Here is a 106,205-nt window from a genome sequence, read left to right on the forward strand (position 1 = left end):
CACACTAACAGTCAGAGCTGTTCCCCACACTGACTCAGAGCTGTTCCCCACACTGACAGTCAGAGCTGTTCCCCACACTGACAGTCAGAGCTGTTCCCCACACTGACAGTCAGAGCTGTTCCCCACACTGACAGTCAGAGCTGTTCCCCACACTGACAGTCAAAGCTGTTCCCCACACTGACTCAGAGCTGTTCCCCACACTGACAGTCAGAGCTGTTCCCCACACTGACTCAGAGCTGTTCCCCACACTGACTCAGAGCTGTTCCCCACACTGACTCAGAGCTGTTCCCCACCCTAACAGTCAGAGCTGTTCCCCACACTGACAGTCAGAGCTGTTCCCCACACTGACTCAGAGCTGTTCCCCACACTGACTCAGAGCTGTTCCCCACACTGACTCAGAGCTGTTCCCCACACTAACAGTCAGAGCTGTTCCCCACACTAACAGTCAGAGCTGTTCCCCACACTAACAGTCAGAGCTGTTCCCCACACTGACTCAGAGCTGTTCCCCACACTGACTCAGAGCTGTTCCCCACACTAACAGTCAGAGCTGTTCCCCACACTAACAGTCAGAGCTGTTCCCCACACTAACAGTCAGAGCTGTTCCCCACACTGACTCAGAGCTGTTCCTCACACTGACTCAGAGCTGTTCCCCACACTGACAGTCAGAGCTGTTCCCCACACTGACTCAGAGCTGTTCCCCACACTGACTCAGAGCTGTTCCCCACACTGACACAGAGCTGTTCCCCACACTGACCCAGAGCTGTTCCCCACACTGACACAGAGCTGTTCCCCACACTGACACAGAGCTGTTCCCCACACTGACTCAGAGCTGTTCCCCACACTGACACAGAGCTGTTCCCCACACTGACACAGAGCTGTTCCCCACACTGACATAGAGCTGTTCTCCACACTGAGGCAGAGCTGTTCTCCACACTGAGTCAGAGCTGTTCTCCACACTGACAGTCAGAGCTGTTCTCCACACTGAGTCAGAGCTGTTCTCCACACTGACAGTCAGAGCTGTTCTCCACACTGACAGTCAGAGCTGTTCCCCCACACTGAGTCAGAGCTGTTCCCCACACTGAGTCAGAGCTGTTCTCCACACTGAGTCAGGGCTGTTCCCCACACTGAGACAGAGCTGTTCTCCACACTGACAGTCAGAGCTGTTCCCCACACTGACAGTCAGAGCTGTTCTCCACACTGAGACAGAGCTGTTCTCCACACTGAGTCAAAGCTGTTCTCCACACTGAGTCAGAGCTGTTTTCCACACTGACAGTCAGAGCTGTTCCCCCACACTGAGGCAGAGCTATTCTCCACACTGACAGTCAGAGCTGTTCTCCACACTGATAGTCAGAGCTGTTCCCCACACTGAGGCAGAGCTATTCTCCACACTGACAGTCAGAGCTGTTCTCCACACTGATAGTCAGAGCTGTTCCCCACACTGACAGTCAGAGATGTTCCCCACACTGAGTCAGAGCTGTTCTCCACACTGACAGTCAGAGCTGTTCTCCACACTGACTCAGAGCTGTTCCCCACACTAACAGTCAGAGCTGTTCCCCACACTGACTCAGAGCTGTTCCCCATACTGACTCAGAGCTGTTCCCCACACTGACTCAGAGCTGTTCCCCACACTGACTCAGAGCTGTTCCCCACACTAACAGTCAGAGCTGTTCCCCACACTGACTCAGAGCTGTTCCCCACACTGACAGTCAGAGATGTTCTCCACACTGAGTCAGAGCTGTTCCCCACACTGAGGCAGAGCTATTCTCCACACTGACAGTCAGAGCTGTTCTCCACACTGATAGTCAGAGCTGTTCCCCACACTGACAGTCAGAGATGTTCCCCACACTGAGTCAGAGCTGTTCTCCACACTGACAGTCAGAGCTGTTCTCCACACTGACTCAGAGCTGTTCCCCACACTAACAGTCAGAGCTGTTCCCCACACTGACAGTCAGAGTTGTTCCCCATACTGACTCAGAGCTGTTCCCCACACTGACTCAGAGCTGTTCCCCACACTGACTCAGAGCTGTTCCCCACACTAACAGTCAGAGCTGTTCCCCACACTGACTCAGAGCTGTTCCCCACACTGACAGTCAGAGCTGTTCCCCACACTGACAGTCAGAGCTGTTCCCCACACTGACAGTCAGAGCTGTTCCCCACACTGACAGTCAGAGCTGTTCCCCACACTGACAGTCAAAGCTGTTCCCCACACTGAGTCAGAGCTGTTCCCCATACTGAGTCAGAGCTGTTCCCCATACTGAGTCAGAGCTGTTCCCCACACTGACAGTCAGAGCTGTTCCCCACACTGACTCAGAGCTGTTCCCCACACTGACAGTCAGAGCTGTTCCCCACACTGACTCAGAGCTGTTCCCCACACTGACTCAGAGCTGTTCCCCACACTGACTCAGAGCTGTTCCCCACCCTAACAGTCAGAGCTGTTCCCCACACTGACAGTCAGAGCTGTTCCCCACACTGACTCAGAGCTGTTCCCCACACTGACTCAGAGCTGTTCCCCACACTGACTCAGAGCTGTTCCCCACACTAACAGTCAGAGCTGTTCCCCACACTAACAGTCAGAGCTGTTCCCCACACTAACAGTCAGAGCTGTTCCCCACACTGACTCAGAGCTGTTCCCCACACTGACTCAGAGCTGTTCCCCACACTAACAGTCAGAGCTGTTCCCCACACTAACAGTCAGAGCTGTTCCCCACACTAACAGTTAGAGCTGTTCCCCACACTGACTCAGAGCTGTTCCTCACACTGACTCAGAGCTGTTCCCCACACTGACAGTCAGAGCTGTTCCCCACACTGACTCAGAGCTGTTCCCCACACTGACACAGAGCTGTTCCCCACACTGACCCAGAGCTGTTCCCCACACTGACACAGAGCTGTTCCCCACACTGACACAGAGCTGTTCCCCACACTGACACAGAGCTGTTCCCCACACTGACAGTCAGAGCTGTTCCCCACACTGACCCAGAGCTGTTCCCCACACTGACAGTCAGAGCTGTTCTCCACACTGAGTCAGAGCTGTTCCCCACACTGACTCAGAGCTGTTCCCCACACTGACTCAGAGCTGTTCCCCACACTGACACAGAGCTGTTCCCCACACTGACACAGAGCTGTTCCCCACACTGACACAGAGCTGTTCCCCACACTGACAGTCAGAGCTGTTCCCCACACTGACCCAGAGCTGTTCCCCACACTGACAGTCAGAGCTGTTCTCCACACTGAGTCAGAGCTGTTCCCCACACTGACTCAGAGCTGTTCCCCACACTGACACAGAGCTGTTCCCCACACTGACACAGAGCTGTTCCCCACACTGACCCAGAGCTGTTCCCCACACTGACAGTCAGAGCTGTTCCCCACACTGACAGTCAGAGCTGTTCTCCACACTGACAGTCAGAGCTGTTCCCCACACTGACAGTCAGAGCTGTTCCCCACACTGAGTCAGAGCTGTTCCCCACACTGACAGTCAGAGCTGTTCTCCACACTGACAGTCAGAGCTGTTCTCCACACTGACAGTCAGAGCTGTTCTCCACACTGACTCAGAGCTGTTCTCCACACTGAGTCAGAGCTGAAGAGATATTACATCTCAAAGAGACAGCATGAGAGTTACAGTGTTCTCAGTACCCAGCTGGTCTTTGCGAACACACAGTACATCTCTGCTGCCGATAAATAAACCCCCCTCATCATCTTAGCGTTCTAGACACGGTCTATTTTGACAAACTGTGGCTCTATGTTTGTGCATCTTCCCCGCTTTCAAATGCCGACACTCTTGCTTTTCAAAGAGCAATTAACTCTCATTAACCACATTTAAGACGCAAGGTGGACCCTCCCTCTGCCAGTTCATATCTCTCTCTCTCTCACACACACACACACACACACACACACACACACACACACACACACACACACACACACACACACACACACACACACACACACACACACACACACACACACACACACACACACACACACACACACACACACACACACACACAGCTCAGCCAGGAGCCAGGGTAGACCCAACAGATGTTTCATTACCATCTCTGTTCCTGTATTGTCACTAAGTGCTGTGAATCACAAAACATGTCAGAAAACAATCCCATTCAGATGCACTAATGCAAATCACTTGGCCAATCATTAGATTCCATTCAAATAACTCTTATTTGTTATTCAGATCAGGGCCATTTTTGAAGAGGAAACCATCCTCAACGGTGTTGACAGTGAGAGATTTTATAGACTCTATTGGTGACAATTGGTGTGTGTGTGTGTGTGTGCGTGTGTGTGCGTGTGTGTGTCTGCGCGCGTGTGTGTGTGTGTGTCTGCGCGCGCGTGTGTGTGTGTGTGTGTCTGCGCGTGTGTGTGTGTGTGTGTGTGCGTGTGTGTGCGCGTGTGTGTGTGTGTCTGCGCGTGTGTGTGTGTGTGTCTGCGTGCGTGTGTGTGTGTGTGTGTGTGTGTGTGTGTGTGTGTGTGCGTGTGTGTGTGTGTGTGTCTGCGCGTGTGTGTGTGTGTGTGCGTGTGTGTGTGTGTGAGGGTGTGTGTGTGTGTGGACCCGTTATCCGCGGATGTAGCTAACTCAGCTTCATGTGTTAACAGCTCTCCGTCAGGGAATCATTGTGTGTTCTGTCTCTCCTTGGTAAATGTGTCTGAAACGATAGTGAGTTCTGACTTGGATTGTTCAAGTGGACGACAAAGCACAAAGGCACGTCTGTCTACAATATTACAGCTTCCTCTTCTTTCCACAACATCATCATCATCATCATCTGGGTCACAGACTGACTTTTCTGCAGAAAATAGTCAATGTAGGTGTCTAGGGATGGAGTTTAAGGATGTTGGGCACTCAGAGCCATGCGCAGGAATACGTAATACATATAAATAGTAATAATAATAATTATAAATAATACCTATGGTAATTATTACCATGGTAACACAGGTACTCACAAAACCAGCGGACATGGTAACACAGGTACTCACAAGACCAGCGGACATGGTAACACAGGTACTCACAAGACCAGCGGACATGGTAACACAGGTACTCACAAGACCAGCGGACATGGTAACACGGGTACTCACAAGACCAGCGGACATGGGGTACTCACAAAGACCAGCGGACATGGTAACACAGGTACTCACAAGACCAGCGGACATGGTAACACAGGTACTCACAAGACCAGCGGACATGGTAACACGGGTACTCACAAGACCAGCGGACATGGTAACACAGGTACTCACAAGACCAGCGGACATGGTAACACGGGTACTCACAAGACCAGCGGACATGGGGTACTCACAAAGACCAGCGGACATGGTAACACAGGTACTCACAAGACCAGCGGACATGGTAACACAGGTACTCACAAGACCAGCGGACATGGTAACACGGGTACTCACAAGACCAGCGGACATGGGGTACTCACAAGACCAGCGGACATGGTAACACAGGTACTCACAAAACCAGCGGACATGGTAACACAGGTACTCACAAGACCAGCGGACATGGTAACACGGGTACTCACAAGACCAGCGGACATGGTAACACAGGTACTCACAAGACCAGCGGACATGGTAACACGGGTACTCACAAGACCAGCGGACATGGTAACACAGGTACTCACAAGACCAGCGGACATGGTAACACAGGTACTCACAAGACCAGCGGACATGGTAACACAGGTACTCACAATACCAGTGGACATGGTAACACAGGTACTCACAAGACCAGCGGACATGGTAACACAGGTACTCACAAGACCAGCGGACATGGTAACACAGGTACTCACAAGACCAGCGGACATGGTAACACAGGTACTCACAAAGACCAGCGGACATGGTAACACAGGTACTCACAAGACCAGCGGACATGGTAACACAGGTACTCACAAGACCAGCGGACATGGTAACACAGGTACTCACAAGACCAGCGGACATGGTAACACAGGTACTCACAAGACCAGCGGACATGGTAACAATAACCGACAACAGGGAACAGAGGGCACATATATACACATACTAATCAGGGGGAAATGGGAACCAGGTGTGTGTTATCAGACAAGACAGTTCAGGGTTGATGATAATAGACCTCTAGAAGGCCAGGTAACGTAGACCTCCAGAAGGCCAGGTGATGTAGACCTCTAGAAGGACGGTGACGTAGACCTCTAGAAGGCCAGGTGCCGTAGACCTCTAGAAGGCCGGTGACATAGACCTCTAGAAGGCCAGGTGCTGTAGACCTCTAGAAGGCCAGGTGAGGTAGACCTCTAGAAGGCCAGGTGATGTAGACCTCTAGAAGGCCAGGTGACGTTGACATCTAGAAGGCCAGGTGACGTAGACATCTAGAAGGCCAGGTGCCGTAGACCTCTAGAAGGACGGTGACGTAGACCTCTAGAAGGCCAGGTGATGTAGACCTCTAGAAGGCCAGGTGATGTAGACCTCTAGAAGGCCAGGTGACGTAGACCTCTAGAAGGCCAGGTGATGTAGACCTCTAGAAGGCCAGGTGACGTAGACCTCTAGAAGGCCAGGTGACGTAGACCTCTAGAAGGCAAGGTGACGTAGACCTCTAGAAGGCCAGGTAACGTAGACCTCTAGAAGGCTGGTGATGTAGACCTCTAGAAGGCCAGGTGATGAGACCTCTAGAAGTCCAGCTGACATAGACATCTAGAAGGCCAGGTGACGTAGGCCCTCTAGAAGGCCAGGTGGCGTAGACCTCTAGAAGGCCAGGTGACGTAGACCTCTAGAAGGCCGGTGATGTAGACCTCTAGAAGGTCAGGTGACGTAGACCTCTAGAAGGCCAGGTGCTTTGGACCTCTTGAAGGCCAGGTGACGTAGACCTCTAGAAGGCCAGGTAACGTAGACCTCTAGAAGGCCAGTTGACGTAGACCTCTAGAAGGACGGTGACGTAGACCTCTAGAAGGCCGGTGACGTAGACCTCTAGAAGGCCAGGTGACGTAGAACTCTAGAAGGCCAGGTGACATAGAACTCTAGAAGGCCAGGCGATGTAGACCTCTAGAAGGCCAGGTGACGTAGACCTCTAGAAGGCCAGGTGACATAGACCTCTTGAAGGACGCGACGTAGACCTCTAGAAGGCCAGGTGATGTAGACCTCTAGAAGGTCAGGTGATGTAGACCTCTACAAGGTCAGGTGATGTAGACCTCTAGAAGGCCAGGTGACGTTGACCTCTAGAAGACCAGGTGCAGTGGCCCTCTAGAAGGCCAGGTGCTGTAGACCTCTAGAAGGTCAGGTGATGTAGACCTCTAGAAGGCCAGGTGACGTAGACCTCTAGAAGGCCAGGTGATGTAGACCTCTAGACCTCTAGAAGACCAGGTAACGTAGACCTCTAGAAGGCCAGGTGCAGTAGACCTCTAGAAGGCCAGGTGATGTAGACCTCTAGAAGGTCAGGTGATGTAGACCTCAACAAGGTCAGGTGATGTAGACCTCTAGAAGGCCAGGTGATGTAGACCTCTAGATGGCCAGTGACGTAGACCTCTAGAAGGCCAGGTGATGTAGACCTCTAGAAGGCCAGGTGATGTAGACCTCTAGAAGGCCAGGTGACGTAGACCTCTAGAAGGCCAGGCGTCGTAGACCTCTATAAGGCCAGGTGTCGTAGACCTCTAGAAGGCCAGGTGGGGTAGACCTCTAGAAGGCCAGGTGGGGTAGACCTCTAGAAGGCCAGGTGATGTAGACCTCTATAAGGTCAGGTGATGTAGACCTCTAGAAGGTCATGTGATGTAGACCTCTAGAAGGCCAGGTGAGGTAGACCTCTAGAAGGCCAGGTGCAGTAGACCTCTAGAAGGCCAGGTGAAGTAGACCTCTAGAAGGCCAGGTGACGTAGACCTCTAGAAGGCCAGGTGACGTAGACCTCTAGAAGGCCAGGTGTCGTAGACCTCTAGAAGGCCAGGTGACGTAGACACCTAGAAGGCCGGTGACGTAAAACGAGTCCTACATCAACATAACCTGAAAGGCCACTCAGCAAGGAAGAAGCCACTTCTCCAAAACCACCATAGAAAAAGCCAGACTACATTTTGCAACTGCACATGGGGACAAAGATCATACTTTTTGGAGAAATGTCCTCTGGTGTGATGAAACAAACATTGAACTGTTTGGCCATAATGAACATCATTATGTTTGGAGGAAAAAGGGGGAGGCTTGCAAGCCGAAGACACCATCCCAACCGTGAAGCACGGAGGTGGCAGCATCATGTTGAGGGGGTGCTTTGCTGCAGGAGGGACTGGTGCACTTCACAAAATAGATGGCATCATGAGGACAGAAATTTATGTGGATACATTGCCTTGCGAAAGTATTCGGCCCCCTTGAACTTTGCGACCTTTTGCCACATTTCAGGCTTCAAACATAAAGATATAAAACTGTATTTTTTTGTGAAGAATCAACAACAAGTGAGACACAATCATGAAGTGGAAAGACATTTTTTGGATATTTCAAACTTTTTTAACATATCAAAAACTGAAAAATTGGGCGTGCTAAATTATTCAGCCCCTTTACTTTCAGTGCAGCAAACTCTCTCCAGAAGTTCAGTGAGGATCTCTGAATGATCTAATGTTGACCTAAATGACTAATGATGATAAATACAATCCACCTGTGTGTAATCAAGTCTCCGTATAAATGCACCTGCACTGTGATAGTCTCAGAGGTCTGTTAAAAGCGCAGAGAGCATCATGAAGAACAAGGAACACACCAGGCAGGTCCGAGATACTGTTGTGAAGAAGTTTAAAGCCGGATTTGGATACAAAAAGATTTCCCAAGCTTTAAACATCCCAAGGAGAACTCTGCAAGCGATAATATTGAAATGGAAGGAGTATCAGACCACTGCAAATCTACCAAGACCTGGCCGTCCCTCTAAACTTTCAGCTCATACAAGGAGAAGACTGATCAGAGATGCAGCCAAGAGGCCCATGATCACTCTGGATGAACTGCAGAGATCTACAGCTGAGGTGGGAGACTCTGTCCATAGGACAACAATCAGTCGTATATTGCACAAATCTGGCCTTTATGGAAGAGTGGCAAGAAGAAAGCCATTTCTTAAAGTAATCCATAAAAAGTGTTGTTTAAAGTTTGCCAAAAGCCACCTGGGAGACACACCAAACATGTGGAAGAAGGTGCTCTGGTCAGATGAAACCAAAATGGACCTTTTTGGCAACAATGCAAAACGTTATGTTTGGCGTAAAAGCAACACAGCTCATCACCCTGAACACATCATCCCCACTGTCAAACATGGTGGTGGCAGCATCATGGTTTGGGCCTGCTTTTCTTCAGCAGGGACAGGGAAGATGGTTAAAATTGATGGGAAGATGGATGGAGCCAAATACAGGACCATTCTGGAAGAAAACCTGATGGAGTCTGCAAAAGACCTGAGACTGGGACGGAGATTTGTCTTCCAACAAGACAATGATCCAAAACATAAAGCAAAATCTACAATGGAATGGTTCAAAAATAAACATATCCAGGTGTTAGAATGGCCAAGTCAAAGTCCAGACCTGAATCCAATCGAGAATCTGTGGAAAAAACTGAAAACTGCTGTTCACAAATGCTCTCCATCCAACCTCACTGAGCTCGAGCTGTTTTGCAAGGAGCAATGGGAAAAAATGTCAGTCTCTCGATGTGCAAAACTGATAGAGACATACGCCAAGCGACTTACAGCTGTAATCGCAGCAAAAGGTGGCGCTACAAAGTATTAACTTAAGGGGGCTGAATAATTTTGCACGCCCAATTTTTCAGTTTTTGATTTGTTAAAAAAGTTTGAAATATCCAATAAATGTCGTTCCACTTCATGATTGTGTCCCACTTGTTGTTGATTCTTCACAAAAAAATACAGTTTTATGTCTTTATGTTTGAAGCCTGAAATGTGTCAAAAGGATCGCAAAGTTCAAGGGGGCCGAATACTTTCGCAAGGCACTGTATATTGAAGCAAGATCTCAAGACATCAGTCTTCCAAATGGACAATGACCCCAAGCATATTTCCAAAGTTGTGGCAAAATGGCTTAAGGACAACAAAGTCAAGGTATTGGAGTGGCCATCACAAAGCCCTGACTTCAATCCTATAGAAAATGTGTGGGCAGAACTGAAAAAGCATGTGCGAGCAAGGAGGCCTACAAACCTGACACAGTTACACCAGCTCTGTCAGGAGGAATGGGCCAAAATTCACCCAACTTATTGTGGGAAGCTTGTGGAAGGCTTCCCGAAACGTTTGACCCAAGTTAAACAAATTAAAGGCAATGCTACCAAATACTAGTTGAGTGTATGTACACTTCTGACCCACTGGGAATGTGATGAAAGAAATAAAAGCTCAAATTAATCATTCTCTGTACAATTATTCTGACATTTCACATTCTTAAAATAAAGTGGTGATCCTAACTGACCTAAAGGAAGGAATTGTGAAAAACTGAGTTTAAATGTATTTGGCTAAGTTTTATGTAAACTTCTGACTTCAACTGCATGTTTCCCATGCCAATAAAGACCCTTACATTTCAATTAGAGAGAGAGAGAGAGAGAGAGAGAGACAGAGAGAGACAGAGAGTGAGAGAGAGAGAGAGAGAGAGAGAGAGAGAGAGAGAGAGAGAGAGAGAGAGAATAATACACTCATAACTGATTCACATTCCACAATAGCCTACCTGGCTCTATCCCCCCTCAGTCAGCCCATTATCTAGTGGCTCTATCCCCCCTCAGTCAGCCCATTATCTAGTGGCTCTATCCCCCTCAGTCAGCCCATTATCTAGTGGCTCTATCCCCCTCAGTCAGCCCATTATCTACTGGCTCTATCCCCTCTCAGTCAGTCCATTAGCTACTGGCTCTATCCCCCTCAGTCAGCCCATTATCTACTGGCTCTATCCCCATCAGTCAGCCCATTATCTACTGGCTCTATCCCCCTCAGTCAGCACATTATCTACTGGCTCTATCCCCTCTCAGTCAGCCCATTAGCTACTGGCTCTATCCCCCTCAGCCAGCCCATTATCTACTGGCTCCATCCCCCTCAGTCAGCACATTATCTACTGGCTCTATCCCTCTCAGTCAGCCCATTATCTACTGGCTCTATCCCCCCTCAGTCAGCCCATTATCTACTGGCTCTATCCCCCCTCAGTCAGCCCATTATCTACTGGCTCTATCCCCCCCTCAGTCAGCCCAGTATCTACTGGCTCTATCCCCCCTCAGTCAGCCCATTATCTAGTGGCTCTATCCCCCCTCAGTCAGCCCATTAGCTACTGGCTCTATCCCCCCTCAGTCAGCCCATTATCTACTGGCTCTATCCACCCTCAGTCAGCCCATTATCTACTGGCTCTATCCCCTCTCAGTCAGTCCATTAGCTACTGGCTCTATCCCCCCTCAGTCAGCCCATTATCTACTGGCTCTATCCCCCCTCAGTCAGCCCATTATCTACTGGCTCTATCCCCCCTCAGTCAGCCCATTATCGAGTGGCTCTATCCCCCTCAGTCAGCCCATTATCTAGTGGCTCTATCCCCCCTCAGTCAGCCCATTATCGAGTGGCTCTATCCCCCTCAGTCAGCCCATTAACTACTGGCTCTATCCCCCCTCAGTCAGCCCATTACCTACTGGCTCTATCCCCTCTCAGTCAGCCCATTATCTACTGGCTCTATCCCCCCTCAGTCAGCCCATTATCGAGTGGCTCTATCCCCCTCAGTCAGCCCATTAGCTACTGGCTCTATCCCCCCTCAGTCAGCCCATTATCTACTGGCTCTATCCCCCCTCAGTCAGCCCATTATCTACTGGCTCTATCCCCCCTCAGTCAGCCCATTATCTACTGGCTCTATCCCCCCTCAGTCAGCCCATTATCTAGTGGCTCTATCCCCCTCAGTCAGCCCATTATCTACTGGCTCTATCCCCCTCAGTCAGCCCATTATCTAGTGGCTCTATCCCCCTCAGTCAGCCCATTATCTACTGGCTCTATCCCCTCTCAGTCAGTCCATTAGCTACTGGCTCTATCCCCCTCAGTCAGCCCATTATCTACTGGCTCTATCCCCATCAGTCAGCCCATTATCTACTGGCTCTATCCCCCTCAGTCAGCACATTATCTACTGGCTCTATCCCCTCTCAGTCAGCCCATTAGCTACTGGCTCTATCCCCCTCAGTCAGCCCATTATCTACTGGCTCTATCCCCATCAGTCAGCCCATTATCTACTGGCTCTATCCCCCCCAGTCAGCACATTATCTACTGTCTCTATCCCCTCTCAGTCAGCCCATTAGCTACTGGCTCTATCCCCCTCAGTCAGCCCATTATCTACTGGCTCTATCCCCCTCAGTCAGCACATTATCTACTGGCTCTATCCCTCTCAGTCAGCCCATTATCTACTGGCTCTATCCCCCCTCAGTCAGCCCATTATCTACTGGCTCTATCCCCCCTCAGTCAGCCCATTATCTACTGGCTCTATCCCCCCTCAGTCAGCCCATTATCTACTGGCTCTATCCCCCCTCAGTCAGCCCATTATCTAGTGGCTCTATCCCCCCTCAGTCAGCCCATTAGCTACTGGCTCTATCCCCCCTCAGTCAGCCCATTAGCTACTGGCTCTATCCACTCTCAGTCAGCCCATTATCTACTGGCTCTATCCCCTCTCAGTCAGTCCATTAGCTACTGGCTCTATCCCCCCTCAGTCAGCCCATTATCTACTGGCTCTATCCCCCCTCAGTCAGCCCATTATCTACTGGCTCTATCCCCCCTCAGTCAGCCCATTATCTACTGGCTCTATCCCCCCTCAGTCAGCCCATTATCGAGTGGCTCTATCCCCCTCAGTCAGCCCATTATCTAGTGGCTATATCCCCCCTCAGTCAGCCCATTAGCTACTGGCTCTATCCCCCCTCAGTCAGCCCATTATCTACTGGCTCTATCCCCTCTCAGTCAGCCCATTACCTACTGGCTCTATCCCCTCTCAGTCAGCCCATTATCGAGTGGCTCTATCCCCCTCAGTCAGCCCATTATCTACTGGCTATATCCCCCCTCAGTCAGCCCATTAGCTACTGGCTCTATCCCCCCTCAGTCAGCCCATTATCTACTGGCTCTATCCCCCCTCCGTCAGCCCATTATCGAGTGGCTCTATCCCCCTCAGTCAGCCCATTATCTACTGGCTCTATCCCCCCTCAGTCAGCCCATTATCTACTGGCTCTATCCCCCCTCCGTCAGCCCATTATCGAGTGGCTCTATCCCCCTCAGTCAGCCCATTATCTACTGGCTCTATCCCCCCTCAGTCAGCCCATTATCTAGTGGCGCTATCCCCCCTCAGTCAGCCCATTATCTAGTGGCTCTATCCCCCTCAGTCAGCCCATTAGCTACTGGCTCTATCCCCCCTCAGTCAGCCCATTATCTACTGGCTCTATCCCCCCTCAGTCAGCCCATTAGCTACTGGCTCTATCCCCATCAGTCAGCCCATTAGCTACTGGCTCTATCCCCTCTCAGTCAGTCCATTATCTACTGGCTCTATCCCCTCTCAGTCAGTCCATTAGCTACTGGCTCTATCCCCCTCAGTCAGCCCATTAGCTACTGGCTCTATATCCCCCTCAGTCAGCACATTATCTACTGGCTCTATCCCCCTCAGTCAGCCCATTATCTAGTGGCTCTATCCCCCCTCAGTCAGCCCATTATCTAGTGGCTCTATCCCCCCTCAGTCAGCCCATTATCTACTGGCTCTATCCCCCCTCAGTCAGCCCATTATCTACTGGCTCTATCCCCCCTCAGTCAGCCCATTATCTAGTGGCTCTATCCCCCCTCAGTCAGCCCATTATCTAGTGGCTCTATCCCCCCTCAGTCAGCCCATTATCTAGTGGCTCTATCCCCCCTCAGTCAGCCCATTATCTACTGGCTCTATCCCCCCTCAGTCAGCCCATTATCTAGTGGCTCTATCCCCCTCAGTCAGCCCATTATCGAGTGGCACTATCCCCCCTCAGTCAGCCCATTATCTAGTGGCTCTATCCCTCCTCAGTCAGCCCATTAGCTACTGGCTCTATCCCCCCTCAATCAGCCCATTATCTAGTGGCTCTATCCCCCTCAGTCAGCCCATTATCTAGTGGCTCATTATCTACTGGCAATATATATATATTGAGCTTATATTGTTGTTCCGTATATAATACACTCATTACTGATTCACATTCCACAATAGCCTACCAAGTATGATTTTAGGTGTAGAGAAGTAGCAGTATCTGCCTGTTTCCCCAAGCGTGTGTGTTTCTGTCTGTCTGTGAGTCGACACCAGCTGTGTGTGTGTGTGTTTGTCCATCAGCAGCTGTTGATCAGATGTACTTGGACTAGCAGAGCGCTGGCTTTGCTTCCTAATCGACTGAGAGACAGTGGGGGGTCTTTCACATCACAACGTTGATAATGATCACATAGATATAGGATGCAGTTTAGGACATCAGACACCACAGCCATATGTCCGGCACAATACACACACACACACAAACACACACACAAACACACACACACACACACCACACACACACACACAAACACACACACTTGTATTATTGCAACATATGCAAAGCACTACCCTTGTTTAAATGAAATGCCGCCCATGTCATGGTTAGAATAATGTCTGTCTTATAACGAACTACCTGTTGTCCAATCGGGTCCCGTTAGGCATTTTTAACGGTCTTGGAAAAGGACTCCTTGGAAATGATTCTGGCCCTTTAACCGGTAGGCGGAGCCTCCCTACTGTCGTCCGCCTCTTATGTAAATCCCAGCCTCTCCTTCTTCCCGTGATATAGCGCAGCAGTCGGTTTGTATCCATAGCCAACTCTATCCTATCCAAGTCAAGGTTTGTGGGATGTTTAAACCTACTAGTCTACTTTCTAATACCGTTTTGGTGAGCTTTCAACTGGAAGCAACAGCTAATTATAGCGAGAGTAGTTTACTGCAAGAAGCTTCAGTTTCGCGGTGTTGGTCGGGCTACTCATTATAGGAATTAACGAAGAAGACGCAAGACGCTCCTTAGATTTCACAAACGCATAAAGGAGAACATCTTTATTTTTCCTTGCCTGAAAGGAAGACTTGTATTTGTAGACTAACGCCTACTAATAGAAGACAGCCTCCATCGCAGTGTTTCGGGAAGTTTGGGTTGTAAATACGCCTGTGGGTCATTTATTTAGGCTAAGATTTACCAGTGGGATTGGAGTGTATTTCCTCTCTTCCTTTTCAATGCTTTGTGAGAACGGGTGGTCGTCTACCGTAAAAACGGTGAGTGTTGCTCTTAAGACGTTTTCAAACTTTTTTTATTGCGCTATTTGGGAATTTTTCGATTTGGCCACAATTTTAAAGGGGGGGGGGAAATGTTTTTTTTAATGCTAGTAGCCCCCCAAAATAAACAGACTGGGTGATGTTGGAGAGGGTGGATGTATTTCACCGGTGTAGTTGGCAACGTTGTATTCGGTAACGCAACTATGTTGGGACACGGAGTTCTTTAGTTCTGTGTTCACTGTTGCGAGGCGATGGTGGTAACAATCATTTGCGAGGTTGTTGTAGCCTGTTATTTTTTCCCCCTTCAGTGTAGTTATTAGAGGGTATTCACGGGGTGATTGGTTTCAATATAATTACTGAATCTAGAACCAAATAAGCCATTTCAACACTTCAAGGATGCAAAAGTCAATTGTGTTTTTAATGATAAATCGTGATAACCCACATTTCCTTAATTGAGAAGGAATCTCCCCCCCCCCCCCCCCCCCACACTAGATATTGACAGATGTGAAATGGCCAGAAACACAATAGTTGTATCATAACAGAATAATGTGTTAATCACAAGTGCAACGTGCTAGGCTGATAACCCAGTACTCTCTCCCCTTTCTCTCTCTGTGTCCCCAGTAAGGCTATTGATAACGGAGATAAGTGAAGAGTGCGCTCCCACGCCTGCCCTGACCTTTAGATGCCGGGCATAAACTCCACCGCCGCCCCTCACTATGAGTCAGGCTGGGAGATGGAGTACGACCACTATCAACATTACTTCTACGACGACCACGATCCGGATGAGGATTTCTTTAAATCCACTGCGCCCAGCGAGGACATATGGAAGAAATTCGAGCTAGTACCGACCCCGCCCATGTCCCCTATCCGGACATTAGAGGGGGCAGCCGGGGTCGGGATGGTCTGCCCTTCGCTGGGGGACAAACTCGAGTGGGTGTCCCAGTTTTTGGGTCAAGAGGACGACCAGGATGTGCCGTATAAATTCAGTTCCGCCTACGAGGCTTTGGGGAACCTGAGCTCCATTATCATCCAGGACTGCATGTGGAGCAGCTTCTCCGCGGGCAAACAGCTGGAGAAAGTTGTCGGGGAGCGACATGCTTCCTGTCCCGGGTCGGGGCCGACCAAACCGGCCCTGCAGCAGGTGGGAGCTGGCATCAACACCACCGGGAGGGCGCAGTGTGTGACGATACCCATGGACGTTCCGGTTCTCAGTAGCTTGGCAACGGATTGCGTGGACCCGGGTGCTGTTCTCACCTTCCCCCTGGCTGGGGGACCGTTCAAGAAACCTGCGGTGTCCTCCGGTTCGGAATCCCCCACAGACTCATCAGGTAAGTTACAAGTTCAACGTTGATCTGTAAACTGACTATATGAAGGTACTTTTACTGTCGTGAGTCTGGAACTCTGGATGCTGACAATTTGCTATAGTTAACATACTGGCCAATAAGCAACAGCCTGGTCTCAGAGCATTTCATATTATTTCGTACGTAAATCTGCGACACTCCATTTAGTATGATATGTTATGTTTCGTGTGATATGTATTCATTTGTGAATTTCCATCACATATATGTTATGAATGACAATTCGTATATGTTACAAATTTGCAAATATGATCTGAATTTTAGTTAGCTAAAGTTAGCTAGGCTGTTCTGTTTTTGAGAATAGTTCTTATTCTTATTTTACAATGACAGCCTACAAGGGAACAGTGGGTTAACTGCCTTGTTCAGGGGGCAGAACAACATATTTTTACCTTGTCAGCAGCTCCGGGATTCGATCCAGCAATCTTTCGGTTATTAGTCCAACGCTCTAACTGCTAGGCTACCTACCTCTAACCACTAGGCTACCTGCCTCTAACTGCTCGGCTACCTGCCTCTAACCGCTAGGCTACCTGCCTCTAACCCCTAGGCTACCCGCCTCTAACCGCTAGGCTACCTGCCTCTAACCGCTAGGCTACCTGCCTCTAACCGCTAGGCTACCTGCCTCTAACCGCTAGGCTACCTGCCTCTAACCGCTAGGCTACCTGCCTCTAACCGCTAGGCTACCTGCCTCTAACCGCTAGGCTACCTGCCTCTAACCGCTAGGCTACCTGCCTCTAACCCCTAGGCTACCTGCCTCTAACCGCTAGGCTACCTGCCTCTAACCGCTAGGCTACCTGCCTCTAACCGCTAGGCTACCTGCCTCTAACCGCTAGGCTACCTGCCTCTAACCGCTAGGCTACCTGCTCTAACCGCTAGGCTACCTGCTCTAACCGCTAGGCTACCTGCCTCTAACCACTAGGCTACCTGCTCTAACCACTAGGCTACCTGCTCTAACCACTAGGCTACCTGCTCTAACCACTCGACTCCCTGCCTCTAACCACTCGACTCCCTGCCTCTAACCACTCGACTCCCCGCCTCTAACCACTCGACTCCCCGCCTCTAACCACTCGACTACCTGCCTCTAACCACTCGACTACCTGCCTCTAACCACTCGACTACCTGCCTCTAACCACTAGGCTACCTGCCTCTAACCACTAGGCTACCTGCCTCTAACCACTAGGCTACCTGCCTCTAACCACTCGACTCCCTGCCTCTAACCACTAGACTACCTGCCTCTAACCACTCGACTACCTGCCTCTAACCACTCGGCTACCTGCCTCTAACCACTCGGCTACCTGCCTCTAACCACTCGGCTACCTGCCTCTAACCACTCGACTACCTGCCTCTAACCACTAGGCTACCTGCCTCTAACCACTCGACTACCTGCCTCTAACCACTAAGCTACCTGCCTCTAACCACTCGACTACCTGCCTCTAACCACTCGACTACCTGCCTCTAACCACTCGACTACCTGCCTCTAACCACTCGACTACCTGCCTCTAACCACTCGACTACCTGCCTCTAACCACTCGACTACCTGCCTCTAACCACTCGACTACCTGCCTCTAACCACTCGACTACCTGCCTCTAACCACTCGACTACCTGCCTCTAACCACTCGACTACCTGCCTCTAACCACTCGACTACCTGCCTCTAACCACTCGACTACCTGCCTCTAACCACTCGACTACCTGCCTCCACCTCTTGCTATGTGTGACTGTGTTTCATGAATATCCATAACTTTTTAGAACCAAATTCACATAAATGTGTCATAGATCTGTTATTCTCATTGTAAAGAAGTTTAAGAAGCAGGTAAATCTGTTCTATGTGCTATTTCTATGCATTCCAAGTTTAGTTTCTTTAGCGTTTGGTTTTGTACACCGGCTTCAGCTGAAACAGCTGAAAATACAACATTTTTGGTTGTGGAAAATATATTTTCACAGCGGTTTAGATGGTATAATGATTCTACACTATACTTACTTGTTTTTTGTTTCCTATCCCCTATATATAGTGCACTACTTTAGACCAGAGCCCTATGGAACCCTATTCCCTATATATAGTGCACTAATTTAGACCAGAGCCCTATTCCCTATATAGTGCACTACTTTAGACCAGAACCCTATTCCCTACATAGTGCACTACTTTAGACCAGAGCCCTATTCCCTATATAGTGCACTACTTTAGACCAGAGCCCTATGGAACCCTATTCCCTATATAGTGCACTACTTTTGACCAGAGCCCTATGGAACCCTATCCCCTATATAGTACACTACTTTAGACCAGAGCCCTATTCCCTATATAGTGCACTACTTTAGGGAATAGGGTTCCATAGGGCTCAGGTCTAAAGTAGTGCACTATATAGGGAATAGGGTTCTGGTCTAAAGTAGTGCACTATATATAGGGGATAGGGTTCCATAGGGCTCTGGTCTAAAGTAGTGCACTATATAGGGAATAGGGTTCCATAGGGCTCTGGTCTAAAGTAGTGCACTATATAGGGAATAGGGTTCTGGTCTAAAGTAGTGCACTATATAGGGACTAGAGTTCCATTTGGGAAACAACCAGAGAGCATTAGTACTACTACCACTGGCTCCCTGGAGTCTGGTCAGTGAGTTGGAGCTGAAATTAGATGTTAAATGTAGGCCCAGTGTTAAACATCCACATTTTGACACAAGGCTATGATATATTTCTACATATTGGAATAGCTGAAGCTGTTACAGCCAAACAATATCTCAAAGATGTATTCTTTGTATAGTGAATGGCTGTAGTGAACTGGTTACAGCACGTGGCTTCAATGCTCGGCCTTGTTGCAAATTGAATGATTGTGGGGGGGAGGAAACTCTGATAAAACCAGTGATTTTGCTCGGAGACTGAGGTCCCTTGTTATTACTCAGAATGTGAGAACACTAGCCACATATCATTCTGTCTTCCCCCCCTCCTCCTCCTCCCACCACGTGACTGAAATGAATAACCTGAGAGAGGGACTTTCCACTGGGCATGAGGTAGGCACTGATCGTGTGTCATACCCATTTCAGGTCATAGGATGTCATACTAATTTGGGGCTTTTCATCTAGTATAATTGAGGGAGAGACACAGGACCCACTTGTGTTTGACAACAGCTGATAATCAGATATGGTGACGCCTTGTACCAAAATAAACTAATGGCGGGAATCGACTTGTGCATTAGATGACGCCTTACCATACACCTAGTATGGGGTGGATTAGTACCCAGTATTAGTAGCAGCCAGTATTAGTGCATTAGATGACTCCTTACCATACACCTAGTATGGGGTGGATTAGTACCCAGTATTAGTAGTAGCCAGTATTAGTAGTAGCCAGTATTAGTAGTAGCCAGTATTAGTAGTAGCCAGTACTAGTAGTAGCCAGTACGAGTAGTACCCAGTATTAGTAGTACCTAGTATGTAGTTTTAGTGGTAGGCAAGACTTTGACACAGATTTCAGACCTGTGTGATATGATGTTTAGGAGAGGGAGAGGGAGAGTGTGTGAAAGGTTGCTTGGAGTTCACTGTTCCAGAAGCTTTTACCCAGAACTCTGGGGTACGGCCAGCCACTGTTCCAGAACTCTGGGGTACGGCCAGCCACTGTTCCAGAACTCTGGGGTACGGCCAGCCACTGTTCCAGAACTCTGGGGTACGGCCAGCCACTGTTCCAGAACTCTGGGGTACGGCCAGCCACTGTTCCAGAACTCTGGGGTACGGCCAGCCACAGTGTGTGGATACAGATGCAAACATTACATGTTTTATTATTCTCCCCAATTTCGTAGTATCCAATTGGTAGTTAGTCTCTACTCATCGCTGCAGCTCCCGTACGGACTTGAGAGGCGTGCGTCCTCCGAAACCCAACAAACTGCTTCTTGACACGATGCCCGCTTAACCCAGAAGCCAGCCGCACCAAAGTGTCGGAGGAAACACCGTACACCTACGGTGTCTGAGTGCACGGCCTGCACCACAGGAGTCACTAGTGTGCGATGGGACAAGGACATCCCTGCCGGCAAAACCCTCCCCTAACCCAGACACCGCTGGGACAATTGTGCGCCGCACCATGGGTCTCATGGCTGCGACAGAGCCTGGACTCGAACCCAGAATCTCTAGTGGCTCTCTACATACACGCATGCATGCATACTACCTTTCAAAAGTTTGGGATCACTTAGAAATGTCCTTGTTTTCCATGAAAACATACATTAAATGAGTTGCAAAATAAAATATTGTCAAGATGTTGACAAGTTTATAAATAATGCTTTTTAATTTAAATAATAATTGTCCTTCAAACTTTGCTTTTATCAAAGAATCCTCCATTTGCAGCAATTACAGCCTTGTAGACCTTTGGCATTCTACTTGTCAATTTGTTGAGGTAATCTGAGGAGATTTCACCCCATGCTTCCTGAAGCACCTCCCACAAGATGGATTGGCTTGATGGGCACTTCCTACGTACCATATGGTTAAGCTGCTCCCACAACAGCTCAATAGGGTTGAGATCCGGTGACTGTGCTGGCCACTCCATTAGACTGAATACCAGCTGACTGCTTCTTCCCTAAATAGTTCTTGCATAGTTTAGAGCTGTGCGTTGGGTCGTTGTCCTGTTGTAGTAGGAAATTGGCTCCAATTTAAGCGCCGTCCACCAGGTATGGCATGGCATTGCAAAATGGAGTGATAGACTTCCTTCATCAAGATCCCTTTTACCCTGTACTAATCCCCCACTTTACCACCACCACCAAAGCCCCCCAGACCATCACCCCCAGACCATCACATTGCCTCCACCATGCTTGACAGATGGTGTCAAGCACTCCTCCAGCATCTTTTCATTTTTTCAGTATCTCATGAATGTTCTTCTTTGTGATCCGAACACCTCAAACTTAGATTTGTCTGACCACAACACTTTTCCCCAATCTTCCTCTGTCCTGTGTCTGTGTTCTTTTGCCCATCTGAATCCTTTCTTTTTATTGGCCAGTCTGAGAAGGCTTTTTCTTTGCAACTCTGCCTAAAAGGCCAGCATCCCGGAGTCGCCTCTGCTGTCGACGTTGAGACGGGTGTTTTGTGGATACTATTTAATGTGGCTGCCAGTTGAGGACTTGTGAAGCATCTGTTTCTCAAACTAGACACTCTAATGTACTTGTCCTCTTGCTCAGTTGTGCACCAGGGCCTCCCACTCCTCTTTCTATTCTGGTTAGGGCCAGTTTGCTCTGTTCTGTGAAGGGAGTAGTACACAGCGTTGTACGAGATCTTCAGTTTCTTGGTCATTACTTGTATGGAATAGCCTTCATTTCTCAGAACAAGAATAGACACGAGTTTCAGGAGAAAGGTCTTTGTTTCTGGACATTTTGGGCCTGTAATCGAACCTACAAATGCTGATGCTCCAGATACTCAACTCGTCTAAAGGCCAGTTTTATTGCTTCTTTAATCAGTACAACAGTTTTCAGCTGTGCTAACATAACTGCAGAAGGGTTTTCTAATGATCAATTAGCCTTTTAAAATGATAAACTTGGATTAGCTAACACAACGTGCCATTGGAACACAGGAGTGATGGATGCTGATAATGGGCCTCTGTACGCCTAAGTAGATATTCCATAAAAAATCTGCAGTTTTCCAGCTACAATAGTCATTTACAACATTAACAATGTCTACACTGTATTTTATGTTATTTTAAATGGACAAAAAAATGTGCTTCTCTTTCAAAAACAATTTCTAAGTGACCCTGACCTTTTGAACGGTAGTGTGTGTATTAGCCTAATAAGAAACTCATTCTAAAACACCGAAATATTGAACCCCCCCCCCCCCTTTCTTTTCCCTCCCCAATTTCTTGGTATCCAATTGGTAGTCTTGTCAAATGACTAAACCCTCCCAAGTTAATTTTATACTATTTTTAAACTGTTTTTTTAAATATTTTGATTTCCTGTTTGTGTTTTATTGTGAACATAAAAGGGTAAATAAAGTGATTTTAGAAAGGATCACGTGAATAAAGGTCATGCGCACAGTAGTTGATTATCTTCGTTTCAGAAGTTTATCTTTGATTTGTTTGTTTTACTCTGGTCACTAAACTTCTCTATTGCTTCTCCAGATGATGAATCTAGTGATGATGAGGACGAAGAGGAGATTGATGTGGTGACTGTGGAACACAAGCAGTACAAGCCCCGGCGGCTGTCCAACGGCAGGCTGAACGGGCGGACGCCGGTGACCATCACGGTCGGCGCGGACCCTGTGGACCCGTGTATGAAACACTTCCACATCTCTATCCACCAACAGCAGCATAACTACGCAGCGCCTTCCCCGGACACACACAAACATCCCGAGCCCCCCAGGAAGAGAGTCCGACACGAGCCCCTAAAATCTTCTCATAACTTCTCAAACTCACCTCACCCCAAGCCACACCCAGGCCCCGCCTCAACCAATCAGAACCCTGAGAGCAAACCACCTCACGTCGCAGTGGCAACGGCCGGTTCGGAGTCACCTGACGCCAACACACTCATCCTTGCCTCCTCCCCCTCGAACTCTCCCCCATCCTCCTCCCACCACCACCTCTCCTTGAGGTCCTGCTCCCACCCCTGCAGCCCCCAGTCCTCCGACTGTGAGGACACGGACAAACGCAAGACTCACAACTTCCTGGAACGTAAACGGCGCAATGACCTGCGCTCTCGTTTCCTGGCGCTGCGGGACAACATCCCTGGCTTGGCAGAGTTCCCCAAGACACCCAAGGTGGCCATCCTGACACGTGCCACTGAGTACCTGGCGCAGCTGCATTCTAGCGAGCGCCAGCGGGCACAGGAGAAACGTCAGCTGAAGGCCAGGCAACAGCAGCTTCTCCGCAGGTTGGCACAGCTCAAACAATGCCCCTGAACTCACTGACTGGCTGGCTGGCAAAGCTCAAACAACATCCCTGAACTGACTGGCATACTGACTGGCAGCGACCTCTAGTCGACAGAAACCAGGACTCTCATTAACTGGCAGGGAGAGCAGCCCAAGTAGTATGCTTTGCTGAACCCTATATTATAAACCAGGACTGAGTCAAAACCAGGGACGGATCTAAACCCTATATTATAAACCAGGACGGAGTCAAAACCAGGGACGGATCTGAACCCTATATTATTAAACCAGGACGGAGTCAAAACCAGGGACGGATCTGAACCCTATATTATTAAACCAGGACGGAGTCAAAACCAGGGACGGATCTAAACCCTATATTATAAACCAGGACTGAATCAAAACCAGGGACGGATTTGAGAGGATTTTCTTGCTCTCGTTGGCCCAATCCCAAATGGATCCCTTTGCCCCTATTCGTAGGAAAGCGGTTCAAGATCTGCAAGGACACCAACGATCAAGGGAAAAGACATAGTGGGTTTAGTGTTGGGATGGGGTTGTGAACTCCCAGACACACACACACACACACACACACACACAGGATGAGATTAAGGAGCAAAGACACGAACGGTCACTTTGTGGGGTGGGGAAGTGGGTTATAATGTGGTGTTAGGGTTCTGTTGTTTTGCACATTTGCTTCAGAGTGATTGACAGAGCAATCATCTCGTCAGGAAGGACAGTAACCTGATGTCACGTGATCATAGTTTTGTTATTGTGGGGGGGGTTCTGGGTTGGCATTTTATCTCTCTGTTATATCTACCAAATTAATAAAGTATGTAACTATTTTAATGTTAAGTCATGTTTCCCGATTTGGAAGATTATTTGTTAATGAGAAGTTATCATGCCACGTCGGCGGTGTGAGATTTGATTGTATGCATGTGTAAAGAAGATGATCCGTCGCTACAGCAACAACGGCTCAGATGGAGTTGATGTTGACATGAGAACATCTTGGAAAAATAGTCCTAAACTAAATACATTTTTGATCAACTCTGAAACTCAATATCTTTATACTTTCAGTGCCATTTTTGAAACCAGTCAGTGACTAATGGATTTTTCTTTTTTCTTCTTCTAATGATCAAAATGTTAGCCATTGCAAAACAATGGACGTTCATTTGAAACGGACAGGAAATGCAACATCTGCTTGTCCATGTTAACGTTGCCCCTATAATATTTGCCAACCTTTTCTTTCCTGTTATTGTCTTAAGACTGTATGGTATATGAGTGGATCCATCGATTTTTGTGCATTATGTTCAGATCAGCCTGTGTTTTGTGTGTTACATACGAGTATCCTTCTATAGAGTCCCTAATGAACCAAAACCAGAGCTTTTAGATTTAATTGTATTTTCTTTCCTGTTTCCTGTCACTGGCTTAACTCAAATTTCAAAATGCTTATTATTTTTGTTGTTGTTAGTAAAAAGAAAAAAAAAGGTGAAGTAAATAAACATTTAAATAATAGCACGATTGAAACATTACTTTGATCACTTTGTGACGCTGTTCTCAATGCCCTTTTTTTCTTTACCGTTATAATTTAGTTTTTTTTGTTGATTTTGTACAAAAGGTCTTGAGTTTTGTACTATATTTTCCTACAGAGTGTTGTTGTTGTGAGCTGACGTGGTTGGTATGGCTGTTCTGTGCTGCCCCTCACTCTCTCTCACCCCCCTCCCGGTCTCTCTCACCCCCCTCCCGGTCTCTCTCACCCCCCTCCCGGTCTCCTCTCTCACCCCCCCTCCCGGTCTCTCTCACCCTTCCCTGCTCAAACTAATCACTATCTAGCCAGCACTTTCTAAAATCTCACAATAGGGCACCTAAGAGGATGTAGTTCTTAAAGGCCTTGGCTGGTCTGTGCGTAGCCTGAAGTGAACCCACTGTCTCAGCCCCTCCTTCCCCCCAGGGAACCCACTGTCTCAGCCCCATCTTCCCCCCCAGGGAACCCACTGTCTCAGCCCCTCCTTCCCCACAGGGAACCCACTGTCTCAGCCCCTCCTTCCCCCCCAGGGAACCCACTGTCTCAGCCCCTCCTTCCCCCCCAGGGAACCCACTGTCTCAGCCCTATCCTCCCTCCCCTCACCCCCAGTGAACCCACTCTCAGCCCTATCCTCCCTCCCTCACCCCCAGTGAACCCACTGTCTTAGCCCTATCCTCCCTCCCTCACCCCCAGTGAACCCACTGTCTCAGCCCTATCCTCACCCCTAGTGAACCCACTGTCGCAGCCCTATCCTCCCTCCCTCACCCCCAGTGAACCCACTGTCTCAGCTCCTCCCACCAGCTGTATCACAGCATGTTAGTTAACTCTGGGGGTGATTAGTTGAAGCCATAGCAACAGAGAAGCTCTGAAACTATGGTTGCGTGCCAAATGGTTCCCTATATAGTAATCCACTACTGACTAGAACCCTATGGGCCCTAATCCATTTATAGTGCACCCCCCCCCCCCCCAAGAACTCTATGGGCCCTGGTACAAAAAAAATATTGTACAATGTAGGGAATAGGGTGCCATAGGAGATGAGCACTCATCCTGTAGTGTAACAGACTTGATGATGTATTTTTAATATAACCTACTCGGTGGCCTGTCATCATCCTTGTTACCGAGAGAGAGAGAGATCTCAGGATTACCTCGTAGGAGCGCTGATCTAGGATCAGTTTTGGCATATAGATACAACAATAATAAAAAGATTAGAAATGGACAGATCCTAGATCAGCACTCCTACTCTCAGATGCGTTGTGGATATGGGCCCAGGGAGCGAGAGGATTAGATTGGGTGGCAACTGTTTTTTTTGGGCAGCCTGGTTTCAGAAGGTGAGCCGCTACTAATGTTAACCTTGAAAGCTTGGATTACTCCCTCTGCCTCCCACAGAGTAGCGAGGGCGAGCGTAGAGCGGAACGATGGAGAGGGTGAGATAGTAGGGGAAAGGGCAGTTGGAAGAGAGAGAGAGACTAGGAAGGAAGGGAGAGCAAAACTAGAGTATCTCTTCACTTTCACTACTTTCTTCATCTGTTCTTTCAGCACATACCACCAGTAGCCTGTATATATATCTCTTGTAACGCAAGGTCTATTAGCGCCGCCTCAGGATTGGCTGTAGCCCATTGTAGTTTTAATTTGTCACTGGTCTCTGTGTGTTAGACACAGTCATTTTGGCAGTGGGCCATACTACGTTTCACTCTGGGAATTCTAATATGGTGGCAGGCAGCCTTGTCTCAAGCACTTTGTTTTCAGTACCTCAAGCCTATATGTACAGGGAGAATCAGACCAATGTAATAAATGCAAAACATTACCTCAGTCTCTTCTTCTTTTTGTCTAGCCTGTTTTCTTGTTCATATATGCTGACAATGACAATATCACAGGAATGTTCTGGAATCATTCACACCACAGGAAGTTGGTGGCATCTTAATTGGGGAGCACAGGCTCAGACTTGTGGGAAGACCTATTTTTCTTGGTAGTGTTTAGGACACTGGGCTGACTGCTTCACTTTGCAGGGTTGAGGGGAAAACAAGCTACTTTCAGAGGAGAGGTGTGTCCTTGTACTTTAAAATCAACACATGTGCAAGTAAGCAGTGAAAACTACTCCCACTCTTCAATGGCCTTCTCCATGGAAACATCTCGGCCTCATTGCCATAGCAACACGTATCTAAAGTTACTATGGCTCTACTCCCCCCAGTTTCTATAGTAACCCTTACAAGATCGATTTGCTGGGAGAAGCCCTCCCCTTTAGTAAAGTAAATGATGAACAGAAAATACAGCCTATTATTGGTATATAAACGACACTACAATGATACAAATGTAGTGTTGTCTTTGTCCACATAACAGCCTAATATGTTTTTTGGATGCAGGCTATTATAAACGGTGAGATACATATTTAGGTTAGTGTACTATTTTTCTATAGTCTTGTGGACCAAAATACCTTCCGTCTTCACTCGACTTCTTTTTTTATTTTTTTTATCAAAGCCGGTGCCATGGGAACCTCTTGCCGTTGCCTAGTTACAGAGCCCGCCTCATATCCGGCCTCAGTCTTAGGCGCGTGTCTGATCAGCTGGGAACGACGGTAAAAGCAACATGGCGGCGCCCGTGCGAGGCTTGCAGTGTGCTCTGAAAAAGAGTATTGTACCACCGTTAGTCGTGATTTTAGGAGCAACCGGTACTGGGAAGTCTAAACTGGCGATTGAAATTGGTAAACGACGTCAGGGAGAGATAATCAGTGCCGATTCCATGCAGGTAAGAGGACACAAGCGCCGTGGATGTGACATGCTGTGTGGTAGGATTCACATATAGGGCATTTGGAGAGAACGAGGTTTATGTCTAGTGAACTACTTTTATCAGATTTCAGGCGTATTTCGTAACTGACTTACCTTATAAATGCTGCCAATTCGCTGTCCAAACGTGTTCTTAGTTTGCGTGGTTTTGAAGTTAACGTCAGTTAGCAACCGTCAAAGTTCAGTACCCAACCTGCTGTGGGTATTTTGCCTGAATTCACTTGGGTGTCTATATAGCTAGGTACTGTATCTATGAGTGAGAATTGGAAGGATATCACACCTCAGTCACACCGATCGTATATTTGCAATTTGGTACACCAGAAGTAGGTTAATTTCCAATGGAACGCGGCGTTTGCCTTGCAGCATCACAGAGGCAGTGTGGTGCATACGTTGGATTTATTGAACAGAAGGTGGAAGTAGGACACGTATCCAATTGATACTGCGTATTATTTTGTGCAATTTTGTTATCGGTGTGATCGTTTGGTTGCTGTTGCAGGGACGCATGCAAACCTCGCCCCCCTCCAATTTGCCCCCTCGACTAGCCAGCCGATTCCAATAGAGTACCACTGTACGAGTCATAATACCTATAAACTTAGAGGTCAAACGGGTAATAAATCAATAAATGAAATGCTAATATGGCTATCATAAAGAACTAGAAATGTCGTGATGATCTGGCCGTGACTGGCAAATCGAGGCAAAACTACGAATATCTGGATTTGAAAATAAGAGAGCTGCACACTCTAGGAGCTCAGATGAAAAAAAATGTAATTACCAACGTTTCGACAGCCAAACTGTCTTCATCAGGGTCTTCAAGAATCTCTGGATTAACTATATAATGTTAGCTAAATGTAGTATTGAATAAATACATTTGATTTAAATGGGAAATTCTGTGAACTGGCTTGGGTGAGTTTTAACTTGACACAACTGTTAGCAAAGGTATTTTTATACATGTTTAGTTCACCTTTATTTAACCAGTTGAGGCCAGTTGAGAACACCTTTATTTAACCAGTTGAGGCCAGTTGAGAACACCTTTATTTAACCAGTTGAGGCCAGTTGAGAACCAGTTCTCATTTACATCTGTGACCTGGCCCAAGATAAAGCCAAAGCAGTTAGACAAAAAGTTTACAGTCTAGCCAGACACCTAGGTATTTGTAAATGTCCACATTTTCTAAGTCAGAACTGTCCAGAGTAGTGATGCTAGGCGGGTGAAAAGCATGAATTTAGTTTTACCAGTGTTTTAAGAGCAGTTGGAGGCCACGGAAGGAGTGTTGTATGGCATTGAAGCTCGTTTGGAGGTTTAAGACAGTGTCCAAAGATAAAGATGGGCCAGATGTATACAGAATGGTGTCGTCTGCGTAGAGGTGGATTAGGGAATCACCCGCAGCAAGAGCAACATCGTTGACATATACTGAGAAAAGCATCAGCCCGAGAATTGAACCCTGTGGTACCCCCATAGACTGCCAGAGGTGTGGACAAAATGCCCTCCGATTTGACACACTGAACTCTATCTGAAAAGTAGTTGGTGAACCAGGCCAGGCAGTCATTTGAGAAACCAAGACTGTTGAGTCTGCCGATAAGAATGCAGTGATTGACAGAGTCAAAAGCCTTGGCCAGGTCGATGAAGACTGCTGCACAGTACTGTCTTTTATCAGTGGCGGTTATGATATCGTTTAGTACCTTGAGCGTGGCTGAGGTGAACCCGTGACCAGCTCGTGAACCGGATCGCACAGTTGAGAATGTACGGTGGGATTCAAATTGGTCAGTGACCTGTTTGATAACTTGGCTTTCGAAGACTTTAGAAAGGCAGGGAAGAATGGATATAGGTCTGTAACAGTTTGAGTTTAGTGTCTCCCCCTTTGAAGAGCTTTCAAATCTTTAGGGATCTTGGATGATACGAAAGAGAGGTTGAACAGAGTGGTAATAGGGGTTGCAACACTGGAGGCGGACAATTTTAGAAAGAGGGTCCAGATTGTCTAGCCCAACTGATTTGTACGGGACCAGGTTTTGCAGCTCTTTCAGAACATCTGCTATCTGGATTTGGGTGACGTAGAAGCTGGTGAAGCTTGGGCGAGTAGCTGCGGGAGGTACGGAGCTGTTGGCCGGGGTTGGGGTAGCCAGGGGTAAGCATGGCCAGCCGTAGAGGGATGCTTGTTGAAATTCTCGATTATTGTGGATTTATCAGTGGTGACAATGTTTCCTAGCCTCAGTGCAGTGGGCAGCTGGGAGGAGGTGCTCTTGTTCTCCATGGACTTTAGTGTCCCAGAACTTTTTGGAGTTAGAGCTACAGGATGCAAATTTCTGCTTGAAAAAGATAGCCTTTGCTTTCCTAACTGACTGCGTGTATTGGTTTCTGACTTCCCTGAACAGTTGCATATCGCGGGGACTATTCGATGCTAGTGCAGTCTGCCACAGGATGTTTTTGTGCTGGTTTAGGGCAGTCAGGTCTAGAGTGAACCAAGGGCTATATCTATTCCTAGTTCTAAAGTTTTTGAATGGGGCATGCTTATTTAAGATGGTGAGGAAATTACTTTTAAAGAACGACCAGGTATCCTCTACTGACAGGATGAGGTCGATATCCTTCCAGGATACCCGGGCCAGGTCGATTAGAAAGTCCTGCTCTCAGAAGTGTTTTAGGGAGCGCTTGACAGTGATGAGGGATGGTCGTTTGACCGCGGACCCATTACGGATGCAGGCAATGAGGCAGTGATCGCTGAGATCCTGATTGAAAACAGCCGAGGTGTATTTGGAGGGAAAGTTGGTCAGGAAAATATCTGAGGGTGCACATGTTTACGGATTTAGGGTTGTACCTGGTGGGTTCCTTGATAATTTGTGTGAGATTGAGGGTATCTAGTTTAGATTGTAGGACTGCTTGGGTGTTAAGCATATCCCAGTTTAGGTCGCTTAACAGAATGAACTCTGAAGATGGATGGGGGGGTAATCAATTCACAATTGGTATCCAATCAGCTGAGAGCTGAGGGGGGTCTGTAACAGTGAGAGACTTATTTCTGGAGAGATTAATTTGTAAAATTAGAAGCTTGAAAGGTTTGTGCTAAGACCTGGAAAGTATGACAGAACTCTGCAAGCTATCTCTGCGGTAGATTGCAACTCCTCCCCCTTTGGCAGTTCTATCTTGATGGAAAATGTTGTAGTTGGGATGGAAATCTCAGAATTTTTGGTGGCCTTCCTAAACGAGAATTCAGACACGGCAAGGACATCTGGGTTGGCGGAGTGTCCTAAAGGAGTGAGTAAAACAAACTTAGGGAGGAGACTTCTGATGTTAACATGCATGAACCCAAGGCTTTTACGGTTGCAGAAGTCAACAAATGGGAGCTCCCGGGGACCTGGGTTAACCTCTACATCACCAGAGGAACAAATGAGGAGGAGGTGTAGGATGAGGGTACGGCTAAAGGCTATAAAAACTGTTCGTCTAGTGCATTGGAGACAGAGAATAAAAGGAGCAGATTTCTGGGCGTGGTAGGATAGATTCAGGGCATAATGGTCAGACGGGTAGGGTGCGGGTACAGTGGAGGTAAACCTAGGCATCGAGTGACGATAAGAAAGGCTGCATCTCTGGATGCACTAGTTATGCTGGGTGAGATCACTGCATGTGTGGGAGGTGGGACAAAAGAGGTGTCATGACGTTGCCCTCTTTGGGTACAGCAAGCCCCCATCCCCCTCTCCCTGCCTCCTTCAACTAGGCTGCTGTGGTCAGAGAGAGGTCGTAAATTCCTGAGAAGACCCTGCCTCATGGCCACAGTATAGAGACAGAGTGAATTTTCATAGAGAACAAAGGAATTTCTTCCATCTCACTTGAGGTCCGAACAAATTTCATGTTCCGGAGAAAGTATAAAAGATCAGTGAAGAATCCAGCTACGAACTGGTCCATTTGTTACAACTTGGGGAAGCTCATGGGAGACTGTGTGGCCACTTTACCATAATGCTGTTTATATAATAGCCTCAGATATGAGGTTTACATCTAATTGTTGTATGAGTGAGTGAGTATGATACTGTTTACACAATTTTACAATGTGAATTTGGACTGTTTAATGAAGGAAACTCCAATTCCCTTTTGATTTGAACTAAATCAGAGGACCGCCCATGAGCCCAGTTAGGGTCAGGCATCCTGGGACAGCCCCTTTTCTACCATTCCGAATAAAACCCAACTTTGAGAAATTATCACCCGTTGTCCCCTCCATTACGAGGGGACAAAGGATGTAGACCATTGCTAAATCTTTTAAAACCATACCACGTGGTTAAACTCTTAGACTATCGATACCGACAGAATAAGAACAAGTCTTTGATATTAATTACTAGTCTGCAGCTAGGAATTCGGTATCATTGACCGTGAAGAACGAACCCGCCGAAACATCCATTCTATAACGAATGAATGAACGTCACTCTGAACAATCCATTCTAACCACGATAGGGAGGGAGAGACAATTCTACAAAAGAAACAAACTTTTCACCAGCGATCAAAACGACACACTAAGCTTAAATATATTGATTGATTGCAATGGTTCCAGAATGAGTGAGTGTTCATGTGCAAAGGATTAGCATTTCAATTGTTATAATTATCAACTGTGTGTTGTCTTATCTCAGTCGACCCCAACTTCCCTTTTGTCCACCAAGCCGCCATGCCAGTTTAGCCCACTGGGGAAACTCCGTTATCATTTCCTTGTAACTATCAACTGTTTGTTTATGCATTTCTGTGAATTACTTAGTTAGTAAATAAATGATTTAAGACAATTGATGTATGGATGACTCATGGTGAAGACTGGTTTCGTGCAGATGACCAACAATTTACGACGTTTGGAATGAGACTAACGTGAGGTAAAGTAAATAATTCATTAAGCAGAAGAATATGGATCAGATATGAAAATATCTGAAGGGTTATATTGGGAAATTATAACTTTGTAATCTAAATATTTTCCTTGGTGCCCCGACCTCCTAGTTAATTACGGTTACATGATTAATCAGTCTAATCTCGTAATACTAATTACAGAGAATCTTTGATAAAAACGAAGTCTTCAATTTAATGATAGTAAAGACACGACATGGGTATCTGAGGCACGTTGCGTGGGACTCGGGGCTCTGCAGTGAACTAAAACAATGATAACTAACCTAAACAACAGTACACAAGGCATGTTGACATTTGAGAGAGACATAAAGCGAGACATAAAGCAATCACAGGTGTTGATCAGGTAAGACAACAATAATTATTAAGAAATATAAAGAAGGGTTCCTGCAGCTGCAGTAATGCCCCGAATCGCAGGCCGCAATTGCACCCTTCTCGCAGATTCCAACCCTACATTCCATAACGGCTGCAGAGGCTACTGTTAGCTAGAGAGGAAAAGGGCAGTTTTTCTGAAAAACAAAAGAAACATTTCAATGTTCTCATTGTATCAGTTCTGGATCGAGGTCAGATTTGGAGTACTTTATCGATCCCATATCTCACGCCGGCTCCACAGTGTCGTAATGTAACCACGATTACGTTCCGTCCCCAGTACAGCTTAGAGGTAACAAGCGTAACAGTGGGGTCAGAATCTTCTGGCTACCCTCTTGAAGCACCGCTACCCTCTCTCTCTCCTTCTGGGTGCATTCTCCCTGTGATTGAGATGTAGCGTTGTGGTCTCCCCACCCCTGTCCATGTGTGACCCAGACTCTCACCGGCCACCTTCTGTGTGACCCCCGGTTACCACGGCAACGGAGCCTGAGAACTCTAGGTGGGCGGGTTCGGGGGCGGTGTGTATGTGAAAGCGGTGCAGGGTGTGGGAGTTTTGTTGTCATGTTTTCACACAGTGTCTTTCTCTCTCACACACACACACACACACACAACGGTTTGTGTTTTTGTATGAGGTTTTGTGCTGTCATATACACAGATGTTGAGATGTGGATTCCCTGGGAGTTTCTCATTTTGATTCTGATCAATCTCTGTCATCTCAACTCTCTCACACACGCGCACACACACTCTCTCCTTCCCGCACACACACTCTCTCCTTCCCACACACACACACACACACACACACACTCTCTCCTTCCCACACACACACACGCTCTCTCTCTCTCTCTCTCTGCCACACACACACGCACACACACTCTCTCTCCCCTTCACTCACACACACGCTCCTTGTGTCCTTGAGAATGTGTTGGTCCGTAGGGAGTTGTCAGTGTTCCAGCAGCTGAGGTCACCTGGTACAGCTAACGGGGTTACTGTAATAACGGGGTTACTGTAATAACGGGGTTACTGTAATAACGGGGTTACTGTAATAACGGGGTTACTGTAATCTACTAGATCTACTATCACAACCGACAGGAAACACGCTGGCCCAGTGGCAGGAAACACGCTGCAACTGGCCCAGTGGCAGGAAACACGCTGCAACTGGCCCAGTGACAGGAAACACGCTGCAACTGGCCCAGTGACAGGAAACACGCTGCAACTGGCCCAGTGACAGGAAACACGCTGCAACTGGCCCAGTGACAGGAAACACGCTGCAACTGGCCCAGTGACAGGAAACACGCTGCAACTGGCCCAGTGACAGGAAACACGCTGCAACTGGCCCAGTGACAGGAAACACGCTGCAACTGGCCCAGTGACAGGAAACACGCTGGCCCAGTGACAGGAAACACGCTGCAACTGGCCCAGTGACAGGGAACGCGCTGCAACTGGCCCAGTGACAGGAAACACGCTGGCCCAGTGACAGGAAACGCGCTGCAACTGGCCCAGTGACAGGAAACACGCTGGCCCAGTGACAGGAAACACGTTGCAACTGGCCCAGTGGCAGGAAATGCGCTGCAGCTGGCCCAGTGACAGGAAACATGCTGCAACTGGCCCAGTGGCAGGAAACAGGCTGCAGCTGGCCCAGTGACAGGAAACACGCTGCAACTGGCCCAGTGACAGGAAACACGCTGACCCAGTGGCAGGAAACACGCTGCAACTGGCCCAGTGACAGGAAACACGCTGCAACTGGCCCAGTGACAGGAAACATGCTGGCCCAGTGACAGGAAACATGCTGCAACTGGCCCAGTGACAGGAAACACGCTGCAACTGGCCCAGTGACAGGAAACACGCTGCAACTGGCCCAGTGACAGGAAACACGCTGGCCCAGTGACAGGAAACACGCTGCAACTGGCCCAGTGACAGGAAACACGCTGGCCCAGTGACAGGAAACACGCTGCAACTGGCCCAGTGACAGGAAACGCGCTGCAACTGGCCCAGTGACAGGAAACACGCTGGCCCAGTGACAGGAAACACGTTGCAACTGGCCCAGTGGCAGGAAATGCGCTGCAGCTGGCCCAGTGACAGGAAACATGCTGCAACTGGCCCAGTGGCAGGAAACAGGCTGCAGCTGGCCCAGTGACAGGAAACACGCTGCAACTGGCCCAGTGACAGGAAACACGCTGACCCAGTGGCAGGAAACACGCTGCAACTGGCCCAGTGACAGGAAACGCGCTGCAACTGGCCCAGTGACAGGAAACACGCTGGCCCAGTGACAGGAAACACGCTGCAACTGGCCCAGTGACAGGAAACGCGCTGCAACTGGCCCAGTGACAGGAAACACGCTGGCCCAGTGACAGGAAACGCGCTGCAACTGGCCCAGTGACAGGAAACACGCTGGCCCAGTGACAGGAAACACGCTGCAACTGGCCCAGTGACAGGAAACACGCTGGCCCAGTGACAGGAAACACGCTGCAACTGGCCCAGTGACAGGAAACACGCTGGCCCAGTGACAGGAAACACGCTGCAACTGGCCCAGTGACAGGAAACACGCTGGCCCAGTGACAGGAAACAGGCTGCAACTGGCCCAGTGGCAGGAAATGCGCTGCAGCTGGCCCAGTGACAGGAAACACGCTGCAACTGGCCCAGTGGCAGGAAACAGGCTGCAGCTGGCCCAGTGGCAGGCTACAGCTGGCCCAGTGGCAGGAACCAGGCTGCAGCTGGCCCAGTGGCAGGCTACAGCTGGCCCAGTGGCAGGCTACAGCTGGCCCAGTGGCAGGCTACAGCTGGCCCAGTGGCAGGAACCAGGCTACAGCTGGCCCAGTGGCAGGAACCAGGCTACAGCTGGCCCAGTGGCAGGAAACAGGCTACAGCTGGCCCAGCTTCTGGCCCTCTGTGTGTGTCTGTGGTAGAGAGAATAGACTACCTCGTACAGCAGAAACACACTGACCTAGTTGCGGTCATGTGAGAGAAAGGGTCTGTCTGTGAAAGAGAGAGGAAAAAGAGAGACCGTCTAAGTAGAGAAGCCTGGATCTGTCCTCTATCTAGGCCTAGCTGCCGGTGGGTGAATGGTTGTGTGTGTGTGTGAGAATGGGGCGGATGTGTGTGAATGGGGGGGTGTGTGTGTGTGTGTGTGTGTGTGTGTGTGTGACTAGATGCAAGTTTCTATTGTTCCAAGGGGAGAATTGGTTCCCACAGTCTGCCACTCCAGTTCTCTCCCACAGGACCCAGTCTCTCCCCTGACACTCCCCACGGGACCCAGTCTCTCCCCTGACACTCCCCACGGGACCCAGTCTCTCCCCTGACACTCCCCACGGGACCCAGTCTCTCCCCTGACACTCCCCACGGGACCCAGTCTCTCCCCTGACACTCCCCACGGGACCCAGTCTCTCCCCTGACTCTCCCCACGGGACCCAGTCTCTCCCCTGACTCTCCCCACGGGACCCAGTCTCTCCCCTGACTCTCCCCACGGGACCCAGTCTCTCCCCTGACTCTCCCCACGGGACCCAGTCTCTCCCCTGACTCTCCCCACGGGACCCAGTCTCTCCCCTGACTCTCCCCACGGGACCCAGTCTCTCCCCTGACTCTCCCCACGGGACCCAGTCTCTCCCCTGACTCTCCCCACGGGACCCAGTCTCTCCCCTGACTCTCCCCACGGGACCCAGTCTCTCCCCTGACTCTCCCCACGGGACCCAGTCTCTCTAGTCACTCAACTCTGGCGCCCCCGACTCGAGTTCATTGAAAATGGAGCCGATATTATTCACTGATTATGAAACGGCTTTTCTCCCTATCAGACAATACTGTGTTGCTGTCTGTGTTTGTGTGTTCTCGTGTGTGTGTGCGTGCCGTTGTATAATTAAGCAATAAGGCACGAGGGGGGGGGTCCTGTTAACACACAGACATACCACCTCCTACATCCTGTTAAAATACACATACCACCTCCTACATCCTGTTTACACACAGACATACCACCTCCTACATCCTGTTTACACACAGACATACCACCTCCTACATCCTGTTTACACACAGACATACCACCTCCTACATCCTGTTTGCACACAGACATACCACCTCCTACATCCTGTTAGCACACAGACATACCACCTCCTACATCCTGTTAACACACAGACATACCACCTCCTACATCCTGTTTACACACAGACATACCACCTCCTACATCCTGTTTGCACACAGACATACCACCTCCTACATCCTGTTAGCACACAGACATACCACCTCCTACATCCTGTTAACACACAGACATACCACCTCCTAGCTCCTCTGGTCTGGATACAACATCCTGCTAACACACAGACATACCACCTCCTACATCCTGTTAGCACACAGACATACCACCTCCTACATCCTGTTAGCACACAGACATACCACCTCCTACATCCTGTTAACACACAGACACCATTTATTTATTTCCCCTTTATTTAACCAGCTATATGGCCACTATACCACGGCTAAGGGTTGTTCTTATGCAATACGGAGAGCCTGGATACAGCCCTTAGCTGTGGTATATTGGCTATATACCACAAACCCCCGAGGTGCCTTATTGCTATTTTAAAACTGATCAACAACATAATTAGAAGAGTCAAAAATAACTGTTTTGTCATACCCGTGGTATACGGTCTGATATACCACTGCTGTCAGCCAATCAGCATTCAACGTCGCGTTAGAAGAGCACTAGAGACGGACGCCGGTGGAACGAGGTAGTCCTGTGTTTCAGGAATTCACGATTCAGTCAAACGGTTCCGTTTTTCACTGAAAGAATAACCGTTTTGTTTTTGCTATTATAGTTTCTGGGTTTGACCATATTAATGACCTATGGCTTGTATTTCTGTGTTTATTATAATTAAATCTATGATTTGATACTTGATTGCGCAGTCTGACTGAGCGGTGGTAGGCACCAGCAGGCTCATAAGCATTCATTCAAACGGCACTTTCCTAGATTTGCCAGCAGCTCTTCGCAATGCTTGAAGCACAGCGCTGTTTATGACTTCAAGCCTATCAACTCCTGAGATTAGGCTGGCAATACTATAGTGCCTATAAGAACATCCAATAGTCAAAGGTATATGAAATACAAATGGTATAGAGAGAAATAGTCGACTCGTCATAATTCCTATAATAAATACAACCTAAAACTTTCTATCTGGGAATATTGAAGAACTGGGAATATTGAACCACCAGCTTTCATATGTTCTCATGTTCTGAGCAAGGAATTAACCGTTCGCTTTTTTTTTTACATGGCACATCAAATCAAATCAAATTTATTTATATAGCCCTTCGTACATCAGCTGATATCTCAAAGTGCTGTACAGAAACCCAGCCTAAAACCCCAAACAGCAAGCAATGCAGGTGGAGAAGCACGGTGGCTAGGAAAAACTCCCTAGAAAGGCCAATACCTAGGAAGAAACCTAGAGAGGAACCAGGCTATGTGGGGTGGCCAGTCCTCTTCTGGCTGTGCCGGGTGGAGATTATAACAGAACATGGTCAAGATGTTCAATGTTCATAAATGACCAGCATGGTCGAATAATAATAAGGCAGAACAGTTGAAACTAGAGCAGCAGCACAGTCAGGTGGAAGTTGAAACTGGAGCAGCAGCATGGCCAGGTAGACTGGGGACAGCAAGGAGTCATCATGTCAGGTAGTCCTGGGGCATGGTCCTAGGGCTCAGGTCAGTTGAAACTGGAACAGCAGCATGGCCAGGTGGGCTGGGGACAGCAAAGAGTCATCATGTCAGGTAGTCCTGGGGCATGGTCCTAGGGCTCAGGTCCCCCGAGAGAGAGAAAGAAAGAGAGAAGGAGAGAATTAGAGAACGCACACTTAGATTCACACAGGACACCGAATAGGACAGGAGAAGTACTCCAGATATAACAAACTGACCCCAGCCCCCCGACACATAAACTACTGCAGCATAAATACTGGAGGCTGAGACAGGAGGGGTCAGGAGACACTGTGGCCCCATCCGAGGACACCCCCGGACAGGGCCAAACAGGAAGGATATAACCCCACCCACTTTGCCAAAGCACAGCCCCCACACCACTAGAGGGATATCTTCAACCACCAACTTACCATCCTGAGACAAGGCTGAGTATAGCCCACAAAGATCTCCGCCACGGCACAACCCAAGGGGGGGCGCCAACCCAGACAGGATGACCACAACAGTGAATCAACCCACTCAGGTGACGCACCCCCTCCAGGGACAGCATGAGAGAGCCCCAGCAAGCCAGTGACTCAGCCCCTGTAATAGGGTTAGAGGCAGAGAATCCCAGTGGAAAGAGGAGAACCGGCCAGGCAGAGACAGCAAGGGCGGTTCGTTGCTCCAGAGCCTTTCCGTTCACCTTCCCACTCCTGGGCCAGACTACACTCAATCATATGACCCACTGAAGAGATGAGTCTTCAGTAAAGACTTAAAGGTTGAGACCGAGTTTGCGTCTCTGACATGGGTAGGCAGACCGTTCCATAAAAATGGAGCTCTATAGGAGAAAGCCCTGCCTCCAGCTGTTTGCTTAGAAATTCTAGGGACAATTAGGAGGCCTGCGTCTTGTGACCGTAGCGTACGTATAGGTATGTACGGCAGGACCAAATCAGAGAGATAGGTAGGAGCAAGCCCATGTAATGCTTTGTAGGTTAGCAGTAAAACCTTGAAATCAGCCCTTGCTTTGACAGGAAGCCAGTGTAGAGAGGCTAGCACTGGAGTAATATGATCAAATTTTTTGGTTCTAGTCAGGATTCTAGCAGCCGTATTTAGCACTAACTGAAGTTTATTTAGTGCTTTATCCGGGTAGCCGGAAAATAGAGCATTGCAGTAGTCTAACCTAGAAGTGACAAAAGCATGGATTAATTTTTCTGCATCATTTTTGGACAGAAAGTTTCTGATTTTTGCAATGTTACGTAGATGGAAAAAAGCTGTCCTCGAAATGGTCTTGATATGTTCTTCAAAAGAGAGATCAGGGTCCAGAGTAACGCCGAGGTCCTTCACAGTTTTATTTGAGACGACTGTACAACCATTAAGATTAATTGTCAGATTCAACAGAAGATCTCTTTGTTTCTTGGGACCTAGAACAAGCATCTCTGTTTTGTCCGAGTTTAATAGTAGAAAGTTTGCAGCCATCCACTTCCTTATGTCTGAAACACATGCTTCTAGCGAGGGAAATTTTGGGGCTTCACCATGTTTCATTGAAATGTACAGCTGTGTGTCATCCGCATAGCAGTGAAAGTTTACATTATGTTTTCGAATAACATCCCCAAGAGGTAAAATATATAGTGAAAACAATAGTGGTCCTAAAACGGAACCTTGAGGAACACCGAAATTTACAGTTGATTTGTCAGAGGACAAACCATTCACAGAGACAAACTGATATCTTTCCGACAGATAAGATCTAAACCAGGCCAGAACATGTCCGTGTAGACCAATTTGGGTTTCCAATCTCTCCAAAAGAATGTGGTGATCGATGGTATCAAAAGCAGCACTAAGGTCTAGGAGCACGAGGACAGATGCAGAGCCTCGGTCCGATGCCATTAAAATGTCATTTACCACCTTCACAAGTGCCGTCTCAGTGCTATGATGGGGTCTAAAACCAGACTGAAGCATTTCGTATACATTGTTTGTCTTCAGGAAGGCAGTGAGTTGCTGCGCAACAGCCTTCTCTAAAATTTTTGAGAGGAATGGAAGATTCGATATAGGCCGATAGTTTTTTATATTTTCTGGGTCAAGGTTTGGCTTTTTCAAGAGAGGCTTTATTACTGCCACTTTTAGTGAGTTTGGTACACATCCAGTGGATAGAGAGCCGTTTATTATGTTCAACATAGGAGGGCCAAGCACAGGAAGCAGCTCTTTCAGTAGTTTAGTTGGAATAGGGTCCAGTATGCAGCTTGAAGGTTTAGAGGCCATGATTATTTTCATCATTGTGTCAAGAGATATAGTACTAAAACACTTGAGCGTCTCTCTTGATCCTAGGTCCTGGCAGAGTTGTGCAGACTCAGGACAACTGAGGTTTGGAGGAATACGCAGGTTTAAAGAGGAGTCCGTAATTTGCTTTCTAATAATCATAATCTTTTCCTCAAAGAAGTTCATGAATTTATCACTGCTAAAGTGAAAGTCATCCTCTCTTGGGGAATGCTGCTTTTTAGTTAGCTTTGCGACAGTATTAAAAAGGAATTTCGGATTGTTCTTATTTTCCTCAATTAAGTTAGAAAAATAGGATGATCGAGCAGCAGTAAGGGCTCTACGGTACTGCACGGTACCTTCCTTCCAAGCTAGTCGGAAGACTTCCAGTTTGGTGTGGCGCCATTTCCGTTCCAATTTTCTGGAAGCTTGCTTCAGAGCTCGGGTATTTTCTGTGTACCAGGGAGCTAGTTTCTTATGAGACATTTTTTTTGTTTTTAGGGGTGCAACTGCATCTAGGGTATTGCGCAAGGTTAGATTGAGATCCTCAGTTAGGTGGTTAACTGATTTTTGTCCTCTGGCGTCCTTGGGTAGGCAGAGGGAGTCTGGAAGGGCATCAAGGAATCTTTGTGTTGTCTGTGAATTTATAGCACGACTTTTGATGTTCCTTGGTTGGGGTCTAAGCAGATTATTTGTTGCAATTGCAAACGTAATAAAATGGTGGTCCGATAGTCCAGGATTATGAGGAAAAACATTAAGATCCACCACATTTATTCCATGGGACAAAACTAGGTCCAGCGTATGACTGTGACAGTGAGTGGGTCCAGAGACATGTTGGACAAAACCCACTGAGTCGATGATGGCTCTGAAAGCCTTTTGGAGTGGGTCTGTGGACTTTTCCATGTGAATATTAAAGTCACCAAAGATTAGAATATTATCTGCTATGACTACAAGGTCCGATAGGAATTCAGGGAACTCAGTGAGAAACGCTGTATATGGCCCAGGAGGCCTGTAAACAGTAGCTATAAAAAGTGATTGAGTAGGCTGCATAGATTTCATGACTAGAAGCTCAAAAGACGAAAATGTCATTTTTTTTGTGTAAATTGAAATTTGCTATCGTAAATGTTAGCAACACCTCCGCCTTTGCGGGATGCACGGGGGATATGGTCACTAGTGTAGCCAGGAGGTGAGGCCTCATTTAAAACAGTAAATTCATCAGGCTTAAGCCATGTTTCAGTCAGGCCAATCACATCAAGATTATGATCAGTGATTAGTTCATTGACTATAATTGCCTTTGAAGTAAGGGATCTAACATTAAGTAGCCCTATTTTGAGATGTGAGGTATCATGATCTCTTTCAGTAATGACAGGAATGGAGGTGGTCTTTATCCTAGTGAGATTGCTAAGGCGAACACCGCCATGTTTAGTTTTGCCCAACCTAGGTCGAGGCACAGACACGGTCTCAATGGTGATAGCTGAGCTGACTACACTGACTGTGCTAATGGCAGACTCCACTATGCTGGCAGGCTGGCTAACAGCCTGCTGCCTGGCCTGCACCCTATTTCATTGTGGAGCTAGAGGAGTTAGAGCCCTGTCTATGTTGGTAGATAAGATGAGAGCACCCCTCCAGCTAGGATGGAGTCCGTCACTCCTCAGCAGGTCAGGCTTGGTCCTGTTTGTGGGTGAGTCCCAGAAAGAGGGCCAATTATCTACAAATTCTAATTTTTGGGAGGGGCAGAAAACAGTTTTCAACCAGCGATTGAGTTGTGAGACTCTGCTGTAGAGCTCATCACTCCCCCTAACTGGGAGGGGGCCAGAGACAATTACTCGATGCCGACACATCTTTCTAGCTGATATGCACGCAGAAGCTATGTTGCGCTTAGTGATTTCTGACTGTTTCATCCTAACATCGTTGGTGCCGACGTGGATAACAATATCTCTATACTCTCTACACTCGCCAGTTTTAGCTTTAGCCAGCACCATCTTCAGATTAGCCTTAACGTCGGTAGCCCTGCCCCCGGGTAAACAGTGTATGATCGCTGGATGATTCGCTTTAAGTCTAATACTGCGGGTAATGGAGTCGCCAATGACTAGAGTTTTCAATTTGTCAGAGCTAATGGTGGGAAGCTTCGGCGTCTCAGACCCCGTAACGGGAGGAGTAGAGACCAGAGAAGAATCGGCCTCTGACTCCGACCCGCTGCTTAATGGGGAAAACCGGTTGAAAGTTTCTGTCGGCTGAATGAGCGACACCGGTTGAGCGTTCCTACAGCATTTCCTTCCAGAAACCGTGAGAAAGTTGTCCGGCTGCGGGGACTGTGCCAGGGGATTTACACTACTATCTGTACTTACTGGTGCCACAGACGCTATTTCATCCTTTCCTACACTGAAATTACCCTTGCCTAACGATTGCGTCTGAAGCTGGGCTTGCAGCACAGCTATCCTCGCCGTAAGCCGAGTACAGCGGCTGCAATTAGAAGTCATCATGTTAATGTTACTACTTAGCTTCGGCTGTTGGAGGTCCTGACGAATCGTGTCCAGATAAAGCGTCCGGAGTGAAAAAGTTGAGGAAAAAATAAATAAATATATGAACGGTAATTAAAAAGTGAAAACCGTAAAGTTGTCAGGTAGCAAAACAGGTTAGCAACAAAACGCACAGCAACTCGAAAACAAGCCTGCAAGTTGTGACCGGAAATGACGTCAGACTGTAGAAACACATATTGCACTTTTCATTTCTTCTCCAACACTTTGTTTTTGCATTATTTAAACCAAATTGAACATGTTTCATTATTTATTTGAGACTAAATTGATTTTATTTATGTATTAGATTAAGTTAAAATAAGTGTTCATTGTTCAGTCAGTATTGTTGTAATTGTCATTATTATGTATGTATATATATATGTGTGTGTGTGTGTGTGTGTGTGTGTATTAAATAAATGAAAAAAATTGCCGATGTTTTTTAAAAAAAATTTTTTTATCGGTATCGGCTTTTCTTGGGGGGGGTCCTCCAATAATCGGTAACGGCGTTGAAAAATCATAATCCGTCGACCTCTACCATCAACACCACCGGTCTGTTTGGGTTGGAGGGTTTGTCATTTTGTCCTGTTGTTCATTCAAGGTAATTGGAGAATCCAGTGGGTTCTGGAATCCAGTGGGTTCTGGAATCCAGTGGGTTCTGGAATCCAGTGGGTTCTGGGAGTCTTTAATAGCTGATTCTAAGATTTTGTATTTGACCATGTATATGTTTTTGCTGTTTGTTATAGAGCCAAAAAGATTGGAGAAGTGGTTTATCCATACATCTCCATTTTGGATAGATAACTCTTCGTGTTGTTGTTTGTTTAGTGTTTTCCAATTTTCCCAGAAGTGGTTAGACTCTATGGATTCTTCAATTACATTGAGCTGATTTCTGACATGCTGTTCCTTCTGTTCCCGTAGTGTATTTCTGTATTGTTTTAGTGATTTACCATAGTGAAGGCGAAGACTCAGGTTTTCCGGGTCTCTGTTTTTCGGTTGAACAGGTTGCTCAATTTCTTTTGTAGGTTTTTGCATTCGTTATCAAATCATGTGTCATTGTTTAATTTTCTTCGGTTGCATATGCTTGAAATGGTTAGATTTGATAAGGAAGTTGAAAGGTCAAATATACTGTTGAGGCTTTCTACTGCCAAGTTTCCTCCGTCACTAGCTTGTCCAGGAAGTTGTCTTAAAGGGATTTAATTTATTGTTGCCTAATTGTTTTTTGGTCGGTTTCTACACTACTTTCCCCCTTCCCTATTATTCATTTCCTTTTTGTCTTTGATGCCTCATGATTGAACCTAGTGGTTAGAGTGTAGAGGCGGCAGGGTAGCCTAGTGGTTAGAGTGTAGAGGCGGCAGGGTAGCCTAGTGGTTAGAGTGTAGAGGCGGCAGGGTAGCCTAGTGGTTAGAGTGTAGAGGCGGCAGGGTAGCCTAGTGGTTAGAGAGTTGGACTAGTAACCGGAAGGTTGCAAGTTCAAACCCCCGAGCTGACAAGGTACAAATCTGTCGTCCCAGTGTTCGTAGGCCGTCATTGAAAATAAGAATTTGTTCTTAACTGACTTGCCTAGTTAAAGAGATGAGCTATAGGGTGTACCTAACATAGTCAACGGTAGGCTTCGAGGGGACTCCTATGTTCAGAACCAATTTGTGACAGAGCTGCAGGAGTTGTGACCCGTTCTTTGTTGGTTGTTTTAGTCATAGTTGTGTCTAGGGAGAGGGAATGCCTTCTCTCTCTCTCTCTCTGCAACCCTCAGTCTCTTTCTCTTCCTGCCTCGCGCTCTCTTTTTTTCTTTCCCTGTGTGTGTGTGTGTGTGTGTGTGTGTGTGTGTGTGTGTGTGTGTGGAGTCGGGAGGCTTTAGTATACAAAGTCTGAACACTGAGCTCATTGTCTGGACACATACTGGTCTGGGTTGAGCATAACCCCAGCCACGCTTTGTTGAGCATAACCCCAACCCGGCTTTGTTGAGCATAACCCCAACCCGGCTTTGTTGAGCATCACCCCAACCCGGCTTTGTTGAGCATTACCCCAACCCGGCTTTGTTGAGCATTACCCCAACCCGGCTTTGTTGAGCATCACCCCAACCCGGCTTTGTTGAGCATCACCCCAGCCACGCTTTGGGGGCAGTGATCTTAGTCTCTCTGTTCACGTTATTGACATGACAAGTGAAATTACTTCAGTTAAAAGGCTCAACATTTGCTTCTTCTTTTCTGTTGTCACTGGTCCCTCGGGCAGGTGGGACTGATCTTTTCTGTTGTCACTGGTCCCTCGGGCAGGTGGGACTGATCTTTTCTGTTGTCACTTGTCCCTCGGAGGTGGGACTGATCTTTTCTGTTGTCACTGGTCCCTCGGGGAGGTGGGACTGATCTTTTCTGTTGTCACTGGTCCCTCGGGCAGGTGGGACTGATCTTTTCTGTTGTCCAAAAGCTCAAGTCACAGGTCCTAATGTGCAAGAAACCGCAATCACATTTGAACTATTACCACTCAGAGAATCCGACAGAACATGTAGTCTCTGTCTAGAACTGGGCGTTTTATAGACACCGGTAGTTAGGTCTACTTCCCGTTATGACCCTAGGCTGACTAAGTGAGACAGGAAAGGGAGCTATTTCATCTACCATGGTCAGGAAATCCATTATGTATGTTTTGATGGGCAACATGTTAAAATTGGATCCAGAATGATCAGACGATACGTACTCTTGCGTTCATTACTCTTGCGTATTTTGCGCTCATCTTGTCCGTGAATATTGGCATATGGTTATATGCTCTGTGTCAGAATGCATCGGCCCCTTGAGAGAGAGGTGACATTTTAATACTGCTAAATAGTTAATTACCGAGAACTAGCCAGACTATGGCTACACAATGTCATTATTTATAGGCTAGCTAAATGTAATCAGAGATCTGTATGAAATGATGAGACGCTCACGTCTCGGCCCCGAACAATGACAGTCGTTGTTGTCCCAAAGGTGGGAATGCGGGCGACAAGCGTAGGTCCGAAACAAGCCCATATTGAAATGCATTGTTAAATTACTTAGTGATAATACGGTTGTGCTGGAAATGGAATTAACATTAACAGCCAATATTAATGAGAATAATAACTGAAAGCAATATTAGTAGGCCAGTCTCAACATGACAAGCTATAGCATGGTGTGAAAGCTCTCCCTCTCTCTCTCTCTCTGATGCAGATATACTTAACTCACTGAGACAGGTTTGCTAGGAAAGCAGGTGGGTGTGTACACACACACACACACACACACACACACACACACACACACACACACACACACTCTGAGAAACACAACACACTCTAAGCACACAGGACTCCATCTTTTGACTTTTCTCTCTTTCCTTTCTCTCTCTTTCTCTCTTTCTCTGTTATCTCCTCTTCCATACATCGGTCTGTCCATCTGTTCCGCCCACCTTTTTTAAAAAGTGTTCTATTGTCTTGTATGATCTCAAGATAGCGTCCATGTAAAAACAAAAACATGTCTGATTTAGGATTAATAATACCCTTAGTTAATTCTATGCATTTTGCAAAAAGTATTTTTGTACAGCTGTTCATTTGACACTATTTATTAGTAAGAAAATCCTTACAGGTAACTTGATTTATGGGAAATGGATGAGACTGAATAGAGAACTTAATGTGTTTTAAAATATAAGTTGTTGAATCATCGATGACTCTGTCATTTGTAACAAGTTTCTGTAAATTTATTTTTGGGAGCATTTCTAAGATACAAAAATAATTTGGTGCATATTTCAGAATTTTCCATCCAGCTTTACTATCTAAATATGCTTTATTTAAAGAAATATTTTTTCTTCCAAAATTCATTTTTTTCTTTTACCTTTTTTATTTAACGAGGCAAGTCAGTTAACTTTCCTAGCGCAGGCATTCCGCTAGCGGAACCCCTCGACTACATTCCTCTGGCGGAACCCCTCGACTACATTCCTCTGGCGGAACCCCTCGACTACATTCCTCTGGCGGAACCCCTCGACCACATTCTGCAAGCGGAACCCCTCGACCACATTCCGCTAGCGGAACCCCTCGACTACATTCCTCTGGCGGAACCCCTCGACCACATTCTGCAAGCGGAACCCCTCGACCACATTCCGCTAGCGGAACCCCTCGACTACATTCCTCTGGCGGAACCCCTCGACCACATTCTGCAAGCGGAACCCCTCGACCACATTCCGCTAGCGGAACCCCTCGACCACATTCCGCTAGCGGAACCCCTCGACCACATTCCGCTAGCGGAACCCCCCCGACCAGATTCTGCTAAAAAGGCAGCGCGCAAAATTAAAAATATATTTTTTAGAAATAGAAATATAACTGTCACAGATTAACAAGTCCAATACAGCAAATGAAAGATACACATCTTGTTAATCTACCCATCATGTCCGATTTCAAAAAGGCTTTATAGCGAAAGCACACCATATGATTATGTTAGGTCAGAGCCAAGTCAACAAAAAAAAACAGCCATTTTCCAGCCAAAGAGCGGAGTCACAAAAAGCAGAAATGGAGAGAAAATGAATCACTAACCTTTGATGATCTTCACCAGATGACACTCATAGGACTTCATGTTACACAATACATGTATGTTTTGTTCGATAATGTGCATATTTATATCCAAAAATCTGTTTACATTGGTGTGTTACCTGCAGTAATGTTTAGATTTCAAAACATCTGGTGATTTTTGCAGACATTTTCATAATAAACATTGATAAGATACAAGTGTTATTCACAGAATTAAAGATAGACTTCTCCTTAATGCAACCGCTGTGTCAGATTTCAAAAAAACTTCACGGAAACAGCAGAGCCCATTACACCCAGAGAAATCTCCGCCATTTCTAACAGAAGTTAGAAATAACACCATAAATATTCACTTACCTTTGTTGATCTTCACCAGAAGGCACTCCCAGTGAATCCCAGTTCGACAATAAATGACTGATTTGTTCCATAAAGTCCATCATTTATGTCCAAATAGCCACTTGTTGTTAGTGTTCAGCCCTTGTTGTTAGTGTTCAGCCCAGTAATCCATCTCCTCCAGACAATAACTCAAAAGTTCCGTTACAGTCCGTAGAAAGAAGTCAAACGATTTATGGAATCAATCTTTAGGATGTTTTTAACATAAAACATCAATAAGCTTCCAACCGGAGAATTCCTATGTCTGAAGAAAAGCACTGGAACATGAGCTAACTCTGTCGGGAGCGTGCGTCACGAGCCTGAGACACTCTGCGAGACCACTGACTCAAACAGGTCTCATGAGACCCTCCTTTATAGTAGACTCCTCAAACCAGTTTCTAAAGACGATTGACATCTAGTGGAAGCCGTAGGAAGTGCAACTTGACTCCATAGACACTGTATTCGGTAGGCCAAGCTTTGAAAAACTACAAACTTCAGATGTTCCATTCCCTGGTTGGATTTTTCTCAGGTTTCCACCTGCCCTATGAGTTCTGTTTTACTCAGACATCATTCAAACAGTTTTAGAAACTTCAGTGTTTTCTATCCAATACTAATAATACTATGCATATATTAGCATCTGGGACAGAGTAGGCGGCAGTTCACTCTGGGCACGCTATTAATCCAAAAGTGAAAATGATGCCCCCTATCCCAAAAAGATTAAGAACAAATTGTTATTTACAATGACGGCCTACCAGGGAACAGACGGTTAACTGCCTTGATCAGGGGGCAGAACAACAGATTATTTTCCTTGTCAGCTTGGGGGATTCGATCTAGCAACCATCTGTACTGTCATTTCCTCTTTGTTATGAACTCTTTTGACCTAAATTACTTTTACAGGAAAAAGTCAGTTCTAAATGAATGTATCTTGGTTAAAAACAGGGTGTCACCCAGTCATCTTTGATTTAAATTACCATCGTGGATGATCTTTGTTTTAATATTAATTTAATATTCCACTCCTAACATTTTATTTGCAAGAACGTAATCAATTGATTAATTGATTAAGCCTCCTCCATTTACATTTACTTCGGGAACCCTTTCCGAACCCTTGACTTTTCCCACATTTTTGTTACATTACAGCCAGGGATGCACGATATTCCTGAGATTTTAATCCTTGTAACAATTCCCTGTTTTAGGTCAGTTAGGATCACAACTTTTTTTTAAGAATGTGAAATGTCAGAATAATAGTAGAGAGAATGATTTATTTCAGTTTCTATTTCTTCCATCACATTCCCAGTGGGTCAGAAGTTTACATACACTCAACTAGTATTTGGTAGCATTGTCTTTAAATTGTTTAACTTGGGCCAAGCATTTCGGGTAGCCTTCCACAAGCTTCCCACAATAAGTTGGGTTAATTTTGTCCCATTCCCCCTGACAGAGCTGGTGTAACTGAGTCAGGTTTGTAGGCCTCCTTGCTCGCACAAGCTTTTTTCAATTCTGCCCACAATATTTCTTTAGGATTGAGGTCAGGGCTTTGTGATGGCCACTCCAATACCTTGACTTTGTTGTCCTTAAGCCATTTTGCCACAACTTTGGAAATATGCTTGGGGTCATTGTCCATTTGGGAGACCCATTTGTGACCAAGCTTTAACTTCCTGACTGATGTCTTGATGTTGCTTCAATATGTCCACATAATTTTCCGTCCTCATGATGCCATCTATTTTGTGAAGTGCACCAGTCCCTCCTGCAGCAAAGCACCCCCACAACATGATGCTGTCGTCCCCGTGCTTCACGGTTGGGATGGTGTTCTTCAGCTTGCAAGCCTCCCCCTTTTTCCTCCAAACATAACGATGGTCATTATTGCCAAACGGTTCTATTTTTGTTTCATCAGACCAGAGGACATTTCTCCAAAAAGTATGATCTTTGTCCCCATGTGCAGTTGCAAAATGTAGTCTGGCTTTTTTTTATGGCGATTTTGGAGCAGTGGCCTCTTCCTTGTTGAGTGGCCGAGCAGGGTGCAAATTTGACCAACTGACTTGTTGGAAAGGTTGAAAGTCACTGAGCTCTTCAGTAAGGCCAATTTACTGCCAGTGTTTGTTTATGGAGATTGCATGGCTGTGTGCTCAATTTTATACACCTTTCCGCAACAGGTGTGGCTGAAATAGCCGAATCCACTCATTTGAAGTGGTGTTTACATACACTGTATATACACAAAAGTATGTTAAACATACTGTAGACGTCTCGAAGTTGTCTTCCATGTGTCTGCCCCCCCTGGGACTGTTGTCCCTGATACTATCATATCAGTATCCTAAAGCATACCTTCCAACTGCCAATTGTCCTTGTCCAAGTAAGGAATTAGGACTGTCCCTTAAACCAGTGTTCCAATGCTGTCTCCTCTTTCCCGCCAAAAAACCCTATTTGCCTATGAGAGGATCATCCTATCAAAACATAACAAGACAAGTGAAATAGAGAAATAAATGATAGTGGTGAGGGCTTTATTTTGTTAAGGAGCCCAATCTGTTATCTCAAATATGTCAAACGCACCACTAATAGATCCCTGCTCGGTCTACTTACAACCTTTCCCTCGTTCTTCCTCTCCTTCTCCCTGTCTTATTGGCCTGCTCTCCTGGGACTAGTTGTCCTCATTTAATAGAGATTCAATCAGAAGGACTTGAACGCACACACCACACCACACCACACACACATACACACACACACAGGCAGCTGTTGGGGATTAGGCTGGTCTTATTCAGTAGCTGAAGACACAAACCCACCACTGCATAGAATAGAATACAATAGAACAGACTAGACTAGTTCAAATTAAGGAGAGAGCTGGGTGGAAAAGCAGGTTCATGTTTATTGGGATGAGTCATATATATATATATATATATATATATATATATATATATATATATATATATATATATATATATATATATATATATATATATATATATATATATATATATATATATATATATATATATATATATATATATATATATATATATATATATATATATATATATATATATATATATATATATATATATATATATATATATATAGTTAGAGTGTATGTGTATATATATATATAAAATAAAACCTTTTGACGTCCTACCAGAATGACTCCTGTGGGGGCGTGGGTCCAAAAATGTATAAATCAAATATAAGACAAAACACACAAGAAGAGAGACAACACCATGGTAACAACACTACATAGAGAGAGACAACACCATGGTAACAACACTACATAGAGAGAGACAACACCATGGTAACAACACTACATAGAGAGAGACAACACCATGGTAACAACACTACATAGAGAGAGACAACACCATGGTAACAACACTACATAGAGAGAGACAACACCATGGTAACAACACTACATAGAGAGAGACAACACCATGGTAACAACACTACATAGAGAGAGACAACACCATGGTAACAACACTACATAGAGAGAGACAACACCATGGTAACAACACTACATAGAGAGAGACAACACCATGGTAACAACACTACATAGAGAGAGACAACACCATGGTAACAACACTACATAGAGAGAGACAACACCATGGTAACAACACTACATAGAGAGAGACAACACCATGGTAACAACACTACATAGAGAGAGACAACACCATGGTAACAACACTACATAGAGAGAGACAACACCATGGTAACAACACTACATAAAGAGAGACGGCACCATGGTAACAACACTACATAGAGAGAGACAACACCATGGTAACAACACTACATAGAGAGAGACAACACCATGGTAACAACACTACATAGAGAGAGACAACACCATGGTAACAACACTACATAGAGAGAGACAACACCATGGTAACAACACTACATAGAGAGAGACAACACCATGGTAACAACACTACATAGAGAGAGACAACACCATGGTAACAACACTACATAGAGAGAGACAACACCATGGTAACAACACTACATAGAGAGAGACGGCACCATGGTAACAACACTACATAGAGAGAGACGGCACCATGGTAACAACACTACATAAAGAGAGACGGCACCATGGTAACAACACTACATAAAGAGAGACGGCACTACATAGAGACGGCACTACATAGAGAGAGACAACACCATGGTAACAACACTACATAAAGAGAGACAACACCATGGTAACAACACTACATAAAGAGAGACGGCACTACATAGAGAGAGACAACACCATGGTAACAACACTACATAAAGAGAGACGGCACTACATAGAGACGGCACTACATAGAGACGGCACTACATAGAGACGGCACTACATAGAGACGGCACTACATAGAGAGAGACGGCACTACATAGAGAGAGACGGCACTACATAGAGAGAGACGACACTACATAGAGAGAGACGACACTACATAGAGAGAGACGACACTACATAGAGAGAGACAACACCATGGTAACAACACAACATAAAGAGAGACGGCACTACATAGAGAGAGACGGCACTACATAGAGAGAGACGGCACTACATAGAGAGAGACGGCACTACATAGAGAGAGACGACACTACATAGAGAGAGACGACACTACATAGAGAGAGACGACACTACATCGAGAGAGACGACACTACATAGAGAGAGACGACACTACATCGAGAGAGACAACACCATGGTAACAACACTACATAGAGAGAGGCAGCGCTACATAGAGAGAGACAGCGCTACATAGAGAGAGACAGCGCTACATAGAGAGAGACAGCGCTACATAGAGAGAGACAGCGCTACATAGAGAGAGACAGCGCTACATAGAGAGAGACAGCGCTACATAGAGAGAGACAGCGCTACATAGAGAGAGACAGCGCTACATAGAGAGAGACAGCGCTACATAGAGAGAGGCAGCCCTACATAGAGAGAGAGGCAGCCCTACATAGAGAGAGAGGCAGCCCTACATAGAGAGAGAGGCAGCCCTACATAGAGAGAGAGGCAGCGCTACATAGAGAGAGACAGCGCTACATAGAGAGAGACTGCACTACATAGAGAGAGACAGCGCTACATAGAGAGAGACAGCGCTACATAGAGAGAGACAGCGCTACATAGAGAGAGACAGCGCTACATAGAGAGAGACAGCGCTACATAGAGAGAGACAGCGCTACATAGAGAGAGACAGCGCTACATAGAGAGAGGCAGCCCTACATAGAGAGAGAGGCAGCCCTACATAGAGAGAGAGGCAGCGCTACATAGAGAGAGACAGCGCTACATAGAGAGAGACTGCACTACATAGAGAGAGGCGACACCATGGTAACACCACTACATGAAGAGAGACGACACTACATGAAGAGAGACGACACTACATGAAGAGAGACGACACTACATGAAGAGAGACGACACTACATGAAGAGAGACGACACTACATGAAGAGAGACGACACTACATGAAGAGAGACGACACTACATGAAGAGAGACGACACTACATGAAGAGAGACGACACTACATGAAGAGAGACGACACTACATGAAGAGAGACGACACTACATGAAGAGAGACGACACTACATGAAGAGAGACGACACTACATGAAGAGAGACGACACTACATGAAGAGAGACGGCACTACATGAAGAGAGACGGCACTACATGAAGAGAGACGGCACTACATGAAGAGAGACGGCACTACATGAAGAGAGACGGCACTACATGAAGAGAGACGGCACTACATGAAGAGAGACGGCACTACATGAAGAGAGACGGCACTACATGAAGAGAGACGGCACTACATAAAGAGACCCAAGACAGCATCACGGTAACAACACAACATGGTAGCAGCTCAAAACATGGTACATTCTAGAGATGGAATGGTATGAACATTTCATATCCTGATGACAGTGACCAAAATGATCACGGTTGTCAGTATTGTCAAGGTATTTTAAAAGTATGCTAGAAATGCTCAGAGGTTCAAGGAGCTGGCACAGTTGCTCCATGACACTTATGTCGACATCATTTGGGCATCAGATTCCACGTTCCTTGTTCTCCAGCCAGTGTCACACAGACTGGCTGCTGTTCTCTGATTAAACACTCAAGCATCTTGTCTTTTCACCGGGTCACCACATCCTCATGGATCAGAGCCTTCTGTGGCAATGTTGAGGGCAGCTTGCTTTTTCTCTCCGTCCTCTCCTTCTCTTCCAGCTCCGTGAGAAGCCTTGGACCAGATGACGGCAAGCCTTGACTGCTGTGTCAACTCTCTGAATTTTTCAGAGCCTTTGAGATGGCCAGGTTCAAATGAAGGTCGAAGCAGCCAAAGCCACAGATCTGGGACCTGTTCAAAAGCCTTGGTCGTGTTTGTTACGTTTTCTGTGGTTTTTCAGACCTGGTCTTCATTGTCTGGAGCTTGTTTTGATGTGGGTCCATAAGCAGCCTGCCTTTCTAAACTCTTACTGGAGTGTCTGTCACAACTGTAGATGAGGGGGGGACCAGTAGCTTTACTGGGTTTGCCTGCTGCACACACACTCTGTAAACAAGGGAATAGCAAATATATTATTGGTGGTGGTACATTTATAATTATTCAAACACACACACACTATCTTCTGTGTTGCATTTGAGTATATGCAATGACCCCATGCGCATTTTACATAAATACAAACGAGTCTTACGAAGACCGTGATAGTAATTGCAAATGAGCCCAACAATCGACATAAATATAGGAGTCTATGGTGTGGGGGTTGGGGGGGGGGGGGGTCTATGGTGTGGGGAGTCTATGGTGTGGTGAGTCTATGGTGTGGGGAGTGTGGTGAGTCTATGGTGTGGTGAGTCTATGGTGTGGGGAGTCTATGGCGTGTGGGGAGTCTATGGCGTGTGGGGAGTCTATGGCGTGGGGGGCGTGGGGAGTCTATGGCATGGGGCGTCTATGGTGTGGGGAGTGTGGGGAGTCTATGGCGTGGGGAGTCTATGGCGTGGGGAGTGTGGGGAGTCTATGGCGTGGGGAGTCTATGGCGTGGGGAGTGTGGGGAGTCTATGGTGTGGGGAGTCTATGGCGTGTGGGGAGTCTATGGGGTGTGGGGAGTCTATGGGGTGTGGGGAGTCTATGGGGTGTGGGGAGTCTATGGGGTGTGGGGAGTCTATGGGGTGGGGGGAGTCTATGGGGTGGGGGGAGTCTATGGGGTGGGGGGTGTGGGGAGTCTATGGCGTGGGGAGTCTATGGTGTGGGGAGTCTATGGCATGGGGGGTGTGGGGAGTCTATGGCGTGTGGGGAGTCTATGGTGTGGGGAGTCTATGGTGTGGGGAGTCTATGGCGTGGGGAGTCTATGGCGTGGGGGGTGTGGGGAGTCTATGGGGTGTGGGGAGTCTATGGGGTGGGGGGAGTCTATGGGGTGGGGGGTGTGGGGAGTCTATGGCGTGGGGAGTCTATGGTGTGGGGAGTCTATGGCATGGGGGGTGTGGGGAGTCTATGGTGTGGGGAGTCTATGGCGTGGGGAGTCTGGCGTGGGGAGTGTGGGGAGTCTATGGCGTGGGGGGTGTGGGGAGTCTATGGGGTGGGGGGAGTCTTTGGCGTGGGGGGAGTCTATGGCGTGGGGGGGGGTGGGGGGAGTCTATGGCGTGGGGGGAGTCTAACCATATATATATAAATTCCTGGTTAAATAAAGGTGAAATAAAATTTAAAAAACAGTATGGGGTGCAGTGATATATAAGGAGCATTGGTGGAAAATCTGATGGCTGAATGGTAAAGAACATCATCTACCCGCCAATCTATAAATGACTTCTCCGTAATCTAGCATGGGTAGGAGGGTCATCTGAATCAGGGTTCGTTTGGTGAAAGAGGAGCGATTACGATACAGGAAACCAAGTCTAGATTTAACTTTAACCTGCAGCTTTGATATGTGCTGAGAGAAGGACAGTGTACCGTCTAGCCATACTCCCAAGTACTTGTATGAGGTGACTACCTCAAGCTCTAAACCCTTAGAGGTAGTAATCACACCTGTAGGGAGAGGGGCATTCTTCTTACCAAACCACATCACCTTTGTTATGGAGGTGTTCAGGACAAGGTTAAGGGTAGAGAGCTTGTTGGACACTAAAAAAGCTTTGTTGTAGAGAGTTTAACACAACATCTGGGGAGGGGCCAGCTGAGTATAAGACTGTATCTGCATGTAAATGGATGAGATAGCTCAGGCAGTAGGCAGCTATGTTGATGTAAATTGAGATGAGCGTGGGGCCTAGGATTGAGCCTTGGGGTACTCCCTTGGTGACAGGCAGTGGCTGAGACAGCAGATTTTATGACTTTATACACTGCACTCTTTGAGAGAGGTAGTTAGCAAACCACTCCAACCCCTCAGACACTAATAGTCTTTAGCTGGCCCACAAGAAAGGACAACATTGCTTAGAATCAAGGTTACACATCCATAACCTGAGCGGGAACCAGATTTATTACCAGAGAGAATACTATAGACATCAAGAAAGCCGGTCATTTGATTATTGTCAAGTTTTTCAAACACTTTTGATAAACAGGGCAAAATAGAAATAGACCTGTAACAGTTAGGATCAGCTTGATCTCCCCTTTAAATAAAGGATGAACCGTGGCTGCCTTCCAAGCACTGGGAAGCTCCCCAGGAAGGAGAAAGGCTTGGCGATGATCGGGTCAGCAACCTTAAAGAAGAAAGGGTCTAAACCATCTGACACAGATGGTTTTTATTGGGTCAAGTTTAAGGAGCTGCTTTAGCACCTCTGACTCAGTGACCGCCTGCAGGGAGAAACTTTGTAGCGGGGCAGGGGTAAAAGAGGGAGGAGCATCAGGGATAGTCTCATTCGACGGGGTGGTTGATGAGGAAATGTTGGACGGGCAAGGAGACATGGATGAGTCAAATGGGAATCCTGACTTAATGAAGGGTTGATTTAAAGAGCTCAGCCATGTGCTTCTTGTCAGTAACAACCACATCAACATTAAGGGACATGTGTGAGGAGGGTTTATTCTCCAGGTCTTTAACTGTTTTCCAGAACTTCTTGGGGTTAGACCCATAAAGAGACAACTGCTTCTTAAAGTAACTAGCTTGGGCCTTCCAGATTAGCCTGAGTACACTTAATTTCTCATTTGCCTGAACGATAGCCAGTCAACCTGAGTGTGTGTGTGTGTGTGCCGAGCCTTTCGCCAAATGCAATTCTTGAGGTGGAGTAACTCTACAAGATCACGGTTGAACCAGGGGCTGAACCTGTTTTTAATTCCCATTTTCTTTATGGGGGTGTGTTTGTTAACAATACCACTAAAAATATCTAAAAAGAAGGTCCAAGAGTCCTCGACAGAGGGGATCAAGCCGATTCTATAACATTTTTTTTAGCAAGCGTCTATGACAAATCACGACAGGTCGTTTCACTGAGCAGCCATTACGAACACAGGCTGTAAAACAGTGATCACTAAGGTCATTACAGAAAACACCAGACCTGATACCTATCAGGATTATTTGTGAAGATAACCAGCGAGGAGAGTAGCCTTTTCTGGGTGTTTGGTGTCGTGTGTGTGTGTGTGTGTGTGTGTGTGTATATATACCTTGTGGGATTGGTAACAATCTTGTCCTGGAGGCAGAACTGAATGATTTCTGATAGCTTTGTGGTTGTGCTAGCTCATGATCACTCTGCAGAGCTGCCTCCAGAACAAGATTCATGATGAGAAAAGCTAACCTGTGATGGATACAGTAGACTGGCCGGAGAGATGGGAAACAGTTGCGGAGGAATGGAGGGAGGGAGGGGAGAGAAACAGTCAAGGCGGAGGAGATGAATGAATGAATGAATGAATTAATTAATGGAGGGAGGGAGGGAGGGAGGTGAGAGAAACAGTCGAGGAGGAGGGGAGCAATGGAGGGAGGGAGGGAGGGGAGGAATGGAGGGAGGGAGGGAGGGAGGGGAGAGAAACAGTCGAAGGGGAGGAATGGAGGGAGGGAGGGAGGGGAGAGAAACAGTCGAAGGGGAGGGAGGGAGGGAGGGAGGGGAGAGAAACAGTCGGAGGGGAGGAATGGAGGGAGGGAGGGAGGGGAGAGAAACAGTCAGAGAAATGGAGGGGAAAGCTAAAGGGACACGACTGGGAAGTAGAGAGAGAAGATGAATGTGCCCAAAGAGTGAGAGGGTTGGCGCGTGTCTGGAGGAGGCTGGTACGAGCTCTTTTGAATAGCTCGAGCTGTGTGTGTGTGTGTGTGTGCTCTCCCTGCTTTGAGGACCAAACCCCTCTCAGGAGCCATTGAGGATCGCGACTCCGAATTAGAGCCGAATTAGAGCCACATTACCCTGACACTCGCCCCCCCTCTCGCCCGGTCTCCTCTCCTCTTCTGTCTCCTCTCTATCCACTCCCCTGTCATGTCTACTGTCTCTCCTCTGTCTCCACTACTATTCACTCACTCCTTTTCGCTTTCCGTTGGGTTCTCGTGTCCTCGGTCTCCACTTCCTCCATTCTTTTCTCTCCTCTTCTGTCTCCTCCTGTCTCACTCCTCTTCTCTGTCATCATGTCAGGTAGTCCTGAGGCATGGTCCTAGGGCTCAGGTCCTCCGAGAGAAAGAAAGAGAGAATTCGAGAGAGCATACTTAAATTCACACAGGACATCGGATAGGACAGGAGAAGTACTCCAGATATAACAAACTGTCCCTAGCCCCCCGACACAAACTACTGCAGCATAAATACTGGAGGCTGAGACGGGAGGAGTCAGGAGACACTGTGGCCCTATCCGATGATACCCCCGGACAGGGCCAAACAGGAAGGATATAACCCCACCCACTTTGCCAAAGCTCAGCCCCCACACCACTAGAGGGATATCTTCAACCACCAACTTACCATCCTGAGACAAGGCCGAGTATAGCCCACAAAGATCTCCGCCATGGCACAACCCAAGGGGGGGCGCCAACCCAGACAGGAAGACCACATCAGTGACTCAAGTGACGCACCCCTCCTAGGGACGGTATGAAAGAGCCCTAGTAAGCCAGTGACTCAGCCCCTGTAATAGGGTTAGAGGCAGAGAATCCCAATGGAAAGAGGGGAACCGGCCAGGCAGAGACAGCAAGGGCGGTTCGTTGCTCCAGAGCCTTTCCGTCCACCTTCCCACTCCTGGGCCAGACTACACACAATCATATGACCACTGAAGAGATGAGTCTTCAGTAAAGACTTAAAGGTTGAGACCGAGTTTGCGTCTCTGACATGGGTAGGCAGACCATTCCATAAAAATGGAGCTCTATAGGAGAAAGCCCTGCCTCCAGCTGTTTGCTTAGAAATTCTAGGGACAATTAGGAGGCCTGCGTCTTGTGACCGTAGCGTACGTGTAGGTATGTACGGCAGGACCAAATCAGAGCGATAGGTAGGAGCAAGCCCATGTAATGCTTTGTAGGTTAGCAGTAAAACCTTGAAATCAGCCCTTGCCTTGACAGGAAGCCAGTGCGGAGAGGCTAGCACTGGAGTAATATGATCACATTGTTGGGTTCTAGTCAGGATTCTAGCAGCCGTATTTAGCACCAACTGAAGTTTATTTAGTGCTTTTTCCGGGTAGCTGGAAAGTAGAGCATTGCAGTAGTCTAACCTAGAAGTGACAAAAGCATGGATACATTTTTCTGCATCATTTTTGGACAAAAAGTTTCTGATTTTTGCAATGTTACGTAGATGGAAAAAAGCTGTCCTTGAAATGGTCTTGATATGTTCTTCAAAAGAGAGATCAGGGTCCAGAGTAACGCCGAGGTCCTTCTCCACTGCTTTCTCTCCTATGTCTCATCTCCTAGCAGGGTGTGACGATTACCCTGCCAAGCACAGATTAAGCACCGTCTGTTACAATCCTTTTTGTACTAATTAGAGTTTCGATTAGCCTTTTCGTTAATGTCTGTCTCTTTTTATCTATCCGTTCAGCCGTGTTATCTCTTCATTTCTGATATAAATGTTTTGATATCTATCCCATCCTCTTAGATCCGCGGAACATTCCTCAGAACACGTGTCCAACTCCACGGAGGATCCTGTCTGCTTGTTATCACTCCTCCCTTTTACCTGGTTGATGAGGTCACTAATTAGTAAGGAACTTGCCTCACCTGCTTATCTAGGTCTTAATTGAAAGTAAGAAACCGTGGAATGAGTTTGACACCACGTATGTTTTAAAGGAGTATACCCCCCCCCCCAAGCGGACTGCGTTTTCTGTTACGCTGACAGGCACAGAGGTAGATGGGTACACGCACTGACAACTAGGAGAACACGTTGATCGTTCCTTCACTTTGTGTGTGTGTGTGAGAGGAAGTGGTACACTGTCTGGTAATTTTAGGGAGCGTTATGTTCTCATTACTGATGGTGTGCCTGCCTTCTGTAATGTCAATGCCCCCCCCCCTCACTAAATTTAGGCTAAATGTAGGGAGCCTGAAGAGACTACAGTACATGAATGTGTAGGGAGCCTGAAAAGAGAGACTACAGTACATGAGACCATTTAGGAGCATCTTAGCATTGAGGTTAGAGAGACTCCTCCGAGACGTTGACACTCAGTTGTCACATTCTAATATCCAATGGTGGTAGTGTCCGTGGGTCTGCTTAGCTCAGTGGCTGTTCTGTTATCCGACTGGCAGTGTCTGTGGGTCTGCTTAGCTCAGTGGCTGTTCTGATATCCGACTGTGGCAGTGTCCGTGGGTCTGCTTAGCTCAGTGGCTGTTCTGTTATCCGACTGTGGCAGTGTCCGTGGGTCTGCTTAGCTCAGTGGCTGTTCTGTTATCTGACTGTGGCAGTGTCCGTGGGTCTGCTTAGCTCAGTGGCTGTTCTGTTATCCGACTGTGGCAGTGTCCGTGGGTCTGCTTAGCTCAGTGGCTGTTCTGTTATCTGACTGTGGCAGTGTCCGTGGGTCTGCTTAGCTCAGTGGCTGTTCTGTTATCTGACTGTGGCAGTGTCCGTGGGTCTGCTTAGCTCAGTGGCTGTTCTGTTATCCAACAGTGTCCGTGGGTCTGCTTAGCTCAGTGGCTGTTCTGTTATCCGACTGTGGCAGTGTCCGTGGGTCTGCTTAGCTCAGTGGCTGTTCTGTTATTGGCTACTGTTTCTCACTCTACATTGTTTTGCTTTAATTGCAGTTCAATTGGTCTCTGACAACTTCTCTGCCTTGTCTTGTCGATCTTGACATCTGATTGGTTCTCTCTCTCTTCCTCAGGTGTATCGTGGGCTGGACATCATAACCAATAAGGTGACGGCTGAGGAGCGTGCCCAGTGCAGTCATCACATGATCAGCTTCGTGGATCCCTTGGTCAGCAGCTACACTGTGGTAGACTTCAGGAACAAGGCCCTGGCTCTCATATCCTTTATGAATGTACTTCCTGTATGGGTGAGACATGTGGACCACAACGCTCGCGCACGTCAACGAGCGTCTGCGTAGCAAGGCGCTAAAATAGAACTTGGTTGTATTTGTGGCGCTTGACGCGCTGCCAGTCCCGCCCCTCAATCTCATTGGTTTTTAGGAGCACATACCCACGTGGGTGATTGGAAGATGAACTGAGGTCCACACTCCAGTCCAGTTGGTGGTGGTAATGATTGTGCATTTCAGGAAAAATAGCAACCCAATGTTTATATCCCAGGACAAACTAGTTAGCAACAGCTAGCTAAACGATACCAATACCGATAACCAATATTTCAAATTTGTGTGGCTTTTTAAGCCTTCTAGTACAGTTAAATAGTTAAAACACACATGGACTCAACATCTCAGTGCAAGAGGCGTCACTACCGTCCCTGGTTCGAATCCAGGCTCTATCACATCTGGCCGTGATTGGGCGTCCCATAGGGAGCTGCACAATTGGCCCAGCATAGTCCGGGTTTAGCAGGGGTAGGCGTGGATGTTTTGGAGTCATGGGGGTGGGGCTATGGCATGGGGGGTGGGGCTATGGCATGGGGGGTGGGGCTATGGCATGGGGGGTGGGGCTATGGCATGGGGGTGGGGCTATGGCATGGGGGTGGGGCTATGGCATGGGGGTGGGGCTATGGCATGGGGCAGGTACAAACGGAAACGATTGTATTTTATGGATTAGCAGTTTGAATGCGTAGTGACGAGATCCCGAGGCACATTGTTTTAAGGCATCTGTGGCCAACAGAAGTGTATCTGAATTCCCAGTCACGTGAAATCCATAGATTTAGGGCCTAATACTTGTATTTAAGTTGACGGATTTCCTGATATGAACTGTAACTCAGTAACAATCATTGACATTGTTGCGCTTGTATATATTAGTATATATACAATATATTTATATTATAATAATATATTTTAGTTTCAGTTTACATTTATTTATATTCAATTAGTTCTGATGTCTTAATTTCTTGTTCTTCAAAATGTTTATTTTAAATGTGTGTTGTAAGTCATTTTGTTACGTTGCGTTGTTATTCTGTTGTATGGCTAGATATTGTTGGGGCTGGATATTGTTGGGGCTAGATATTGTTGGGGCTAGATATTGTTGGGGCTAGATATTGTTGGGGCTAGATATTGTTGGGGCTAGATATTGTTGGGGCTAGATATTGTTGGGGCTAGATATTGTTGGGGCTAGATATTGTTAGATATGTTGGGGCTAGATATTGTTGGGGCTAGATATTGTTGGGGCTAGATATTGTTGGGGCTGGATATTGTTGGGGCTAGATATTGTTGGGGCTAGATATTGTTAGATATTGTTGGGGCTAGATATTGTTGGGGCTAGATAATGTTGGGGCTAGATAATGTTGGGGCTAGATATTGTTGGGGCTAGATATTGTTGGGGCTAGATATTGTTGGGGCTAGATATTGTTGGGGCTAGATATTGTTGGGGCTAGTTGTTTGGGGCTTGTTGCATTGTTATTCTGTTGTATGGCTAGATATTGTTGGGGCTAGTTGTTTGGGGCTTGTTGCATTGTTATTCTGTTGTATGGCTAGATATTGTTAGATATTGTTGGGGCTAGATATGTTGGGGCTGGATATGGTTGGGGCTAGATATTGTTGGGGCTAGATATTGTTGGGGCTAGATATTGTTAGATATTGTTGGGGCTAGATAATGTTGGGGCTAGATAATGTTGGGGCTAGATAATGTTGGGGCTAGATAATGTTGGGGGCTAGATAATGTTGGGGCTAGATATTGTTAGATAATGTTGGGGCTAGATAATGTTGGGGCTAGATAATGTTGGGGCTAGATAATGTTGGGGCTAGATAATGTTGGGGCTAGATAATGTTGGGGCTAGATATTGTTGGGGCTAGATATTGTTGGGGCTAGATTTTGTTGGGGCTAGATATTGTTAGATATTGTTGGGGCTGGATATTGTTGGGGCTGGATATGGTTGGGGCTGGATATGGTTGGGGCTAGATATTGTTGGGGCTAGATATTGTTAGATATTGTTGGGGCTAGATATTGTTGGGGCTAGATATTGTTGGGGCTAGATATTGTTGGGGCTGGATATTGTTGGGGCTAGATATTGTTGGGGCTAGATATTGTTAGATATTGTTGGGGCTAGATATTGTTAGATATTGTTGGGGCTAGATATTGTTGGGGCTAGATATTGTTAGATATTGTTGGGGCTAGATATTGTTAGATATTGTTGGGGCTGGATATTGTTGGGGCTGGATATTGTTGGGGCTGGATATTGTTGGGGCTGGATATTGTTGGGGCTAGATATTGTTAGATATTGTTGGGGCTGGATATTGTTGGGGCTGGATATTGTTGGGGCTGGATATTGTTGGGGCTAGATATTGTTGGGGCTGGATATTGTTGGGGCTGGATATTGTTGGGGCTAGATATTGTTGGGGCTAGATATTGTTGGGGCTAGATATTGTTAGATATTGTTGGGGCTAGATAATGTTGGGGCTAGATATTGTTGGGGCTAGATATTGTTAGATATTGTTGGGGCTAGATAATGTTGGGGCTAGATATTGTTGGGGCTAGATATTGTTAGATATTGTTGGGGCTAGATATTGTTAGATATTGTTGGGGCTAGATATTGTTGGGGCTAGATATTGTTGGGGCTGGATATTGTTGGGGCTAGATATTGTTGGGGCTAGATATTGTTGGGGCTGGATATTGTTGGGGCTAGATATTGTTAGATATTGTTGGGGCTAGATATTGTTAGATATTGTTGGGGCTGGATATGGTTGGGGCTGGATATGGTTGGGGCTAGATATTGTTAGATATTGTTGGGGCTAGATATTGTTGGGGCTAGATATTGTTGGGGCTAGATATTGTTGGGGCTTGGACAATAAGCCTTTCGCTGCAATAACATCGAAACTGTAATCGACCAATAAACGTTTTGATTTGACACACACACACACACACACACACACACACACACACAGCATATGTTTTATTCTCTTTGTAAAAAAAAATACTATTTTCAGTAGGCCTAAAATAGCCTTTGTCCTCGTGGGGACGTGGAAAATGAATTTTCATTGTTTCTGTCCTTATGGGGATTTCTGCTGCAAACGAGGATTGTGTGTATGTGAGATAGATATATCTATATATACACACTAGTGCAGCACAGTAGCTTCAGCTGTAGTGACTAATGATAGTATCAGACGGACGGAGGGAGGCGCGAGGGGGAGGGAGGGAGGGAGGGAGAGATGGACGGAGGGGGAGGGAGGCGAGAGGGGGGACGGAGGGGGAGGGAGGCGAGAGGGGGACGGAGGGGGGGGGGGGGGAGAGGGGGACGGAGGGGGAGGGAGGCGAGAGGGGGGGGGGAGAGACAAGGGGACAGAGGGGGAGGGAGGCGAGGGGGGGACTGAGGGAGAGATGGACAGAGGGGGGGGAGAGACAGGGAGAGGGAGGCGAGAGGGGGACGGAGGGGGGGGAGACAGGGGGGGACGGAGGGAGAGATGGACTGAGGGGGAGGGAGGCGAGAGGGGGACGGAGGGGGGGGAGAGACGGGGACCGAGGGGGGGATGGAGGGAGGGAGAGATGGACGGAGGGGGGGGGGAGACGGGGACGGAGGGGGAGGGAGGCGAGAGGGGGACGGGGGGGAGAGATGGACAGAGGGGGGGGGGGATGGACAGAGGGGGGGAGAGAGATGGACAGAGGGGGGGAGAGAGACGGGGGGGAGAGAGACGGGGGGAGAGAGACGGGGGAGAGCGGGGGACGGAGGGAGGAAGGCAGGCGAGAGGGGACGGACGGAGGGAGAGGAGGGAGGCGAGAGGGGGGAGAGAGACGGGGTGACGGAGGGGGAGGGAGGCGAGAGGGGGACGGAGGGGGGGAGGAGAGAGACGGGGGGACGGAGGGGGAGGGAGGGAGAGATGGAGGGAGAGACTGACGGAGGGGGGAAGGGAGAGACGGGCGGGGGGGGGGGGGGGAGACGGACGGACGGACGGGGGGAGAGAGGGGGAGGGAGGGAGAGACGGACGGGGTGGAGCGAGATCTAATAGAGGGAGTGAAAGAAGGTATGGAGAGAGGGGTAGTTAAAATGGATGTAGAGAGAAAGTTGGATGTTTAGTATGATGGAATGGAAGAGGTGTAGAGGAATGGAGAGTAAAGGAGAGAGAGATGAGACTGAGAGGAGAATAACATAGTATCTTGACCGGTCCATTCTCTCTCTGTTAAACATGCTGCTCACATAGGATCTCTCTCTGTCTCTCTGTCTCTCTGTCTCTCTGCATCTCTGTCTCTCTCTCTCTCTGTCTCTCTGCATCTCTCTCTCTGTCTCTCTGCATCTCTCTCTCTGTCTCTCTGCATCTCTCTCTCTGTCTCTCTGCATCTCTCTCTCTGTCTCTCTGCATCTCTCTCTCTGTCTCTCTGCATCTCTCTCTCTGTCTCTCTGCATCTCTCTCTCTGTCTCTCTGCATCTCTCTCTCTGTCTCTCTGCATCTCTCTCTCTGTCTCTCTGCATCTCTCTCTCTGTCTCTCTGCATCTCTCTCTCTGTCTCTCTGCATCTCTGTCTCTCTGCATCTCTCTCTCTGTCTCTCTGCATCTCTGTCTCTGCATCTCTGTCTCTCTGCATCTCTGTCTCTCTGCGTCTCTGTCTCTCTGCGTCTCTGTCTCTCTGCGTCTCTGTCTCTCTGCGTCTCTGTCTCTCTGCGTCTCTGTCTCTCTGCGTCTTCTCTCTGCGTCTCTGTCTCTCTGCGTCTCTGTCTCTCTGCGTCTCTGCGTCTCTGTCTCTCTGCGTCTCTGTCTCTCTGCGTCTCTGTCTCTCTGCGTCTCTGTCTCTCTGCGTCTCTGTCTCTCTGCGTCTCTGTCTCTCTGCGTCTCTGTCTCTCTGCGTCTCTGTCTCTCTGCGTCTCTGTCTCTCTGCGTCTCTGTCTCTCTGCGTCTCTGTCTCTCTGCGTCTCTGTCTCTCTGCGTCTCTGTCTCTCTGCGTCTCGGTCTCTCTGCGTCTCGGTCTCTCTGCGTCTCGGTCTCTCTGCGTCTCGGTCTCTCTGCGTCTCGGTCTCTCTGCGTCTCGGTCTCTCTGCGTCTCGGTCTCTCTGCGTCTCGGTCTCTCTCTGCGTCTCTGTCTCTCTGCGTCTCTGCGTCTCTCTCTCTCTCTGCGTCTCTCTCTCTTTCTCTCTGCATCTCTCTCTCTCTTTGCATCTCTCTAGCATCATTTCCTGATTTTCCCTCGCTCCCTCCCACCTTCGCTCCCTCCCTCCTTCGCTCTCTGTTCCTTTCTCTCTGTCCCCCCTTTTTCTCCCCCCCTTTCTCTTCAGCCCTCCTACTTTCCATCCATCTGTCTCTTTCTCTCCCACAGGCTCATATTCTCCCTCCTTTATCTCGTCTTCTCACCATCTCTCTCTCTCACTCCTTACGGATTTCAGAGTGGTGACTGTCTGTGTGTGTGTGCGAGGGGGAGGGGAGTGATGATAGCTGATGGGCATTAACTGCTCAGACAAGATATCTAATTATCCCTAGAGAGAGAGAGAGAGAGAGGGGAGGGACTTCCTATGAGCCTATCATCAGCTCTCTGATCACTTGCCTTGTATACTTTGTAAATCCATAAATGCAGTTCATATATCCCCCCAAACACATGTTTGCCTTCATAATCAAACCGAATACAACGTTAGAGTGAAACACTTACTTAAATAAATAACTGCATTGTTTGGTTTTCTCCTAAATTTCGTGATATCCAATTGGTATATTCGTCTATTCTCATCATCTCATCATCATCATTGGAACTCCTGTATGGACTCGGGAGAGAGGTGAAAGTCGAGAGCCGTGCGTCCCCCGAAACCCAACCAAGCCGCACTGCTTCTTGACACAATGCCCGCTTAACCCAGCCGCACCAATGTGTCGGAGGAAACGCCGTTACACCTGGTGACCGTGTCAGCGTGCATTGCACCCAGCCCGCCACAGGGAGTCGCTAGTGTGTGATGGGACAAGGACATCCCTGCCGGCCAAACCCTCCCCTAACCCGGACGACGCTGGGCCAATTGTGCGCCGCCCCATGTGTCATCCCGGTCGCGGCCCGGCTACGACATAGCCTGGACTCAAACCCAGAGTCTCTAGTGGCACAGCTAGCGCTGCGATGCAATGCTTTAGACCACTGCGCCACTCGGGAGGCCCTAACAATGCAGTTTTAAGATCAGTAAGAACTGCCTGAATTCGTCGGGGCATGGGCTCTACAAAGTGTCAAGCGTTCCACAGGGATGCTGGCCCATGTTGACTCCAATGCTTCCCACAGGTGTGGCACGTTGGCTGGATGTTCTTTGGGTGGTGGACCATTCTTTATACACACAGGAAACTGTTGGGTATAAAAAAATAAACAGCAGCATTGCAGTTCTTGACACATTCAAACCGTTGTGCCTGGCACCTATAAATCCCCCAAACAAAATGCTAACGTCCCCTGTTATTGTAATGGTGAGAAGTTAGCATGTCTTGTGATTATGATATAAAATGCTAACCTCCCCTGTTATTGTAATGGTGAGAGGTTAGCATGTCTTGGGGGTATGATATTAAATGCTAACCTCCCCTGTTATTGTAATGGTGAGAGGTTAGCATGTCTTGGGGGTATGATATTAAATGCTAACCTCCCCTGTTATTGTAATGGTGAGAGGTTAGCATGTCTTGGGGGTATGATATTAAATGCTAACCTCCCCTGTTATTGTAATGGTGAGAGGTTAGCATGTCTTGGGGGTATGATATTAAATGCTAACCTCCCCTGTTATTGTAATGGTGAGAGGTTAGCATGTCTTGGGGTATGATATAAAATGCTAACCTCCCCTGTTATTGTAATGGTGAGAGGTTAGCATGTCTTGGGGGTATGATATAAAATGCTAACCTCCCCTGTTATTGTAATGGTGAGAGGTTAGCATGTCTTGGGGGTATGATATAAAATGCTAACCTCCCCTGTTATTGTAATGGTGAGAGGTTAGCATGTCTTGGGGGTATGATATTAAATGCTAACCTCCCCTGTTATTGTAATGGTGAGAGGTTAGCATGTCTTGGGGGTATGATATTAAATGCTAACCTCCCCTGTTATTGTAATGGTGAGAGGTTAGCATGTCTTGGGGGTATGATATTAAATGCTAACCTCCCCTGTTATTGTAATGGTGAGAGGTTAGCATGTCTTGGGGGTATGATATTAAATGCTAACCTCCCCTGTTATTGTAATGGTGAGAGGTTAGCATGTCTTGGGGGTATGATATAAAATGCTAACCTCCCCTGTTATTGTAATGGTGAGAGGTTAGCATGTCTTTGGGTATGATATAAAATGCTAACCTCCCCTGTTATTGTAATGGTGAGAGGTTAGCATGTCTTGGGGGTATGATATAAAATGCTAACCTCCCCTGTTATTGTAATGGTGAGAGGTTAGCATGTCTTGGGGGTATGATATAAATGCTAACCTCCCCTGTTATTGTAATGGTGAGAGGTTAGCATGTCTTGGGGGTATGATATTTGTGCGTAAAAAAAAAAAAACGTTCACCATGATTCACGATTTCATTCAGGATTATCGTGGTAGTATCCCACATCAAGTGGTAGTATCCACATCAAGTGGTAGTATCCACATCAAGTGGTAGTATCCCACATCAAGTGGTAGTATCCACATCAAGTGGTAGTATCCACATCAAGTGGTAGTATCCACATCAAGTGGTAGTATCCACATCAAGTGGTAGTATCCACATCAAGTGGTAGTATCCACATCAAGTGGTAGTATCCACATCAAGTGGTAGTATCCACATCAAGTGGTAGTATCCCACATCAAGTGGTAGTATCCACATCAAGTGGTAGTATCCCACATCAAGTGGTAGTATCCCACATCAAGTGGTAGTATCCCACATCAAGTGGTAGTATCCACATCAAGTGGTAGTATCCACATCAAGTGGTAGTATCCACATCAAGTGGTAGTATCCACATCAAGTGGTAGTATCCCACATCAAGTGGTAGTATCCCACATCAAGTGGTAGTATCCCACATCAAGTGGTAGTATCCCACATCAAGTGGTAGTATCCCACATCAAGTGGTAGTATCCCACACTAATGAAGTGTTTTAGAAACATGATATTGTTATTTAAAGTGTGTGTGTTATTTATTAGGGTCAGTGTTTCCTTATCCAGCTCACATAGAGGACGTGTACAGCAGAGAGAAGCTGCCTGTCATAGTAGGAGGAACTAACTACTACATAGAATCACTGCTGTGGAGAGTACTGATGGATGAAGGGGTAAGAGCCACACTCCTCACACCTCACCACTAACTCACCCCTAACTCACCCCTCACCACTAACTCACCCCTAACTCACTCCTCACCCCTAATTGGGTATACAGGGGTAAGAGCCGCACTCCTCACCCCTAACTCACTCCTCACCCCTAACTGGGTATACAGGGGTAAGAGCCACACTCCTCACCCCCCCTCACCCCTAACTGGGTATACAGGGGTAAGAAGTAACCTCCCCGTGACTTCTCCCCCACCATTTCGCTCCTTCTCCCTTCAAAATATGGGAAGATGATGTGAAGAGCACCTGATGATGCAATTTAATGTCAACTCACTTTATTCTAATTCGCTCTCTTCACTTCTCTACTTCTGTCCCCCTCTCTCTCTCTCTCTCTCTCTCTCTCTCTCTCTCTCTCTCTCTCTCTCTCTCTCTCTCTCTCTCTCAGCATGAGAATGAAGCAGAGGGGAAGAAAGGCGAGTCTCTAGATAGGAAGGCGGAGCTGGAGAAACTGGGCGGGGCTGAGCTCCACAGGAGACTGACTGAGGTTGATCCTGAAATGGCCTCCATGCTACATCCTCACGATACACGCAAGATCGCCAGGTAGGCTGGTACTGCGCGTTAGCCGGGTGGGCTGGTACTGCGCGTTAGCCGGGTGGGCTGGTACTGCGCGTTAGCCGGGTGGGCTGGTACTGCGCGTTAGCCGGGTGGGCTGGTACTGCGCGTTAGCCCGGGTGGGCTGGTACTGCGCGTTAGCCGGGTGGGCTGGTACTGCGCGTTAGCCGGGTGGGCTGGTACTGCGCGTTAGCCGGGTGGGCTGGTACTGCGCGTTAGCCGGGTGGACTGGTACTGCGCGTTAGCCGGGTGGGCTGGTACTGCGCGTTAGCCCGGGTGGCTGGTACTGCGCGTTAGCCGGGTGGGCTGGTACTGCGCGTTAGCCGGGTGGGCTGGTACTGCGCGTTAGCCGGGTGGGTTGGTACTGCGCGTTAGCCGGGTGGGCTGGAACTGGTTGTATATTATTGACACTCAGTTCCACATCACTTATTCATGCCTGGGTGCACTGTGTGTTGTGAAGAGACAAACCTCACCCGACACAAACTGTTTCCTCCTGTCATTTCCTGTCAGTAGAGGAACAGTGTCTCTCTCACACACACACACACACACACACACACACACACACACACACACACACACACACACACACACACACACACACACACAGCAGAGGAGGAGCACCCTGCGACCCAACCCTCAATCTCACAGGTTCTAGACAGGTTGTTCTGACCTACTGTACCCCCTCTCTGTAAGTGTGTGTGTCATAAAAACACCATCCTGTCAATGAGCTGAGAGGTTGACGAGTTTACTGGGCACAGAGTAGGCACCTGCCCCAACCCATCACATCATCTGATGACTCAGACTAGACATCAGCCCCAACACATCACGCCTGCCCCAACCCATCACATCATCTGATGAGTCAGAGTAGGCACCTGTCCCAACCATCATACTTGCCCTAACCCATCACATCTGCCTCGACCCATCACATCATCTAATGAAGCGGAATAGACACTTGCCTGACCATCATGTCATTTAATGACACAGGGTAGACACCAGCCCCGACCGATCACATCATCTAATGAGTAGACACCAGTCCCGACCCATCACATCCTCTGGCAGAGTAGACACCAGTCCCGACCCATCACATTTGCCCCAACCCATCACATCCTCTGGCAGAGTAGACACCAGTCCCGACCCATCACATTTGCCCCAAACCGTCACATCCTCTGGCAGAGTAGACACCAGTCCCGACCCATCACATTTGCCCCAACCCATCACATCCTCTGGCAGAGTAGACACCAGCCCCTTACATCACATAATCTAATGACACAGAGCAGACACCTGACCCATCACATCATCTAATGAGGGTAGACACCAGCCCTGATCCATCACATCTAATGAGAGTAGACGCCTGTCACGAGAATTTTCCATCCCAATGATGATAACGAATCAATTATTTAAGCTTTGACCGATCCCCGAGGTTGTAAGACCCTGGGTTTAATAATAATTAGGCAAGACTCAGCTTCTGTAGTCTTTATAACCCCCTCTACTTGTGTACACACACGCGCGCACACACAGCTCTCACACGCGCGCACACACAGCTCTCACAACGCGCGCACACACAGCTCTCACACACGCGCGCGCAGCTCTCACACACGCGCGCGCAGCTCTCACACACGCGCGCGCAGCTCTCACACACGCGCGCGCAGCTCTCACACACGCGCGCGCAGCTCTCACACACGCGCGCGCAGCTCTCACACACGCGCGCGCAGCTCTCACACACGCGCGCGCAGCTCTCACACACGCGCGCGCAGCTCTCACACACGCGCGCAGCTCTCACACACGCGCGCGCAGCTCTCACACACGCCGCGCGCAGCTCTCACACACGCGCGCGCAGCTCTCACACACGCGCGCGCAGCTCTCACACACGCGCGCGCAGCTCTCACACACACGCGCGCAGCTCTCACACACACGCGCGCAGCTCTCACACACGCGCGCGCAGCTCTCACACACGCGCGCGCAGCTCTCACACACGCGCGCGCAGCTCTCACACACGCGCGCGCAGCTCTCACACACGCGCGCGCAGCTCTCACACACGCGCGCGCAGCTCTCACACACGCGCGCGCAGCTCTCACACACGCGCGCAGCTCTCACACACGCGCGCAGCTCTCACACACGCGCGCAGCTCTCACACACGCGCGCGCAGCTCTCACACGTGCGCGCAGCTCTCACACACGCGCGCGCAGCTCTCACACACGCGCGCGCAGCTCTCACACGCACGCGCGCGCAGCTCTCACACGCACGCGCGCGCAGCTCTCACTTGCACGCGTGCGCAGCTCTCACACGCACGCGCGCGCAGCTCTCACGCACGCGCGCGCAGCTCTCACGCACGCGCGCGCAGCTCTCACGCACGCGCGCGCAGCTCTCACGCACGCGCGCGCAGCTCTCACGCACGCGCGCGCAGCTCTCACGCACGCTTCGCGCGAGCTCTCACGCAACGCGCGCGCAAGCTCTCACACACGCGCGCGCAGCTCTCACACACGCTGCGCGCAGCTTCTCACACCACGCGCGCGCAGTCTCGACACCACGCTGCGTAGCGCAGCTCTCACACACGCGCGCGCAGCTCTCACACACGACGCGCGCAGCTCCACACACGCGCGCGCAGCTCTACACACCGCTGCGCGCAGCTCTCACACACGCGCGCGCAGCTCTCACACACGCGCGCAGCTCTCACACACGCGCGCGCAGCTCTCACGCACGGCGCGCGCAGCTCTCACGCACGCGCGCGCAGCTCTCACGTGCGCGCGAGAGCTGTGCGCGCGCAGCTCTCACACACACAGCTCTCGCGCTGTTCGCGCGCAGCTCTCACACACACACACCACAGCTCTCACACCCACACCCAACGCACAGCTCTCACACCACACCCACGCACAGCTCTCACACACCACCCACGCAAAGCTCTACACCACCCCACGCACAGCTCTCACACCACACCCACGCACAGCTCTCACACCACACCCACGCACAGCTCTCACACCACACCCACGCACAGCTCTCACACCACACCCACACACACACACACACACACACACACAGCTCTCTCTCACACACACACACACACACAGCTCTCTCACACACACACACACACACAGCTCTCTCACACACACACACACACAGCTCTCACACACACACACACACACAGCTCTCACACACACACACACACACAGCTCTCACACACACACACACACACAGCTCTCACACACGCACACAGCTCTCACACACGCACGCACACACACAGCTCTCACACACGCACGCACACACACAGCTCTCACACACGCACGCACACACACGCACACAGGTTTATCACTTTTCTACCAGCCTTGGCAGTTTCTCGCCGTTCCTTTCCTCACCAGATAAGAGGGACCTTGGAAGGATCCTCTTTCCTGTTGTCCTTTGTTCTTTCAACTCTCACACCACTCCACAGCAACACAACGGTCTAGTCACACATATTATGGAATTATGACTACTAACACATTTCATACAATTATATGATTTCAGGTTGGAATCCTTTAGTCATTACATTAAATATATAAATTCCCTTATCAACACCTGCCCCAACTGATCACATCATCTGAGAGTAGACTCAACCGTCACATTTGCCCCAACCATCACATTTGCCCCGACCCATCTCATCATCTGACAGAGTAGACACCTGCCCCAACTGATCACATCATCTGAGAGTAGACTCAACCGTCACATTTGCCCCAACCATCACATTTGCCCCGACCCATCTCATCATCTGACAGAGTAGACACCAGCCCCGACCCATCTCATCATCTGACAGAGTAGACACCTGCCCCAACTGATCACATCATCTGAGAGTAGACTCAACCGTCACATTTGCCCCAACCATCACATTTGCCCCGACCCATCTCATCATCTGACAGAGTAGACACCAGCCCCGACCCATCTCATCATCTGACAGAGTAGACACCTGCCCCAACTGATCACATCATCTGAGAGTAGACTCAACCGTCACATTTGCCCCAACCATCACATTTGCCCCGACCCATCTCACCATCTGACAGAGTAGACACCAGCCCCGACCCATCTCATCATCTGACAGAGTAGACACCTGCCCCAACTGATCACATCCTCTGAGAGTAGACTCAACCGTCACATTTGCCCCAACCATCACATTTGCCCCGACCCATCTCATCATCTGACAGAGTAGACACCAGCCCCGACCCATCTCATCATCTGACAGAGTAGACACCAGCCCCGACCCATCTCTTCATCTGACAGAGTAGACACCAGCCCCGACCCATCTCATCATCTGACAGAGTAGACACCAGCCCCGACCCATCACATCATCTGACAGAGTAGACACCAGCCCCGACCATCACACCAGCCCCGACCATCACACCAGCCCCGACCATCACACCAGCCCCGACCATCACACCAGCCCCGACCATCACACCAGCCCCGACCATCACACCAGCCCCGACCATCACTCCAGCCCCGACCATCACAGCAGCCCCGACCATCACTCCAGCCCCGACCATCACACCAGCCCCGACCATCACACCAGCCCCGACCATCACACCAGCCCCGACCATCACTCCAGCCCCGACCATCACACCAGCCCCGACCATCACACCAGCCCCGACCATCACACCAGCCCCGACCATCACACCAGCCCCGACCATCACACCAGCCCCGACCATCACACCAGCCCCGACCATCACACCAAGAATTATGTTGTTGTTCATCTGTGAAAGAGGGCGGGACTCTCACCGTGTCCTGTTTTGATTGACACCTCCTAGGAGCCTACAGGTGCATGCGGAAACAGGCGTGCCTCACAGCCATTGGTTGGAGGAGCAGAGAGGGCAGGAGGGGGGAGATGTGCTGGGGGGGCCACTGAGGTACCCAGACCCCTGTATCTTCTGGTTACATGCTGACATGGAGGGTAAGGAAACCCCCCCCCCCCTTTACTCTTTTCCCCAACGTGTCTCATATTGTTTTCTTAGCTCAGTAAAGTTACTTTCAGATGATCAGGACACCAAAGTGCAAAATATGCTAAGAGAAAAGGGATATTCACTTGCATTGGGTTTTTGGATATGAACGCTAATAAGTTAGCATTTGTAAGACAGTGGCCAAAATCATAGCTTGTGGTTACTGTATTAACGTGGGTTGCTTACAGGGTTAGGAAACCAATATGTTTTATGTGTCTAATGTGGATGAGCTACCCTACAACCACCGACTCCCCCTGTCTGTCTTTAGCCATAGATGAGCGCTTGGACAGGCGTGTGGATCAGATGCTGTTGACAGGCCTGATAGACGAGCTCAGAGATTTCCACCTGAGATTCAACCAGCAGAAGATTAAGGACCAGAGGTGGGTGTGGTCGTGTTGCCACGGGGTCGGATGACGCTGGGTCGTGTTGCCACGGGGTCGGATGACACTGGGTCGTGTTGCCACAGGGTCGGATGACGCTGGGTCGCGTTGCCACGGGGTCGGATGACACTGGGTCGTGTTGCCACGGGGTCGGATGACGCTGGGTCGTGTTGCCACGGGGTCGGATGACACTGGGTCGTGTTGCCACGGGGTCAGATGACGCTGGGTCGCGTTGCCACGGGGTCGGAGGTGTGGTCACAGGGAATTGATGGCATATTTCCTTAGGATGCTGCTCGACCCACTGACTCCCTCCTTCAGCAACCTCCCCCCTTTGACTGCGGTCACCAATCTGCAAGGTCAATCCTCGTACAATGACCCCCCCCCCCCCCCCCCCCACCCGCTCGCTCTACATCTCTCTTCTTTACTTCCCCTCAAATGTGCTCTCCTTTCTATCTCCTTATCCCCTCCATTCTTCTCTCTCTTGCCCTCTACTGATGCACATCAGGGAGATAGAAGAGAGGGGGGGGAGTTAGGGAGGAGAGAGAGAGTTCTATTATGGAGCCAGTGTGAGTCAGCAGATTGACACAGCTCTAGGGTGTGGCTGCTGCACTCACTCACACCACCACTGGACTGCAATAACGTAGAGCCACAATGGCATCCGGTCAGAGCTGCAGTGGCATGCAGACTGTGTTGTGCTAATACATTTAGAGATGGAAACTGAGCTCATATGATTGACACTCAATGAAACCACATTGTCTCCCCCTCTTTCTGTAGCATGCTCTTGTTCACTCTCATCAATGATTTAGAAGGAGAAATAAGGCAGAAACTCCCTTTAGCCCATCCAATGCTTTTAAATCCATCCATAGTAGCAGGCAAGACATGTCTCTCCCTCTCTGTCGTCGGGGGCCAGGTGATGCTTTTGAATCTTTCAGGGGTAGTGTACAAGTGTACACTACATGTAGAAGGGTATAGAATCCGATCACAACAATGTGTCTGTCGTCAGGACCAGGGGACAACGTCTCAACAGGCTTCATGTCTCTGTCCAGTCCAGCAGCACCATGAGACCCTCTGTGTCCGTCTGTCTCCTGTCTCTCTCTGTCTCCCGGCCTGACCCCTACTGTGGAGTGATATGTAGAGTGATGGGGAGGGATGGAGGTTTCAGAGAGTGTGTGATGGGTTAGAGAGATGGAGACTGCCCCTGGTTGTCTAGTCTAGCTCAAGACTGTGTGACACTTGTTATTTTTGGAGGACTTGATGACAATGATATATGTAATGATACTGCTATAATCATATGTTACTACTGTTCACCACTTCCTCCCTCTCTCTCTGTCACCCCCCTTGTTCAGTGTCTCCTTATCTCCTCCTCTCTCTCCTCTCTCGCTCCTTCTCTCTCGCTCCTTCTCTCCTCTCTCTCCCTCCTTCTCGCTCTCGTTCCTTCTCTCCTCTCTCTCGCTCCTTCTCTCCTCTCTCGCTCCTTCTCTCCTCTCTCGCTCCTCTCTCTCGCTCCTTCTCTCTCTCGCTCCTTCTCTCTCTCGCTCCTTCTCTCCTCTCTCGCTCCTTCTCTCTCTCGCTCCTTCTCTCTCTCCCTCCTCTCTCTCGTTCCTTCTCTCCTCTCTCTCTCGCTCCTTCTCTTCTCTCTCCTTCTCTCTCTCGTTCCTTCTCTCCTCTCTCTCTCCCTCCTTCTCTCTCTCCCTCCTTCTCTCTCTCCCTCCTTCTCTCTCTCGTTCCTTCTCTCCTTCTCTCCTCTCTCGCTCCTTCTCTCTCTCCCTCCTCTCTCTCCCTCCTTCTCTCTCGCTCCTTCTCTGCTCTCTCCTTCTCTGTCTCAGTCAGGACTACCAGCATGGTATATTCCAGTCTATAGGTTTTAAGGAGTTCCATGAGTACCTGACATGTCCTGATGAGACGACACAGGAGGTCCGAGAGACACTCCGGAACCAAGGTGTGTGTTTGAGAGACACTCCGGAACCAAGGTGTGTGTTTGAGAGACACTCCGGAACCAAGGTGTGTGTTTGAGAGACACTCCGGAACCAAGGTGTGTGTTTGAGAGACACTCCGGAACCAAGGTGTGTGTTTGAGAGACACTCCGGAACCAAGGTGTGTGTTTGAGAGACACTCCGGAACCAAGGTGTGTGTTTGAGAGACACTCCGGAACCAAGGTGTGTGTTTGAGAGACACTCCGGAACCAAGGTGTGTGTTTGAGAGACACTCCGGAACCAAGGTGTGTTAATTAATTTAACCATAAATTAATTTGACCATAAATTTACCCATGAACATTTATTCCCTAATCTGATTAGGGCGTCCAGCCACTATGTTAGAAATCACATTTTAATAATGAATAATAATTCATTTTAACAGAACACGCAACTAGGATGCAACATCGTGCGTCCTTCTTACCGAATTCTGTTGAGCAATTTGTAGATATTAGATGACATAGGCTGCGTGTCCATAAGGTTATGGAAAGCTTTTTCTAAAGTAAATTGAATTAAATTGCCAAAATTATATAGCCTAATTAGCTTACTCATGTTTATTCAGAAATAAATAAAATCATTGATTTTGGCCACAGAGGATCATTTAGCTTCTTAAAAAAAAAAAATCTAAACTGTGGTTTGTTTTAAATCGCATAGCCTACAGTCAGAAGGACCGGCAATTTGGGCAGCGCTCGCAGCAAATACCAAATAGACGATTTGTAGAGTTGCAACTGTCAGTGAAAAGCAGAACCATCCATCCAGACATATCAAAATATTTAAAAATATAAGCACGGAGAAACTGTTTCGAAAGCAAATTTGCTGTAAAGAGAAGACAATGAGAAAGACTCCCTGCTGAGTCTGCATCCTCACTGTCTTATCATTGGGTCACTTCCTCCAGGTTAGACGGAGGTCATGTTGTATTTGTGTTCTCATAGGGCTCACATATGGATCAGACATCATTTTTATTGATCTGTTAATGTCAGCCGAGTAGGCTACCCTGTCATTTGTGGCATATAAAAATAAAGATTCTGCTGATCTTTAGTCATATAAAGTGTTGTAGAATTGCATGAAATGTGATTTTATAAAAGGCCAAAATTATTCGGAGGAAGAAATCTGATCAGCCTACTCTGAGTTATATTATTTGCATAAATTATGAATATCTCACTACAGACACTGGTATTTATCTCAGTCAACAGCTGTTGGCGCCGTGTCCTCGGCTCTCACTGGTATTTATCTCAGTCAACAGCTGTTGGCGCCGTGTCCTCGGCTCTCACTGGTATTTATCTCAGTCAACAGCTGTTGGCGCCGTGTCCTCGGCTCTCACTACAGACACTGGTATTTATCTCAGTCAACAGCTGTTGGCGCCGTGTCCTCGGCTCTCACTGGTATTTACCTCAGTCAACAGCTGTTGGCGCCGTGTCCTCGGCTCTCACTACAGACACTGGTATTTACCTCAGTCAACAGCTGTTGGCGCCGTGTCCTCGGCTCTCACTGGTATTTATCTCAGTCAACAGCTGTTGGCGCCGTGTCCTCGGCTCTCACTACAGACACTGGTATTTATCTCAGTCAACAGCTGTTGGCGCCGTGTCCTCGGCTCTCACTGGTATTTATCTCAGTCAACAGCTGTTGGCGCCGTGTCCTCGGCTCTCACTACAGACACTGGTATTTATCTCAGTCAACAGCTGTTGGCGCCGTGTCCTCGGCTCTCACTGGTATTTATCTCAGTCAACAGCTGTTGGCGCCGTGTCCTCGGCTCTCACTACAGACACTGGTATTTATCTCAGTCAACAGCTGTTGGCGCCGTGTCCTCGGCTCTCACTGGTATTTATCTCAGTCAACAGCTGTTGGCTCCGTGTCCTCGGCTCTCACTGGTATTTATCTCAGTCAACAGCTGTTGGCGCCGTGTCCTCGGCTCTCACTGGTATTTATCTCAGTCAACAGCTGTTGGCGCCGTGTCCTCGGCTCTCACTGGTATTTACCTCAGTCAACAGCTGTTGGCTCCGTGTCCTCGGCTCTCACTGGTATTTATCTCAGTCAACAGCTGTTGGCGCCGTGTCCTCGGCTCTCACTACAGACACTGGTATTTATCTCAGTCAACAGCTGTTGGCGCCGTGTCCTCGGCTCTCACTGGTATTTATCTCAGTCAACAGCTGTTGGCGCCGTGTCCTCGGCTCTCACTACAGACACTGGTATTTATCTCAGTCAACAGCTGTTGGCGCCGTGTCCTCGGCTCTCACTGGTATTTATCTCAGTCAACAGCTGTTGGCTCCCTGTCCTCGGCTCTCACTGGTATTTATCTCAGTCAACAGCTGTTGGCGCCGTGTCCTCGGCTCTCACTGGTATTTATCTCAGTCAACAGCTGTTGGCGCCGTGTCCTCGGCTCTCACTACAGACACTGGTATTTATCTCAGTCAACAGCTGTTGGCGCCGTGTCCTCGGCTCTCACTGGTATTTATCTCAGTCAACAGCTGTTGGCGCCGTGTCCTCGGCTCTCACTACAGACACTGGTATTTATCTCAGTCAACAGCTGTTGGCGCCGTGTCCTCGGCTCTCACTGGTATTTATCTCAGTCAACAGCTGTTGGCGCCCTGTCCTCGGCTCTCACTGGTATTTATCTCAGTCAACAGCTGTTGGCGCCCTGTCCTCGGCTCTCACTGGTATTTATCTCAGTCAACAGCTGTTGGCGCCGTGTCCTCGGCTCTCACTGGTATTTATCTCAGTCAACAGCTGTTGGCGCCGTGTCCTCGGCTCTCACTGGTATTTATCTCAGTCAACAGCTGTTGGCGCCGTGTCCTCGGCTCTCACTGGTATTTACCTCAGCCAACAGCTGTTGGTGCCGTGTCCTCGGCTCTCACTGGTATTTACCTCAGCCAACAGCTGTTGGTGCCGTGTCCTCGGCTCTCACTGGTATTTACCTCAGCCAACAGCTGTTGGCGCCGTGTCCTCGGCTCTCACTACAGACACTGGTATTTACCTCAGTCAACAGCTGTTGGCTCCGTGTCCTCGGCTCTCACTACAGACACTGGTATTTACCTCAGTCAACAGCTGTTGGCTCCGTGTCCTCGGCTCTCACTACAGACACTGGTATTTACCTCAGTCAACAGCTGTTGGCGCCGTGTCCTCGGCTCTCACTGGTATTTACCTCAGTCAACAGCTGTTGGCGCCGTGTCCTCGGCTCTCACTGGTATTTACCTCAGTCAACAGCTGTTGGCGCCGTGTCCTCGGCTCTCACTGGTATTTACCTCAGTCAACAGCTGTTGGCACCGTGTCCTCGGCTCTCACTACAGACACTGGTATTTACCTCAGGCAACAGCTGTTGGCGCCGTGTCCTCGGCTCTCACTGGTATTTACCTCAGTCAACAGCTGTTGGCGCCGTGTCCTCGGCTCTCACTGGTATTTACCTCAGTCAACAGCTGTTGGCGCCGTGTCCTCGGCTCTCACTGGTATTTACCTCAGTCAACAGCTGTTGGCGCCGTGTCCTCGGCTCTCACTGGTATTTATCTCAGTCAACAGCTGTTGGCGCCGTGTCCTCGGCTCTCACTACAGACACTGGTATTTATCTCAGTCAACAGCTGTTGGCGCCGTGTCCTCGGCTCTCACTGGTATTTATCTCAGTCAACAGCTGTTGGCTCCCTGTCCTCGGCTCTCACTGGTATTTATCTCAGTCAACAGCTGTTGGCGCCGTGTCCTCGGCTCTCACTGGTATTTATCTCAGTCAACAGCTGTTGGCGCCGTGTCCTCGGCTCTCACTACAGACACTGGTATTTATCTCAGTCAACAGCTGTTGGCGCCGTGTCCTCGGCTCTCACTGGTATTTATCTCAGTCAACAGCTGTTGGCGCCGTGTCCTCGGCTCTCACTACAGACACTGGTATTTATCTCAGTCAACAGCTGTTGGCGCCGTGTCCTCGGCTCTCACTGGTATTTATCTCAGTCAACAGCTGTTGGCGCCCTGTCCTCGGCTCTCACTGGTATTTATCTCAGTCAACAGCTGTTGGCGCCCTGTCCTCGGCTCTCACTGGTATTTATCTCAGTCAACAGCTGTTGGCGCCGTGTCCTCGGCTCTCACTGGTATTTATCTCAGTCAACAGCTGTTGGCGCCGTGTCCTCGGCTCTCACTGGTATTTATCTCAGTCAACAGCTGTTGGCGCCGTGTCCTCGGCTCTCACTGGTATTTATCTCAGTCAACAGCTGTTGGCGCCGTGTCCTCGGCTCTCACTACAGACACTGGTATTTATCTCAGTCAACAGCTGTTGGCGCCGTGTCCTCGGCTCTCACTGGTATTTATCTCAGTCAACAGCTGTTGGCGCCGTGTCCTCGGCTCTCACTACAGACACTGGTATTTATCTCAGTCAACAGCTGTTGGCGCCGTGTCCTCGGCTCTCACTGGTATTTATCTCAGTCAACAGCTGTTGGCTCCGTGTCCTCGGCTCTCACTGGTATTTATCTCAGTCAACAGCTGTTGGCGCCGTGTCCTCGGCTCTCACTGGTATTTATCTCAGTCAACAGCTGTTGGCGCCGTGTCCTCGGCTCTCACTGGTATTTACCTCAGTCAACAGCTGTTGGCTCCGTGTCCTCGGCTCTCACTGGTATTTATCTCAGTCAACAGCTGTTGGCGCCGTGTCCTCGGCTCTCACTACAGACACTGGTATTTATCTCAGTCAACAGCTGTTGGCGCCGTGTCCTCGGCTCTCACTGGTATTTATCTCAGTCAACAGCTGTTGGCGCCGTGTCCTCGGCTCTCACTACAGACACTGGTATTTATCTCAGTCAACAGCTGTTGGCGCCGTGTCCTCGGCTCTCACTGGTATTTATCTCAGTCAACAGCTGTTGGCTCCCTGTCCTCGGCTCTCACTGGTATTTATCTCAGTCAACAGCTGTTGGCGCCGTGTCCTCGGCTCTCACTGGTATTTATCTCAGTCAACAGCTGTTGGCGCCGTGTCCTCGGCTCTCACTACAGACACTGGTATTTATCTCAGTCAACAGCTGTTGGCGCCGTGTCCTCGGCTCTCACTGGTATTTATCTCAGTCAACAGCTGTTGGCGCCGTGTCCTCGGCTCTCACTACAGACACTGGTATTTATCTCAGTCAACAGCTGTTGGCGCCGTGTCCTCGGCTCTCACTGGTATTTATCTCAGTCAACAGCTGTTGGCGCCCTGTCCTCGGCTCTCACTGGTATTTATCTCAGTCAACAGCTGTTGGCGCCCTGTCCTCGGCTCTCACTGGTATTTATCTCAGTCAACAGCTGTTGGCGCCGTGTCCTCGGCTCTCACTGGTATTTATCTCAGTCAACAGCTGTTGGCGCCGTGTCCTCGGCTCTCACTGGTATTTATCTCAGTCAACAGCTGTTGGCGCCGTGTCCTCGGCTCTCACTGGTATTTACCTCAGCCAACAGCTGTTGGTGCCGTGTCCTCGGCTCTCACTGGTATTTACCTCAGCCAACAGCTGTTGGTGCCGTGTCCTCGGCTCTCACTGGTATTTACCTCAGCCAACAGCTGTTGGCGCCGTGTCCTCGGCTCTCACTACAGACACTGGTATTTACCTCAGTCAACAGCTGTTGGCTCCGTGTCCTCGGCTCTCACTACAGACACTGGTATTTACCTCAGTCAACAGCTGTTGGCTCCGTGTCCTCGGCTCTCACTACAGACACTGGTATTTACCTCAGTCAACAGCTGTTGGCGCCGTGTCCTCGGCTCTCACTGGTATTTACCTCAGTCAACAGCTGTTGGCGCCGTGTCCTCGGCTCTCACTGGTATTTACCTCAGTCAACAGCTGTTGGCGCCGTGTCCTCGGCTCTCACTGGTATTTACCTCAGTCAACAGCTGTTGGCGCCGTGTCCTCGGCTCTCACTACAGACACTGGTATTTACCTCAGGCAACAGCTGTTGGCGCCGTGTCCTCGGCTCTCACTGGTATTTATCTCAGTCAACAGCTGTTGGCTCCCTGTCCTCGGCTCTCACTGGTATTTATCTCAGTCAACAGCTGTTGGCGCCGTGTCCTCGGCTCTCACTGGTATTTATCTCAGTCAACAGCTGTTGGCGCCGTGTCCTCGGCTCTCACTACAGACACTGGTATTTATCTCAGTCAACAGCTGTTGGCGCCGTGTCCTCGGCTCTCACTGGTATTTATCTCAGTCAACAGCTGTTGGCGCCGTGTCCTCGGCTCTCACTACAGACACTGGTATTTATCTCAGTCAACAGCTGTTGGCGCCGTGTCCTCGGCTCTCACTGGTATTTATCTCAGTCAACAGCTGTTGGCGCCCTGTCCTCGGCTCTCACTGGTATTTATCTCAGTCAACAGCTGTTGGCGCCCTGTCCTCGGCTCTCACTGGTATTTATCTCAGTCAACAGCTGTTGGCGCCGTGTCCTCGGCTCTCACTGGTATTTATCTCAGTCAACAGCTGTTGGCGCCGTGTCCTCGGCTCTCACTGGTATTTATCTCAGTCAACAGCTGTTGGCGCCGTGTCCTCGGCTCTCACTGGTATTTACCTCAGCCAACAGCTGTTGGTGCCGTGTCCTCGGCTCTCACTGGTATTTACCTCAGCCAACAGCTGTTGGTGCCGTGTCCTCGGCTCTCACTGGTATTTACCTCAGCCAACAGCTGTTGGCGCCGTGTCCTCGGCTCTCACTACAGACACTGGTATTTACCTCAGTCAACAGCTGTTGGCTCCGTGTCCTCGGCTCTCACTACAGACACTGGTATTTACCTCAGTCAACAGCTGTTGGCTCCGTGTCCTCGGCTCTCACTACAGACACTGGTATTTACCTCAGTCAACAGCTGTTGGCGCCGTGTCCTCGGCTCTCACTGGTATTTACCTCAGTCAACAGCTGTTGGCGCCGTGTCCTCGGCTCTCACTGGTATTTACCTCAGTCAACAGCTGTTGGCGCCGTGTCCTCGGCTCTCACTGGTATTTACCTCAGTCAACAGCTGTTGGCGCCGTGTCCTCGGCTCTCACTACAGACACTGGTATTTACCTCAGTCAACAGCTGTTGGTGCCGTGTCCTCGGCTCTCACTGGTATTTACCTCAGTCAACAGCTGTTGGCGCCGTGTCCTCGGCTCTCACTGGTATTTACCTCAGTCAACAGCTGTTGGCGCCCTGTCCTCGGCTCTCACTGGTATTTACCTCAGTCAACAGCTGTTGGTGCCGTGTCCTCGGCTCTCACTGGTATTTACCTCAGTCAACAGCTGTTGGCGCCGTGTCCTCGGCTCTCACTGGTATTTATCTCAGTCAACAGCTGTTGGCGCCGTGTCCTCGGCTCTCACTACAGACACTGGTATTTATCTCAGTCAACAGCTGTTGGCGCCGTGTCCTCGGCTCTCACTGGTATTTACCTCAGTCAACAGCTGTTGGCGCCGTGTCCTCGGCTCTCACTGGTATTTATCTCAGTCAACAGCTGTTGGCGCCGTGTCCTCGGCTCTCACTGGTATTTATCTCAGTCAACAGCTGTTGGCGCCGTGTCCTCGGCTCTCACTGGTATTTATCTCAGTCAACAGCTGTTGGCGCCGTGTCCTCGGCTCTCACTACAGACACTGGTATTTATCTCAGTCAACAGCTGTTGGCGCCGTGTCCTCGGCTCTCACTACAGACACTGGTATTTACCTCAGCCAACAGCTGTTGACGCCGTGTCCTCGGCTCTCACTGGTATTTACCTCAGCCAACAGCTGTTGGCGCCGTGTCCTCGGCTCTCACTGGTATTTACCTCAGGCAACAGCTGTTGGCGCCGTGTCCTCGGCTCTCACTGGTATTTACCTCAGCCAACAGCTGTTGGCGCCGTGTCCTCGGCTCTCACTGGTATTTACCTCAGTCAACAGCTGTTGGCGCCGTGTCCTCGTCTCTCACTGGTATTTGCCTCAGTCAATAGCTGTTGGCGCCGTGTCCTCGTCTCTCACTGGTATTTACCTCAGTCAACAGCTGTTGGCGCCGTGTCCTCGTCTCTCACTGGTATTTACCTCAGTCAACAGCTGTTGGCGCCGTGTCCTCGGCTCTCACTGGTATTTACCTCAGTCAACAGCTGTTGGCGCCGTGTCCTCGGCTCTCACTGGTATTTATCTCAGTCAACAGCTGTTGGCGCCGTGTCCTCGGCTCTCACTGGTATTTATCTCAGTCAACAGCTGTTGGCGCCGTGTCCTCGGCTCTCACTACAGACACTGGTATTTATCTCAGTCAACAGCTGTTGGCGCCGTGTCCTCGGCTCTCACTACAGACACTGGTATTTACCTCAGCCAACAGCTGTTGGCGCCGTGTCCTCGGCTCTCACTGGTATTTACCTCAGCCAACAGCTGTTGGCGCCGTGTCCTCGGCTCTCACTACAGACACTGGTATTTACCTCAGCCAACAGCTGTTGACGCCGTGTCCTCGGCTCTCACTGGTATTTACCTCAGCCAACAGCTGTTGGCGCCGTGTCCTCGGCTCTCACTGGTATTTACCTCAGGCAACAGCTGTTGGCGCCGTGTCCTCGGCTCTCACTGGTATTTACCTCAGCCAACAGCTGTTGGCGCCGTGTCCTCGGCTCTCACTGGTATTTACCTCAGTCAACAGCTGTTGGCGCCGTGTCCTCGTCTCTCACTGGTATTTACCTCAGTCAACAGCTGTTGGCGCCGTGTCCTCGTCTCTCACTGGTATTTACCTCAGTCAACAGCTGTTGGCGCCGTGTCCTCGTCTCTCACTGGTATTTACCTCAGTCAACAGCTGTTGGCGCCGTGTCCTCGGCTCTCACTGGTATTTACCTCAGTCAACAGCTGTTGGCGCCGTGTCCTCGTCTCTCACTGGTATTTACCTCAGCCAACAGCTGTTGGTGCCGTGTCCTCTGCTCTCACTGGTATTTACCTCAGCCAACAGCTGTTGGCGCCGTGTCCTCGACTCTCACTGGTATTTACCTCAGGCAACAGCTGTTGGCGCCGTGTCCTCGGCTCTCACTGGTATTTACCTCAGCCAACAGCTGTTGGCGCCGTGTCCTCGGCTCTCACTGGTATTTACCTCAGGCAACAGCTGTTGGCGCCGTGTCCTCGTCTCTCACTGGTATTTACCTCAGCCAACAGCTGTTGGCGCCGTGTCCTCGTCTCTCACTGGTATTTACCTCAGCCAACAGCTGTTGGCGCCGTGTCCTCGTCTCTCACTGGTATTTACCTCAGTCAACAGCTGTTGGTGCCGTGTCCTCGGCTCTCACTGGTATTTACCTCAGTCAACAGCTGTTGGCGCCGTGTCCTCGGCTCTCACTGGTATTTACCTCAGGCAACAGCTGTTGGCGCCGTGTCCTCGGCTCTCACTGGTATTTACCTCAGGCAACAGCTGTTGGCGCCGTGTCCTCGGCTCTCACTGGTATTTACCTCAGTCAACAGCTGTTGGCGCCGTGTCCTCGGCTCTCACTGGTATTTACCTCAGGCAACAGCTGTTGGCGCCGTGTCCTCGGCTCTCACTACAGACACTGGTATTTATCTCAGTCAACAGCTGTTGGCGCCGTGTCCTCGGCTCTCACTGGTATTTACCTCAGGCAACAGCTGTTGGCGCCGTGTCCTCGGCTCTCACTACAGACACTGGTATTTATCTCAGTCAACAGCTGTTGGCGCCGTGTCCTCGGCTCTCACTGGTATTTCCCCTCAGTCAACAGCTGTTGGCGCCTTGTCTTTTGCTCTCACTACGGACACTGGTATTTTCACTCAGTCAACAGCTGTTGGCGCCGTGTCCTCGGCTCTCACTACAGACACTGGTATTTACCTCAGTCAACAGCTGTTGGCGCCGTGTCCTCGGCTCTCACTACAGACACTGGTATTTACCTCAGTCAACAGCTGTTGGCGCCGTGTCCTCGGCTCTCACTACAGACACTGGTATTTACCTCAGTCAACAGCTGTTGGCGCCATGTCCTCGGCTCTCACTGGTATTTACCTCAGGCAACAGCTGTTGGCGCCGTGTCCTCGACTCTCACTGGTATTTACCTCAGTCAACAGCTGTTGGCGCCGTGTCCTCGGATCTCACCGGTATTTACCTCAGGCAACAGCTGTTGGTGCCGTGTCCTCGGCTCTCACTACAGACACTGGTATTTACCTCAGTCAACAGCTGTTGGCGCCGTGTCCTCGGCTCTCACTACAGACACTGGTATTTACCTCAGTCAACAGCTGTTGGCGCCGTGTCCTCGGCTCTCACTGGTATTTACCTCAGGCAACAGCTGTTGGCGCCCTGTCCTCGGCTCTCACTGGTATTTACCTCAGGCAACAGCTGTTGGCGCCGTGTCCTCGGCTCTCACTGGTATTTACCTCAGGCAACAGCTGTTGGCGCCGTGTCCTCGGCTCTCACTGGTATTTACCTCAGGCAACAGCTGTTGGCGCCGTGTCCTCGGCTCTCACTGGTATTTACCTCAGTCAACAGCTGTTGGCGCCGTGTCCTCGGCTCTCACTACAGACACTGGTATTTACCTCAGCCAACAGCTGTTGGCGCCGTGTCCTCGTCTCTCACTGGTATTTACCTCAGTCAACAGCTGTTGGTGCCGTGTCCTCGGCTCTCACTGGTATTTACCTCAGTCAACAGCTGTTGGCGCCGTGTCCTCGGCTCTCACTGGTATTTACCTCAGGCAACAGCTGTTGGCGCCGTGTCCTCGGCTCTCACTGGTATTTACCTCAGGCAACAGCTGTTGGCGCCGTGTCCTCGGCTCTCACTGGTATTTACCTCAGTCAACAGCTGTTGGCGCCGTGTCCTCGGCTCTCACTGGTATTTACCTCAGGCAACAGCTGTTGGCGCCGTGTCCTCGGCTCTCACTACAGACACTGGTATTTATCTCAGTCAACAGCTGTTGGCGCCGTGTCCTCGGCTCTCACTGGTATTTCCCCTCAGTCAACAGCTGTTGGCGCCTTGTCTTTTGCTCTCACTACGGACACTGGTATTTTCACTCAGTCAACAGCTGTTGGCGCCGTGTCCTCGGCTCTCACTACAGACACTGGTATTTACCTCAGTCAACAGCTGTTGGCGCCGTGTCCTCGGCTCTCACTACAGACACTGGTATTTACCTCAGTCAACAGCTGTTGGCGCCATGTCCTCGGCTCTCACTGGTATTTACCTCAGGCAACAGCTGTTGGCGCCGTGTCCTCGACTCTCACTGGTATTTACCTCAGTCAACAGCTGTTGGCGCCGTGTCCTCGGCTCTCACTGGTATTTACCTCAGGCAACAGCTGTTGGCGCCGTGTCCTCGGCTCTCACTGGTATTTACCTCAGGCAACAGCTGTTGGCGCCGTGTCCTCGGCTCTCACTGGTATTTACCTCAGGCAACAGCTGTTGGCGCCGTGTCCTCGGCTCTCACTGGTATTTACCTCAGTCAACAGCTGTTGGCGCCGTGTCCTCGGCTCTCACTGGTATTTACCTCAGGCAACAGCTGTTGGCGCCGTGTCCTCGGCTCTCACTACAGACACTGGTATTTATCTCAGTCAACAGCTGTTGGCGCCGTGTCCTCGGCTCTCACCGGTATTTCCCCTCAGTCAACAGCTGTTGGCGCCTTGTCTTTTGCTCTCACTACGGACACTGGTATTTTCACTCAGTCAACAGCTGTTGGCGCCGTGTCCTCGGCTCTCACTACAGACACTGGTATTTACCTCAGTCAACAGCTGTTGGCGCCGTGTCCTCGGCTCTCACTACAGACACTGGTATTTACCTCAGTCAACAGCTGTTGGCGCCATGTCCTCGGCTCTCACTGGTATTTACCTCAGGCAACAGCTGTTGGCGCCGTGTCCTCGACTCTCACTGGTATTTACCTCAGTCAACAGCTGTTGGCGCCGTGTCCTCGGCTCTCACTGGTATTTACCTCAGGCAACAGCTGTTGGCGCCGTGTCCTCGGCTCTCACTGGTATTTACCTCAGGCAACAGCTGTTGGCGCCGTGTCCTCGGCTCTCACTGGTATTTACCTCAGTCAACAGCTGTTGGCGCCGTGTCCTCGGCTCTCACTGGTATTTACCTCAGGCAACAGCTGTTGGCGCCGTGTCCTCGGCTCTCACTACAGACACTGGTATTTATCTCAGTCAACAGCTGTTGGCGCCGTGTCCTCGGCTCTCACCGGTATTTCCCCTCAGTCAACAGCTGTTGGCGCCTTGTCTTTTGCTCTCACTACGGACACTGGTATTTTCACTCAGTCAACAGCTGTTGGCGCCGTGTCCTCGGCTCTCACTACAGACACTGGTATTTACCTCAGTCAACAGCTGTTGGCGCCGTGTCCTCGGCTCTCACTACAGACACTGGTATTTACCTCAGTCAACAGCTGTTGGCGCCATGTCCTCGGCTCTCACTGGTATTTACCTCAGGCAACAGCTGTTGGCGCCGTGTCCTCGACTCTCACTGGTATTTACCTCAGTCAACAGCTGTTGGCGCCGTGTCCTCGGATCTCACCGGTATTTACCTCAGGCAACAGCTGTTGGTGCCGTGTCCTCGGCTCTCACTACAGACACTGGTATTTACCTCAGTCAACAGCTGTTGGCGCCGTGTCCTCGGCTCTCACTACAGACACTGGTATTTACCTCAGTCAACAGCTGTTGGCGCCGTGTCCTCGGCTCTCACTGGTATTTACCTCAGGCAACAGCTGTTGGCGCCCTGTCCTCGGCTCTCACTGGTATTTACCTCAGGCAACAGCTGTTGGCGCCGTGTCCTCGGCTCTCACTGGTATTTACCTCAGGCAACAGCTGTTGGCGCCGTGTCCTCGGCTCTCACTGGTATTTACCTCAGGCAACAGCTGTTGGCGCCGTGTCCTCGGCTCTCACTGGTATTTACCTCAGTCAACAGCTGTTGGCGCCGTGTCCTCGGCTCTCACTACAGACACTGGTATTTACCTCAGCCAACAGCTGTTGGCGCCGTGTCCTCGTCTCTCACTGGTATTTACCTCAGTCAACAGCTGTTGGCGCCGTGTCCTCGGCTCTCATTGGTATTTACCTCAGGCAACAGCTGTTGGCGCCGTGTCCTCGGCTCTCACTGGTATTTACCTCAGGCAACAGCTGTTGGCGCCGTGTCCTCGGCTCTCATTGGTATTTACCTCAGTCAACAGCTGTTGGCGCCGTGTCCTCGGCTCTCACTGGTATTTACCTCAGTCAACAGCTGTTGGCGCCGTGTCCTCGGCTCTCACGGGTATTCACCTCAGTCAACAGGCTGAAAAGCTTTTATTTTTGTAATGGAATTTAGTATTATTTATCAGCTTTTCATTTTGGGGGTTTGGGGCAAATACCGGCTATTACCAGCTAACGGAAGCCTTGGTGTGTGTGTGTGTGTGTGTGTGTGTGTGTGTGTGAGAGAGATTTAATGGGCTGAATCTCTTTTTCTCTCAGGTGTAGAGAATCTGAAGATGGCTACAAGACGGTACGCCAGGAAACAGAACAAATGGGTCCGTAATCGCTTCCTTAAGAGTGAGTCCCTCTCTCCGTCCCTCTCTCCGTCCCTCTCTCCGTCCCTCTCTCCGTCCCTCTCTCCGTCCCTCTCTCCGTCCCTCTCTCCGTCCCTCTCTCCGTCCCTCTCTCCGTCCCTCTCTCCGTCCCTCTCTCTGTCCCTCTCTCTGTCCCTCTCTCTGTCCCTCTCTCTGTCCCTCTCTCTGTCCCTCTCTCTGTCCCTCTCTCTGTCCCTCAGTCCGTTCCTCTCTCCGTCCCTCAGTCCGTCCCTCAGTCCGTTCCTCTCTCCGTCCCTCAGTCCGTTCCTCTCTCCGTCCCTCAGTCCGTTCCTCTCTCCGTCCCTCAGTCCGTTCCTCTCTCCGTCCCTCAGTCCGTTCCTCTCTCCGTCCCTCAGTCCGTTCCTCTCTCCGTCCCTCAGTCCGTTCCTCTCTCCGTCCCTCAGTCCGTTCCTCTCTCCGTCCCTCAGTCCGTTCCTCTCTCCGTCCCTCAGTCCGTTCCTCTCTCCGTCCCTCAGTCCGTTCCTCTCTCCGTCCCTCAGTCCGTTCCTCTCTCCGTCCCTCAGTCCGTTCCTCTCTCCGTCCCTCAGTCCGTTCCTCTCTCCGTCCCTCAGTCCGTTCCTCTCTCCGTCCTCTCCGTTCCTCTCTCCGTCCTCTCTCCGTCCTCTCTCCGTCCCTCTCTCCGTCCCTCTCTCCGTCCCTCTCTCCGTCCCTCTCTCCGTCCCTCTCTCCGTCCCTCTCTCCGTCCCTCTCTCCGTCCCTCTCTCCGTCCCTCTCTCCGTCCCTCTCTCCGTCCCTCTCTCCGTCCCTCTCTCCGTCCCTCTCTCCGTCCCTCTCTCCGTCCCTCTCTCCGTCCCTCTCTCCGTTCCCCTCTCCGTCCCTCAGTCCGTCCCTCAGTCCGTTCCTCTCTCCGTCCCTCTGTCCGTCCCTCTCTCCGTCCCTCAGTCCGTTCCTCTCTCCGTCCCTCAGTCCGTTCCTCTCTCCTTCCCCTCCTCCTCTTCCTCATCTCTTCGATGTGTGTGTGTTATCAACATGAAGCTGTAGTAATCAGAGCTGACTTTCAGACAGACTGTGAAACACACCAACAACCCCATGTTTTTCTATCCTAGTTGGGACCTAAAATCCGTCTCCATTCAAAATGCTATTTTCCCTGACCTTTACCCTTTACCCCCAAACCCTAAACCGAACCACTAAGTTTAAAACAGCCGTTGTCCTCATGGTAACGAGGGAACATTTTCCGTGTGTTACTACCAAAAATCCCCCAAATGTCCCCACGAGGATTGAAACACACACACACACACACACACACACACACCACTACTCAAACCCTAGATCCTACCCACTAAGCCCAATCCCTGAGGCATTTCATGTACATCAACTCACAAACAAGGACCAATTTTTTATTTTTTTAAATATATTTTTATTTCACCTTTTATTTAACCAGGTAGGCCAGTTGAGAACAAGTTCTCATTTCCAACTGTGACCTGGCCAAGATAAAGCAAAGCAGTGTGACACAAACAACAACACAGAGTTACACATAAATAAACGTACAGTCAATAACACAATAGAAAAGTTTATATACAGTGTGTGCAAATGAAGTAAGGAGGCAAGGCAATAAATAGGCCATAGTAGTGAAGTAATTACAATTTAGCAGATTAACACTGGAGTGGTAGATGTGCAGATGATGATGTGCAAGTTGAAACAAATATGGGATGAGGTAGGTTGGATGGGCTATTTACAGATGGGCTGTGTACAGCTGCATTGATCGGTAAACTGCTCTGACAGCCGACACACAGCCAATGAAACACTCCCAACAGCACAGAGAGGAGAGGAGGAGAGGAAGAGAAGAGGAGGAGGAGGAGAGGAGGAGAGGATTGACCTGTAACCTTTCCAGACGTGGTTGTCGGGGTTACTTGAAGTGTCTAGGCTCCTATTTGGGTAGGGTCGGGCATCCATTCATTCGATGTACGTGCCTCAGGGATTGGGCCTAAGGGGGTAGGGTCTAGGGTTTGAGTGGGGGATTGGGCAGCCAGACAGCCTGAAGCACTTCTGACCTGCACTAACCCCTTAGCCTTGATCCTTGATCCCCCACCTGTCTCCACCGCTTGTCTCTCCCTCCACCCTCGTCTTCCTCCAGTCCTAATCCTGTTAGGACAGAAGTGGCTTAAACCTCCTCACCTCTCTGTCTGACCTCAGTGGCCTGCGCCAGATGGAGAGACTGTGTTCGTTGTCTGTGAGAGAGACTGTGTTTGTTGTCTGTCTGCGTGTGTGACTGTCTGTCTGCGTGTGTGTGAGACTGTCTGTGAGAGTGAAAGAGCCTCCTCACCTCTCTGTCTGACCTCAGTGGCCTGTGCCAGATGGATAGACTGTGTTCATTGCGTGAGAGTGTGTGTCTGTGAGAGAGACTGTGTGACCGTCTGTCTTTGTGTGTGTGTCTGTCTGCGTGTATGTGAGAGCGAAAGAGACTGTCTGTGTGAGACTGTCTGTGTGAGAGCGTGTGTGTGTCCACATTGCCTGGGTGTCTGCTTGTCTGCTTATCTGCTTATCTTTGCCTTGGTGCTTAGTTCCAAGCTTTCTTCTCCGTGACGATGGTCAATCAACATCGGTAATGAAGGCCTCCGCTGAGGGCCAGACGATGTTGGCCAATCATGATTCAACACCGGTAATGAAGGCCTCCGCTGAGGGCCAGACGCTGTTGGCCAATCATGATTCAACATCGGTAATGAAGGCCTCCGCTGAGGGCCAGACGCTGTTGGCCAATCATGATTCAACATCGGTAATGAAGGCCTCCGCTGAGGGCCAGACGATGTTGGCCAATCATGATTCACCATCGGTAATGAAGGCCTCCGCTGAGGGCCAGACGATGTTGGCCAATCATGATTCAACATCGGTAATGAAGGCCTCCGCTGAGGGCCAGACGATGTTGGCCAATCATGATTCACCATCGGTAATGAAGGCCTCCGCTGAGGGCCAGACACTGTTGGCCAATCATGATACTTCCCAGAGTGTTAGACTGGCTTGGTTAACTACTAAGGCTGTAACTATTCCAGTATCGCAATATTTTTTTTGTCCATGGCAAACAGAATGCAGACTCTCTTTAGTCCTTTCATTACCATTATATTTAACCTTTTATTTTAACTAGACAAGTCGGTTAAGAACAAATTATTATTTTGCAATGACGGCCTACCCTACCCCAGCCAAATCCTAACCCGGACGAAGCAATTTTGTTTGCCTCCCCCCCCCGTCTCACTCTCCCACCCCAGGTTTTACAACGGTCATAAATTCCTGGTAGAAACTCTCTCTTTACTGCCATGGGGTATTGAGGGAGGGCGCCTATGGAGAACAAAGACATTCTTATTGCCAAATTTCCTAATCACCAAAATTGGAGAATTAAACAATATTTCTATTTTTGAGAATGTGGGAATGGTCCGTGGACACTTAAAACTACTCTAGGATAGGGGGCAGCTTCCGGAATTTTGGCTGAAAAGCATGCCCAAATTCAACTGCCTGCTGCCTCCCCAGAAGATAAGATATGCGTATTATTAGTAGATTTGGATAGAAAACACTCTGAAGTTTCTAAAACTGTTTGAATCATGTCTGTGAGTATAACAGAACTTATTTGGCATGCGAAACCCCGAGGACAAACCGTTCAGAGTTTTTTGTTTTGGGTCACTCTTCAATGCGTTTCATTGGGAATCCAGATTTCTAAGCGACTTTCCTGCAGTTCCTAATGTGTAATGAAGAAGTACGGCCATCCAGAACGAGGGTAACTTGAAGTGTACTGTTAGATTGAGGCGCGATCACCCGTCTTCAATTTTAGCGATAATTTACGTAAAAAAAATACCTAAAGTTGTATTACAAAAGTGGTTTGAAATGTTTTGGCAAAGTTTACAGGTAACTTTTGAGATATTTTGTAGCAAGTTGGAACCGGTGTTTTTCTGGATCAAACGCACCAAATAAATGGACATTTTGGATATATATCGATGGATTTAATCGAACAAAAGGACCATTTGTGATGTTTATGGGACATATTGGAGTGCCAACAAAAGAAGATCGTCAAAGATAAGGCATGAATTATATCTTTATTTCTGCGTTTTGTGTCGCACCTGCAGGGTTGAAATACGCTTCTCTCTCTTTGTTTACTATTTTGCTATCCTCAGATAGCCTTTTTTGAAATCTGTTGTTAGCTGGATTCACAACACGTGTAGCTTTAATTTGGTATCTTACATGGTTGATTTTTATAGTAATTTATTTGAATTTGGCGCTCTGCATTTTCACTGGCTTTCGGCCAGGTGGGACGCTACCGTCCCACATATCCCAGAGAGGTTAAGGACAGTCATGTCGAGTTTGTCTTGGGGGTCTTATGAAGGACAGGAAACGTTACTGTGTCTTTGGTTCCACGTCTAAATTGTGTGGTTTGCATCTGATGGTTGTATAAAATATATGATTGAATATGAAACTATTTGTGAGAAGATGTAATGTGATGCTGGCCTTCTAAATGAGATACTTGTTTAGATATAAAGTTTTAACAATTAACTGGCCACGCCCCCCGTGAGCCCAGACATTACATCAGGCGTCATGGAAACGCCCTTCTTCCACAGAGTATAAAACCACTCGTGACAAAATTGAAATTTTATGCCAAAGAGACCCCCACGGTAAGCCGGATGTCTCGATTTGGTTAAGAAATCTACAAACTAGAGTCAAGATAATGGGCGGGACGAGGTCCCCACATTGGAATGGCTATCACTCTAGAGACCAAAATATGCTGGGTGACGCTTGTGTGTGTGAAGTGGTTTTAAACAACAAGTCGACCAAAGGACAAGACCAGAAAACGTGGAGATCACTTTGAAATAGAAGAGTATTGGCTCTGTGCCCTGAGACTGGGACCAAAGCAACTGACTCAGAACCTGTGGAAACACACACACACAAATAGGCGCACGCCCACACACACACATGCACACACACGCACACATACACACACATACACACAGCTAAAGTTCCAGCAGCCACAGCACTCTGTCTTGATAGGGTAATAAGGACAGTTGTAATGCTTCAAAGTTAGCCGATTATTCCTCACTTTCTCATTTCCAACACTTTCAAGAGGTATACTTTTCTCTCTAAATCAGTAGTGTATTATTTCCATTCAATATATCATTTTTCCTCAGTAGATTATTTCCATGCAGGAGATCACTACTCCCTCTGATAATCCAAAATTATTAATGTGGAATTCTGTGTCTGAGACCCAGCTGCCTCCATGGAAATCTACAAACTTACGAAAAATTATTCAGGCTGTAGCTTTTTTAAGTGCTTTAGTCTGGTAAGTTGAATGACCAAATGGTAACGCTGACGTGTCCATTATAACAAGCTACAAAACTACGAAATACTTGAATCTCTGGCGGACAAACCAGAGACTTTCTGTCCACAATCTATCCAGGTGACAGACCGCGGAGACGGATCGCGGAGACGGGACAACAAAGGCACTTACACTCGTAAATATGAAAATTGCCATTTATTTTCGAATCAGCGGCTGTTCATGTTAAAAGTATTAGCATTTCGCGAGTGTCGTTATTAGCTGTATTCTAGTGAATCCTCTCTGAGTTTCCCGCTCTTTTCCTGTCCCCGCCCCTTTCCTTTGTCTACCAAGCCGTAACTAGGGACTTTTCTATCATGTCAGTAACCAATTCTATGAGCTATTGTGTGCATTCTGCTATTGTGTGTGTATACAATTTGTATATCGCTGATTCATGATCTATGCTAGAGGGGTTCGTACAGATATCCAAGGGTTTGCGACATTCAGAATATGACTGAGGTAATATCACATTAATAGAAGACCTTAATCGATAAGATGTGAAAATATCTGAAGAGTTATATTTGGGAAATTGACACCATAAAACATGTTTCCGTGATGCCCACCGACTTCCGAGGTAATTACTCTTCTGTGATTCGTTGAATAATTATACATAAATTATGTTATAATTAATATTATAATGATATATTATACAGAATTGATATGATAATATACGATCTTCTCATTTTAACGACACCTCCACTGAGGTCAGGAGATACTGTGGATGTGCTGGCCTTACCCGGTGTGTTAGGTTGCTTTGATCCAGTTAGCAACCTCTCTTAATTAATCTCCTTTTTCTAAGCTCCCTGACTATGCGGATTCATCCGGCAACGAGACGTCAGTAATTTTTAATGATGATGATGGTGGATGAACACGAAGTTACTACTGATCCCCCAAAGGAGGTCATTATGTTTACCAGAGTGCTAGGCTGGTTTGTGATTGGCTTATGTCGAGTTAGCTTCCTTTCTCAATGTCCAATCCCCTTTACCGAGTTCTTTTAGCGTCACTGGGGACAACTGTATCCGGAATCATTAGATCGAATCGTTAGATTCATTAGATAAGAATCGTTAGATTCATTAGATAAGAATCGTTAGATTCATTAGATAAGAATCGTTAGATTCATTAGATAAGAATCGTTAGATTCATTAGATAAGAATCGTTAGATTCATTAGATAAGAATCGTTAGATTCATTAGATAAAAATCGTTAGATTCATTAGATAAGAATCGTTAGATTCATTAGATAAGAATCGTTAGATTCATTAGAGAAGAATCGTTAGATTCATTAGAGAAGAATCGTTAGATTCATTAGAGAAGAATCGTTAGATTCATTAGAGAAGAATCGTTAGATTCATTAGAGAAGAATCGCTAGATTCATTAGAGAAGAATCGCTAGATTCATTAGAGAAGAATCGCTAGATTCATTAGAGAAGAATCGCTAGATTCATTAGAGAAGAATCGCTAGATTCATTAGAGAAGAATCGCTAGATTCATTAGAGAAGAATCGCTAGATTGATGAATGAAACAAACAGCTCTTGAAACACCCCAAATGTAAAAACAATTGTTTTGTTATGCCTACTCTTTCAACCTGAAATGATGTTTACTGCTGTTTGCATTAGCGGTAGACAGCTGGGCCCTCTCTGAGCTGGCGTGTGTCTGTGGTGTATGTAGGCCCCTGAGCTGAGTCATAAAGGAAACTGGGCACCCCACTATCAAATTGGATGTTTGAAATCACCATCACCCACTAATGAATAATTTTTTGTTGTTGTTGATGATTAAAATCTAGTAATGATGGTGAATCTAAATCCAATTGAATGTAATCCCTGATCAGCGTGTATATACCCAGATGAGTTATCTCCGGTGGTAGCTTAGGCTACTTCTATTTCGATTTAAAACCCCAATTTTCAGCAGCGCATTTTGATAAACATTGACAAGTAAATCACAATTTGTTGTTACTCATCTACACTGAACAAAATATAAACGCAACATGCAACAAATTCAACGATTAAAAAAAAAAACTGCGTTTAAAAGTTCATACAAAAAAATCCGCCAATTTAAATTAATGTATTAGGTCCGAATCTATGGATTTCGCTTGACTGGGAATACAGATATGCATCTGTTGGTCTCAGATACCTTAGGAGTGGTCCTTAGGAGTGGTCCTTAGGAGTGGTCCTTAGGAGTGGTCCTTAGGAGTGGTCCTTAGGAGTGGACCTTAGGAGTGGACCTTAGGAGTGGACCTTAGGAGTGGACCTTAGGAGTGGACCTTAGGAGTGGATCTTAGGAGTGGATCAGAACCAGTTCTGCTGTCTGACCACCATTTTGCCTCACGCAGCGTGACACATCTCCTTCACATAGAGTTGATCACACTTGATTGTGGCCTGAGGATTGTTGTCACGACGTTGCTGGATATTGGCGGGAACTGTAGCATGCTCAACGGGTGAAATGTCTGGTGAGTATGCAGGCCATGGAAGAACATTTTCAGCTTCCAGGAATTGTGTACAGATCCTTGCGACATGGAGACGTCCATTATCGTGCTGAAATGTGAGGTGATGGAGGCGGATGAATGGTACGACAATGGATCTCAGGATCTCGTCACGGTATCTCTATGCATTCAAATGGCCCTTGATTAAATTGCAATTGTGTTTGTTGTCCGTAGCTTATGCCTGCCCCATACCATAACCCCACCGCCGCCATGGGGCACTCTGTTCACAACGTTGACGTCAGAAAACTGCTCACCCCACACAGCGCCATATACGCTGTCTGGCATCTGTAGTTGAAACCGACATTCGTCTGTGAAGAGCACACTTCCGGCGTGCCAGTGACCATCGAAGTTGAGCATTTGCCCACTGAATTCGGTTACGACACAAAACTGCAGTCAGTTCAAGACCCCGGTGAGGACGACGAGCACACAGGCTTCCCTGAGATGGATTCTGACCGTTTGTACAGAAATTCTTTGTTTGTGCAAAACTACAGTTTCATCAGCTGTCCCGATGGCTGGTCTCAGACTTCCCATAGGGGAAGAAGCCTGATGTGGAGGTCCTGGGCTGGTGTGGTTACACATGGTCTGTGGTTGTGGAGGTCCTGCGCTGGTCTGCGGCTGTGAGACCGGTTGGCCGTACTGCCAAATTCTCTAAAACGACATTGTAGTAGAGAAATGAATATTCAATTCTATTACAACAGCTCTGCTGCACATTCCTGCAGTCAGCGTGCCAATTGCACGCTCCCTCAACTTGAGACATCTGTGGCATTGTGTTGTTGTGACTAAACGGTACATTTAAAGTGGCCTTTTAAAGTCCCAAGCACAAGGTGCACCTGTGTAATGAGCGTGCTATTTAATCGGCTTCTTGATATGCCACACCTGTCAGGTGGATGGATTATCTTGGCAAAGGAGAAATACTCACTAGCAGGGATGTAAACCAATTTGAACAATCTTTTATTCCGTTTGTGTTTTAGTTAAGTGTAACAAAGCCTAATATTGTGCAAGCCATTTGACTAACGTTTGAATTCTGAAGGTGATGTGAATATGTGCCAGATCAGGAATAGGCCTCTCATTGGTCAGCGTGTGAAGCTGTGCACGGTGCGCAGTTTGAACAAGCTACTGATACAAAAGACGATGAGAGGTATTTTTTGGGGGGAAGATGGAAAGAAAGTAATTTTAGCCACCCCACCCCCCCAAAAACATAATAATTGTGAACCGGCAATTTGTTAATGTTTTACATCTATTTTCGGACTTTTTTATTTATTTATTTTAATTTGACCTTTATTTAACCAGTCAGTTAAGAACACATTCTTATTTTCAATGACGGCCTGGGAACAGTGGGTTAACTGCCTGTTCAGGGGCAGAATGACAGATTTGTACCTTGTCAGCTCAGGGGATTGAACTCGCAACCTTCCGGTTACTAGTCCAACGCTCTAACCACTAGGCTATGCTGCCGCCCCTGACAGGGACTGATGCGTGTTACATTTTGGATCGGTTTTGGGGTCCCACTGACTGATGCACTCATATCTTTAAACATCCGGGAACCGTATCTGTGAATCGTTATATCCCTAATAGATAGATGGGTACTTTATTCATAAGACGTCATCGATCACTTAATGACTAGAGTCGATTTGGTGAGGATGGTCGATGAACAGCTCCATTAGGGTTAGTGGGTTCACTCAAGGCCAGTGTTGGCCAACCATGATGTTTACCAGAGTGTTAGGCTGTATTACAGTCAACACCATTCTGTTTGCAATGCGCCATCACGCACATGTTGAATTTTGTTCACCCACTCCAGATGCAATCAGGACACGCAGGATGAAATATATTTAAAAAACTCTGAACCAACTATATTAATTTGGGGACAGGTCGAAAAGCATGTAACATTTATGGCAATTTAGCTAGGTAGCTGTTGCTAACTAATCTGTCCTGGGATATAAACATTGGGTTGTTATTTGACCTGAAATGCACAAGGTCCTCTACTCTGACAATAATCCACAGATAAAAGGGTTAGTTTGTTTCTAGTGATCTCTCTTCCTTCGGCTTCTTCTTCTTCTTCTTTGGACTTTATATGGTGGTTGGCAACCAACTTTAAGGTGCATTACCACCACCAACTGGACTGGAGTGTGGACCTCAGTTCATCTTCCAATCACCACGTGGGTATGTGCTCCTAAAAACCAATGAGATTGGAGAGGCGGGACTGGCAGCGCGTCAAGCGCCACAAATACAACCAAGTTCTATTTTAGTGCCTGGCTACACAGACCCCAGGTTAACCCAGGTCAGACCAGGTCTCGGTTAGGGTTTAACCAGGGACAAGCTTAGTTCTCACCCTCTTTCTCCTCCCTTTAAATGTCACTCTCTGTTTCTTTCCTCGTTCCTTATCTTCTTCCTGATGTCCTTGTCACTCATCTTCCTCTTCCCTCTTTTATATCTTTCCCTCTTCTACCTTCAGCCCCTCTCTTCCGCCCTCCCCTTCTACCTTCAGCCTCCTCTCTTCCTCCCTCCTCTTCTACCTTCAGCCCCCTCTCTTCCTCCTCCTCTTCTACCTTCAGCCCCCTCTCTTCCTCCCTCCTCTTCTACCTTCAGCCCCCTCTCTTCCTCCTCCTCTTCTACCTTCAGCCCCCTCTCTTCCGCCCTCCTACCTTCAGCCCCATCTCTTCCTCCCTCTTCTCTCTCTTACTCACACACACCACACACACGTGAGAGACAGATGACTCTGGGCCATTTGTTGTAACAGGTGTGCTACTGTTTCTCCACACACGCACACGCAAACAAACCACTTAAGTCACCAAACAAGGACACACACACACACACACACACACACAGCAGCTGTCAGATGTGGTTCAGTCTTTGATACGTCCCTTGTGTTGGAGTGGAACTGATACCCCTCTGAGACAGACGTGGAGGGTGATAGTGTGTGTGCCACAGGGTAAGGTACCCCTCTCTTTGTCCCTCCCTCCCTCATCCCCCTTTCACAGCAGTCAGGCAGAGTAAGATTTCAGGCAGATTGTAAAACAGTCATCTGGCAACCAGAGAGAGAGAATACAATACAACTACATAGGGTGTACTGTACATATCCCAGGTGCTCTGCTCCTCCCACCTGCTGTCTGTTCTGTTGTGACGATAAACAGACCATAAACAGCAGCTTTAAACGCAAACCGTCTCTAAAGGCAAACCTGAGTCTGATTTTTAACAGTTGGCAAGCAGGGAAGTGAGCTACAGTGGCACCCTGTCAGCGAACACATTGTTTAGAGACAGGTGTGGGCGTAGGAGACGCCCGTAGAGTAGTTCAATAGAGAAAAGAGAGACGTTTTGGTCGTGATAAGGTAACCGTTTGCTTCTCCCATAACACAAGTTGTTATGGTATCACCATAATGTGACGTGTTCAATAGTTACAGTGGCAGGTAATGTTTAGAATTTTAACAGTGACTGGTCAGAACGACACGGGGGGGGGGGGCAGTAGGTCACTAAAGAAAGGAGGTATTGGTTATGAAAAGGTATGTCCACCATTGTTGTTCTCCAAACACTGCTGTTGACGACGATTGCTTCGTTGTAAAGGAATGCAGTTAGGCAAATGTTGATGACTTCTGTGCCTCTATTAAAAAACATCCTTTATGAGTACTTCAAATAGATTGATTTATTTTTTTATGATTATAGAGAGACTCTCCCAGTCTGACAGAAAACAATGACAATATATATCATGTAAAGGTAGTTTGACTGACTGTCTTTTCCACCAGAAACCGTAGGTGTGTGTGGACGATTAAACCATAATTAAGGTTGATCGCCCCGGCCCCCCGCGGCTAAGGTGATCGCCCCGGCCCCCCGCGGCTAAGGTGATCGCCCCGGCCCCCCGCGGCTAAGGTGATCGCCCCGGCCCCCCCCGGCTAAGGTGATCGCCCCGGCCCCCCGCGGCTAAGGTGATCGCCCCGGCCCCCCGCGGCTAAGGTGATCGCCCCGACCCCCCGCGGCTAAGGTGATCGGAGCAGCTGGACTAACTGTGTCTCTACTAGCGCCAGGTCTCTGCTAAGGTGCCAGGCATCTGTCTCTACTAGCGCCAGGCATCGGTCTCTGCTACGCGCCAGGCATCGGTCTCTGCTACGAGCCAGGCATCGGTCTGTGCTACGCGCCAGGCATCGGTCTGTGCTACACGCCAGGCATCGGTCTGTGCTACGCGCCAGGCATCGGTCTGTGCTACGCGCCAGGCATCGGTCTGTGCTACGCGCCAGGCGTCTCTCTGTATCTTCTATCCATTCAATTTTGTAAGGAGCTGGAGAGTATTCAGTAATGGGTTATGGCTCTCACTGCTCGACAGATGGAGATGGAGGGAGATAGAAGAGAGGGGGGGAGTTAGGGAGGAGAGAGAGTTCTATTATGGAGCCAGTGTGAGTCAGCAGATTGACACAGCTCTAGGGTGTGGCTGCTGCACTCACTCACACCACCACTGGACTGCAATAACGTAGAGCCACAATGGCATCCGGTCAGAGCTGCAGTGGCATGCAGACTGTGTTGTGCTAATACATTTAGAGATGGAAACTGAGCTCATGATTGACACTCAATGAAACCACATTGTCTCCCCCTCTTTCTGTAGCATGCTCTTGTTCACTCTCATCAATGATTTAGAAGGAGAAATAAGGCAGAAACTCCCTTTAGCCCATCCAATGCTTTTAAATCCATCCATAGTAGCAGGCAAGACATGTCTCTCCCTCTCTGTCGTCGGGGGCCAGGTGATGCTTTTGAATCTTTCAGGGGTAGTGTACAAGTGTACACTAGTGTAGTGTACAAGTGTACACTACATGTAGAAGGGTATAGAATCCGATCACAACAATGTGTCTCTCGTCAGGACCAGGGGACAACGTCTCAACAGGCTTCATGTCTCTGTCCAGTCCAGCAGCACCATGAGACCCTCTGTGTCTGTCTCTTTGTCTCTCTCGTCAGGACCAGGGGACAACGTCTCAACAGGCTTCATGTCTCTGTCCAGCAGCACCATGAGACCCTCTGAGTCTGTCTCTTTGTCTCTGTCTTCAGGACCAGGGGACAACGTCCCTGCGGTGTATGGTCTGGATGTGACTGACGTGTCACAGTGGGAGGAGACTGTCCTAAGCCCAGCCCTTCTCATATTGGATAGTCTTACTAAGGTGGAAACACTCTTTCAGTCTTTAGTCTTGATTTGTTTTGCGTCTTCTGTCAAATGTTCTGTAATGTTTGTTGTCTGCTTAAAATAAATTTTGTTTTGATTTTGCTCACTTTCTCTTTAACTCCGCCCCCAGGGGGAGCGACCTACCGTTGAGCCAATGAGAGTGGAGGGGGCGGGGAAGAGGAACAAGCGAAGCCGTCACACCTGTGAGCTGTGTGACAAGGTGATCATTGGAGATCTGGAGTGGACAGGTGAGCGTTACGGCAATGTTCTTCCAACGTTTTGGGTTGGCATGACTGACCCAATAGGAACAACTATGACTTGTCTGTGTTTCGGAGAAGGTTACATATAGGCGTTCCCTTGTGAGTCGGCGCTCAACGTCTTTGGAGCTGTTCATGGTTATCAAACGGTGAACTCACTGACTTGAAACCTGTCCGTCTTTCTCTGTTGTCTCCAGCCCATCTCAAGTCTAAAAAACACCACTATCATGTGAGGAAAAGGAGGAAGTCCGAGCCTGAACCAGCCAGCGACCAGCCCCAGGGGACTACTCCTTCTCCCACCCCTACTACAGATGGCCCTATCTTGGGTAACTCCACTACTCTAGCCCCTGGCTCAGCTGAGGCCTGTGGAGAATCAGAGTCCCCAGGTACCAGTTCTACTGAGAAAGAAGCCCCAGTTCTATAGGAGAGGAGGTATGCTTCACCATAAGTATGTTCAGTATTGCGGGTGGGACAGAAGGCAGTCTTTTTGGCCTCAGCTTGTCGGATTGACTCTTTATTAAATCAGAAAGATAAAAAGTAAATAAAAATAATGGATTATCTGAGGACAACACAGAGACCAGGGAGAAGTCGGTCTCTTGACGACATCACCGCTATGACATCATCACTCGTGTCTATGACTTCTTCGTTGTTTGACTCCAGCTCATGGATTTGGTCGGTTTGGATTCCTTGGATTCTGAGTTCAAGTTGAATTGTGACAGAACTCTCAAATGGAATGACAGTTGATGTTTTACAGCAGGGTTCAATAAGACCAACCGTCTCTGTCCGTGTCAGGTAACCTGTCTAGTAAACACACTCTATGGCAACTGCTGTGTTTGTACCGAGATGTTTGTGTGTCTGCATTGTAATTATTATAATTAAAGATACATTTTTTTTTGTTATAATGACTTCAATTGTGTTTGAATGACCAGACAAACATGACATCATTTAATAGTTTTGTTGAGTGAAGTGGGATTTGAACCTCCAGTGGGATTTGTACCTTCAGTGGGACATCTTAGGAGTTTAAAGTACTGTGTTTTCACTGCACTGATTCTAGCCACTGTGTTACTATACTGAACCAAAACTATCAATGCAACAATGTCAACCATTTTACTGAGTTACAGATCAAAAATGGAAATCAGTCAAATTGAAATGAAATTCATAGGGTCCTAATCTATGGATTTCATATCCCTGGGAATACAGACATGCAGAAGTAAGGCCGTGGATCAGAAAACCAGTCAGTTTCTGGTGTGACCATCATTTGCCTCGAGCGACACATGTTCTTCACAATCAGGCTGTTGATTGTGGCCTGTCTAATGTCGTCCCGCTCTTCAATGGCTGTGAAAAGGTGCTGGATATTGGCGGAAACTGGAACACGCTGTCGATCCAGAGCATCCTAAACATGATCAATGGGTGCCATGTCTGGTGAGTATACAGGCCATGAAAGAATTTTCAACTCCCAGAAATTGGCCACAGATCCTTGCGACATGGGGCCGTGCTTTATCATGCTGTGAAACATGAGGTGATGGCAGTGGATGAATGGGCACGATAATGGTCCTCGGGATCTCGTCACTATCTTTGTGTATTCAATTTGGGAACGATAAAATGCAATTGTGTTTGTTTCCCATAGCATAACCCCACCGTCACCATGGGGCACTCTGTTCACAACGTTGACCTCAGCCAACCGCTCGCCTACACGACTCCGAACACGTGGTCTGTGTTGGTGAGGCCGGTTGGATGAACTGTAAAATTCTCTAAAATGATGTTGGAAGCGGCTTATGGTAGAGAACTGAACATTCAATAACCTGGTAACGGCTCTTGTGGACATTCCTGCAGTCACCATGCCAATTGCTCCCATCTGTGGCATTGTATTGTGACAAAACTGCACAATTTTAGTGGCCTTTTATTGTCCCCAGCACAAGGTGCACTTGTGTAATGAGTTAGTTCATCAGCTTCTTGATATGTCACTTCCTGTCAGGTGGATGGATTATATTGGCTAAGGAGAAATACCCACTAGCAGGGATGTAAACATATTTGTGCACATAACTTGAGAGAAATATGTTTTTTTTG

The 106,205-nt window shown here is 48.5% G+C and overlaps 2 protein-coding genes across 5 annotated transcripts; both read left to right on the top strand.

The window, feature by feature from the left end:
• Positions 1 to 14,710: 14,710 nt before the first annotated feature.
• On the top strand, positions 14,711 to 26,683 carry LOC109907714 (protein L-Myc-1b-like). Of its 2 annotated transcripts, none has more exons than XM_020505858.2 (3): positions 14,711 to 14,771; positions 15,812 to 16,518; positions 22,618 to 26,683. In XM_020505858.2, exons 2-3 carry the CDS (start codon positions 15,873 to 15,875, stop codon positions 23,391 to 23,393), a joined length of 1,422 nt encoding a protein of 473 aa, XP_020361447.1. In that variant the 5' UTR covers positions 14,711 to 14,771; positions 15,812 to 15,872; the 3' UTR covers positions 23,394 to 26,683. The 2 variants fall into 2 exon arrangements, with proteins under 2 accessions (XP_020361447.1, XP_020361446.1); XM_020505857.2 differs by having other exon boundaries at positions 14,712 to 15,190.
• A 722-nt stretch (positions 26,684 to 27,405) lies between these two features.
• trit1 (tRNA isopentenyltransferase 1) lies at positions 27,406 to 105,041 on the top strand. 3 transcript variants are annotated; one of them, XM_031795023.1, is made up of 12 exons: positions 27,514 to 27,621; positions 60,057 to 60,157; positions 61,267 to 61,407; positions 69,576 to 69,674; positions 70,111 to 70,265; positions 75,044 to 75,186; positions 75,501 to 75,612; positions 77,439 to 77,551; positions 90,869 to 90,946; positions 103,680 to 103,879; positions 104,012 to 104,129; positions 104,336 to 105,041. In XM_031795023.1, exons 3-12 carry the CDS (start codon positions 61,336 to 61,338, stop codon positions 104,560 to 104,562), a joined length of 1,317 nt encoding a protein of 438 aa, XP_031650883.1. In that variant the 5' UTR covers positions 27,514 to 27,621; positions 60,057 to 60,157; positions 61,267 to 61,335; the 3' UTR covers positions 104,563 to 105,041. The 3 variants fall into 3 exon arrangements, with proteins under 3 accessions (XP_031650882.1, XP_020362736.2, XP_031650883.1); XM_031795022.1 differs by lacking the exon at positions 60,057 to 60,157 and having other exon boundaries at positions 27,406 to 27,621; XM_020507147.2 differs by lacking the exon at positions 60,057 to 60,157 and having other exon boundaries at positions 27,408 to 27,621; positions 103,770 to 103,879.
• Positions 105,042 to 106,205: the final 1,164 nt, after the last annotated feature.

This window comes from Oncorhynchus kisutch, linkage group LG17 (genome assembly GCF_002021735.2).
Source record: "Oncorhynchus kisutch isolate 150728-3 linkage group LG17, Okis_V2, whole genome shotgun sequence".
NCBI lineage: Eukaryota > Metazoa > Chordata > Actinopteri > Salmoniformes > Salmonidae > Oncorhynchus > Oncorhynchus kisutch.

Excerpts from the sequence above, each read along its gene's own strand:
- LOC109907714 (XM_020505858.2), top strand. The coding sequence starts at position 15,873 with ATGCCGGGCATAAACTCCACCGCCGCCCCTCACTATGAGTCAGGCTGG. Across the intron at positions 16,519-22,617 it reads ATCCCCCACAGACTCATCAG|ATGATGAATCTAGTGATGAT; the intron begins GTAAGTTACAAG and ends TTGCTTCTCCAG.
- trit1 (XM_031795022.1), top strand. The coding sequence starts at position 27,463 with ATGGCGGCGCCCGTGCGAGGCTTGCAGTGTGCTCTGAAAAAGAGTATT. Across the intron at positions 75,613-77,438 it reads CAGAAGATTAAGGACCAGAG|TCAGGACTACCAGCATGGTA; the intron begins GTGGGTGTGGTC and ends TCTCTGTCTCAG. Across the intron at positions 104,130-104,335 it reads TGGAGATCTGGAGTGGACAG|CCCATCTCAAGTCTAAAAAA; the intron begins GTGAGCGTTACG and ends TGTTGTCTCCAG.